The sequence below is a fragment of the Corylus avellana genome, chromosome 11 (assembly GCF_965113065.1).
Source record: "Corylus avellana chromosome 11, dhCorAvel1.hap1.2, whole genome shotgun sequence".
Lineage (NCBI taxonomy): Eukaryota > Viridiplantae > Streptophyta > Magnoliopsida > Fagales > Betulaceae > Corylus > Corylus avellana.
Window position 1 is genome coordinate 15798352 of NC_142500.1, and position 124928 is coordinate 15923279.

At 35.9% G+C, this 124928-nt stretch overlaps 12 protein-coding genes and 1 pseudogene across 17 annotated transcripts in view; 6 read left to right on the forward strand and 7 right to left on the reverse strand.

The window, feature by feature from the left end:
- Window positions 1-913: 913 nt before the first annotated feature.
- On the reverse strand, window positions 914-1834 carry LOC132165942 (uncharacterized). The gene is made up of 2 exons (XM_059576659.2): window positions 1668-1834; window positions 914-1565 (listed from the first exon to the last, which is right to left on the reverse strand). Exons 1-2 carry the CDS (start codon window positions 1832-1834, stop codon window positions 914-916), a joined length of 819 nt encoding a protein of 272 aa, XP_059432642.1.
- Window positions 1835-7468: 5634 nt separating this feature from the next.
- On the reverse strand, window positions 7469-8152 carry LOC132166423 (uncharacterized). The gene has a single exon (XM_059577228.2). The coding sequence runs from the start codon at window positions 8107-8109 to the stop codon at window positions 7585-7587; it is 525 nt and encodes a 174-aa protein (XP_059433211.1). The 5' UTR covers window positions 8110-8152; the 3' UTR covers window positions 7469-7584.
- Window positions 8153-26062: 17910 nt separating this feature from the next.
- LOC132166421 (short-chain dehydrogenase RED1-like) lies at window positions 26063-29084 on the forward strand. The gene is made up of 3 exons (XM_059577225.2): window positions 26063-26619; window positions 27604-27763; window positions 28596-29084. Exons 1-3 carry the CDS (start codon window positions 26280-26282, stop codon window positions 28930-28932), a joined length of 837 nt encoding a protein of 278 aa, XP_059433208.2. The 5' UTR covers window positions 26063-26279; the 3' UTR covers window positions 28933-29084.
- Window positions 29085-31043: 1959 nt separating this feature from the next.
- Window positions 31044-33871, forward strand: LOC132165926 (NAD(P)-binding Rossmann-fold superfamily protein). Its single transcript, XM_059576638.2, has 3 exons — window positions 31044-31607; window positions 32854-33013; window positions 33368-33871. The coding sequence occupies exons 1-3, from the start codon at window positions 31271-31273 to the stop codon at window positions 33702-33704; spliced, it is 834 nt and encodes a 277-aa protein (XP_059432621.2). The 5' UTR covers window positions 31044-31270; the 3' UTR covers window positions 33705-33871.
- Window positions 33872-34882: 1011 nt separating this feature from the next.
- Window positions 34883-40585, reverse strand: LOC132166766 (ENTH/VHS family protein). The gene is made up of 7 exons (XM_059577647.2): window positions 39869-40585; window positions 38853-39100; window positions 38607-38762; window positions 38307-38463; window positions 38037-38179; window positions 37854-37889; window positions 34883-35855 (listed from the first exon to the last, which is right to left on the reverse strand). The coding sequence occupies exons 1-7, from the start codon at window positions 39942-39944 to the stop codon at window positions 35157-35159; spliced, it is 1515 nt and encodes a 504-aa protein (XP_059433630.1). The 5' UTR covers window positions 39945-40585; the 3' UTR covers window positions 34883-35156.
- A 1663-nt stretch (window positions 40586-42248) lies between these two features.
- On the reverse strand, window positions 42249-45053 carry LOC132165784 (large ribosomal subunit protein eL30). The gene is made up of 5 exons (XM_059576467.2): window positions 44879-45053; window positions 44685-44790; window positions 44459-44560; window positions 42722-42790; window positions 42249-42645 (listed from the first exon to the last, which is right to left on the reverse strand). The coding sequence occupies exons 1-5, from the start codon at window positions 44897-44899 to the stop codon at window positions 42605-42607; spliced, it is 339 nt and encodes a 112-aa protein (XP_059432450.1). The 5' UTR covers window positions 44900-45053; the 3' UTR covers window positions 42249-42604.
- Window positions 45054-46402: 1349 nt separating this feature from the next.
- Window positions 46403-52064, reverse strand: LOC132165655 (SAP domain-containing protein). Its single transcript, XM_059576306.2, has 5 exons — window positions 51629-52064; window positions 49204-50545; window positions 47818-48039; window positions 47575-47726; window positions 46403-47238 (listed from the first exon to the last, which is right to left on the reverse strand). Exons 2-5 carry the CDS (start codon window positions 50513-50515, stop codon window positions 46768-46770), a joined length of 2157 nt encoding a protein of 718 aa, XP_059432289.2. The 5' UTR covers window positions 50516-50545; window positions 51629-52064; the 3' UTR covers window positions 46403-46767.
- Window positions 52065-57711: 5647 nt separating this feature from the next.
- LOC148583157 (uncharacterized) lies at window positions 57712-62355 on the forward strand (annotated as a pseudogene).
- Window positions 62356-75823: 13468 nt separating this feature from the next.
- LOC132166190 (RNase L inhibitor protein-like protein) lies at window positions 75824-85658 on the reverse strand. 2 transcript variants are annotated; one of them, XM_088511874.1, is made up of 10 exons: window positions 85438-85658; window positions 85318-85346; window positions 85124-85176; window positions 84854-84921; window positions 83302-83340; window positions 82385-82521; window positions 81085-81175; window positions 80101-80172; window positions 77009-77121; window positions 75824-76210 (listed from the first exon to the last, which is right to left on the reverse strand). In XM_088511874.1, exons 1-10 carry the CDS (start codon window positions 85515-85517, stop codon window positions 76074-76076), a joined length of 819 nt encoding a protein of 272 aa, XP_088368000.1. In that variant the 5' UTR covers window positions 85518-85658; the 3' UTR covers window positions 75824-76073. The 2 variants fall into 2 exon arrangements, with proteins under 2 accessions (XP_088368000.1, XP_088367999.1); XM_088511873.1 differs by having other exon boundaries at window positions 85435-85657.
- A 1654-nt stretch (window positions 85659-87312) lies between these two features.
- On the reverse strand, window positions 87313-93279 carry LOC132165329 (DNA-directed RNA polymerases II, IV and V subunit 8B). Of its 4 annotated transcripts, none has more exons than XM_059575844.2 (6): window positions 93081-93279; window positions 92885-92964; window positions 92512-92622; window positions 91311-91438; window positions 87941-88059; window positions 87313-87576 (listed from the first exon to the last, which is right to left on the reverse strand). In XM_059575844.2, the coding sequence occupies exons 3-6, from the start codon at window positions 92582-92584 to the stop codon at window positions 87462-87464; spliced, it is 435 nt and encodes a 144-aa protein (XP_059431827.1). In that variant the 5' UTR covers window positions 92585-92622; window positions 92885-92964; window positions 93081-93279; the 3' UTR covers window positions 87313-87461. The 4 variants fall into 4 exon arrangements, with proteins under 4 accessions (XP_059431827.1, XP_059431830.1, XP_059431829.1 ...); XM_059575847.2 differs by having other exon boundaries at window positions 92885-92967; XM_059575846.2 differs by lacking the exon at window positions 92885-92964.
- Window positions 93280-95046: 1767 nt separating this feature from the next.
- LOC132165328 (MICOS complex subunit) lies at window positions 95047-105306 on the forward strand. Its single transcript, XM_059575843.2, has 12 exons — window positions 95047-95308; window positions 95528-95591; window positions 96080-96829; window positions 97551-97691; window positions 97803-97955; window positions 98072-98149; window positions 99338-99430; window positions 99524-99643; window positions 102369-102446; window positions 102640-102819; window positions 104661-104762; window positions 104854-105306. The coding sequence occupies exons 1-12, from the start codon at window positions 95298-95300 to the stop codon at window positions 105085-105087; spliced, it is 2004 nt and encodes a 667-aa protein (XP_059431826.2). The 5' UTR covers window positions 95047-95297; the 3' UTR covers window positions 105088-105306.
- Window positions 105307-110121: 4815 nt separating this feature from the next.
- On the forward strand, window positions 110122-121640 carry CSI1 (binding protein). 2 transcript variants are annotated; one of them, XM_059575841.2, is made up of 8 exons: window positions 110122-110253; window positions 110802-110964; window positions 111681-111757; window positions 112855-115918; window positions 116135-118679; window positions 119733-120187; window positions 120959-121075; window positions 121178-121640. In XM_059575841.2, exons 3-8 carry the CDS (start codon window positions 111741-111743, stop codon window positions 121337-121339), a joined length of 6360 nt encoding a protein of 2119 aa, XP_059431824.2. In that variant the 5' UTR covers window positions 110122-110253; window positions 110802-110964; window positions 111681-111740; the 3' UTR covers window positions 121340-121640. The 2 variants fall into 2 exon arrangements, with proteins under 2 accessions (XP_059431824.2, XP_059431825.2); XM_059575842.2 differs by having other exon boundaries at window positions 111684-111757.
- A 2709-nt stretch (window positions 121641-124349) lies between these two features.
- LOC132165561 (Eukaryotic aspartyl protease family protein) overlaps window positions 124350-124928 on the forward strand; it is a 4236-nt gene continuing 3657 nt past the window's right edge. The window contains 2 exon segments of the mRNA XM_059576183.2: window positions 124350-124788; window positions 124882-124928. The exon segment at window positions 124882-124928 is cut by the window's right edge and continues 92 nt beyond it. Coding sequence (XP_059432166.2) covers window positions 124460-124788; window positions 124882-124928 — 376 coding nt within the window. The 5' untranslated portion in view covers window positions 124350-124459.

Below are 124928 nucleotides of genomic sequence, written 5' to 3' on the forward strand. Positions count from 1 at the left end.
TTGGCTTCAATTCCTCGGTTAGAAACCATATAACTGAGGAACTTCCCAGACGAAACTCCGAATGCACACTTCGTAGGATTAAGCTTCATCTTGAAACGCTTCAACGTCTTGAAGGCGTTCTGCAAATCTGTCACATGGTCTATCCGCAGCTTGCTCTTGACTAGCATATCATCAACATAAACTTCCATGTTCTTCCCGATCTGCTCTTGAAACATCTTGTTTACCAACCTCTAGTAAGTTGCACCGGCATTTTTCAAACCGAATGGCATGACTTTGTAGCAATATAACCCTCGGTCGGTGATGAAGGCAGTCTTTTCTTGATTAGATGGATGCATAAAAATCTGATTATAGCCCGAGAAGGCATCCATGAAGCTCAACAACTCATACCCCACTGTTGCATCAACCAAAGAGCTAATATGGGGCAATGGAAAACTATCCTTTGGGCAGCCCTTATTAAGATCGGTAAAATCTACACACATCCTCCACTTCCCAGAAAATTTCTTGACCATCACTACATTGGACAACCAATCAGGGTAATGCGCTTCTGCGATAAACTGAGCTTTCAGGAGCTTGTCCACCTCCTCGGCAATTGCCATGTTTCTGTCTGGAGCAAATTTTCTTCGCTTCTGTTTTACTGGTTTAATTTCGGGATTAATGTTCAAGTGATGAACAATATCCTTGGGATCAATCCCTGGCATGTCTTCAAGAGACCATGCAAAAACTTCGAGGTTTTGCCAGAGAAACCGAACAAGGACTTCTCTAACCCTTGAAGTTAGTTGAGAACCGATCTTGACAACCTTTCCTTCAGCTATGGGTACGTCAACTAATGGCTTAGCTGGTTCCTTTCTCAACTGCATCTTCCGCTCATCGCCTAGATTGCCGATAGTCAAAAGTGCCGACTTTGTGCATTTCTTTAAGGACGTATGGTAACCTCGCCGACTCCCTCAATGGTTGGAAACTTCACTTTCAAGTGGTAGGTAGAAGTAACCGCTCTCAATTGATTCAAAGCTGGACGACTGATGATCATGTTATAAGCTGATGGTCGGTCGATGACCAAAAAATTCACGATGATAGTGGATTGTCTAGGAGCGGTCCCCGCTGTGACTGGAAGAGCAATCAACCCAATGGGTTGGACACGCTCACCTGCAAATCCTATCAATGGTGACAGGAAAGGCTTCAACTTCTCTTGGCCAATGCCCAATTGTTGAACAACTGTCCAATAAATGATATCAGCCGAGCTTCCATGGTCTATCAACACTCGGTGAACGGCATGGTTAGCCACCGTTAGAGTTATTACCAACGCATCATCATGTGGCATCGAGACTTCTTTCGCATCTTCCTCCGAAAAGGTTAGAATACTCGGTTCTTGTTTCTGGACTTTGGAGGGTTTTTCAAGTACTAGAATTTCTTCCATTCTTGCCTGCTTGGCATAAGCCTTCCTCGCCGAGCTTGATTCTCCTCCACTAACAAGGCCTCCCGAGATGGTACGAATCTCGCCAATAATAGCTTGGTTCTGGGGACTCTGCTGTTGATTCTGTGAAACCCACGGTTCCTCACGCCTCTGCCTTTGATTGCATGATCGATCATTATTCTATCCCAAATGCTGACCCTGACCATCCTAGGAGCTCTTTCCCTTGCTATTTTCTTCAGCTAAGAAATTCAACAACTTTCCATTCCTCAGAAATTTTTCAATCTCGAACCAAAGACTGATACAATCCTCGGTTTGATGCCCATGATCATTATGATACTCACAAAATTTTCGAGCATTACGGTTCTGGGGAGGAGACTTCATCCTTCCTGTCCATCGGAAGCTTGGATCCTTCTTAACTTCCATGAACACCTTATAAACAGTTGTATTCAGGGGTGTCCATCCCACATATTGTTAATGCTGATTTGGCTGAGGAGGTAGATCGACCATTCTTTCCAGGATCTTAGGATTTTGGCGATCCTTCTTTTTCTTCTCAACATAGGCCCTCGGTTTTGTCATACCTGGATCAATAGCAGATTTGTTCTCAGCAGCTTTAGATTTCAGCAACGCTGAGATAGTCTCTTCCTGGTTAATGAACTCCTCTGCCTTGCTGTTGAACTATCGCAAAGTTCTTGTTTTTGGTCTTTTGGACAATTCGGCCATCAGAGGCCCTTCAATCTGTATACCGTGCATCAATGCTGGGAGAATGGTTTGCTCGTCAGTACTCTCCACTGCCAGCTTCTCCCGATTAAACCGCAACAAATAATCCTTTAAGGACTCGTTCTTCCCTTGCACTAGGGATAATAGATATGCTGGATTCTTCTTTCTCCTTCGAACGGCAAGAAATTATCCTAAGAAATGCTGCCCAAGATAATCAAAATTATCAACAGATTTAGGACTCAGACTTCCAAACCATTCTTTGGCAACTCCCCTTAGAGTTAACGGGAAGGCTCGGCAAGCAATCTCGTCAGGAGTTTCATGAAGGATGATGTGAGCTCGGAAGTTTTCCATGTGATCGGAAGGATCTCTACTTCCGTCATATTCACCAATTCGAGGAACCTTGAAACTGCTGGGCATTGGAAACCTCATCACTCGATCAGTAAAAGGTAAATTGGTATGTTGCATCAGGTCCTCAGTGGTAGACCAATTTTCTCCATTTTCAATTAAGAAAGCCATCTTTTCAAACTTCTCCTGGAGATCTTTAACATCTTTATGCACGGCAGCCTCCGCAGGCTTGTCAGGATGTGACCGAGCATGACGGGAATGGCTACACTGGGAATGACTACGGTGAGTCTTGGCATCACTAGACTCGCCATGGTGTGACCTACCACCATGCTGTGAACTATTGGTATGCTCTCGTTGGTGAATGTTTGCTTTGGTCTGAACAGTATGCGGATTTCCTTGTATTGAACTTCCAGCGTCTTGTTGGGTTGATTGACGCCGAGCTGATAGTGGTGGTTCCCTAAAGGGCCCTTCGCGTCTTTTCTTCTGTGGCGAATCTTCTCTAGGAGGCAGCCTAGAGACGATCTCTTCATTCTGCTTTCTCATGGCCTCAACAGATTCGGCTATTCGTTTCATGAAATCTACCATAATGGCTGTTTGGGGATTTGGATCATGTGAGGTTCCGGGTATATCTGGTTGGATGACTGGGATAAGATGTGGGGATGTGCTGGCGTGTGGGGGTGTGTTCACCATACTGGAATATATGAGATTAGTAAGAACCAATAAAATATCGGTTCCCACAGATGGCGCCAAACTGTTGAAGCAGTTTTCCGAATGATGACGTGGGAAAGGGCCCAGCACAATATTTGATAACCAAGTGTTGAGCTGAAAATGAAGGATAAGGGAAAAGGGATCAAAGCTGCCGGCGTTGTCCGGCCGGTGGAAGCTCCGATGCCTAAGTTAGTTGAAATGTTCAAAAGAAAGATGAACTTGAAGATTATGTATCAGGGAAAAGATAAACAAAGTATTCAGTTCTGAGGGTAAAAAGAAGAAGTTACCGAAATAGTGAAAGGGGACCCTCCTTTTATACGCATTGGATTGTACCTGTTCATCTAACACTGTGGACTTTTACCGAGGGTTCACGTGTCAACAATGTACCGGGGAACATCAAATAAGATATTTATTCATATATGTTTATTATTTCCCGAGGGTAACACTCGGTATCTGCCTCAGGCTCGGTGAAAACCGAGTGTTGATAATATAATTCATATAAGCTTAAGTCTGCTGAACATGAGTTTACTTTGAATAGTAAAAAAAATCACCGAGTGTGGGGAATGGGCCGGTAGGTTCGTACCAGGCCCAACCCAGTCGAAATACGACCCAACAATATTATTCCTCAATGAAGACTTCCATTAATAAGCAAAGTACAGCAATTCTAACACAATTCCAATCCGAATCCAACTAGTACATGCCACAGAGTGTTTGATAGTACTACTCAATGAAGACTTCCATAAATAAGCAAAGTGGTGGAATTCTAAAACAATTCTAATTCGAATCCAACTAATACATCCAAATCATAAGAAAAAAGAATCCTAAACAAACTAGCTACTATAGCTAGCATTAATTCTTAATAGACTCTTCATCTGTTATGTCTTCTTCATCAGATAAAGTAGTTAGAATGGTATATTGCTTCTATCACATGCCCAAACAAACGTGTATGTATATGTGTGTGTGTGTGGGAGAGACATGTTGCTTTTAAGTCATGTCGTTGTCGTTACCATCAAGGATTTAATCGTTTGAATCATGGTGTCATCTCTCCATGGCCCCCCATATGTCTTTCCTGAGGAGCAAGGCTTATTGATGATGGTCCAACTCACGTTCTCCTTTAATAATATGAAAGTACTTAGATGTAATATCTACCCTCTCAACCGCCACTCACTAGATATAGACTACACCTTCAAAATGATATGATTACCCTTTACTCTATAATGATAATAGACAATCTTTTTTTTGGGATAATAAGTTCTAATATTATTATTTTGGGGTTTAATGTCCGAGATAAGGTTGCATTCTAATTCGTCTGTTTGAATTGAGAGATCGAGTTTATGTAAAATCTGTACAAATAAATGTTAAGTCTTCTGGCCATCTACTCGAGCAGGTGAATTTCACGTGAACTCTTTCACATATGATGTCCAAAGATAATTGTTGCATATCTTGATCCTAATTTGGGATATGTAGAGCTTGAAGGAGGACAATTGACAATAGGATCAATAATTCGTGCTATAAGTTATATTGATTTAAATTCTCAGTAATTTTTTTGCTTGAATTGCAGCAAACATGAGAGATGGCTAGTCTTAGACTTGTTTTGACAAAAGAATCATTTTTAAAATTTGTTCTGACAAATGAATCATATATGAGAATTTTCTCACATTTATTATCTAAATTAATAGTAAATTATATTAGCCCCACTTTTTGGTTGAATTTATGGAACTCACATAAATATCTTTTTAAACCCTGCGGTGGCATCAAAGAAAGTGAAGAGAAATGATATGATGGTCTTCCTCCCTACAAAAATAACCCCTTGATGAAGAGTAGTTTGCTGAAATCAATTGCATGCATGTGGAGCATTAATTAGCTGATAGCAAGAGCACTCCCAGAGCCCTAGAGCCTCATCTTCCTTAAAAAAATTAAAAATTAAAAAAAAAAAAAAAAATCTAAAAAGTCACATGCCGCATATAGTTTATAGATTCCCCAAACATTGGGTAGCCTAAAGTGCGTCAGAAGTTATTCTAAGAGTGTATTTGAATACGGAAGTAAAAAATAATTTTGTTTCCTAAATTTAGAAAAAATTAAAGAAAAGCTTTTAAGAATGCTCTAAGGAGAGTGGGATTGCGTATACCGTTTGGTGGTTTCAACACAAATAGTTTAACAAATAGTAATTTCAAAATGCAGTTAATGAAAACACAATTTTTAAAAATGCAATCGTGCATTTGATAAAATTGTGATTTGTCTTTTTATAAAAAAACACACCGGTTTGAAATGTTTTTACGTTTTCAGAATGTCATTTTGTGTAAAAACAGGCGTTTAGACTGCAAAATCAAATCACGGATCCAAATGCACTCTGAATATAAATTTATATCAGCTATTAAAAAAAAAATCACTTAAAACATACAACATAAATTAATCTGAAATGGGTGTAGAGAGCAACATTACTCTGCTGAAAATAATGACAAGTACATGAAGCAAATATGGTGTTGCTTAAGGTGAAACAAGAAGTGATTTACTGTGATTAACTAATATGAAATGACATTTTGTTATGAAAGAAGAATTCTACCGTAGACAAAAGAGGACGTTAGCATGACTCACAAGCATGTATCCCATGAAGCTCTTCAACTGTGTATTTTTCTATTAAAGGGTTGATTTGTTGAAATATTTTGCTATTAAATGAGTTAGGCTAGGGTACACCCTAGTGCATGTTATAGTACGGTGCGAAGAACCGGACCCACACGCGCAGCGCGTGGCATGGGCTATAGGGCCCTAGTGGTGCCTTGATGGCGCACGATGCTCGAAACGATCTGATCATGACATCCATTTTTAGATGGTCAAGATCGTTCGATTTAATGGTTTGATCTAAACCATGATTGAGATTAACTAATTAAGATAATTATTTACTCTAACGATCATATTTAAGTGCCAGTTGGATTATTAGTTTATAGCAGTTTAATTTCGAAATTCAGAAACAACAGTTTATTTTTAAAATTCGAAAACAATAGTTTAATTTCGAAATTTGAAATTATATGATCTATTTTAAAAGATAATTGATTAATCTATGATAATACAATTCTCTTTATATCCTTATTTGATTTTTAAAATTTGAAAATATATTATTTCTTTGCCTCTGATTGGAATAGAAAGGGCTCCATTGTATCTGGAGAAAAATTTAACTTTATAACACAAAGTATGAGTATCTTTGCTTTCTGAATTTTCCCATATTTATATAATACATGGATAAAGAAGGAAGCATGATTTTAATCACAAAGTCAGAACATAACAATCTATGATTTCATATTGATGTAACACCTTTCTTTTAATTAGCATCGTTGTGGCAACCAAAGTCTAAAACAAACCTTCACCGGGTCGCACACGCAAGTAGAAGAAATGTCAAACCAAATTACCAAATAAGGAATAAATGTTTTGTGAAGTTAGAGCTTCTGTTAATTCTCTTTATAACTTAAACCATACGATATTTGGTAGCATTTCATCCGGTAAACCACTCTTAACAGCCCTTGCCCGGTAGAAATCGTCACAAAATAAATAAATAAAGTGGCCTGCAAAATAAGCAACTCCCATAATAGGCTTTTATGAACCACCTGCCATTGGTGCAAAAGTTTGTTTAGCCACCAAAATCTAAAGGGAATTCCGGTACCAAGTTTTGCAACCATCCCATCAAATTCTCCACCTACTCTACCAACCTTTCTATAAATGATCCCCCTATGAATCTTTTGGCACCATCGGAGCATTCCAGTCCGCAAATTATTATTAATAAAAAAAAATTATTATAAATAAATATGTTGCTCACCAAATATGTGAAGAAAAATAATAATAATAATAATAATAAATCTTTAATATTATCTTTCATCTCAAAGAAATAATAATAAAATATTTTTTAAAAATAATATTTAAATAAAACTGTGGAAGTGAATAGTTGCAGAAGTGAGTAAATAAAATAAAAAATATATATATATAATTTTTTTTAACGAAAATATAAAATAAATTTACTGAGCGAATGTTCTTCGCCAATCCAGATCACCAACGCTACTACATCTACCTTGTGGCTGAGTTGAGGCCCTCCCCAATCGATGGGCAGGTTAATTACAATTTTACCACGTTCCCCAATTTGAGATATTTACCTTCATATCAACCCAATGCAAAAATTTAACAAAAATCAAGCTTTTCTCACCAAGAAAATTCACCTAATTAAGCTTAATTAAGGAGAAGTAAACTGGGGAATTCATCTCAGTAAATACTCATGTATACAGAGACATCATCAATGGCAAAGCTATACCAAACTTCTAATATTATTATTATTATTATTTTTCCTTTTTAAGGTAAAAACACAAAAACATGTACAAAAAACTCAGGACCTCTCATCTCTGAGACTGAGAGAGACAACCTCAGAAAAATCTATGCGAACTATACCCATGTAAAGCAGACAACAAGAAAATTACCTCCTCGTCACTCCCATCGTACTCCACCTGATTTTGCATCCGGTGATAATTATCGACAACATCGTCCGGCAAAACCTTCGTCCGGCAGAGCGGACACGTGGCCCAGCCCTGTTGGAGCCACCTGTCCAGACAATCCTTATGGAATGTGTGCTTACATTGCAAATCCCTAATCTTTTCGCCCTCTTCGAATTCCGATAAACACACCCGGCATTCGGCCGGCTCCGTCGCCAATCTCCTGGTGTAGCGAGTGGTGGGGTTTCTCTCTTCGATGACTTTGAGGTATTGGGTGGTGGTGATTTGGCGTTTGTCGGGCTTGGGGCTCAATCCGGTGACGGAGCGGATAAGAATGATGATTTCAAGGAGAAGGAGAGTAAAGAAGACTATGGACAAAGTTTTGAGGTGGGAGAAGAATTCAGAGACAGCTGACATGTCTGCTGTAGATGAAAGTGCAATTGGGTGCTCGGAGAACATATAATGACACCAATTATATAGCAATTGCTTGTCGCTTGCGTCAGTGGTTATAACTTCTTTTTGGGGGAATAGAATAGGGATCAGGATCCCCTCCAATTACAACTACTCATTTAATTAGAATTTTTATTTTTTATTTGACTGGATAATATGTTTTCTAAAAAATTAGAATTTTTTTTTTTAAAAAAAAAAAACCAATATCCGCATGGAATGAGTTAAATACCAAGAGAAATCGTAGCGTTTTTCTAATTTTAAAAAATGCTTAATTTTCATTCTATTTTTATTGGACTAATGGGTCGGTATTCATGAAACTTTTTATATATGTTTTTTATTTTTATAATAGAGACTTTTGATATAAGGGTTGATGATGAATGTATAGTCAAATTATTTTAAAAAATTTAAATGACGTTGCATAATATACACAGTTAAATGTAACAAATTATAATCTTGATTATAAAATGGAGAGGACCGTATTCTATTTTTGATACATTTTACTTTTATTTATTGTATCAGCGAAAGTTTTAGCCAAATTTTAATTAAAAAAAAAAAAGTTATTTATGCTATTTTTTATTGGAAGTGCTAGAAAGTTAAACAAATGAACTCAAAAAAATTTTAAAACTGACGTGGTAGACAAGGGAAAGGGAATTGCATTTTTTTAAATTTAAAAACGCTTACCACGTCAGTTTGAAAATTTTTCTAGAGTCATTTGTTTGGCTCCTTAGTACTTATCTTTTTTATTAGACAATTAGGTGTGTTTGTTAATGTTTTACTCCCAAAAGGCTTTTTCTTTATTTTTGTAGAAAAGCTTCTTCTTTATAAAAGTAAAATATAATTTTTAATTCAAAGTTTTTTTACAACATATAAAGCAAGAATCTAATAAAAATATACTCAATTCTCAACTATAACATACCACATTTTTTATAAATAAAAATTTTCAAGCGTTTTAATGCCTAAAAAATATCAAAATTGTATAATTTAAAAATCTATACTATTTTTTAAAAATTGTAAAGAATAATAATGTAGCTCGCCCTAATTTTACCTCACTAATAATTCATACCACACCGCAAAGTATCAGTGTACCTGCACCAATGTGGTGCCCACGTCACAGAGAGAGAAAAAGAAAAAAAGGGACGAGAGAATTACAATATGTCTTTGATGCAATTACTCTCTGCATTTGGAAAGGAAGTACTGTTTACCAAATCCAAAAAATATTGTACTTTGGAGAGCCTAAAAGGCTGTGGTTTTTATGGGATCTTGGCAATTTTTTTGGCTAAAAAAAAGTTATGTGCATGGCTTATCCTATGCTAGTGCTCTTTTTTGGCTATTGATGTTTGAGTGTGGGTTCATGGAATAGTTCATCTCCCGGCACCACATAATAAAAGAATTTGGATTGATGGTTGATTTATACATATATAATATGACATAAGTCATAAGTATGCAAGTTCATATTAATATAACAATTAAGTATCTAAAAACTTAGTTCCAATGTATGTTATAAATTTATAAATGCATATATGTTATAGATTATAATTATACATTATATATATATATATATACAATTATGCATATTGAATAATATAAATGTATAAGATCAATTCTTAATCATATGATTCAATGGCAATTCAAATATTTTATTCAAGTTAATCATATTATTTATGTACAATGATAATGTGATTTGTATAGTATCAACTATTTAACTATTTTCTATTTTCAATTGTATAATATCCAGTTGTATTTAATTCTATTTTCTACTTTCAATTGATTTGTATAATCTCAATTGTATAATATCAAGTTAATCGTATTATTATTATTTTTTTTTTAAACTATTTTCTCTAAGTTTCTTAGTAATTTTTTAAACCAATTGTTTTATGTTAAACCAAGGGGTATATATTCATCATTTTCTTGATTTCATCTAACCCTACGTCCTAACACTCTCTCTGTGCTACCTGCCTCCGTCTCCCTCTCACTCTCACTTGTCACTGTGTCTCCCTCCCTCTCACTCTCGGCACTGTCTCTCCTCTCCTGTGGCTGTCGCCGCTCGTAGGGACTGTCTCTCCTCGCAGGTCTCTGTCGCTGCTCACTGTCTCTATTACTGCTCGTTGCCGCCACTCACCATCTCTGTCGGGCTGTCGTCATTCGCTGTCTCTGTTCTCTCTCTGTTGCTACTCTATCCCTGTAAGGCTTTCTGTCTCTCTTATACAATATGTAAGGATTTTTATTTTTTGAATTGTTGTTTGTACAGTTGTACGTGTCATGTTTGGATTTTACATGCCATGATAGGATTTTCTTAGTTTAATTATACAAATATGCGTAAATTCATGTTTTTTAGTATAATTTGAGGCAACATGTTTCTTAATGCAATGCATAAATCACCTATCTAATAACACTTTAATAGATGGAGGACACCAAAAAACAAATGAGGGTAAAAAATGCTATAGTGATAAATAAATAATTTTTTTTTTTTTAAAAAAAAAGGTCAAAATTGAAAATTGGTTATATGTTTATCTTGAGAAAGCCAAAAAAAAAAACACTAAAAGAAGCCTAGAAAGCCCAATTTTGTAAAAGCGGTTATAGCGGGCGGTTACATGTTTTACTAATTGTTAACCGGCGGTTAATAGATAACTGCTAGGCAGTTACTGTTGCGGTTAGTAAAATTTATTAACAACTAACCGTAACTGTCTTTACACCCCTAATTGGCAATAATAACTCTTAACGGTATTAAAAATTGTACTTTCAAGTACAACTAGCTAGCTAGCTGACCTTTCGTTTTTTAAAGGTAGATGCTCTTAGCTTTAGGGTTTTATTTATTTATTTTTTGGGTAGGGTTTCTCTACCGCCTTGTGTGGCTACTCTGGAGGAAGAGGGATATCATCCCTCATTCCTCCTCCCCCTCCTTTCTTCCTCTTGTTTGCTATTTTGTCATGCTTTTTTTTTTTTTTTTTGGTTGATCTTCCACCCCCTATCGAAGCATCTCGCCTCCTCCACCTTGCTGCTTGTTGGAACTGACTTGGTTCTTAGATCAATTTCTTTCATAGCTAATCTACGTGTCTATGTCAATCCTAGCCCTTAATGCACCCATCCACCATATTTTCCTGCCCTCTAGCTTCCCTCTACCGGCCGCCGCTGTTCCATGTGATGTCCAAGCGCCCCCTTTATAGCCCACCCTTTTGTTTTTTTTTTAGCTAAATCATTTATTTGACTCATTTTCATCGGCTACTTTATTACTTGTTTTTAGCACTGATTTCTAATTGTTTGAAGGCTTTGGTTTTAGTTACTCACTTTTTTTTATGTTTTTTTTTTGAATTTTTGAATGTTGTAATTTCTTCTTTCTCGTTTTTCATATTGGAATATAATAAAAAAAATAAAAAATAAAAAAAATTGTTAGTCTTATCGGCAAATGTTAGGTCCATCTATATTTGGTCATCCACTTGGGGTACGGAAAAGTGTAAGTGAATGGTACGCGAAATTTAGCTTCTTCCCATTGACGTAATATTCGGAACATCATGTCAATCTGATCAGTTTTGTCACGTGATTTGTATATACGTCCACGTGGTGGGCCGGCTGAGCTGACTCCTTTTGTTTCTTTTCCTGTTTATACGTCATACGGAAGAATTTGTTTGTGGTCGGCTGCTTTATTGACGACAATGGTCTCTCTCTCCCTCTACCGTCCGATCGAATTATTTTTCAAATTAGTATGGAGTCCGATTCAAGGTCGTGGAATTTATTTTCATCCTTGCCGTTGCCGTATGAGCAATTCCATCCTACGGTAAATTCATTTGATGTTGACGTCTAATTCTACCCTTATTTTGCTTCTAGCTACGCGATTGGTGGATCGTTGATGGAATCAATCCTTTTCTTCTTCATTGACGAAGTGAAGAGAAAAATTAATACCTACTCTTCTAGTAGAATTGAATGTCTCCGGGGATGTAAATTTCTTGTATGCATTCAAGGAGTTTAAAACATGCATGGCTACCGTCGAGTTGGTAATGGAATTCCTTTCATCCTAGTGGTTACGTGTTCGAATTTGTTTGCTGTAGTAGATGCGTGAACTAGATGCTACTTTGAAGGGGCTTTATCGGCTTGCACCTTGGTGAGGTTGTGATGACGGACTCGCCTCCCCCGGCAGTAGCTATGGCTCAAACCGGACATTCCACAGCGGGTGGGGACCTCGATGGTAATGCCCAATGGGAAAAATTACACTGGTCACCCATTCCCACCCTTTTAATTAAAAAAAAAAAATGCATGTTGCTTGTCCGAATTAGCTTTTTTTGATAATTTAATTATTTTCTATTAATTTAAATACAAAATATGGATAAATGTAAAATTGATCTTGTGTTTGATCTAAATTACAAATCACTCTCTGTGGTATAACAAATAATTTGTAAGTCCATGTAGTTGGCCTAAATTACAAATCACTCCATCTGGTATAAAAAATAATTTATAAGTCCTTAGAGTAAGCCAAAATAACAATTTACTCCCTAAAATCAATAATCCGTTAACTTAATTGAATCTGCTAATTTGTCACGTCATACTATTACAGTAAATTAACATAATCTTTTCTATCTCCAAAATTTTACTCCATGCATAATCCTCACTCATTTTCATCTTCCTCGCCACGATTTGGGAGCAATTTGCGAGAATTTGACAGTCGCATTTTGTGAAGCGGCCAAGGAAGATGAAGATGGGGGAGGGTTACGCACAAGGTAAAATTTTATGGATATAAGAGATTAGGTTAATTTACTGTAGCAGTATGATGTGAAGTGAGGGCTGATGTGTAATCTTAGGTGGGGTCGTAAAATGATGTGAAAAATCCTAATTGTCATTTTTTTAAGTAAAAAATTAATAATAACACGTGCCGCGTTTTTATTGGGTTCGACGTGGCAAAATGACAGATTTTGTTAATTTACTTTAGATGAATTGATTTAATAAAGTAAACTGTTATTTTGGCATACCTTGAGGAACTATACATTATTTTTTATACCACATGGAGTGATTTATAATTTAGGCTAACCACAATGACCAATTTTGCATTTAACTCTGCAAAATATTAAAATTACTTGCACTTTTATATCAAATTTATAATTTAAAAAAAATAAAAAATAAAAAAATTAATAAACGAAATTGGTCTTTATCCCATTGAGTAATACTAGAAGTCTCTCTTGTATCATTTAAAAAATGAGGTAACTTTTAAAATTACTATTTTTTCAAAATTCAATAGTGAGCAGTCACAAGCTCAATGATAATTTAAAAAAGACACATTATTTTTGGAAAAATAATGCTACATTTGCTCCCATTTTCTTACACCAATTTATCACACCCATACGTGACTGTTAAAACCACTATTGAATACAAAATAGATCTTTATTGAATTTTAATTCAATAATAATTTTAAAAGCCACTTACCGGCGTGCAAAGAAATTTGTGTAGAGAAATGAGAAGAAGGGTATTACAACTCTATTTTCAAGTGACATAAGAGGACTACCCGACCCCGGTTATGGGTGAGAGAGAGAGTGAGAGGAGGGCAAAAATATGCTGCAGTTTGGGCCGTGTTTACAACTGCCAAGCCCTGGATTAGATCTGCAATTATAGACAAGGCTTGAGAGAATAGAAAGATTTCGGCTACCACTATTGGGCTGATTTTCGCAAAATGCCCAAGAAAACAATCCATCTTCACAAACATCGAGAAATCTTGGAGCAAATAACCATTTTTTTTTTAAATGAAAAAAAAAAAAAACCTTAAGGAACAAGACCAAATGACAAAAAAAAAAAAATTATAGAGAAAAAAACTATGTTAGGTTTTTTTTTTGTGAAGTAGTTTGAAGAAGTAGACGAGGTCCATGAAACATAATCCAAAAAAAAAAAAAAAAAACACTTTAAGTAGTTAATAAACCAACGTGTCACTTTCTTTATTAGCAATTTGAGATTTTGCCCACGTGATTCAAAGGCTTTTTTTTTTTTTTTTTTTTGCTAAAATAATTTGAAAAATAAGAGGAATAGACAATTCTAGGGTCAAATTGAGAGATACGCATGTTTATATATATATCTTGAGGACACTTTACTGATTTGCTTTCTTGCCTCCCAATAAACCATCAAAATCAAATGGAATATCTCCAATAAGGCAAAAGTAACACAAATCTTTAGATGTAACATAAATTATATTAATAATAATATAATTTTGCATTATATTGCTTCATGTCATTATCAAACTTTAGAATTGATGCAACTGATACCAACTTGTGTGCTCATTACTTTGTATGTGGATTTGCTGTATGAATTTCCCAATTATATGGAACCGAATAGGGTTTTCCATTTTATTTAATCACCAACTTGATATATATGACAAGTGTGGGATGAACACGCTTCTTTTTAACGAGTAATGTTAAAAATTATAATTTTATTATATGATATTAATGTGGCAGTCTCAGTCAATTTTTGATCGATCTTTGTTAAAAAAATTGATGCGATAGTTTATGTGACACTACCATGTCAAGTACAATCAAATTTAATTGATTAATGACTTATATGGTAAGTGACACGTAACTTGCCACCTCAGTTTAAAAGTAACTTATAATAAAAAAGTTGTATTAGCTTTAATAACACTCTTATTTTACGCAACCTTAATTATTGTAATTTTAAACTCTATTGAAATTAATATCACCATCGGGTTGAGTCGACCCATTTCCCTCCCATATGTGGACGTTATGACCTTAACTCGTAAGCCCTATTTTGTAAAGAAGAAATGCTATGGGTCAATATTTTATCCATATTTGGCTCATCTTATCTTACAAATCAACCATTAAATTTGTGAACTTATGTGGATCCCACAAATTTAATGATTGATCTATTGAATTTGTAAAAAAATATAAATAAAATATGAAAAATTTATTGATCCCTAATATTTTTCTTCGTTAAAGGTCTCTTAAACAAGGCTTAGTAGGTAACCTAACCCCGTTTTAATGTCCACCTATGCACCTTCCATTCTCAATCCCACCAATTAGAAGAGAGTGACGTGGCACATTTTGGGGAACAAATGGTTTATGCCACCGAAAAGTAGCCACCTTAATTTTTTTTTTTTATGCATCATCCACTTCCTCGTCAATGGTCCGCCCACCACTATTTCTTCTTTCTGTGTTCTAAACATGCATCTTATAACAATTGGATAATGTCGGTTAAATAATATAATATCAAAAAAAAAAAAAAGATTTCATTTGTGAGCTCACATCCACGCTATAAATTCCCCCCCATTGGAGCCTCCATAATAATCCCACGAATCCATAGTTTCATAGTTTGAGCTCTGTTTTCCCGTTCATTCATTTCATGGCGTCCATTGGTGCGAGCTGTGCTCAGGTTTACGTTATGCAGAAACGGCAGAAGGAGAAAATGAAGAGAATGGAGGAGGAGGCGGCCAAGAGAGCGGCCGGGAGGGGAGAGAGCAAGGTGGAGGAGGAAGTGAGGAAGGCAGGTGGCGCTGCAGCGGTTGTTGGGCAGAGTAAAAAGGTCCATCCCGGACATTTTCCACCTGAAGATTCTGCCGGAAAACCTGCAGAGACATGCCATAACAGCAATTCATAAGAAAAATTTGTTCTGTCAAAAGGGTTTTTTTTGTTTTGTTTTGTTTTTGTTTTCCAGATTTGTAAAATGCTTGGCTTGTTTGTGAGAAGATGTAGATATACAAAGAATGTTAAATAAATGAAAAGCAGTAGTACTTTAAAGTTTCTAAATTTAATTTCGCCTTGCAAATCTTACCTATTTTAGTGGTACGGAGGTACTTGGTGTATTTTTGCATTCTTAAAATTTGTTTCAACCATAATATTTCGGCTCTGGCATGTTTTATTTTTCTAACAACACTTAATGTTAGGAATGGGTGTAACGACTATTCATTAAAATAATTAGTTAAATTATAATTGGAGCTCATTAAAATTTTTTAATAGGGAGCTATTCTAAGACTCATGTTAACCCGGTTAACCTGCTAACTTGTTTATGTCAACTCGAATACGACATTTATTAAACTGTTCATAAGCGAGTTGACCCGTTTATGACCCGAACTCCTTTAATCTAAACCATAATCCTAAAACTATGCGGCGTGGTCGTGCCGAGTTCGCGGGTTAAATTGCCACGTTAAACTTAAAGTTTACTTAAAAAAAATAAAATAAAAATTATATAAACAGGTCAACTACCAAACCAGCGGGTTGACCCGTGTGAAACATTTATTAAATGTTTATAAACGTGTTGATTCATTTATGACCTAAACTCGTTTAACCTAAACTCTAAATAGGGACGGAGGAATGGGGGATTGGTAGGGGCCATTCCCCCCCCCCCCCCCCCCCCCCAAATGACAAGAAAAAAAATTTTCTAAGATAATTTAATTTTTTTTTTTTTTTGGTAATTGGCCCTTACCAGCTTAATTTTTTAGCCATGGCCCTGCCCATTTGCAAGTCTGACTCCGTCTCTGACCCTAACCATAAAACTACATGTCGTGTTTACGGGTTAAATTGTCAACCCTACTCAGCATCCGTAAATATCTTTATAATTCATTCAATTAATACGAATAATTCATACTTGATGGAGCTCTCTGTTGTTTGAGCAGAGAGCCCTCTCTCATAGGGAGTTTGAGATTTCCTTGCCTCATTCTCGTTGGACAGAGAATTGCAATGAATTCTGATCCACTTATTGCTACGGATCGGACAAATACCATGGCCTACGCAACTACTCGTTATTAGGCAAATGCATGCGTGCATCCACATGCGTTATAGACCTTGTTAAACTATTTAGGGTAAGTAGTACAAGATAAGTACATGTATGTTTATTAATGTAGTATGTGGGTGTTGTTTTGTATTTAGTTTGAAAAAGTGTTTTAATTTAAAATCTATAAAGGTGAAAACAATTTTAAATGTTGTATATTTTTCGAAGTGAAAGGAAACCTAACTTTAACAAACTTTTTGTTAGTGCACCAAATCTAACGTAATAAAATAACAACATATTTGAAAGACAATTTAACTATCATGACATTTAATATATATATATATATATATATATATATATATATATATAAAAGCATCTTTATAATTTTTAATACAGGAAGCATTTTACTACGAGCTTATTAAGGATTGGGTTAAAAAAAATTTAAAAAGTACTTTTAGTACATAAAAAATTATGTCAAGCAAAAAGCAATGTTTGATAAAAATAAAATAAAATAAAACTTTTTAACTTTTTTGTCCTAAAAAAAAGGCCAAAATTCATTTTTGAGGAAAACTTAAAACTTAAACTTAAAAAAAATAAAAAAATAAAAACATTTCCTAACTTTAAAAGCTCTATTTTCGAAGGCAATCACATACATTCTCCGAAACTAAACTAATAAAATTCTCCCTCTAATCAAATCGAGCTACAATTTTCCGTTGGATCAACTAACGTCTATAGGCAAGCCAAGATTAAAAGAGCAATGATAGAATTCATTTTTCTTCAACCATCTTTTAACTATTTTCATAGTAAATGGATGACTCTACTATTGAATTTGTGTGGAGTCCATATGATTCTACAAATGTAATGATTAATTTATTGAATTTGTAAAAAAAAAGATGGTTGTGTAACATGCCTCGTATTAAAACCCTTTATTCATTAAAAAATAAAAAAAATAAAAACCTTTGCCACAATGCTTCCACTCATGTGTGTGTTTTTGTTTTCCGGACATCTCAAAATAAATGAAAGTCTTTAAAAAAAAAAAAAATTTGGAAATATTGTATCCATTTAACATCCCATATTACTCTCAAAGTTGAACCTATGCTTCAAAGTGCATTTTAGAAACACTTTAGTTTCATTACAATACGAGTAATTCATAAGCTTTAATTTATTCTGAAATAAAGGAAATATAATTTATTCAATTTTAAGATGAGAAATTACTAATTTTACCAAGTAAAAAAGGAAAATTAACATACATATATAAGATCCAAAGCTTTTGTAATTTATCCGTTATATTGGTCACCAATTTGTGTTGATAGTTTTTTTATGGACATATTTTTCTTACAAATGAATCTAATAAAATTGTTGCACATATTGACGGGTCGTTGACGGGGTTGCAGGGGCTCTAATCCTGGTTTTGAAATTCGTACATAATTTGAGACGAAATCAAAGTAATCCCTAAAAAGTATTGTCTCTAAATTGACATAAGAATTTTCTTGCCAACGCACATGTGCATACGACCTCATTACTTTTTTGCATGGATTGAAATCTCTGACAGTTTACTGTCTAAATTGTCAACAATTTAAATTCACGTGCCCAAATAAATTTTGTGGTACTTATCACTTTATAAAATCCTTTTGTAGGATTTGTTTATAGGTTTACCCAGAAAAAAAAAAAAATGTAAAACGAAAAAGGGGGTTGAACTTCAAAATTCGTTTTTAAATGATTTTTTCTTCTTTTGGTGAGTGAAAGTATAGACTTCCTAAAGAGCACCTCCAAAGATTAAAATAATCCGATCTTATTGAGTACTTATAAGAAATTAATTAACTTAATTTCTAACAACACTTAATGTTATGAATGGGTGTAATTACTCATGAAAGCGATTATTCATTAAGATAATTAGTTAAATCGTAATTAAAGCTCATTAAAATTATTTATAGAGTTCAATTTTATTTAATAAGGAATCGTTTGGAGACTTAACAACATTCATAACCATTTTTATAATTCATTCCCTCAATGCGAACAATTCATTTTTCTAATATAGGACTTATATTTAGGGTGTTATACTGAAAGTGGTAAACCACCTCTTATAATTCGAAATTTTGAAAAAATTCTCTTTGTTTGCTGTAATTGAGCAAGAGAAAGAGAATGTGAGGGGCACTGGTGGAGTTCTCAAGCCCCCTCTCATACGGGGTTTGCAATTCCCTTGCTTTCTTTCTTTGGGTAGATCATTGCAATGAATCCCTATTTTGAATATTGCTAAGGAACTGAGAAGTACGAACAAAGTTTTTCTCTAAACTGGGTTCAAAGAATTTTCTCAAACTCAGTCTATAAAAATGACATGCGTCATTTGAACAAGTGATATGTACTTTTTTTTTTTTTGGGAAAAAGCAGGGTGCCAGGGACAAAGTTAAAATAAATTTTATTAAAAACCCATGTACATTTCACATGCTATTAAAAAAATAGTCCCGATCCATTTAGTGTATTTAGGAGGGCAATATTGTCCATTTGTTTTTTTGGGTGTTTTGAACGAGTATACCCTCCTAATTGCACTAAATGGATACTCTCGATTTCAAGTGAAATGGAAAGGATCCGTTTTACATAGTTTGGAGAAAAACTTTCTCCAAAATATACTGTGGTCCACACCGATGACAACTTGTCATCCGCATGCATTACAAACCTTGTGAAACTATTTAGTATAACTAGTGGGAGAGTCAAGAGTGATTGCTATAAGTACATGAATGTTTATTCATGTATTTTGCTTTGTTTTTAGTTTAAAAAAGTGTTTTAATTTAAAATCTATAAAGATGAAAACAGGGTTTAAGTGTTTTAAATATGTGAAAGCGAAAGGAAACCTAACTTTGACAAACTTTTTCTTGGATATCAATCGGACAATTTTTATAGTAGTTTACATAATCCACTCTCAACATGTTAGCCAAAAAGTGTTCCGTGCACCGAATCTAATGTAATAAAATAACAACATATTTGTAAGACAGTAAGACAGTTACCTATCATGTCATATATATATATATATATATATATATATATATAAAGTATTTTTATTGGACAACATTTTTTTTATTAAGAGCTTGTTTAGAATTGTATTAAAGAGCTTAAAAATTAATTTTTGAACATAAAAAAATGTGTCAAGCAAAATAAATAAATAAAGCTTTTTTAAAAAAAAATTTTTTAAAAAAAAACTTTTTTGCTAAAGAGAGGCTAAAACGCATATTTGAGAAAAACTTCAAATTGAAACTCTTTGTTTTTTTTTTCCTCAAAAAAAAAAAAAAAATTCTAACTTTAAAAACTATATTTTCCGACATAATCCCCAACCGGCTCTGAAGCTTTTAAATTGGTAAAGTTGTCTCATTTTAATCTCCCTCTAATTAAATCGAGCTACAATTTTTCCGTAGGATCAAGTAACGTCTATAGGCAAGCCAAGATTAAAAACCTTTATTCATTAAAAAAGGAAAAAAAAGAAAAAAAATTAAGGGCTTGTTTGGGTGTGCGTTTGAAGGGCCTAAAAGTGTGTTTAACACTCAAAAAGTTAGTTTGAAGAAAAAAGTATTTGTTTGGTAAAAAAAATTGAAAGTGCTTTTAAGGGTCAAGAAATTGCCAAAAAATATTTTTTAACTTAAAAGTTCTATTTTTCAAACACAATTCCAAAATGCTCTAAAAACGTTTGCTGCAATGCAATGCTTCTGCTTCCATACGTGTTTTTTTTCTTCTCTTTGTTTAATTCCATTCAACATTAACAATGTGTTTTTTTCGAATATCTCAAAATAATTGGAAGTCTAATTTTTTTTTTTTATCCATTTAACTTCCCATATTACTCTCAAAATTGAACCTATTTCCTCGGACAATTTTTTTCTTAGTACTTTAAAGTGCATTTTAAGGAGGGAAAAAATGCAAAATCAGTCATTGTGGTTTACCTGATTTTTCAATTAACTCATTTTGGTATGAAAATGAACTCAAAGATTCTCAAGGTATACCAAAAAAATAATTTCGTTCCTACAGTCAAATTCCGTTCACTGACTTAACTTATTCTGATAGCGTAAAAAGTTAGAGCCAATAAAATTATGATACTTGTCCTATTTAAATCAGTGTTATACTAACAGAATATGTTAAATTAGTTAACGGAATTTGACTATAGAGACTAAATTTTTTATTTTTTATTTTTTATTTTTGCGTACTTCAAAGACTTTTGAATTCATTTTAATATCACATAGAGCTAATTATAAATCAAGTAAACCACAATGATTAATTTTATATTTTTCCTTTTTAAGAAATACTTTTGTTTCATTATACATGTCATTTATAAGCTTTCATTTATGATTAGTAATAATAAAGAAAGGTGACATACATATAAGATCTAAAGCTTTGTGATTTATCCGTTATATTGGTCTCCAATTTGTGTTGATAATTTTTTATTGACATATTTTTCTTACAAATGAATCAAATAAAATTGCCGCACATATCAACGGGGTTGGAGGCTATAACCCTGGTTTTGAAATTTGTACATAATTTGAGACAAAATCAAAGTAATTCTTAGAAAGTACCGTCTCTAAATTGACATAAGAATTTTCTTACTAGCACTGATGTGCATACGACCTTAGTACTCTTCTGCATGGATTGAAATCTCTAACAATTTATTGTCTAAATTTCCAACAATTTAAATTCACGTGCCCGAATAAATTTTGTGCTACTTATCACTTTATAAAATCCTTTTGTAGGATTTGTTTATAGGTGTGCCTAAGAAGTATGGTACAGATTCACCTGTCAAACTTGTCTAGTGGATTGCTTTATGGAGCAACAAAAAAAAATTTGTAACACCAAAAAAGGGGTTGAACTTCAAAATTCGTTTTTCAAATGATTTTTTATTCTTTTGGTGAGCGAAAGTATACGACTTCCTAAAGAGCACCTCCAAAGATTAATATAATCCCATCTTATTGAGCACTTATAAGGAGAAATTAATTAATTATTATTTTTTTAAAGGGACCCATGCATGTGGAGTATAGTGTTCAACGAGGCCACAAAAAATAGAGAAAAGTTGAGAGCCGTGAGCCGCTCATTTGAGTCCCATTATCTTAAGAGCTGCAACTATTGCAATGACTTGGCACACACGCGAGATGCGTATAACATAATAAACTTTCTTGGCCAAGATTAAGTATAAAAAGGGGAAACCTAATCAACTTTATCTTCGATCACTTCATTTTTTATTTACTTGTTTTCTCTCAACCGAATCTTATTATTAAATTGATCATGCAAGAGAGTGAATTAGGGTTGTAGAATTATAGGCTGGAATTCTGGCCAAATAAGTTCTATTAAAGCCTAATCCGAAATCAACCAAATATTCTTGACTTTTGAAAAAAATACTTAGAACAAAGATTGTTATAATATATGTGAAAATTTTGGACACGTGTCATTTTAATGAGCTGAGTAATTTTGAAAATGAGTAGTATTATAAATCATATAATACTGATATGACAGTCCTAAGTTCCTAACTAATCTTTATTAGAAAAAAAAAATTAAAAAAAAAATTAAAATTGACATATCAATATTATGAAATAATTATAAGATTAAAATGTATTTTATATAAAAGTGGATTGTTTATTTGTTATTGGAATTTTGGGGAAGGGCTTGGGTGTCTAAAATGGATTGTTTCCAAATTGGATTACATCGGGTGAATGGGTTAGACTAAAAATTGCCAACCTATCTTTGATGATTGACATATTGGGCTTTAGGTGGGTTCATATTTCTTTCCATGGGCCCAAGTTTGGCTCCATCTTCGTTAGAGTAATTTGCTATAATCTGTTCACTTTAAGTTAGAGAGGCCCATCTGCGTTTTCTCCTTAAATAAGGTTAAGAGCATGTTTGAAATTGCGTTTAAGAAATAAAATTTTTAAGTTAAAAAGAGCTTTTGGCAAAAACTTCATTTTTAACCTTTTCCCAATTTTTTTTTTTTTTTTTTTTTGACTAGTTTTAAGCTTTTTTGACCCTTAAAAACGCTTTTAATTAATTTTACCAAACAAGTATTTTTCTTCAGACGGACTTTTTGAGTGTTAAAAACACCTTTAGGCCCCTCAAACGCAATCCTAAATAGGTTGTAAATTTGGATCTATTTGTTGATCATTCACGTTTAGCTCACTAAATTTATTCTCTATTTTAGTTTTTTAAAAAAATTATATTTTTCTATTTTAGCTACATACTTTTTTTTAAATAACTTAATTTGGCTCTCTATTTTTATTTTAACTAATCTATTTAAATATTCATTTTAGGAATTTTTTTTTATTCTTTCTTTAAGATGAGAGAGAATGTTGAAAGTTTTTAATATATATATATATTTTTTCATATTCGGTGAGTAGACCCTACTCACCAAATTTGTTGAGAAATGTAGCAGCTCAATAAATGTTTTAGCATTTTATAGAGTCTGATGTAGTCCATGCACTTATTTTGGCTAGCTTTGTAGCAATTTCATTTTTTATTTAATAAAAAAAAAAAAAAAACTCTACATCCAGCTAGGCATTTTGATTAAGCATTTGAGTAGTTGCTACAATGCTTAGGAGTTAGGAACAATGCATAAGTTAAATTAATAATGAGAAAAAATTTATTTTCTCTCTTTTTTGGGAATAATGAAAATAGATAAATAAATAATAATATAAATAAAATAGTAAAAATAAATAACTAAAATGTAATATAAATGTTTTAAAAACGTGAGCCGTTAAAATAAAAAAATTGTAAATTTTAACTAAATATTCACTTACTCATATGTAAATGCTAACATCTTGGAAATAGGATTCTCTCCAGTCCATAATGGACGGGAGATCATATTCAGTTCATGGTTGAAATTTTTTCTTAGAAATTCTATAACCACAAATAGGACACATGTCCCACTACAAAAAAATAAAATAAAATAAAAAAAAATATTTCAGATTAAAAATAATAATAATAATAAAATAAGAGGTGGCTGGCCACCCCATTTTGGCCATAGGGGTTGGCCGAACCACCCCCATTTTAGCTGAGGGTGGCTCTCAATGGTCGGCCAGGGGTGGCCGGATCACCCCATGGCACTTGGGGGTGGTCCGACCACCCCCTAAACCCAAACTATATATATATATATATATATATTGTTTGGCCCTTGGGGTTGGCCGGATCAACCCAACGGCCAAACGAATTTTTTATTTATTTTAGATTTGGCCCTTAGCCATGGGAAGCCACCCTAGGGCCAAACAATTTATTTATTTATTTTTAGATATGGCCCTTGGGGGTGGCCAGACGACCCCAAGGGCCATGAAGCCACCCCATACCGGTGGTTTGGGGTAGCCTAAGCCACCCCCAGACCCAATTGGGGTGGCCCCTTAGCCCCAACTGGGGTGGTCCGGCCACCCCTAATGGGTGGCCAACCACCGCTTAATTTTTTATAATTTTGTTTTATAATTTTTTTAAAATATATAATATTTTATTATTTTCTTTATTAATGGAACAGATGTCCTATTTATGGTCTCTTAAAGAAATCTTGACCATTAACTGAATATCTCCTGTTCCAAATGGATTGTAGAGGATCCTGTTTTACCATCTTGACTGGTCAATTGGCAATTGATCTCCTTTAATTATTTCAACTATTCAAATTTAATTTTGGATGGGGGCACGCCGTCAGCATTAATTCCTCTAGGTATTTTCATTTATTATAACGTTGAGTTAACGCCGCACAAAGTGAATTGGTTGCTTACTCAGCTACCAAAAGCAGCAAATTGGTTTGTAATTAATTTATACAAACTAATCTAATAAATTTGAAATAGAGATCCTTTTTCAATAAAATTATATATTTTACTTTTTAAAGCTATTGAATTTTTTTTGAAATGAAAGTAAGATAAAAGTGTGGTGTATATCATTTTTTACGTTAATATTTGTCATTCTTAGTGTAAAGAAATCAATAGTAAGGCTGAGAATTTTTAATACAACTCGCTAATCTTATGCAAATCAACACAAAATTAAAGAGTTAGGATTAAGGAATTTGACCCGTTTAATTAAACGGTCAAGTTATAATTAACTTATATACGCAAACACAAATTAGCAAGATGGTCAATGACATTGAATAATAAACTTGGAAAGATTTGATCAAGTTTAGAAGACAAAAATGTTTGCTTTTGCTTTAAATTACAAACCTAGCTCTAGTTGAGAGCGTTTAGAAACTTTTCTTTTCTTCTCAATCGCCGCTAGTCTTTTCCTTGGAAGGAGAGAATAGATCTCATATCTTCCCTACTCCCCTCCTCCTCTTCCTTTAATGAAGCCTTTTCATTTTATTGCTCCATGGCTAGAGGTGTCTCTAGCTCTTCCCACCTCTTATGAGGCTTTATTGGTCGTCCCCTCCTCCTCTTCCTTTAATGAAGCTTTTTCATTTTATTGCTCCATGGCTAGACGTTTCTCTAGCTCTTCCCACCTCTCATGAGGCTTTATTGGTCGTCATATGCGGCTTATCCCACCCGCCCAAAATTACAACCTATGTGTCAAGGCTCAACCTCTATGCCAATCTAGATCTACTCTCCTTAGACAGATCCAACCACCAACACGCCACTCCATTGCTTCAACCGGCATTCCATCTTCCCGCTATTAGAATAAACGAAAAATATAATATATTTTTCGTATATTCTAACACCTGCAGCCATCAGCTGATACACCATTCGACATCCACACGTCGGCGCATGAATCTCATGCGTCGATTACCACCCACACCCCTCCTTCCTCCACCCCCGCCTTCTGCATGCTGATTGTTGGGTTTTTTTGGTTGTTGCTATTTTTATGTTTTTTAGCTAGGTTCTTGTATCGAAATTTGGAGTGTTTCTTTATCTTCGGATCCTATCGATCTTAGAGTGCTTTTTCTTCAAAAACCTTTGGAAACGTACTATTTTCTTTTTTTTAAAAAAAAAAAAAACCGCATTTAGCGACCTTTATTGAGTGGACTGAATTACTCTCATTTCCTATTTCCTATTGTTTCCTTGCATTTCTCACACTATAGTTTTCTTGTTGAGGAGTCCACCATTTTTCAAGTATTTTAATCATCTTAATATTTTCCTTGCTGTTTGCTTAGAGCTAGAGGTTAAAAAAAAAATAAAAAAATAAAACTTGGAAAGATTTGTGGGCCATCAAAAATTAAGGACCATTAAATTATCTAGATACGGCTACACCGCCATTGGGGTCTAGACGAACTGCCAGTCTGCCATTTACTCTGTTTCAGACTTTCATGTTGCAAGCAAGCACACAGGATTAGGAAGAAGCCGAACACACTTGCGGCTTGCCGATACGACACGGCCGTGTAACTACTTTCTTGGTGTTCCATCCAGTTTAAATGGAGAAATATTCCAAAAGAAAAGACAAAAGGCAATACATAAATTATTCTCCTTGTTATCAACTACATAAGACTAATAATCCAATATATACTTCTCCTTCTCCTTCTCCTTGTTAATCAACCTGATCGATTAGTTTTCGACCATCAGATCATGGATCCCTCCGGAAAAGAAGTGGTACTAATCACGGGGTGTTCGGCCGGAGGGATCGGCCACGCGCTGGCCCGCGCTTTCGCCGACAACAACTGCCTGGTTGTGGCGACGAGCAGGTCCCGGGGTTCAATGGCAGATCTGGAGCAGGACCCCACCAGGTTCTTCCTCCAAGAACTGGATGTTCTCTCCGACACCAGTGTACAACACGTGCTTTCCACTGTTCTGGACAAGTACGGTCGGATTGATGTTCTCGTAAACAACGCTGGAGTTGGGTGTGTAGCCCCCCTTGCTGAGATCCCTCTCTCTGCTCTCCAACACACTTTCAATACCAATGTATTTGGTAATACAATTTTTCGTCACCATTCTTAATTTTTCTCTCTGCCTAATCTGAATTTCTGGCTTTTCTTCCTTTTATATATAAATAATTGACATATATCATTTAAATATATGTTTGTTTAGGTACGTAATATGTTACACAATTTTGAACTTTCTGTCATGATCCTTATGCAGCTTAAGTTTCTTGGTGTGATAAATGGTAACTGTTGGAACAGTTTCCCAAAAAACGATTGGAAAGATGAAATCTAGGGTAAGAGCTTGTTGGGTGGACCGGTGAAAGATAGTTTTGATGCTTAAGTCAGTCAATATTTTTTACATAGAGAAAGCAAAAGAATTTTTGAGAGAAATTAACTAGATACTTGGTTGGACCTACGCATTGAGTAGGTTATAGTCGAATATGGCCCCTAAATTCTCGGCCCTACGTTCACGAGGACTTCAATGCGAATAATGTTGAAATCGTGGCAATCGTGGGATTGTGGGGTCCTATCGAAGTCTCAGTCATGTTCATGCAGAACGTGGTTTGGCACTCTTAGCTCGGCCACGTTCACTCAGCACGTGGCTTGGCGCTTTAAGCTCGGCCACGTTCTCTCGGAACGTGGCCTTCACCTTTAGATAACTGGACTTCTGTTTTTACCCCTTTGGGCTTGTATAAATGTTTGATATAGGCCTTATCTTTATGGGCCTGCACAATAATTCTTAATCTGGGAGCCCTTTATTAGTATTTGGCTGACCCATTACCCAACAGTAACAAATGGTGCTGCATCTGAGAAATGAACTTGCAATTATATATGTATGTGGCAATGTTACAAGATTGTTCTCAGTGAATGAATCCATCCGTATCTAAATGAAATGTTTCTCATCTGACTCTCAGCAGAGTTTGATTTGTTCTTCAAATCTCTTCCTAAAATATATCTTCTGATTCTTTGTTTACATTGAGAATGTTGTCAAAATAATGTATAATATGATTCTTTGTCATACTCTTAAATAGGTTCTATGCGGTTGGTTCAAGCTGTTGTTCCTCACATGGCATCCAGGAGAAAGGGAAAGATTGTAAATGTTGGAAGCATAGCTGCTATGGCTCCTGGACCATGGACTGGTGCTTATATTGCATCCAAAGCTGCTCTGCATGCACTCACCGATACATTGAGGTCTGAATTTTACCTGCATACAATAAAAAAACGAACACCAAAAAACAAAAAAAGATGTCATCTTGCTAAACAAGCAAATACTGTTTTTGACAGAAGGAATCAAGAGGGCATTCTATAGCATTAATATGTTGAATGATTGTATTTCCAACTTATATATACTTTTTAAGTGCAATTCATTTTTGAATGAATGGTAACTTGGGATTAATTTGCTAAGATTGATGAGATGCTTGTTGATGCGTTTTCTGGTCGTGGAATTTGCCACCTAATGATTTTTCTTCATGGTTGAGCTATGAGAAGACTTCTTGTACGGCAATGGTGTTCCTGCAAAATAAGGGTAAGGTTAGAGGGTCTTCGGTTGCAGCCGAAGACTCTTCGATGCTTAAGTTAACATTTTTATTTGTGAACAGTAAATATAATGAAAATTTATCTTAATTTATTCATCTATAAATTAGTGTGTGAATTGTGAGAAATGTATGTGAGATTTACGGGAGAGACATGGGATAGAGAGAGTCTCAGAGATATGAGAGAGAGACTTTCTGCCTTTTTGGGGTCCCTATAAGAAGGATGGTAGGAGAGGAGGCATAGAGCCCTGAGAAAAGGTCCCCCTTTCTTCTTTTATTCCCAGGTGCAAAAAATGGTATGCACACGCGTTATAAGGCGAGTGAGTGATGACATTATAAATAAGTGTAAATAGGTTGAGCCCATGGTGAGATATTTTCTCCCCAACAATGCTCAATATTTCTCATTGGCCATTGAAGTAGACATTAATTTATACTTTGTTATCTGATACCGCTTAAATTCTCAATTGATATATGCTCCATGCTACATGCAGATTGGAACTCAGACCATTAGGGATCGATGTTATTAATGTTGTCCCAGGAGCTGTTAGGTCCAACATAGCAGATTCTACCATGTCCGCCTACAACCGGATGCCTGAGTGGAAATTATACAAGCCTTTTGAAGCAGCCATCCGAGAGACAGGCTATTTTTCACAAGGAACGAAGACAACCCCTACAGAGGAGTTTGCTAACAAGACTGTGGCTGCTGTGCTGAAGAAGAATCCGCCGGCCTGGTTCTCCTATGGCCATTACTCCACCATCATGGCCATCATGCACCATCTGCCACTCTTTATTAGAGATTTTTTCATAAGGACAGCATTGAAATGTTGAGTTGTACCTTTTGCGGGTCATTATGGCTCGTAAATGGGTCGACCTGCCAACCCATTTTGCCACCTCTAGTCGTACCTAGGACAAAGAAATAAGAGTAAGGTCCGATGGGCGCTATCTTATTAGTCCAATGAAATGAGAGTTGAATATGTAGACAATAATTGCAAGATTAATGTTATTTAGTATACTATTATTATACGACTGTCATATAACTTAACAATGTGACAGTAAAAATCAATCATTAGATATGCACTTATTAAAAAAAAAAAAAAAGATTAATTTTCATTCATTCAAATTATATAATAGTCATATAATAATATACTAAATACCATTAAAACGAAACTTAGCCATACTCAACTTTAACTTCTAAGTACTATCCCTTGTGTGTCAGTAAGGATTATGTCAAAACAAGAACATTTGCATCCACCTCGAAGCACTACACTATTAAGGTGACTATAAGTACAAGTTTACCCAAAGAAGAATCATGTGCATTTTGGAGAAAGATCCTTTCATTTCAAGAGAAAAAAATAAAATAAAATAAAATAAAATGCCGGCTCCTTATTTGACCGTAGCAAAATTATCATTTCATTTTTCTTATTTAATAGGCGCAAAATTGTAAAAAACAAAATTACAATTTTGTCCCTCACCGTCCCATTCCGTGCATTTTGGTGTTGGATAAGGAAATTTGGAAGCCGCCTCAGTGTATCTGCCACACAAAGCACACGCCCCCAAAACAAGAAACAATAACACGTACACGCTTTCTCACTCGAAAAGCCCACGAAACTGGTGTTTTCCCCTTTTTTGTTTTATAAATACAGAACAAATGTTTTATTTATTTATTTATTTATTTTAAAAAAACTGAATTAGAGGAAGTTTAAGTTTACCAGAAAAAAAGGGGATGAACATGGTTTTTGTTTTTGACTTAAATCCTCAACGTTGGTTGTTTTACAAGCTCTAAACTCGATTTTGCTATGATTGACTCAATTTTTAATAAAATTTATTTCAAATTTGTTTCTACTATTAAAAAAAATAATATATCTCACATGTTTAAAGAACACAAGTTACTTTTATAGATTAGATTGAAGAAAATTCTTCCAACTCAATTTAAAACAAACGAGGCCAATTCCTCCAACGTTTTGCTAGGCATCACGTCGTGTAGTTTAAGGATTTTGCCATTAAATCTAAATCATTTATTATTTTCACAAAAATCATAATGTTTTGTTTTTATATTTTTATTAAAAGTTGTACCAAAAAGGACAAATAGCAAATCTAAAAAGTGAATAACATTGAACAATAAATGTTGTATAGGCCACTACATCCAAAAATTAAGGACAATAAGTATGTTGGGGGCCTAGACCAAGTGCCATTTTGCTCACGTTCATGTACCAAACACACATGAAGAAACCAAACGCCAACCGGTTTGAATATATTATAGTTTACATATATAATCTTTTATATATATATATATATATATATATATATATATATAATTTGAAGTCGATACTTAATATAATAGTAGATAACTTTTAACATGATTTAAAAATTTGATACAAATTCAATACAAAATTAAAAGATTAAGAGCATTCTCAATGGAAGAGCTAAATGTTACTTTTATTTAAAATAGATCTTCAAATGTTTAAAAAACTTCCTACATTGAATTAGTCAAAAGAAAATGTAAAATAGATATTAGATTGGAAGAGCTAAAAAGAAAGCTAAATATAATAATATTTTTTAAGGGAGCCATTTTATTTTTTATTATTTCTTTCACATGTTTTTTCTTTTTCTCAGATCTTTTCTTATTTTTTCTCTGCATGTTCTATTTTTCTCAAAACTTTTCCCATTTTTCCTCATATGTTCTCTTTTTTCTAAAACTTTTCTCACTTTTAATAATATTTAAATGATATAGATAAAAATATAGCTAATTGGACGTGAATACATTTAAAAATTTATTAGCTAAATTAGATAAAAGTGAGTTTTGACGAGCTATTTTGCATAAAAATTTGACTCCTCTATTGATAATGCTCTAAAATAAAAGTGTTTGGCCTGTTTAATTAAATAAATAGAGTTTAAAGTTTAACACCAAAAATGAAAGGATAATTTTAGAGCAACTGCCATCTACTCTGGTGAGTCTGGTTAATGTAGCGATCGAGCAAGCGTACAGAAAGAAACCAAACACGCATACCACACGCTTGCCCGAACGACGCGGCCGTAGAATAACTGCGTTCTTCGCTTTTCCCAGTTTAAATAATATATAGATAAATAGAGCGAGCAATAGATCATTCTCCTTGTTATCAGCGAACTTCTGTATCCAACTTCCGGCACCGACTTCCCCAACGCTCAGATGGATCCCTACGACAAACAAGTGGTACTAATCACTGGGTGTTCGGCCGGAGGCATCGGCCACGCCCTTGCCCGCGCGTTCGCAGCCAACAACTGCCTGGTCGTGGCCACGAGCAGGTCCCGGGGTTCAATGGCTGATCTGGAGCAGGACCACAGGTTCTTCCTGCAAGAGCTTGATGTTCTCTCCGACGCCAGCGTACAGCACGTGCTGTCCAGTGTTCTGGAGCGGTACGGTCGGATAGATGTTCTGGTGAACAACGCTGGAGTCCAGTGTGTGGCCCCCCTTGCCGAGATCCCTCCCTCTGCTCTCCAAAACACTTTCAATACCAATGTGTTTGGTACGTAAAATTTTTCAGCACTAGTTTTTTTTTTTTTAATACTAATTTGTTTGTCGTTAATTTAATTATATTTGATGACTTTGATTTATACCAAGAGTTTGAAGTTGATGAAAAATAGTAAATTTAGTTATTTAATTAATATATAATCATTGTTATTGGGATTGGGAGGAACAAAAGTCATGCAGCCTTTGAAAGGCCTCTTGTGATTGGAACTTTGTAGCTGTGCAAGTGCTTTAATTTTTAGAACCTAAATGCCCTGATTTCCCTATTTTGGAAACTGTTCCACATTAAACAATTTTGGGCTACTTGTGATTCATGGAAATAATTTAGGAGCTTGCTAGCCTCAATGCTCATAGGATTGATTAGAGACTCGGCTCAAATTGACTAGAAAGAATATGTTGGGCAGAAATGTTTTGCTAAAAGCTGTGTTCTTCCCTTGATTGGAATCTACTGAGATAGTGGAAACCACATGATTTCAGCTCAAATTGCTCATACTTTTATCAGATGTGGATTTATGTTGGATGTATGTTGAGATGGAGCACACTGATGCCTTGCAAGTAACAATTCTGTAGCTCACCAAATGAAGGATCCTTCCTTCCTCTTCTACTTTTCACTTTCTGCAATGAGAATATTCATGCCTCGCTGAGTTCACAGTATGCAACAGTTCAGTGGAGTCAGATAGGCCACTCTGAAATGGTAGCTTATTCCCCAAATTCCTAATTATGCACTAGGATATGGATGTTCTTTCAAAAAGCATCTCCTCTGACTGACAAGAACAGGTGTGCAGGGTTTGTTTTGCTGAATTTTTCGTTAGAATGGTAGGAATTAAGGAATTGGTTTACTTTTATTTCACAGTGAATGAGAAAGGTTTATATTTCTGACACTACAAAGAAATTGAAACAGAAAGCTTAAGGGTCACATTGGTATCGTTCGAAAATATTGACCACATCCTTGAAATCTTCTGATTAATACTTTTTGAAATATTTTCTAGTAGGTTTGGCCTCTGTTATGATCCTTATGCAGCTTAAGTTTCTTGGTGTGATAAATGGGTAACGCATGGTGCTGCCTCTGATAAATGAACTTACAATTATATGTGTATGTGCCAATGTTTACAGGATTGTTCTCGGTGAATGAATCTGTCCATATCTAAATGATCTGTTTCTTATCCGACTCTCAGCAGACTTTGATTTGTTCTTCAAATCTCTTCCTGGAATATCCTTTGATTCTTTGTCATACTCTTAAATAGGTTCTATGCGGTTGGTTCAAGCTGTTGCTCCTCACATGGCATCCAGGAAAAAGGGAAAGATTGTAAATGTGGGAAGCATAACTGTTATGGCTCCTGGACCATGGTCTGGTGCTTATACTGCATCCAAAGCTGCTCTGCATGCAATCACCGATACATTGAGGTCTGCATATTACCTGCATACAACAGGAAAAAAAAAATAATAATTGGGTGCTCACATGCATATTCTTTTCATTGTAAGCTGTTTAGGTTGAAGGGTACTGATATAGATGAGCAAAGATATTGATGAGAATTATCTTACTAAACAAGCAAATATTGTTTGACAGAAGGATATGTTAAAAAAGTGTCATGAAGAAACACAATATGCCATTCTATAGCCTTAATATGTTGAATGATTGTTTTTCCAACTTATACTTTTTAAGTACAATTCATTTTTGAATGAATGCCATTGAAGTAGAAATTGGTGGATCCAGCTTTGTTATCTGCTGCTGCTTAAATTCTCAATTGATACATGCAGATTGGAACTCAGACCATTAGGGATCGATGTTATCAATGTTGTCCCAGGAGCTATTACATCCAACATAGCAAATTCTGCCCTAGCCACCTACAACCGGATGCCTGAGTGGAAATTATACAAGCCTTTTGAAGCAGCCATCCGAGAGAGAGCCTCTTATTCACAAGGATTGAGGTCAACCCCAACAGAGGAGTTTGCTAAGAAGACTGTGGCTGCTGTGCTGAAGAAGAATCCACCGGCCTGGTTCTCCTATGGCCATCTCTCCACCATCGCGGCAATCATGCACCATCTGCCACTCTTTATTAAAGATTTTATCATAAAGAAAGCCATGAAATGTTGAGTTGTACCCTGTGTGCTTGTTTCCTCCTGTATTCATTCTGTTCATATGTATGATGTATCTGTTAGCCCCCAGCTTTTAAGATTTTTCATTCTTGACAATTGAAAGATTGTTTCGAAGAAATATCCAGGGCAAAGAAGGAATGGAATAATAATGTTGGTAAACCATAGATTTACATTTCTCTTTCAGTAGATGATGGAAGCTGAACAGGAGAAACAATAGCTGCCATCTTGTCCAAGACCACACGTGGTTGAGACCATAATGGTCAGTGATTATGTCTTCATCGAGTTCTTTGTGTTTACAAGCAAATTATTACTCTCATCAATGCCAAAATCAATATCAAGATAGTGTTATATTTGAGTGGTTAATTCGTAAATTCATCCAACGAAACCCCCTGTTCCACATCCAATAAGAACAGGGAATTATTTTATATATAGTGGGTTTATAAATGAATCATTTACTAATCCAATAGAAACTCTCCGTTTCCGCGTTTCCTATTACCTAAGGCTTTGGGCATCGATATGGTTATTAAAATTTATTAACTGGCTAGTCTGGCTCCACTAATCGCCTATGTAGTTAACCACTAACTGCTTTTTTTTTTTTTTTTTTTTTTTTTTTTATAATAATAATAATAATAAAACAAAAACAAAATGTCGTTTTCTTGGTAATATGATAATATCTTACCTACGACATCATTTTTAGATTTTTAAACATAAAAACGACGTCATTTCATATATTTATATATATTTTTATACATATATAAATATAATATATATTATATAATATACATAAAGACGGTTAGCAATTTTTCCTCCACCTATAAAAGTAGTTAGCGGTTTGTGCAATTATCGATTAGCAATTAATGCAGTTAACAATTAGCAATTAATGCGGTTAGTTAACTGTCCACCTTTTCACCCAAACCTACAACAGCTTAATCTTGCGTCTGCCAAGGGCTAATATTTAATTAATCTACAGGCATTGCCTGTTTAAAGCGTCACTGCCAAATGAATCCCAAATCATTATTGATGAATCTTCACAATCTAAAATAAATGCTTTTTTTTTTTATTTATTATTAAAAAAAAAAAAAAAAAAAAAAAATTGTGGGCTTTAAGTTAGTCTGGCTCGAGGGCTCGACCAAATTTGTTGCTGATAATTTTGCTTTTGCAAGCAAGAAAGAGTGGTTCAATCTTTCTTATTTTCAATTAAAATTCCATGTACATTTTAAGTTTAAATCCCTGAGTCATTTTTTGTGCATATATAGAGAGAACTGGTCTAGGGTCCATGGATTTGTGGTTATTAATAAATCCATCTATTAAAGGTTATAAATAGCATCGGACTTATCTCTAAAACTCAACAAAGCCAGTTTGAACAAACAAAATTTCCAAGTTCTCCCAAAAAATGCGTGTGAAACCAAGGACACATGATTACCTGTCTACCTAGCCCAATTAAACTTTTTCATTGAGAATGGTGAGGATTACCATAGAATACCATTCCGGGCGGCTGAAGTGGCCGGAAACTAGGAGGTGCTGGGGGTTGCTGTGTTAAGGGTATTGTTTGCTGCTGAGTTACTTGCAAAGTCAAAGGCACCATAGGGTTGACCATATGGGGCGGGGGAGGCGGCGGTCCTGGCGGTAGGGGTCCCATGCTATTATAACCATATGGGGCCATGATTCCTCCTGATGCCTGCAAATACTGTTGGGATGATGGGTTTGGGATTATATGATATTGAGCTTGAGAGGTTGGGACTTGGTTCTGCATTGTTGATTGCGGAACCAAAACTGATTGATACGAATGGTTTGGTGGTGCAGTAAATGACTGTGGTGACATGAAAGCATTAGGATCTGAGACTGGCATAGACTTTTCAGGTTTCCCCATTGAATCATGTGAATTTGATGGTGGGGAGACCTTTACTAGACCGGCATTCTTTGCCTCTTGAGCTGCAAATGTAGAGAGAACAGAAGTCATAATCAGTTGGGAGGAGCTAGAAGCTGCAAGCTTGTCTGCAACCTCTGCTGCAATGGCTGCAGCTGACTTCCTAGGTGTCTGTCCTGCATCAATTGGTGGAGTGCTTGCAGTGGATGGTTTCGATACATAATCTTCATCATCAAGCCGCTTTCGCATGTTGCTGGCTTCCTCTGCCTGTGCCTGAGCTACCTATAATTGGTTCAGATACACAATGGTTAGACAAATCCAATATATTGACACCAAAAAAGTACCATATAGTCTATAACATATTTTCTCCAAGTATATACAACTGCATAGCCTCAACTGGTATACAAGGGCACCAAGTTAGAAATAAATAAGAACTCCAACATAATTTACTTGTGCATGTGCACACAGCACTATTATATTTATGATTCCCAATATCGAAAGGACAAGGAAAGAAATTAGAGTTCTTGACTCAAAGAAAGTTCAAAGTCTCACTGGAAAGAAGAAGAAAAAATCAAGGTCCATACAACCAAAATAAATAGCCATCCCAATTAGGCCTACTTATGATGTTTCATGTCCCACGTCCCATGACCTCACCCTCCATGTATATTTATGGGAGGAGATGTCATTTGGTTCATGGACCATTGGCCTAAGTAAACTATATAAACTGCATTACTGAGTTATTAATTCAAAAAACATAAAATTTCATGACTTCCAAGTACAGACACAATCTTAACTGATTTAAGTAACCCTTTACAATTGTTTGGAGACTTCTAGATTGCATCCGAGAAAAATATGAATAGCCACTAGAAGACATTCTTTTGTCCCTTGATTGTCCTGAGGATCTACACTCAAACAAATTTACCATCCTCGATGGGTGGCATATGTATGCCGACCAAGTTGATTCAAAAGGAATAACATTTAGATGACTACATGATTCAAACACCTATCATAGAGATGAAATGTGTGCATTTCAACACTGCAAAGCAACCCCTTCAAGGAGGACAAGCGGGGTGGAAAATGGCAGTGGAAGTAGAAGTTAGGGCTCACATATGCCACCCAAGTTGATTAGAAACGAAAAACATTTAGATGACTACATGATTCAAACACCTATCACAGAGATGGAATGTGTGCATTTCGACACTACAAACACCCCTTCAAGGAGGACAAGCGGGGTGGAAAATGGCAGTGGAAGTAGAAGTTAGGGCTCACATATGCCACCCAAGTTGATTAGAAACGAAAAACATTTAGATGACTACATGATTCAAACACCTATCACAGAGATGGAATGTGTGCATTTCGACACTACAAACACCCCTTCAAGGAGGACAAGCGGGGTGAAATATGGCAGTGGAAGTAGAAGTCAGGGATACAGAGCAATTCCTTTCAAGCATAATGCTCTTGAGATGATTGATGAACAGATCTGTAGTTTCTCCCCCACCCCCAAATTATTCCCCTTTTAGAAAAGAATGCCTTTACAATCTACTTATCATAAGGCGTGAAAGACTTCTATGTGCCCTGAGTTAATTTGATGCGCACGATAAGCCATAATCAGCATTCAAGATTCTTATAAAAGGGACCATTGAGAATGAGCTTGAGTCAGTATAAACCCAGGAAATACAATATCCACATGCAAATTTCCATTGGATAGACATTTGACCCCAAAGAAGTCGAGCAAACTTCATCATGTACTTGAATTTGTATTGGTTGCGACTATTAGCCCAGTATATTCTTCTAGCAAGGAAAGTGGATAATACAACGGCACCTAAGAAGCTTGGGTACATGCTGGCCCATTGGCCAATTCAACTTCAAAAGGGTTACAACATGTAGAATATACTAGAGTAATAAAAATGCCACAATGAAGGTCCTTAATATCAAAGTGGCATGGCTTCTATTGGGACCAACTGATTCGGTGGCAAAGTATTGAACATTGGCCAACCAATAAAAAAAGAAAAAAAAGAAAAAGAAAAAAAGAGGACCTTCAATAAGAATTTCAACCAAAACTCAAGGACTGTATGCTACAACACTTAATTCTAAGAAATTTGATTTGAACTTCATATTTTGATGAACTCCTGTAACTAATCTTTCTAAACTTGAACATGTAAAAGCAGGATCAAAGATATAATTGTATAATAGCACACATGCTAAACATACACAAACTTTAAGTAGGGAAAGAGTGAATATAGGAAAAAATTTCAGGGATACAATAGATGGAGAATATACCTGCATCTGAGTTCGGACATTCTCCAGTTCAGATTCCTGGAAAGAACTCAGACCATAAGCACAAATAATTGCATTGGAATTGTCATGCGTTGCATACAAAAGCAAATAGATCATTGCTCAAAGCCTATGTTGGATGATTAAAAATTCATTAGACATCAAAAAAATGGACGCATTATCAGATACCTGTTCATTCAGGGCTTCTTTTAACTGAGATACAAGCGCTACTCTACTTGCTTCAACTGAATTAAGTTTTTCAATACACTGTTTCAAAATATTTTCCTCCTCCTCCAGTTCTTTGGACAGAGTTTTTCGCTTTGGATCATTTGCTGAGGAACAAAGAAAGAAAGCTTCAGATACACTTTGGACATCTTTTATGAGAAACACGTAATAACAAAAAGTTAAAAAGAAATTATTTCCAAGCTACCACTTCAATCCACATTGTAGATGGCTTACCATTAGCACAGGCAATATCGACATCTTTCTCCATCTTCCTCACCCGGTGAACTGCAGACTTGCATTTACTCATTTCTGCATCTTCATTGGGATGTTCGCTGAGCACCAAGTGAAACGCCGACACTATCTTTTCCGCTGTACCTCCAATGGACAATTTCTGGTTCCCAAAATAGTGATATATTAGTAAGCCACATCTAAAACGTCAGAGAAAAATGGAAGAGGAATATGACTTCGAAAAAGCTAAACAAATTGCCGCAGAAAGAGAATTGAAAAAAAAAAAAAAAAAGGACTTGTCCTAACCGTCCTAATAGAGCGTGAATCCCTTTTTACAATTCTGACCGATCGTGAACGCTTTTTGTTTAACTCCAATGGTTGAGGCACTTCTTCTCCAAGCATTACTTCTTTAAGGCTTCGTGCACGGGACCCAAATACTCTCCTTTCTTCCCATATAGCAACCTAACAAAAACAAAAGCACTTGTTTAATTGGTGAAACAACGAGTAGGCCATGCCATCAGATTTTCAACCCAAATAAATACAAGGCTTTACCAATCTAGAGACCACATTTTTTCCATGATCATCTCCTTTCTCAATAACATCTTTGAGCGCAGCAGGGAGAACCTTCCAAAACTCGGCAACAAATTCATTTCCTTTGCGCTTGCTATTCTGTAGAATGTCGTTTGCAAGGTACAAAAGGGGAACTTTCTGAACCATCTGCGAACTGTGGAACTGTTTATCCCATGTTGTAACAACCAGTTCTGCTTTGCTCCGGTGAAATATACACCAATGTGACAAAGCTATATAAAAAAGTCAAAGACAAAACACTGTATGACATAAAAGCTGGAAATGATGCTTCATAATGCATTAAAGATGGAATCAAATACAATCCAGGAAATCATTGATATAACCAATCTACATAATATTCTATAAGTACACAGCGAAAGGTGTGGGGATGATCAGACACTATACATTGCCTTTGATTAGAAAAGGCAGTTTATAACCTAAAATGTTATCAGCTATTTTTTTCAAGCAATGCATTTAGTCAATGCCAAGAGTGGCATACAGGCAGCTGCAAATTCGTCTTTCATGACAACAGCAAGCATTATCTTCAACTTCCTAAAGGGAAGTTCAACCAACTTTGCTTACTACATTTTGCCAACCCCAACAGCTGCAGAAGTCACCAACCCCAACAGCTTGAACGGCGTTCAAGTGATGGTAAATACGGATTGTACGATTCAATGACCATTGTTCCAGATAAATTGCTTGGGTGAAAGACCCATTACCAACAACATAAACGGTTGGCTTTATTTATCAACCAGAAACTCTAAACCTATAAGTCAATAAGTTTCAAATTTCAGCATAACCCATATAGAAACCAAACAAAATCAGTTCAAATTACCAGTTGCAGCACATGTATATATGAAATAAAGAACACCACCACACACACAACATTCAAATTTACAAGCCCCCATTTCTATGCCACACAAAGAGTTTGCAACATTTTAATTGAGATTACAAGACTTCAAAAAAACAAATAAATAAATTGAAGAATAAGAAAAGGATACTTTCAATGCACTGCTGGGTGCTGTTGAGCTTGGAGAGCTTATCTGCAAGAATCTGCTCACTGAAAACACTATTCATCCCACCTCAACCCAATGCCTCTCTTACACCCACCCTCCCCCCAAATACAAAATAATTTAAGAAAAACCCTAAACCAGTTCAATCACGAAAGTTACTCAAAAAGAACTCAAACTCAAAATCTGCAGCGCCCAGCCTGTACTCATGCAAGCAGGCCAAAGTTCTGAGCTTTAAACCCTAAAACTCGTGAAGTTTGAGCTACAAGCTTGAATTGGAAGAAATGGAGGCGTTTGGTGGAATAAGAGCAAATGCAGGGACCGGAGGAGAACGAATTGGACAGCGAATTGGTGAAAGGAAATGAGCCAGAGCACGAAAACCAGTGCTGGAGAAAGAGACCAATTGAAACGACGGCGTTTGAGCAAATCAAGGGAATTAGACGGTGACGGAGAGGGAACGACTTGTCCGTTGGATATGAGGAGTTACAGAAACCCTAAAAAACGGTTCCTTTCTGTGTAGGAGAAGAAACGTTTCGAACGGAATTGAGAGGTGTTGAGAGAAGGGAGTGGCAGAGAGTTGCAGAAAGAGAGAGAGAGAGAGAGAGAGAGAGAGAGAGGAAGGTTTAAGCTCCGGGGGTACGTTCGGCCCAGTTGGCGCAAACCAGAGAGATTTGCCTACATGAACAGTGCGCACCAAATGTTGGCCAAATTTTGTTAATCCAAAAAAAAAAAAAAAAAAAAAAAACGGTTGTTTGGAATTTCCTGAATGTTTATTTCCTTTTTTCTATTTTATAATTATTATGCGAAATATAATATAATAGTTGTTTTAAAAATTAAAAAAAAAAAATTCCGTATAATCCCACATATAAGTTATAACAACACATCGATTCCGTCCGCTCAATTTCTATTACAAAACCACCGGTTAGAATCGTTTAAACTGATCCATATTTCCAAACATTTTTCTTTCTCACGGCTATGACCTTTTAGGTAAGCAGTTATAAAAAATTGTTAATCGTCTAATAGTTTTAGGGGTATGAAAAAGGTAATTAATAATCGCCTACTCTTATATATAATTATATAAATATATAATATATATTATATATTTTATATTAAAAGAAACAATTTAAAATAAGCCCACAAAAATGGCCAAAACACCTCAAGATGCTCAAAAACCCCATATTAAAAAAAAAAAAAAACGGTTATAAAAATAACCGCGAACCACCTAAACGAAGTGATTGCAGTTATTAAAATCTAATAACCGCCTTAGGCAGTTAAGATTAGCAATTTTAGCTAATAACCGCTTGTATACCCTTACTCAAAAGACAAACTTTTTAGTTTTTTAAATAAAAAAGATTATCACCTCAAACCCGCGCAAAGCGCCTCCTTCACACAGATTGGATAATATTTTAACTTTGCTTGCAGGTTGGTCCGAAAGAATTATTTGCACCTAAAGGTATTCTAACCTTAACCTTAGACCTTATGAAAATGCCACAAAGACCAAAGATTTTATCACTTGAGCCAATCCCTTGGGGTTAAACTATTTTTATAACAGTTTAAGAAAAATCATTAGTCACATCTGAATTATCACTCCAAAAGAATTTATCCCACAATGTTGATGTAGTATTCTCAATGAACCCTTAGGGTTTTTTTTTTGTTTTTTTTTTGAGAAGTAATGTTAGAAACTATATTTTTATCACACAACTATTTGACAATATTGACATAGCAATCTCAACCAACACTTGGATCAATCCTTATTAAAAAAAAATAAAAAAAATCAAAGACTAGTTGAGACTACCACACAAGCATTGTAGGATAATTGTAGGATAATTGTAAAATAAAAATGTGTCATATAAGAGTTCTCTTATTTTTAAGAATGACTACTTCAAAGGTTAATTTAGACGTAAACGTGTAATTTCAAGCTCTACTTTAATTTTTAACCCAAAGAAGCTATTACCTGCTATAACCCTTCTCTAGGAGATGGGGAGGGCCTAATCTTCCTATCAAACTAATCATATATGCCAAGCTCCTCTTAGCTCTAGTTTGAGCTTATCCTTATGCGTGGCAGCGTGGAGGAAGGATGAGGCCTGTGGACGCTGACACAGACCAAATGCATCTCGAGCAAGTCTCCTTCAGCACTGAACTTCTTTATCTAATCTCTGAAAGTGTCCGGTAAGCTATATTTATAATCTGGCAGATCCACTCATTTGCTATGCAACAAAAGATTGAGGTGGCAGATCAGGAACCATCTGATCAATCCCTTCATTTCATCGTTAATAAGATAAAACCTGCATCAAGGTCTTACGATAGCTAGAATCTTTTTTTTTTTTTTTTTTGTCATTGGGATTTCATTTATCAAGGCTAAAGAGGCTTATAACTCCACTTCACTTGAAATGGAGACGAACTATTTTATGGTTCACATTTTGTTTTGATGTGTCTAACAATGTAAGTTGGGACAAACCCATTGGAGAAACAGGGTATTTTCCTAATCATTTTCACGGTTATAGCCAAACAAAAAATAGCTTATTTTCCCCAAAAATATTTTCCACTGAAATCATTTTCCTTGACAAAATAAAATGTCTTACAATCAAAACAAATGGAACCTAAGTTACAAACATCGCCATGAACATACCAAAACTGAACAGAAATCATGCATCTTAAGATAAGTTTAAAAGAAGGGCAATGTTAGAAGACTGATATAAGATTCTACTCTCCGGCAACAAAAACTGCTTAATGGTCACCGGGCAGTGTCTTAATGATATCAGAATCACCTGCAAGACAAGAACAGACCAATAAACTCCCAGGTCAATGCCTAAAGGACAGAGTTAAACATACTAAATAGATTACCTGGATCAATAACGCTAAGGCAAGAGACACGGAAATACTTGCCGCAAGCTGTTCCCAAGTCATTATTGTCTACAAATCGCAAGAAAAAGGGTTAGAGAAAAAAGGGTTTTTTATTCGGATAGGAGAGAGAGAGAGAGAGAGATCACTTTCACATAAGTTGAACACAAAAATACATCTATTTAAAGAAAGATTTAGAATATCTATTGCCAACCATCAAGGAAAATGAAGATAAATAAGTTTTTAGGGTAAACAATAAGAACACAATCACATTGAAGGCTAGTGTGTGTTTAGTCTCTTTGTGGATGAAGGTTGGCTTCCCAATGGCATTCAAAAAGAAAAGTTACCACACGCTTTAGCACCCGAATAAACATAACCTTGGGAGATCAATTAGTTACTTGCATCAACTAGGTAATCTGTCAATAGGGCATTTATTCACTTCTCCAAATATCAAGCCTTTTCTTACGTGTTTTATAAATGTTAATTGATTCTTTCAAGAAACGAGGTATCTATTAGGCACTAATTGAGAAGCAGAAAACGATTGAATCAGTCACTGTGGTGAACAATGGAAAATTAAATATTCAATGAGTTTTCATAGTTTATAGAGGACATGAGCTTAGAATAGACAGATTGGCAGCTTTTTGATTCTTCAACCCAAATGTGAAGAAGACAACTTAGATTCTAGCTTTTCTTTTTCCCCCTCTTTCTCTCTTTGATTTTATGAAGTTACTTAAGTACCACAGCTTTAATGAGAATTAAAAAGCACAATTGTCCAAAAATTGGGAAGGATGCTATACTCCAAAAATTAGAAATTATGGGAGGTTCACATTTCCCATATATTCATGTAGTATACACATGGGTGTGAACATGTGTGTGTGTCTATGTGATATACACGAATATGTATACATTCGTATTTATGTATACTTATATGTATATAAAGCAACTGCACTGAATATGACTAAGATTGAGTACACGTGACAGCCGTGTTACCGCCTAACAATAGAGAAGCCCAAGACATGTCTGTGCAATATTGGAATGAGATTAAAGGCACAACCTTCCCTATTGCACATGATGGATTTAGAGGAAATGAACAGCGATAATTCACCAAAACAGCAAACCATTTAGAATTTAGTATGATTTCAGCTACTATCTCTACTGCAGGAAAAACTAGTAGCCTACTCCACCCCACCAAGTGGATGAGTATGGTCCCCGCACAAGAGGGAAACAAAATGATCCCCAACATGATAACTAAATTAATGAGCTGATCTGGTTTTCCTATGCAGAAAAACAGTTCCTTTATTAAGCATTTCCCGTGAATCCAGCGTGTCTAAGATAAAGTGAACAAATTCAGACAATTTCAAAGAAATACAAATACTCATTACTTTTCTTTGTGGGGGTTGGGAGTAACTCCTCTTGTTACCTCCACCTTCTCAGAATTTCAAAGCCCTATAACTCAATTACCCGTTTAATTAGGATTCAAGAACATCTTGCTTTTTTGAGCAGACAATAAAGCACATTCGAAAAGCAATGAAAGTACTTCCATAAAATGTAACTAAACAATGCCTAAAGTAAACAAGCAACCCCCTATTCCATAAACCATAAAATAAATATAAAAAGAAAAAAGCTCCAAACCCAAATTCTGCACAACAAGTACAAATTGCGATAAAACCCAAAATACATGAATTCGCACAAAGCAGAAAAAACCAAATTAAAAGGCCCAACAGGGAAGAGAACGCTTACTTCCACTATAATGGTGAACCCCAACTTTGGCGAGCATCGCGTAGTACTCAATCTCAGATTTCCTTAGAGGCGGACAGTTATTGGAAATTATAATCAGTTTGCCTGCAAATAATCAAATAAACCAAAAAATTTCTAATCAAAACATCAACAACACATTACGCAAATATAAAATTCAAAATAATAAATCAACAAACGAGGTATAGCAAAATAGAGGCAAAAAGTAAACCTTTGGAGTTCCTGAGAGTGCGAAGCACGGTTTTATAGCCGAGCGTGAACTTGCCACTCTTCATCACGAGCTGGAGCCTGTTGTTGATGCTCTCGTGGGTCTTCTTCTGCATATTCACAAAGAGAGAGAGAGAGATTCAGAACTAATTGCTTCACGAGTACAAAGCTTTAGATCAAAATGACTTGAGGGCGTACGGTTTTCTTGCCGGCGGCCATTGTTGCTGTCGTTGCGCTACCCTTCCTGGACTATTGCAAAGATCGAGATGGAAAGTTGCAGAGTTGGTACCAAAGTGGGCAAACAAAAATGTTTGGTTGCTACAAGTAAATGTAGAGGGAAGGGATTAGGGTTTGCTGAGAGGGCAAAGTGGAAACCCTAGATAGTCGCCGCAGACACGTGTTCTGTTTTCCTCACTTCTCTACTTCTCTTTTTTTTTTTTTTTTTTTTAATTAAAAAAAAAAAAAAAGAATTCAACACTTCCACTCTTAATACTTTGTGACATGATTTTTAAAATTATTATACATGAGTATAAGAGTGTGGGTAGAATTTCTATTTTATTATAAGCTAGTTTCTCAAAATGTGCGATTTTGAAAAATGTCGCAAAATGTGATTAATTAAAACATGATTTTTAAAATGCTGTTAAACATTTAGTAAGATTATAATTTAATTTTTAAAATAATTTCTTGTCCTTTAAAAATGCACCCATTGTCTATGATTTTAAAACTTGTTTTCATTTTATCAAACTTCACTATTTTCTAAAAACACACTTTCAAGAAGAAAAAAAAAAAAAAAAATCGCTATTTTTTCCCCTTAATATGTGGCATTCTTGAGTATTACAAAGTTTATAAAAGCATTTACAATGAGCTATTTATATTTAGTTTTTTTTTTTTTTTGTTTTTTGACAACACCTATTTAAAAAGCTCTGTTCTCTACTTTATATTTAACTCTTATTACATAGATGCTCCATACATTGAACATTCCAAGAGCCAAAATGCTAAAGTTATATAATTTTTTAAGCTTATTTTTTGCCCTCATTTCTCTTGATTGATTTAAAACTAATAAAATAATAATATTTAACTAAAGTAGAGAAATATATAAAGAGTTTGATATTTGACTCTAAATTTTATAAAGTGAACTTTTATTTTTTAATTTAACTTTTATTTGAGAAATTCATTGTAAATACTCTAAAGACCTTGTAATAAATGTTGGATTACACATTGTTTTATTTAGCATTTGCAACTTCACACATTGCTCACATAAATTAAGTGAGATCAGTAATTGCTACTATTTACTCATTTTGATCTTAACCCCCGAATTCAAGACATTTTTTTCCTCTGCTTTTCTGTTTCTGACCAAAAATAAGGCACTATGGTTCTTTTGCGAATTGAACGAAAATTTGGTCTGATGAGAATAATATCCAGTTCAAATCCAGCAAAAAAGAATATAATTCTTGATCCTCGTATAGAATCTGAAGGTTGGATTCAGAAAGACCCTCCCCATCTCAAGTTATTTTGAAATATAAACCATATTTTTAAATTAGACTTTTCTTGTTTCGGGTGAGGTCGGGCCGGGTAGGAACAAGTTTTAATTGTTAGGAACTTGACAAATAATAATAGGAAGTTTGAATGCCTAAAAGCATATTGAAGAAAATAATAATAACAGCAGTTTAAGCATGTGGGGCACCCCCATGCACCTGCAGATCCTACACTTAAGACGGAATCTGAGTATTGGAACAAAGACATAATAATCCAATACAAATTTGACCAACAGTTCAAGTTTACAAAGTAGAAACTCTGGTTCAACAGGTAAACAAGATGCCATGGAAGGAAAATCAGTCCACTCAAAGAGAGGCCTAAATTTGAAGGGTTCTAACACTAAAGAAAACTCGGCCTCAACCAGAAGCACTCCCCGCAAAAACCCAAACCCACCTACGAACTGGATCCTTCTGCTTAGCTGGGACAATTCCTTCTTAGAAGCAACACCTGCAGACCTGCAAAGATGCAATCATAACTTTCTTACCATTGTCTAACTCACCAACCCATAAGAAAATCCATTGAGCAGCTAGGGATAAATTTTAGCCTGATCCCTACTGCTTGGTGTTTTTGCCCTGCGCTGCAAGTTTTGCTGCTACTTGTTCTTCTGACAAAGGCAAATAGTATATTCGAGGGGTTGCTTTGGTTTTCCGAAACAGATCGTCCAGAGTTACAATAGGAGGGTCAAGTTTCTCTGGAAGCGGAGGTGGGGGTGGAAGATGAACCCGCTCTCTTGTCTGAGGTGGGTTAGACAAAGGTGGCGGTGGTGGAAGAACAGGAGGTGGGGGTGGAAGTTGCTGCCTATGTTGACGGGGTGAGGGCTGGGGCTGTGAGGTGGGTGGTGCTGGAGGAACAGTAGGACCAGCACTGGCAGGCGTAGTTGGAGTCTGAGGAGCCTCCTCAGCCCGCGTTTTCACCTCCTGAGGATCAACAAACTCAGCCACTAGGAGACGCCCACCATTCGGAGGCCATTGTAAGTTATACACAGCATTCCTCGTTTCTGTGGCTTCTTCAACTGATGAGTACTGCATCACAACAGTTCCAGAATAGTGGGATTAAATTAAATGATCTAAACTTTGAGATACATGGATGCAAAACAAACTAGACGGATACAAAGGTGCTCTTATTTTAAATGAAATCCTGACATTTAAATGACATAAGAGGATACTATAATAATCGCTAAAAGACCCAGCCTTTTTGTAGCTGGGTATTGCATCCCATTTGGAAGACAATACAGGGAGAGGTTTTGAGTGGTAGGTAAAGGCTACCCCTTTTTTGCAGCCTAGCATCTCCCATATGGTATGTGTGATCGTGTGAACACAAACTAAAGTATATAATGAACCGAGAGGAAGTAGTCTTACGGTAACATAGCAGTGGGTCTTGATGTGGTCCATCCAGAAACTTGTAACACTCCCGGTTTTGCCCAGAAGTTCGTGCACTGCTTTCAAGGTAAAGGGACGCAGAAATCGATCAATTCTAAGGGAATTAGTCGGAGGTTTTTGCGATGGTGGAACTGCCAATAGATAAAAGGAAGATCATTCAGATCCTATATCAACAATTGCTGGAAATTTTCACATCCAATCAGAAAAACAGCACTAACGTACCAACACGTTCCTTGGGTGTATTCTCACTATTTGTAGAGTCTGACCTAGAGAAATTACGCTTCAAAGCAGTAGGTTGGATAGTGTCCTTGGGCGTAGTCTGGAAAGTCTCCTTTGGGGTAGTGGTAGGAGTAGTAGAGCTCTGGGGCTCTGGCACTTTGAGGCCTTCAGAGTTCCACCTGCGCTGCCTCTTGAGTGGCTCATTATTTCCAACTGCCGCTAGATCTGTAAAGACATCTTATCAATAAAAATTGGCCATAAGAACTGAATATTTAATTTAAATTGAAATTATCAATTGAAAAAAAGGCACTATCACAGATATCACTAAACAACATAACAAGCTTAATGTCAAAGAAGAATCATCACATAGCCCCAAAAATTTGGTTTTCAAAGCAGTAGGACAATTTTTTTTAAAAAAAAAAAAATAGTAAGTTGGGGAACGAGTGAAAGTGGCAAAATTCTAGTGATTTAACAGTTGCCAAGTGCTTAAATACCATGACAATTACAGTTTCCAGTGTATTAAGGCCTCTCCATGAGTATATGCCAATTGACTTTTTAAGGGTTTAGTCTCACAAATTCTTTCTTCAAAATTGTCAATAGAACTTCAAATGACAATGAATACAGTAAAATTTTCAATAAAGATGATCATAAAAAATGGTATATAGTGAGATAAGTTTCCATATGCCACATGTAATCCCATAAAAAATATATCACTCAATCCCTTTTTTTTTTTTTTGATAAGTAAATACGTGTGAGCATCTTGATGATGAGCAATCAAGTTCAGAGCAAAAAGCATATTGTTGTACATGAAAACCACACCAAGCTATTATCAAGCCTTGCACAACACATTAGAGATATGGGTGGAAATAAATGTGGAATTTATATCTGGAAGGTGCAGCAATGGCAGAGTTAAAACTACCAAAATCTTTATTTCCCTGCACCTATCATCTACTCAAAATCGTAAATAGATTCCTGTTTAGCTTTAAGTGTAATCACGTTCATTTTTTTTCCCTGTCATAATCAAAAGACTTTTTTTCAATCCTAAATACAAATAGGGACACACGATTCTTAAACTGATGGCTGCTTCAACCATCATCAAGTAACTGATCCACAAAATAAGAGATTTTTTCCAGAATTTGGGCATAGAGAGTTTCAGGCATGAAAGTGCTCATATACCAATATACCATAAAATAAGAGAGACCACAAATGATTCAAAGCAAAAGTATTGAATGTGATAAATGGAAGGTGAGGAAAGATAAATAGTGCATCTTGGTAACAAAACTACAGAAAACTTCACATCCATGCAGAAAATACGGAAGTTAACAAATGCAAGAAACAGGTAAAAACAAAAATTAAAAAATTAAGAATTAATCATATTCAAATGCTTACCGTTAAGTTTTCTTTTATCGGCAAGTGCAGCTCGATTCTCATTCTCAACATGGACATCTTTCTTTTCAGATATAGCATCCCCAAGAATAGCAATATGACTTTCCTCCTTTACAACAGGAACTTCACTTTTCTCGCTTCTATTTTCAACTTCTTCAGAATTATACTTCGAATCAATTTGCCTAGTCTCCAGCACATCCTCTTCCATGGAATCATCACCAGAACTCCTGTCTAAATTTAACTGTTCTGAGTACCCTAAATCTGCACTATCAATTTTCTTGCTTATGTCTGCATCTGTAGCACTATTGTCATCTTTCCCTCCATCAGATTCCTTGTTCTCATGTGGCACTTCAACATCCATTGGATGTGATTCGCCACCAACTGGAACAACATTGCTGGATGATGGTTCCACCATCTCAGGGTTAACAACATCTAGTTCTAATTTGACATGATCAGCAATTACATTATCCTTTAGTTCAATTTTTTCATTAATTGACACAGAATCAGTAGAAATAGAATCAGATTTTACTTGAGACCCTAAAATAGGGCTGACCTCAGATACCTGGTTCTCCGGAGTTGAAGAGTCGAGCCTGACACCTTCGGGGGGAGGCTTTAAACCCTCATTCTCCAGTTGGGGCTTTGAATCCTCATTCTCCAGCTGGGGCTTTGAATCCTCATTCTCCAGCTGGGGCTTTGGATCCTCATTCTCCAGCTGTGGCATTGAATCCTCATTCTCTAGCTGGGGCTTCAAATCATCATTCTCCGTCAAGGACTTTGAGTTTCCATTCTCCTTTTGAGTTTCAATATTCTCCAAATTGTGCTCACTCAAAACTACTTCAGATGTCACAGTCTCCGTTACTTCAATGCTGGTTTCTACAGTAGTAGAATGAACAACCAGCTCCTCTTCCACCCTAGCAGCATCAGTACCACCAAGTATGTCACCTTCACCAACTTTTCCTTGATCCAAAGCTGCTGCACTGTCATTAATGTCAACCTGAACCATAACACTATCTGTATTCTTGTTCTTGTTCTTGTTGCCACCAGAATTTGCAAGCTCTTTAGCTGTTCCTGCAGCAACTGGCACTGTCAGAGCATCCTTTTCTCCAACTACAGGTTTGCTTCCAAAATCAACACCATTATCCACATCTTCTTTAGCATTTTCCATTTCAACGCGAAGAGCTTCATCCAAACGTCTAATCAAGTCATCCTTCAAACCCTTGGTTGTTAATTTCCTTCTCTTAAGTTCCTCTTTTAGCTCCGTAACCTTCCACTGATCAATTGACCGATTGCCAAGAACTGGATATGGTGACGACATCTTTTCCAACTAAAATGCACCTCCACAAGCCTGATTAAAACATTAGATTGATACATAGTCAGCCACTTACGGAGAAGGACACAACTGAAAAGAGCTTCAGCAAAACACATAAGAAGAGGTACTCTCCACCCAGTACTAAACATGGAACAATGACTTATAAATAAGAGTAATGGAAAAATTTAGCAGTATCTGACAAAGACGACATAACCTATAAACCACATTGGAAGGACAGAGATGATAGACAACTGCCTAAGGAACATAACAAGCATATAACTTTTTGTTATCAATTCAAGATAAAGGCTCAGTTACCAGTATGGTTCCAGCATCTCAGTTTATAGATCTTAAAATATATTTGCCCAAAATATTTATTTCATTCAAGAATAAGTCCGTCTCAGAAGCTGTTATTATGTATAACACAAGTTTCCAATTCCATAAGATATTAAAGGTTTAACAAAGAAAGGATTCAATAAATACAGTTCCTGCCAACATATGTAATATGAACACAAGTTCTTAGAAGCTTAAGGACAATGTATTAACAAATCATGAGAAACAAAAGAGGCAACCAAAATAGAGCAAAGAGTCAACCAAAACGGTAAACCATTTACATTTAAACTACCACGCAATATTGTTATAACAACTCACATACAGGAAAATAAACATCAAGCAGATTTGTTCTGCTTGATGTGAAGTGATACAACTCAATAAACCACATGATGCGATTTTCCCAGGTCCAGAAATGGGAATATAAAAAGTAAGGAATAAAATAATTCCCAGAACGCTTTCCAGAAAACATTGTCCAAGCAAAGAACTAAAACCCATATTAAATTACTAATAATCTTGAGGAAAACCAAAAAATCCTAAATATCCTCTAATAATTGCGGAACATGCAACAAAATCAAACCAGCTCTCACAAATGTATTTTCTTAGAAAATCCGATCACAGGAAAAAATTCAATCAAAATAAACATAAAATGAACTGCGCACAATGCCAGAGAAATGCGTCTAAATAAACCCTAACTAATCCATGCATCATAAGCCCCAAAAATCGAACACCAAGATTAAGAACTAAAACAGAAAAATCAAAGCCATTGATGAAAGATGGAAAATTACTCACAGAAATAGTTGATTCGCGGCCGCGGAAACGCTCAAAGGCCTAAACTTCCTTCAAGGAAAAAGGAGATGATAGGTGAAACCCTAATTTCAGAGCACAAAACCCACACATTAGAGCAGGAAGACACGGTAAACCATTAAACCAAACCCAGACAAAAGACACGCTGAATCTCGTTAATCCCCATAATTTAGACAACAAAACTCTGCCTCCCTCGTTTCGTTTCTGCTCCTGAAAACAACAAACGACAACAAAAAAGAACAAAAAAAAAAACCAGATATAGCTGAAACAAAGAAAACACGGAAAGCAAATTGAAAACAGAAAAGCAAAATCGAATTGTAGAAATGAAAAGGACAAAAATGGTTTCAGTTTGGGATTTCTTTCGGGGTTCTAGGGTTTTTATTCTTTTTTCGCTTGGAAGTTTTGTGAGTTATCGAGGAAAGGAGAGGGGACGAGTTATAATAGGGGAGTTTTTCTATCTAAAAGGACTGATTTTCAGTTACCCTTGTACCGAAAATACCCTTTTATGCCTACACGTGGCAGTACTCATTTTGATTTTTATATATTATAGAATATAGAAATTGTGTACTTTTCTTTAAAAGAAAAGAAAAATACATGGTTTACAAAGCTTTCAAAAACGTTATCTACGCAGCATGGATTTTACAAATTTTTATTTGGGTTAAATACTAAATTAGTCCCTAGGGTTTCATAACTTTATTTTTTCTCCCCTGGGTTTTCATTTTTATCACAGGAGGTCCCTGTGGTTTTGATAAGTGACCAAATTAGTCCATCCGTTAGTTGACCGTTAGTTGACCGTTAAACTGGACACGTGGACCAATCAGACGTCGACACGTGGCACATATATTAATTTTTTTTTAAATTTTTTTTTAATTAAAAAAAATGTTTTTTTTAAAAAAAAAATTAAAAAAAATATATTAAAAAAAAAAAAAAAAAAATCGGAAAAAACTGGGGGTGGCCGAGCCACCCCCTGGCAATTTGGGAGTGGCTCGGCCACCCCCTTTGGCCATGGGGGTGGCCAGGCCACCCCCATCTGGCCGGATGGGGGTGGCCGAGCCACCCCCAGTGGGAACCGGGGGTGGTTTCGGCCACCCCCATCCGGCCAGATGGGGGTGGCCTGGCCACCCCCATGGCCAAAGGGGGTGGCCGAGCCACCCCCAAATTGCCAAGGGGGTGGCTCGGCCACCCCCAGTTTTTTCCGATTTTTTTTTTTTTTTTTTAATATTTTTTTTTTAATTTTTTTTTTTAAAAAAAAACATTTTTTTTAATTAAAAAAAATTTTAAAAAAAAATTAATATATGTGCCACGTGTCGACGTCTGATTGGTCCACGTGTCCAGTTTAACGGTCAACTAACGGTCAACTAACGGATGGACTAATTTGGTCACTTATCAAAACCACAGGGACCTCCTGTGATAAAAATGAAAACCCAGGAGGGAAAAAATAAAGTTGTGAAACCCTAGGGACTAATTTAGTATTTAACCCTTTTTATTTTTATTATCTCTCTCGGTAATGAGAATTGCTAAGGGTCAATAAGTTTTTTATATTTAGTTTATATTCTCTTATAAATTTAATAGATCAATTATTATATTTGTAGGGTCTACCATTGACTAATAAAAAATCTCCATAAATTTAATGGTTGATTTTTAAGATGAGATTAGCCAAAGAGAGCCCCTACTATGAGGTCAATTTTGATAACACCCCTTTTACAACATCCAATTACTATGTGACACATCATCAATTTAAAAAAAATGCAAAAAATAAAAGTGCGAACAACCACACCAAATTCGAGAAAAAAAAAACCGTGGGTCTCATCAAACCCACATGTCGAAGGTTAACCATTTAAGAATTTTATCACCCTAAAATCTAGTGTATTTTAGTCCAACTTATTTTTGTTCACTTTTTATGTTTTTGCTTATGTGTCGGTTATTAATTGGGGGCTATAAAATGAGTGTTATCAGGATGGTCTTGATACAAAGTTTTCTCTTAGCCAAATATGAGAAAAATATTGACCCCTAACATTTATCGTTAAAATTTCATAAAACTCAAATTAATGGTTATTTTGTCATATCACACCTATAAAATCACATAACATGTACACTACATTCTCACATGTAATACCACTATGAAAGATGGGAAGTAAGTGGAAATGTTATAAAGATATTAATTAGTGATAAGTTTCACATTAGTTAATTACTATGTGCAATTGAGTTTTATAAGTGATTATAGAAAAATTTTAAATTTATTAGTACTTCAAGTGATAATGCAAATGTAAGTATGTAACTAGCATTTTTTTTTTTTTTTCTTTTTCTGAATCGTTACATCTAATACCCCTTCCATCAGAGTTGGAGGTCGCAAAGGCATTGCAATTTGCAACCTCCACAAGGGTGTAGGTCATTGGCAGGGACAGAGGGAGGGGGGATTGGCATAGGCCATGCCCCACTCAATTCTTCCGAACAAAACATTTTTAAGGTAAAAAATATATATAATAATAATGTGTAAGGTACCGGCTCCTGGCAGCAAAATTTTTTAGCCTCCTACCTATAATAATTTCTGGCTCCATCCTATCATGGGCTCCATGACCCAATAGCAGAGGCTTTCTACCCGACCTCTGTGAGGGATGGGTCGCAAAGGTTATCAATTTCACCCCCAAAGAACTAACTAGGCTCAGTGCATTCTGAAACAAATCCTGAAGGCACTATGCTTACTCTTCTTTATTGCATTAAAAAAATCAATAATAAAAATTAAAAAACATTTTAAAAAAAAAAAAGAAAAAAGTATTTTGTAGCAAAAAACCACTCTCTGTCCTCTACGTTTGATCATTTTTTGAATCCCACTCCACAGAGGGAGTCGGGACTTCAAATTAAAGATTAAAAAAAAAAAAAAAAAGAGGTGTTTTGAGGGATATATCTTGATGTGTCCACTCTCGTTGAGAGAATGATTCATTCCCCTCATCTTAGGGTCCAATAGTTACATAACCTTCGTATTGGGGTGTTCATTGTGCATAAGAAGTACGAACAAGATGGTTTTTTCTTTACTTTCCAGTTTTTCCTCCTTCAGTCCTTTGTGTGTCCTTTACGATGTCGACGATCCACCTCAGCAATATATGTGGAACACACGCATAGACGTGCTCAATATATATATATATATATATATTAGGAGGTGTGATACAGACCAAATTTCTTTTTCTCTCTAGTTTAAGGCTCTCTCTCCTCCACAAGCAGTTTTTTTTTTACAAAAAAAAAAAAAAAAAAAAACTTAAGAAAAAAATTAGGCCAAAGTTGGGTTTAAGTTGTGTCTTTATCATTTTCCATATATTAGACCGAAGTAGATGTACATGATCAAAACATGAGATAGCATGCACTTATAGCGGAAATGAAAAGCTTGGAAATCAATGACTGGATACACTACAAAATAACTATTTTTTCTTGACTAGCGTTTTTTGACGTGTTGTGATATCTAACACGTCAGAAAACTTTTCTGACGTGGCATTTCTTACGTGTGTTGAAGGTTAGAAACATAGGGGTCAGTAAATTTTTTTTACTGACGTGTCACTGTTGACATGGCAGTTAAACACGTCAGTAATTATTGACGTATTAAACTACCACGTCAAAAATTTCTGACATGATAATATTACACGTCAAAATTTATTGACGTGTAAAAATTTAACACTTCAATAAAATATATAATTTTTAAAGTTTTAAAATCCTAAAAAATTTATTGACATGTCAATGTCAAACAGGTCAGAATTTAATGAGGTGTGGATATTGCCAGGTCACTAATTACTGACCTGCCAACTTTACCACGTTAGAAAAATATTTATTGACGTGGCATAAAATGCCACGTCAATAATTAGTGACGTGGCACAAATTCGTTTACCGTAGTCGCGTCAAAAATTGATAGTTTTTTAGTAGTCATAGTGACTAGAGACATGATTTGTTGAAATTTGCTACATATAGGAAACTGATAGGGATAATAATATTCAAAGACATTGTCTTGTAATAGTTCGAGAGGCCAATGTGTGGGTCATAGATAGTGTTTAGTAGGGGTGAAAAGGCGGGCGGTTATTAATCGCCCACTAACTGCTAACCGCTTTTGAAGGCAGTTAAGAAAAATCACTAACTGCGTAAGCGCTTACGATTAGCGGTTTTTGGTTTTAAAAAAACCACTAACCCTTTATGTATATTATATAATATATAATATATAAAAATACATGAAACAACGTCGTTTTTGTATTTAAATATATATATATATATAAATCTATAAATGATATCGTATGTAGTAAGGTATTATTATATATTCATATTACCATAAAAACATCATTTTGTTTTTGTGAATTTTTTTCTTTAATAAAAATTACCTTTTTAATTTTTTCTTTAAAAAACGGTTAGCAGTTAATATGTCACCGGTTAACCGCCTAAGCGGTTAGTGGATTTTACTAACTACCTAGGTGATTTTAATTGTTATATCAATGAAGAGATATCGTGAAAAAAAAAAAAAAAAAAAAAAAAAAACAGAGGAAGGCATGCTAATTAATGCATCCCTAGTAAATTCCGACGCATGTGTGTGTCGAAATACATCAGTTTTGCAATAAAAATACCAAAGGCCTCTTTGGACAGTGAAGTGAGAAGTTAAACTGTATTATTAATCATGTCAAAAAAACAAAAAATAAGTAGAGTGCACACAAAATCAACTCATTTTTGGATTCACAATATAGCCACAAGGTTCATAATTAATCCGATGAGTTAATTAATGGCTAATTGGCATGGTGAACATGTGTTATATCAATTGCTAATTAAGATGTAGCCTTTTATACTCGTAATTAATGCATCAACCAATCATATAGTGGATCTAAATATATTTCTTTAAGCTTAGTTTTAATAAAATCTATAAAGGCAAAAGAGAATGAGTAGTGCAGTTCAATATGTGGTTGAAAAATAGTATTTTTTTTTTAAAAAAATAATAATAATAAAAAATAAATTATTAATGAAAGAAATTAAGCTTATCTTAAACCGGATTGACTAAATCACTTAACAGAATCCATAACATAAAAGAAAACATTTTGGGGAAAATACATTTTACCTCCATAAAGTATATATCCATTTTCGTTTTGACGTCTAATGTTTAAAAAGTGACACATGACATCCACAATGTTTAACACATTAACAAAAAAACTCATCCATTAATCAGGAGCACATATTTGTATTACACGTCCTCTTTCCAATCCCTCTTCTTCTTATCTTCTTTGTTCAACCGCTGAACACCGGCCACCACAAAGAGCGAAAGAGGACTTGAAATTTGAGGCAAATATGGTTATGTCAGCCAGACTATCTCATAGCTTCCCTCGTCACGGCCAGAAACCAGTCGGGAAATTGGCGGCCCGGAATCCGTTTATTGCAAAAATGTACATTTTCTAACATGTTGTATAATTTTCTAGTGTCAATTTTGGTGAAACTAGAGGCTTCGTCTGAATAATAAAAGGGATGGGGTCAAATGGGGCACGCATTATTGGGATGGGGGAGGGTAATTTGGGCATAGTAAATAGAGTAATATCACATGCATAGGAATTATTACTAGATACAAGCACTTCCATTCTTTTACTTAAGTGGCTCATTCTAACCATTGGATCAAAAGCTATTAATAATCTACCTAGGACTATGATTAAGATTAGGATTAGGATTAGGAATTACCTATAAATTGAATCCTTTGATCATTGTTCTTCTATGACTCACTGAAGCACAGAAAAGAACAAGAAAGTATGTCGGTGAGAATATGACATCGTGGATCAAATGGAGAGAAGTGGAGCCTTATGACTCACCTCGGCCTAAGATGGGTAATTTGGTAGTTGTTGTAGGTATTTTTGTTGTGAAATATGAAGAAGAAGAAGAACCTGAGAAAGAAAGGAAATCGCTAGTGGCAAGTCCCAAGAGAAAAATCACGGATTTTGTTATAGCTAGAACCCCAAAGAAGGAGTAGCAGAAAGAGATGCTCAAAGGGAAGCTACAACGACCTGGATTTCAAGATAAACCAAAAGAAGTCTAAAATTAGTAATGAAAAACCCACAGCCGATACGATGAGATCGGAGAAGAAGGTGGACGTGCCCACCGCCGTTCCAAACCCACCGCCGAACATGCCTGAGGTATTCAAGGGTCATGTAAGGGTAGTAAATGGAATAGAAGCGGTTATGGTGATACAAAAATGCCTCATGGAAACCGACCTTAAACCTAACCATGGTCAGTTGTCCATACCGTTTGGGAAGATCAACAAAGGTTTCTTGAGAGAGAAGGAGAGAGAGGTTCTTACCAAACAAGTGACATGGGAGGTGCCTTTCATGGAGCCGTCGCAGAAGGTGAGTAAGATGGCATTCAGGCAGTGGGACATGCCCAAGGCGTCAGGGAAGACAAGCTCCATGTACGTGATAAGGACACACTGGAACGATGTCGCATAAGCGAATGATCTCCACCAAAACGATGTCATCCAGATTTGGACATTCCGAGTCGATGGTGAACGATAGCTTCGCCTGGCTCTGGTGGTAGTTAGTAGAGCACCAGATGTTGATGGCCATGAAGAAGACAGAGTAGATGGTGGCAGATAAAGCCCATGAAGATGATCACTACTACAACAAGTTTTTGGGATCTTTTCTATTTTTGTTGGCTTTTGTTTGTTCTGTATGGTTTGATTGTTTTAATTGCAATTTTCTCCATTGTTCATTTTCATTTAAATCTCCTGCATTTTAGGAAGCCTATTTAGATGTTTGATAGGGATATTCATAATCCCGATGGTAGTATCCATCATATTGCGCCGCGGCTTTCATCGGCTGCATTCGTGGGTGACCTCCACTTTTACCTTCATTGGGGTGCTAGTGGTCTGTTTAAAATGAGTTATTTTGTCTAAGGCTTCGTTTACTTCGATGTAAAATATTTTATGTCGAAAAATATTTTCAGAGAAGCCATTTTCCCTGAAAATGTTTTTTGTCGAAAACATTTTACGGCGTTTACCGCGCACACGAAAAATAATTTTTTTTTTAATATATTTTTTCTAATAAGGTCCCCGCAGGGACTTGCACAGGACTTATTCGGGACGCCACAGGGACATGCCCGGGACCCTGCCAAAACTTGACTAGTACTTGTCTGGGACCTCAGCTGGACCTGCCCGGGACTTGACCGGGACTTGACCGGGACCCGCCCAGGACTTGATCGAGACCTAATCGGGACCCGCCTGGACCTGACTGAGACTTGCCTAGGACCCGCTCGGGACCTGACCGAGACTTGACCGAGACTCATCCGGGACTTGCCCAGGACCCGCCTGGGACCCTGCCGGGACTTGCCCGGGACCCACCTAGGACTTGACTAGAACTTGATTAGGACCTAACTGGGACCCGCCCCAGACCCCTCCGAGACTTGATCGGGACCCGACTGGGACTTGCTCGGAACCCCATTGGGACTTGCTTGGGACTTGATCGGGACTCGATCGGGCAAGTCCCAGACAGGTCTGGTCAAGTCCTGGGCAGGTCAATGGCAATTCCCGGTTAGGTCTCGATCAACCCCCGGTCAAGTCCTGGGCGGGTCTCGAGCAAGTCCCGGTTAGGTCCCGATCAAGTCCAGGCGGGGTCCCAGGCGAGTCTCGGGCAAGTCCCAGACGGCTTTCAGTCAAGTCCTGGTCAGGTCCCTATCAAGTCCCGGAGGGGTCCCGATCAAGTACCAGGTAGGTCCTGATGGGGTCCTATGCGGGTCCCGGCCAGGTCCTAGGCGAGTCTTGGTCAAGTCCCGGGTGGGTCTCGGCGGGGTCCTGGTCAAGTCTCAGCCGGGTCCCGGTCAAGTCCCAGGCAGGTCCTAGCGGCGTCCCGGGCAAGTCCCGATCAAATTCCAAGCCGGTCTCGGGCAGGTCTTGGTCAAGTCCCGGGCGGGTCCCGGTCAAGTCTCGGGCAAATTCGGGCGGGTCCCGTTCAAGTCTGGTTTGGTCACGGGTAGGTCCTGGCGCGATCCCGAGCGGGTCCTGGGCGAGTTCTGGTCAAGTCCCAGCGATGTTTTGGACGAGTCTTGGCAAAGTCCATCGATTTAAGAATGAGATGCTCACAGTCAGAAAATGGTTTACGGTTTTCAAAACCGTAAACCATTTCCCAAAAATTAAAGAAGAATTTTTGGTAAAAAAAAAAATATTTTTCGCCGACCACTATTTTATGTTGAAGTAAACACTGTAAAATACAAAAATTATTTTCTGGAAACCATTTTATGTCGAAATAAACGGAACCTAAGATTGTTTTTAACTTCTTGTTTAAACTTGTTTTAGCTTTATGTATGTCCTGTAATTTTCTTTTTATTTTATGAATGACCGTTTGTTAAAAAAAAGAAAAGAAAAAGAAAAAAAGAAAAAAAAAGAACAAGAAAAAGAAAGTGTGTTTCCAAGCAAATATTGATTGATTAATAATGAAGTTATTTTCTGGGAAATTAGTTCTCTCTTTTTGAGTTTCTCTTTTTGTGCATGAATGATCGTAGACAGCCAATTTCAAACACCGTGAGCTTAACAACAACTAGAGACCAGATAGGAGATCGAAGAACTTTTCAATCAAACCGTGGGAATTGTTGTGGTCTCCCAGTAGGTTTTGGTCTCTTTGGCTAATAGAGCAAAGAGTCCCAAGTAGAATCAATAAGAGACTTGTTGTCCCATTTAGAGTAGAAATATATGCTAATGCAAAGTCACGTACGTACAACTTTCCCATCATGGAATCATCTATAACAAACCCAAATTTCAAAATTTTAACATAATGACCAGATTACCCTCTCAAGGCCAGATTATTTTTAAAAAAATAATAATAAAAAATAAAGGAAAAAATACACTTTACCCTCTGAACTATCCACTCATTTGCATTTTTAACCCCCAATGTTTGAAAAGTGACACTTGACCCCCTCAAACTTTCAAATTGTTGCAATTCGACCATTTTGACTTTTTTCCCCAAAATGCCCCCATCTCAAGTTAAAAAAATTAAAAATTAAGGGGTAACTGGTTTGGCCACCCCCATACCCAACTTGGGTGGCCGACCACCCCTTAATTTTTAAATTTTTTTAAATTTTTTTTTTTTCAAAAAAAAAAACAAAAAAACTTGGGATGGGGGCATTTTGGGAAAAAAAAAAAAAAAAAAAAGTCAGAATGGTTGAATTGTAATAATTTGAAAGTTTAGAAGGATAAAATGTCACTTTTTAAACATTGAGGTTAAAAGTGCAAATGAATGGATAGTTCATGGGTAAAATGTATTTTTCCCAAAAATAAATTATTAATAAAAGAAATTAGGCTTCTCTTAAATCTAATTGACTAAAAGGGAACCTTTTTCGGCTCAAGCTTGGATTATGAATTATTACTAGATACAAGCACTCCCATTCTTTTACTTAAGTGGCTCATTGTAGCCGTTGGATGAAAAGCTATTAGTAATCTAGGGGAAAATCCATTTTACTCTCTAAAGTTTGAGGGGTTTTTTAATTTAAACTCCAAAGTTTAAAAATTGGCAATGTACCCCTTTAATATGTCAAAAAATTTCAATTTTAACTTTCCGTTAAATTGGACGGAATTTTTTTTTTAAAAAAAAAAAGCCTGAAGGTAATTATGTAATTTCATAGATTTCCGTCAAATTTGACGGAAATCAGTAACAGAAGGTTTAAATTGAAAATTTTTGAAACATTAGGGGGTATATAGTCAATTTTTAAACTTGGGATTCAAATTGAAAAACTCCTAAAACTTTAGGCGGTAAAGTGGATTTTTTCCAATAATCTATTTAGGACTAGGACTAGGATTAAGATTAAGAATAGGATTAAGAATTACCTATACCTTTGACCTATAAGTTGAATCCTTTGATCAGGTTCTTTTGTCACTCACTAAAGCAGAAAGGAACAAGAAAGTACGTCGGTGAGAATATGAAGTCATTTTTCAAATGGAAAGAAGTGGAGGTTTATGACTCACCTAGGCGTAAGATGGGTAATTTAGCAGTTCTTGCACGTATTGCTGCTTTGAAACATGAAGAAAAAGAACTTGAGAAAGAAAGGAAATCGCCGGTGGCAAGTCTCAAGAGAACAATCACGGATTCTGCTATAGAACCCCAAAGAAGGAGTAGTAGAAAGAGATGCTCGAAGGGGAGCTACAGCAACCCGGATTTCAAGATTAATAAAAAAAAGTCTAAAAGTAGTACTGAAAAACCCACAGCCAAGAAGAAGAAGAAGGTGGATGTGCCGGTCATCGCCCTTCCAAACCCACCGCCAGACATGCTTGAGGAACTCAAGGATCGTATAAAGGCAGTAAATGGAACACAGGCGATTATGGTAATACAAAACGCCTCACGTCAACTGACTGTAAACGGGACCATTGTCGGTTGTCCATACCGTTTGGGAAGATCAACTGGGGTTTCTTAAGAGAGGACGAGAGAGAGGTTCTTGCCAAGCAAGTGACATGGGAGGTGCCTTTCATGGAGCCGTCGCAGAAGGTGAGTAGTATGGCGTTCAGGCAGTGGGACATGCCCAAGACGTCGGGGAAGAAAAGCTCCATGTACGTGATAAAGACATACTGGAACGACGTCGTAAAAGCGAATGATCTCCACAAAAACGATGTCGTCCAGATTTGGTCATTCAGAGTCGGTGGTGATCAACAATAGCTTTGCCTGGCTCTGGTGGTGGTTAGTAGAGCACCAAATGTTGATGGCCATGAAGAAGACGGAGTAGATGGTGGCAGATAAAGCCCATGAAGATGATCACTACTACAAGCTTTTGGGATCTTTTCAATTCTTTTTGGATTTTGTTTGTTCTTTCTGGTTTGATTGTTTGAATTATAGTCAGAAAATTAAAACTGTCTTTTTTCCATTCTTCTTTTTCATTTAAATCTCCTGCTTCTTAGCAAGCATATTTAGATGTTTCGTACTCTCGATAGTAGTACCCATCATATTGCGCCATGGATTTCATCGGCTACATTTGTAGGTAACCTCCACTTTCACCTTCATTGGGGTGCTAGCAGAGACGGATCTTTGGAGGGACTGTGAGTGGCCCTGGTCTCCCCGAAATTACAAAAAAAAAAAAAAAATTTAAGTATTTTTTGCCAATTGGTCTCTCTCCAAAAAAAATTTGGCCCTTGGTCCCTCCCTAAATTGAAAGCTGGATTCATCGTAATTGATTAATTGCAAATTAGTTATGTCTTTTTGAGTTTCTCTTTTCGTGCATAAATTATCGTAGACAGCCAACTAATTTCAGACACCGTGAGCTTAACAACAACTAGAGACCAGATACGAGAAGAACTTTTCAATAAAACCGTACGTGGGAATTGTTGTGGTCTCCCCCGTAGGTTTTGGTCTCTTTGGCTCATAGAGCAAAGAGTCCCAAGTAGAATCAATAAGGGACTTGTTGTCCCAATTATAGTAGAAATATATATTTAATGCAAATTCACGTACGTACAACTTTCTCATGCATATAATCATCTATAACAAACCCAAATTTCAAAATTTTAATATAATCAGATTATCCTCTCAAGACTGGAGGGATTATTTTAGTTTAATTATAATCAATTAACTTGATTAGTTATATAAGAGTTTATTTGAGAGTAATCTACTTTTGATTAATTATAAGGCAGATTTTTCGGGTTTGATTCTTAAAATTTATATTTATGATTTTACTCTTCTTCTTTTTCCCTGTCTTCCTCTCTACTAGATATTCACTAATTAGGGTAAATGGATAAATTATGTAGCACACGGCATACGGTGTTAGTACTATATAAGGACAGAATTTGATGAAGCTAGATCTTTAATGAATGTGCAATATCTTGAATATTACATTGAAATATTTAAGATATTAGCAGTCAGGTATTATCACTACAACAATTTAATTTTTTAGTTACGGCCCATTAGTAACGTATTAATAGTAACGTGTTTGACGTGTTGTGAAAGTGGTCGTGATTATATTAAATTTAGTAACGTGTCAGAATCTGACACGTTACAATTTGGTAACGTGTTATAAACTAACACGTTACAATAAATTTTGTAACGTGTATATTCTAACACGTTACCATTTGGTAACGTGTTAGAATCTGCCACTTTACCACACGTTACCATGTGCCACGTTACTATGTGTGGTAACGTGGGAGATTATGCCATGTTACCAAATGGTAACGTGGCATAGTCTGGACACGTTACCATACTTGGTAACGTGGTAGATTCTGCCACGTTACCAAGTTTGACTGGGAAAATTTTTTTTTTTTTTTTTTTTTTTTTCAATTTTCTCTGTTACAATAATTTTCTCCGCTCATTATACCTGATATATGAGTTACATATAATGACAATCCAATAATCTATCAATCCAACATCAAATATATCTATAAATTCAACATCAATCCAACTATCACAAATACCACAATTCAAACCATATCCACAATTCAATTAACAATCCAACTATCCACAAATACCACAATTCAATTCAACTATCCAATAGAACCACAATCCAACTACCACAAATAATCCAACATTAAATATATACACAAATACTCCAACATTAAATAATCCAACACTAAGGTTATGGCCAAATACCAAATATCCTTAAACAAACACTACTTTGACCAAAGCCAAATGAACATCATGATGACCATTATCTTCCGACTTCTCCGCACTAACTGCAAATAATAAAACAAACAATCAATCAGTTAATTGACATTTGTAATATAATATTATGAACTCCTAATAGATAAGCAATGTCCAAGTAAGTGAGAAAATTAACAATTGAATTATTGTCACATAATAACCTCGACATACATATTTGCACGACCTATGCATATACATATTTGCACGACATACATAAACACATACATATATATGTACATATACATTTATTCAATGAGGCGGCTTCAACAAATATGGTAAGATTAACTATGCAAAGCTTCAATCACAACCAAACCAACCTGGAACAGCAAAGTAGAATATTTTGAGTTTATATATATATACTCACGGGGTGCCTGAACGATGGGTATATTGTTTAGACAAACGAGACTTCTGTCCAACCGGTGTCTGGTGTAGGATTTCATTGTAACCGTCGTCCTCAGCTTCTATTCTTACGTCATTTACACATGCAAATTACGTTGCAATTGTGTTAAATACAATTGTGTTAGATATGACTACAATTTATTTACCTAACAAAATTACTAGCCATTAAAATGATATTCATCTAGTAAGATAATCGTGTTACTCAAATAAAAACAATAAGAATATATTGTTACCTGATCGGCTATCAACTGAGGATCTCACAATCACTCGGGCTGGGGACTCTGCATCTTGCAGAGTCCTGAAAGTCGTCACCTCCGGCTCGGACCCCATCTGTCTCGACCCCTCAAGGTTACGAATCCGAGCCTTATACGCTGCCATCTGAGCAGCCATCTGCGATAGCCTCGCATCCATTTGCTCTATGTGCTTCTCCCTCTCCGCTTGAATGGCTCTTTCCAGTTCTTCACGCGAGACCATCCCGCCACGGTTCTGCGACCGTGCTTGGGACGGTGTATTGTATGAGTAGATGGTGCCACGTGCAGGCAAAATATTTTTACTAACCCCTCGTACACGACCCGCATACTCAACCTTATTGTCGTGCGCCTGAGCATACGCGTCATCCGGTGTCTATTTAATCGTGTCCTAGTGCCCATCCACGACGTTCTCAGCGGGGTCATTTTCTAATAACTCTTCCATCCGTGCCTGTAAGTCAACATTATTATATATAAATTGTTAAGACTCAATAAGTTAATACATAAATAAAAATTCATGACAATGTGTCTGCCACTTACAATTCGAGCTACGGTCACCGGATTTGGGCAACTACCATCTTTCTTTTTATGAGTCTTGATATAAGTTTTGACTCGCGTAAGAGCTTTGCCCAAATTAAGTACCTGCAATAAGTCTAAACCATCAATGAAACGTTTATATATATACTACGCAGTATATATATATAGTTATGGTAAGTTATAGTAGTACATCCTCATATGCTACCCTTGCATAGCTCTTCGATCTGGTGTAGTGTGGCGTTTCATTCAGTGCTCGTATTTCTTTCAAGTGCGCACAAAAAGCCTACGAACACAACATGTAGACGTTATTTATAGCTAAGCCACCGAACAATTACAACTAACAAAACACATATAGTTTGAAGTGACCTACTTGATAAGTGAGATCACACCATTTCACCACCAATCTTTCCACGTCTATGGGGTTGTACTTTGTGGTGGTCGCGCCCACCCTTGCCAACACGGTCGCAGGAGTGTCGTCCATCTAAATCATAAGTTTTTGCCTTAACTTGTGCCTCAAAAGCTTCTGCTTCTCGTACATGTCTCTGAAAGCGTCTTTTTTAATTTTCTTCATATTCAACCCAGGCATGATGTAGAAGTAATTATGCATTAATTAAAAAATAGGGTATCAAAACGCTGATTGTTTTACCAAATTTAATATACAAATGCTAATTTAATATTAATATGTACATATCATAAATTAAGAACATCTAATCTACAATACTTACCATCAATTAATCAAATAAATCCTCCTTAGATTGTTGTGGTACATCCGTTCAGTTGTCGGATAGCCTGATAAAGGACCCGGCCTTGCAAGTCTTGCCCATCATCCGTCTAAATTTTTTGCCGCTTTGTTCTACGGGCTGCCACGAGCCATTATACTCCATGACGACCCTTTTTTCCCTCAGGAATGTCCCACAACTTGTGCGAGTCACTTACGGTCACCACTTCAAAGTTATTATCGCTATCTGCAATGATAAAGTATATATTAACACATAAATGGTTAAACATATATTACTTAAATTTGTAAACTTAATTACTACATTTACCATTATGCGTAAAAATGTGCATATTTATGGTTCGAAATAGCAAACATACATACCTATTGTGCGAACTTGGTCGACAGTCAATGTTGGCCAAGCAAGATCAGTTGTCCCATCATGCATGTCATCGGGGACCTGAGCCTCACTGTCATCTACACGTGCGCTGCTGTGTGGATGACGATGATCAAAATACCCGTGCGGCAATATACCAACCTGTGTCAATGTGGGCCCCATGGATGGCATACGTGGTGATTTGTCAGTGGCGCAAGGAGTAGGGTCATACTGATACCCGAACTGGGTAGGGCCTGGCGGAACGCCTGGGCATCCGAGACCAACTGTGAACGGATCACTCGAAGAGCCGGGAATGTCGGGGACATAATCGCCTGTCGCAGGTATATGTCCTTCCACATACTGTGGAAGTATGGGTCGATACCCTGGTTGCTGCCTCATAAGCATAGCAGCTTCTTGCGTCTCACTGTCAGTCAGGGCATGATGCCCTCTCGACCCAGAAGCTTGTGTCTTCCGTCCTCTTGTCGTCCCCCGAGTACTCATATCTACCTGCAAAATACATAACGCACCCAATTAGTTGTGTATAGTGTTAGAATTATTCACCGCTTCTGTAAATAAAATTTGACAATTAATGTACAAATAAATTACAACAAACTAATCAATGTACAATATTTAATTCATATAGAATGACATACGCTTCGATTGGTGCGAAGCCGTGTCAGACGTATTGGATGTCATCATGCGGATCATTTAGTTGATTATTGTTTAAAATGAGTGGCTCACTCTCGTGATAATTCGCATGATCATCATGAGGCGCTTGACCCTGACCAACATCGTATATGTTCCTAGGTTTTGTCCTCACCGCGCAAACCCAATCTGGGTTCCTTTCATTTCCGACGTAAAAAACTTGTTCCACTTGGGAAAAGAGTACATACGGCTAATCACTAATCAGCTCCCCCTTATGGACAAGGTTTTTGAAGTTAACAAGCGTTAGGCCATACTCGTCAACTTGGAATCCCCTGTCCCTTGTGGTTTCCGCCCAATCATACTTGAACATAATATACTTTGTCCTGTCGTAATACTCCACCTCAAGTATTTGAGTTACCTTCCAATAGTATGTTTCGCCATCAACAGTCGGCACGCACACGCCACTATTCTGAGACCTCTTCCCCACATCATGTGCGACGGTGCGAAAGAACTTGCCGTTGACCACATATCTATTATATTGGACTGCTGAGACCATTGGCCCTCTACAATGCATTACTAGTTTCTCACCCAACTCCTTCCTGCGTCGATCGTCCGAACAATCGACCTATGAGTCATATACAACGACGAAGTATAATTAGTGCAATGACGAAACATTATGAAATTTACCAGGTGTGCATGGCATTAGACTTACAAAGTCACGGTACCAATCGCAAAATTGATCAAAATGTTGGGTTTCCAATTGATCGTCCGTTGTTCGCCCCCTGTTTGCAGTTTGTCTTATTGAATCCTTGTGCATCCTACATACCCGATATAAAATCAATTAAATTTAATTCACAACTAACGCTGTTGCAGAATATGAGTATGCATATATTTATTACACAATACTCACGTCCACAATTGGAGGAAGTCATCTGAGTTAAACAGAATGTAATGGTGAATCTGTATCAACATGAGTCGGTTGAGGACGACTCGGGTTCTAGCCCCTTTAGGCCCATCCAGGTTTCGTTGCGGCCTATTGTTAAATGGCGGTGCGTTCTTTAAATTCATCAAACAGAACGTCACCAACTCGGTTGCTATGTAGTCCTCCGCAATGCAGCCGTCAGGTGCCGCTTTATTACGCACACTAGATTTGAACACTCCGAGACTTCTACATATCAAAACTAGTCAATTATTACATCTAATAATTGTTTTTAAATAAATAAATGACAACAAAATTGTAGTTTTAATTTTTTCAGGGAAATGTTACCTCTCTGCCGGATACATCTACTTATACTGTACCGGTCCATCAAGTCGGCATTCACGGACAAGATGCACCACAACATGAACTATACTGGTGAAAAAATTAGGGAAAAATATCTGTTCCAACTTGCACAGAGTGATATAGATCTCAGCCTCAAGTCGGGCCATATTCTCTTGGGTCAACACCGTTGAACATATGCCCCTGAAGAATGCAGACATCTCAACTAGCAATCTAACCACGTTACCGGGCAGTGATCCACGCAATGCAATCAGAAGAAGCTGTTGCATCAATACGTGATTGTCATGACTCTTCAAACTCGATATTGTCCGGTCCTTAAGTTTTACACATATGAAAATGTTCCAGGCATATCCGTCTGGCACCCTTATATTTCGAAGCACTTTTAGGAAATTAGTTTTATCTTCTTTCGACATCGTGTGGCAAGCATGAGGGATATAGATTCTTCCATTATCACCTATGAAATGATGAAGTGCTGGTCTCAAACCCATTTTTTGTAAGTCTTTACGGGCTTTAAGGTTGTCCTTCATTTTTCCCTTAATGTCGAGTATTGTGCCAATTATATTGTCCATCACATTTTTCTCTATGTGCATGACATCAAGGTTGTGCCGTAATAAATTATCCTTCCAGTACGGCAAACGAAAGAAAATACTTTTCTTCTTCCACAATATATTATCAGTCATCTTCCTCTTTAGATGTGAATTATCAATGCTAACTGACTTACCGGCACTCTCATCCCCAAATACAATCCCTTCTAACTGTTTTAAGATTTAACCTCCATCTGGAACATCAGGGGCACATTCTAGTTCTCGGTTACCGTCAAATGTATTTTTATTCCGCCTCCACGGATGATCTATGGGCAAGTATCGCCTATGCCCCATAAAGCAAATCTTACTTCCATGTTTTAACCATCTAGAACTTGTTGCAAGCATACAGTAAGGGCATGCATTTTCACCCTTTGTAGGCAGCCCAGACAAGTCCGCGTATGCCGGAAAGTCATTAATTGTCCACATCAGCTGCGCTCGGAGCATGAAATTCTTTTTCAATGAGACATCAAATGTTCGTATCCCCACATTTAATAGTAACTGCAATTCCTCAATTAATGGTTGCATGTAGACATTTATATCAATTCCAAGTGAACTTAGGCGTGGAATAAGCAGGAATAATATGAAAGACGTTTGCTTCATGCACATCCAAGGAGGGAGGTTATACGGTACAAGCATTACAGGCCAAGTACTGTGGGATGTGCTCATGTTCCAAAAAGGATTAAATTCATCCGAAGTTAGGCCAAGTCTTAAGTTTCTACTATCCGTTGAAAACTCCGGATATAAATTGTCGAATGACTTCCATGCTTCACCGTCAGCTGGATGCCTCAATACGGCGTCCTTAGTGCGGCATTCTGCATGCCACCTCATATAGGGTGCAGTATGCTATGACATAAAAAGCCTCTATAGTCGTGGTATGATGGAAAACCACCACAAAACCTTGACCGGACGTCTCTTAATCGACTCTATGGGGTGGCCATCCTCGTCCAAATGAATTTCGTCCTTTCACTTAGATTTTTCACATTTAACACATGAATCTAAGTCCTTATTGCCCTTCCAGAACAACATACAATCATTGCGACAAGCCGGAATCTTCTCATACCCGAGTCCCATGTCCCTTAGAAATCGTTTCGCCTCATATGTATTAACTGACAGAGCTCCATCATCTGCAGGCAGAACTGATTGATTAGCTCGAGGAAACACGAGAATATCGTATTACTAACTCCACCCACACACTTCAAATTGTACAGATGTACAGTAGCACTCAGCTTGCTATGTTTGGTCTTATCATGAAGCGGTTTGTCTGCCTTTTTCAGCAATTCCTCGTACTTTCATACGTCACCTCCATCGGATTCGTCATGCACAATGTCTTCTTCCTCTTCATGCACCTCAACCCAAGGCTCACTATTGTCATCTCTCACTTCGTGCATGCCGAATGCATCACGCAACATGGCGTGCATATTTTCAACCTGTTCAGTGCTTGCACCCACAGCTGTTGCCGGACGTGATGAATTGGAGCCATCAACGGGAGCTCTAACAGGCCTCTCGCCATGATAAATCCAGTATGTGTATTGGGGCCACATTCCTTTCCCCCTGTCATGTGGTCGTATACCAAATCTGGGGGGTGTCTCCTGTTACAGCGACACGTCTTATAGGGGCACAAAATAAGTTTGTCTGGAGTGTCACAGTTCTTAACTGCGAAGTCCACAAACGCTCTGCATCCGTCTCTGTATTCCTTCGTACCCCTAGATTTCTTCATCCAACTCTTGTCCATAGTGTTACTACGTACATTATAAACATAAATATATAAGAATTATGCTAAACCTAATAACATGTACGTTTGTTGTTTTATTAATAACATGTACTCGATCTAATAAAAATTTGCAAAACCTAAACCAAACCAACCACGAAACAAATTGAAAAGCATAATTTGTTACGGGGACCTAAATAAAATCAAGCTCAATTATATATGTTTATGTCGCAATATTTTTAAAGAAATAAAGTTACATAATTTGTACTTCGTATGGAGACCTTAAATAAAATTCATCTAATTAACCACATATGTAGGTTACATAACCGCATTATGTATTTTTAATTATTATATTTGTAATCATTTATATAAATGATTACAAATATAAATCTATTTTCTATTTTTATTTTTATTTTTTACTATATAAATGATAATTTATATAATAAAGGTTTGCAAAACCTACACAAAATAAAAAAAAAGTAACCTAATAGCAATTAGATTTCTAAAAAACGTAAATATAAATATTTTGCATGCATGCACATATTGAACAATCCCCTACATTCCTACGTATGTACCTATCATACAAACATGCATGGACCATAAAAATATTATATTTCAACCAAACTAATAAGTTAATTAGCTAACAAAAACATTACATTATATATATATATACAATGCTCACAAAAAATTATAAATATATATTATCAGATGATATATATATATATATACCTGATCGGTGATGATGAGAGGGAGATGGCTGGAAAATGAGTGAGTGGTACGTTGGCCATCAGTTGCCGGTGAGTTGTCGGCTGGAGATGACGTCGCCGGCGGAGAGAGCAGGCGGCGGTGGCTGGTGCGGCTGATTTAGGATGAAGAGTCGAGCGAACTAGGAAGCTCTAAAATCGGAGTGGTGAAGCTACTTGATAAGAGATCAAAGGGGGCTTTGTGAGAAGAAGAGGAAAAAATGCAGAAGAAATTAAGAAAAGGGTGCTGCGCGCGGGGGAGAGAAGAAGAAAAGAGGGAAAAAAAAAGAAAGAAAATGAGAGGAAGAAGAAAGAGGGTGCTGCGCAGGCCTGCTACGCGGGTTCCCAAGGAAGCGTAGTAACATGCCACATAGGCACGTTACGCTTGTTGTAACGTGCCATGTGGCACGTTACTACTAATATATAAAATATTATATATATTAATATTAATACTACTTAATTAATTCTATATATATATATATATATATATATATATATATATATATATATATATATATACACTTATAAGTAAGTATATTAATTAATATATGTATATATATATTAATACACTTAATATATTATATATATCTTAATTAGTAGTTGATTGATATATATATATATATATATATATAAAGTATATTTATACATGACAAAGAGCCGCTTTATTTAATTAATTTGTCCCTACTTGTATCTATTCCTCAACACTTGGCTCATTAATTAGCTAACTGGTAGTTGAATCGATCCAACACTACCTTCTTCGATCACTTGTATTTCACCCTTAAGCTCTATATATATCCAGGACGTTGATGGACGCCTCTATTTTGTCTCCACTTAATAAGTATCAATTAGTTAATTATCAACGTATAAGTTGAAATATATATATATATATGCGTAATATTACGTATATGGCGTGCATATATATTTCCACCATGCATGTTCAAGGCTTACATCGGCCAATTCTCTTAATTTATTAGTTAATTAATTGATCAATTAAGTAGTGTTGTAATTTGCATGCTTGATGCACATAGGGCTATAATGCTAGTGCATATCCTGACTATGAAATAAAGCATGGTGTTAGTGTTTATAGAGCTGATAGCCTCAAGCGTGCTTGACACATAAGTAGTGATGCCTATAGTGTTGTAAAACACAAGCATTAATGCATATTCTTTTCTAGAGGCATATCTTAGCCAGATCTTTTTTGGGTTCTGATCTTTTCCTGGAGACTCACATGCAATCTAGATTATGATTTGCCTGTCACAAAGTCTTAAGCTAGCCCCAATATTTTTTTCTCAAAGTTATTAATAATATAATGAATTAATGTCAACAAAATTGTATGATCATTTACAAGATTACACTTATATAAAAAATACACTTCTCATCTAGCAAATAATGCAAATAGTGCTTGAAAAAATCTTTTTATCATCAATAAATTAAAAAAATTTATTTTTTAATTTATTTAAAATTTTAACCATATGGCAACGTGTTATAATGCCACGTTACCATATGGTAACGTGTCATAATAACACGTTGCCAATTTTGGCAACGTGTCGTAATAACACGTTGCCAATTTTGGCAACGTGTCATAATAACACGTTACCATATGGTAACGTGCCATAATGACACGTTACCATATGCCACGTTGCCATATGGTAACGTGTTATAGTGACACGTTACCATACGATAACGTGGCATTTCTACCACGTCACCATATGGTGACGTGTAAAAAAAGACACGTTACAAAAAATAATAGCAACGTGTTATAGTTTAACACGTTATAATTCAGTGACGTGGCAAAAAATAATGAACAGTTGCAACGTCACTAAAACAATGATTTTTTGTAGTGTATCCACTCCTCTGCTTATATACTGAAAAGAAAACCCATGTCTTAGATTTTGATGTAATGGTAATTTTAAGAGTCGTATCAATTTTGGGAGGACACATAAAATGTTAAATTATTGAATCAGAGGGTGAGTTGACAGAGTCAAGGTTCGATCACCTTTGTCTCTGATACAATTTTAAATCACCAGTTGTATGTTCCAACAACTTAATCTTATATGAAGAGATAAATTTAATCTCTTAACCATTACTTTAACATAAAAAAAACGTGAGTTTTTCTTTTAGCATTACTCGACAAACCCATATATATAATAAAATAGGGAAAAATATAAAAAAGTCTCACAAACTACCAGTCGTTTGCAATATAACCCCCCAATGTTCAGAAAGTACTAAAGTAGCCCCCAAACTACCAAAATGTATCAAAAAGGCCACTTATTTTATTATATTCCTATAATACCCCTATTCTTTTAACAAATAAAATAATTGTAAAAAAACAAACAATTTTTTAAAAATACAGAAAAACCAATGGGTGAATAAATACAAAAAAAAAAAAAAAAAAAAAAGTTTTTTGGAATAAAATAAATAATTTAGGCTAACTACAGTGACCATTCATGTTGTATTAAAGTAAAATTATAGGTACGGTTCTTAAGATATTCTAAAAAAAAAAAAACAATTTAGTCCTTGGAGTCAAATTATGTTAAAAAATTGTTTTTATTCGCCTATTGATTTTACTTTAATACGACATGAAGTAATTTGTAATTTAGGCCAACTACAGTGACTAATTATTTATTTATTCCAAAAAGCCTTTTTTTTTCTATTTATTCGCGCATTGGTTTTTTTTTTCCCACTAATTTTTTGGCTTTTTTTTTTTTTTTTTTTTTACAATTATTTTATTTGTTAAAAGAATAGGGGTATTATAGGAATATAAAAAAATAAGTGGCCTTTTTGATACATTTTGATAGTTTGGGGGCTACTTTAGTACCTTTTAAACATTAGATGACTGTACTGCAAACAATTGGTAGTTGGGGTTTTTTTTTTTTTTTTTTCCTTAATTATATATATAGTGTCAAAACAACATCTTTGAATCCCGTTTGTTCTTTGAAAAAAAAAAAAAAAAATCTCGTTTGTCAGATCTGTCTCAGGTCTCTCTCAATTTTTCTTCTTAATTTGATTCTTGTTGCCTTTTCTTTTTATCCAATAGGTGGTTGTTTCAATTTTTTTTATTTGTCATATTTAATTTACCATATATATATATATATATATATATATATAATTAACTTTTTAATTGTAATTTTTTTTTTTTAAAAAAGTGGTTAGCGGTTATTAACCGTTAACTGCCGATTAACCGCGTAGGTGGTTAGGTTAGCGGTTATTAGCTATAACCGCTAACCATAATTGCCTTTTCACCCCTACTAATCAATCAATGAAACCATAACTGCCTTTTCACTCCTACTAATCAATCAATGACAAACATTTTATTTGTATTGTCATTTTAGCCCTTAAAAAATAAATGAAACCAAAAAATGGTAAAGAATCAAAGGCATCGAGGTTTGATGGGAATTTGCTTCAATAATTACCATTGACCAAATGAAAAATCTCTTACATACCAAGATGGTAACTCTGAATTAATAACAATTCAAGTTTCTACTGGTTGAGTGTCAAATGGGCATTCAATAAATTAATTGCTATTAGGATATCCTTTTAATACTGTGTCTGTGAATTCAAAACAGTTAAATCTATGCATTAGACATAAAAATAACTGATTGATATGTAATAAGTAGCTCTAAAATCATAATTTTAAGGTTTTAAGTTAATGTAGTAGTCCAATATATTATGGTAAGACCTCTTAATTTCTCCAACACTCCTAAATAAGAAGGCCCAAATGAAAACTAAAGAATAGAATACAAGTTTTATAACAAATCATCTTCTATGATACAAAAGTCTAAATGAACATCACAGACAACAACTTCAAAGAAAATTTGAAAATTTACTTTTAGAAAATGGCGAAATCAAGTACACGATAAAGGTGCCCAAATTACAAAGTAGCGTGACACTTATTACGTTAGTTTATAAATTTATGTGATATTTATCACGTCAATCATTAAACAATTGAATTTGATTGTAACAGTGCCACCTAAATCATTACAATAGATTGTAAGAAAATTATAGTAAAAATTACGAAAAAACTTCACATTTTTGCAATCATACTCTTAAACATAAAATGTGTCAATTTAGTGTATCTATCTTTTAATTTTACTTTTTTTTTTTTTTTTTTCAATTTTAATCATCCGTTAGGATTTTCAATTAACATGTGTATGCCCATTTCAGCGGGAGCACACAACGCAACCTTTGTAACTTCATGATATACACACGGATTAGCGAGTTCCTACTCGGGAGGTTACAACTTCTTGCTAGCTGATTTGCATAAAGTCAAAAAGCTGTTCAAGTTCTTCAATTCCTCTTTGATAATTTAAGAAAATTATCACAAAAGCTACATTGTACCACGCAGATATATGTTGCTTGGTAACAAGTGCACTTGATTAAGCAATTAACTTAAAACTAGGGATATTATCACTTTGTTCTTTTGGACAGCATAATAACTCTAACTACACAAACAATTTAGGCCAAAACAAAAGCCAAATAGATGTATTCGTAAATCCTCAGGTTAAGTGTCGTTTCAGGGCATTTTGTGAAATCGAGCATTTGTACATACCACCTCTCATTCGTGCCTCACCATGTAACTAGAAATATAATAAAATTCTATCTACTCACTTTCTTCGTCACTCTCTTCATCACTTTCCTGCAAGTTCAGATGATTCATATTCCGTTCAAGTGGCGGAAGCCCGTCTTCTTCTGAATCACAGGAGTTCTCATCCCCATCGAGAGATGCCGTGTTTGCTTCTGTGGCAGCGGAGAGCAAAAATATATTTTGAGGTTAGCTTAAAGTGACAATCTAGCATAATAAAAAAATTTCTTCATTTCACATATGGGATCAGGATTCATAAAACAACCATGAATTGGATTATGAGAAAAAAAAAAAAAAAAAAAAAAAAAAAAAAAGGCTTTTTCTGGATTAAACAGCATATGACAGTTCTCAAAGAGATTATAAAAAGAAGAAGAATATGCATCAATGACAATGTATAGGTACTATCCCAAAGAAAAGAGAGGGAAAGAACAAAAAAGAACAAAAACAAGAAGGTAAATCAGCCTTGCGAAAAAATGATCAACTGGTCGTGGCAGCAAGTAGCAATACATCCAGCATATGAGGGGAATACTAGATAAAACTGAGTTTGCGTAGCGAAAGAAGGCAACCTCTAATTCAACAGAAATGTGATGATAATTTAAAAGATAAAATAGTTAGCCCACAACCCCAAAAGGAGAAGGGGTTTACAGAGTTGAATTCAATCAAGATTAAACTGAAAAAAAAAAAAAAAGGATACTTCATATGATTTGCAGGTGGAACAACGGAGGATCCCTTATACATCCAAAAACAAAAACAAAAAAAAGCAAAAAGAAGAACTGCAGAGTATCCCACAACTCATTAGATGGCAAACATGTTTGACATATAAAACTTCAGTTATACTAGTATTTACAAATCTATACAGTAACTTCTAGATCAATTAATATAGGACCTCAAATATGGCATTCAAACATAAAAATAACACTCTTTTTTTCCCCATTTTTTACGGCAACATATACCTTCCACTTCTGGTGGAGCCTTTGGAACACGAGTTTGTTGTGAAAGCCACGCATTTTGAGCTGAAATAATATCAGCACTATTTTCGCACTCAGAGTATGCCTTCAGAAGTTCCCTGCATCAATTAAAATGCCAGAATTTAAAAGAAAGAGTCATGAAAACTAAAGCACAATTATTTTAGAACTAGTAAGGGAAACCTCAACTCCCCAAGGAAATGAAATTGCATTGTAAATACATGTGTAAGACACATGCATTTTTTTCTCTCTAAACCCTTTTGAATCAGTATACCCTGCACTTTTCTAGAATCTCTATCAATAATTGATTGATCCAGTGTTACTATGATGCCCATACACATAGTTTAGTTGCATTTTAAAAGATAAATTCGTGCCATCTTAACTTATTGAAGAAATGACAAATATCATATTCATATCCATAGAGATCCAAAACTCATCTCTCTCCATGTTTTTTTTTTCCAGTGTGGTTGTAGTACCAATGTTCCAACTAACAACCACATTCTATAAACATAATAATCAGGTCATCAACTCCTGCAGGGACCTCAGACCTAACAAACAGATCCTAATAAGAAACAGGCCAGGTGTGGAAAGGAGAAACCATCATCCTAACTTCACCACTTAACTAGATGTTTAAGAAATGATGCTATGCATGTTATACTGTTTAATTGAGCGCAGACAAGCACACACACTCAATTAACTGACCTCAGGTTTTAAAAATACCATGCTATATAGGTTATAAAAACTACAGAATAACTTGCTGAAAAGAAATTATGTATGGCCAAGACATAGGTGGGTTTTAGGTGACTTAGGTTTTTTGAAAGATATGTCAGATACCACATGATGGCTAGGGCCTTTGTACAAGATACACTTTCTGAACTCTCATGATCAAGAAGAAACAGAGTTCATTTGAGGTTTTGGAAGCCACAACTTATAAGGTGGAGCTTACCAGTAGAGTAGCTCTTTGATGGCCATCCATTTTATGGCTCATGTCACGCCCCCGTTTAAGGTGAATAGGGGAAACACAAACTAAATAAATTCGTAAATAATAAAGAAAATATTTTTACTATATTATTATTATTATTATTATTATTACTAACAAATGCAGGGAGCCCAAGGAGAAGTAAGAGAGGCAACTAGTACAATTAAAACTTTATGTAATTAAACCATCATCGTTAATACATATAAAACTGAGAATCCATAATACATTACATGTCCTTCAAAAAGGAGGTATAAACAAAAGTAAGCTAATATAGGGAGGTCATAACCTTCCTAGAGGTCAGTGTCCTCCTATAGTCATGAATGGTACCGGATCGCATGGGTAACATGGCAAGCACACCGAAGGACGGTTACGAGAAGATGTGTGCTATTGGCCGGGTGGCCTTCACCTAGGAGAAGTTCCCAAGCCGGTAGCTCTCCCCAGTGACGACATGATGAGCTTATAGGTCCTTTGGGACAAGCCAACGTGCGCCACTCATGGTAAAATTGCGGTTATGGGTCAAAGGGTAAAACCTGATTTTTAGAAGAAAAACGAAAGGAAGTGCTTATTCATTGCATAACTTACTTATTTACTATTCTCGCTTTTTAATTATTTCATAATGAAATGATTATTGTTGTGCATAACTGAGATTATGACATAAAAATCTGCATAGTATATTTTATAGCATCTTAATGTTGTGGCTACTTACTGAGTTGTCGAAGTCACCCTTCTCCCTTTAATTTTTTTTTTTTTAGATGGCTTTATATATAATAGTATTGAGGACATGGGTAACGGTGGGCCTTCTAGTAATTAAAGGCTCGATCATATGGCCCTACGACTAGGACACTTGGACCTATTGTTTTGTGGACTAGCAAGTGAAGTAGCAAGTGTCTGGAACTCCCTTCTATAGACTGTGCAACTTTTGTTTTATGTAGACTGTGCAGCTTTTGATGTTCGTGTATCGGACACTAACATCTGGGAAGGTTATGACTTCCCTATATTAGCTTACTTTTGTTTAAACCTCCTTTTTGAAGGACATGTAATGTATTATGGGTTCCCAATTTTATATGTAATAAGGATGATGGTTTAATTACATCAAGTTTTAATTGTACTAGTTGCCTCTCTTACTTCTCCTTGGGCTCCCTGCGTTTGTTAGTAATAATAATAATAATAATAATAACATAGTAAAAATATTTTCCTTATTACTTACGAATTCATTTAGTTCGCGTTTCCCCTATTCACCTTAAATGGGGTCGTGACAACTGTGGTATCAGAGCAAAGTCAACTATAAGTTTGACTTGCTAAATAAACCTAGGGAACAATATGGAAACCCAGGCTTAGGATAGGTTGCATTAGTACACTTACGATTAAATTTTTACAAGTAGTTAAATAGGAAACTCTAATTTATGATGCGTTACAGAGTCATGGTAGAAGGAGGAGAAGGATCATCACAAGGTTTGGGGGCTGAGGCTACCCTAGATATGGCTTAGATGTTTTAGGCTATGGTTAGGCAATTCGTCACGACTATAACTGATCTTAGGAGAGAAGCACCCCGTGAGGAGGAGCGCGGCTGCCCGTTCAAACACTTCGAGCGACTCCACATTCCTTTGTTTGATGGAAAACGAGATCCTATGGAGTGTGAGAATTGGCTAACCGACGTGGAAAAAATTTTGCGACTCATAGGCTGTATGGAAGAACAAAAGGTACAATACGCCGCCTATCGACTATCAGGTGAAGCCAGACATTGGTGGACCGCCAAGAAGGTATTGCTGATTCAAGAACTAGGCAGTGAGGAAGCAATCTCTTGGCCGCGATTCCAAAAAGAATTTCTCCAACAATATTTTCCTTATTACTTACGAATTCACCTTAAACGGGGGCGTGACAGTTCAAGGGACAGGGACACTCAGATCTTGATTTTAGATATTGTGGTCTCTTTGTTCACGAGGTTAAAACTTTTTAGGCCTGGTTGCATTCAACTCACATAACTTCTATACTGTTCAGGATAACACACACAACTCATGTACATGGACCACACTTTCCAATTAATGAAGTATCTTTATAATTCACAAAAAATAGATAAGTAAATATGAGAACAAAAACACACCTGTTGACGGACAGGAAAGCATGACCCCACTTGAACTTTCCAAGCAACAGATTTGCAGTTTCCTCTTCCCCACTGTTAAACCATATGATAGAAACATAAAAATAGGGATAAAATACTCTATTAGAGAACATATATGATCATGAGCACAACAGAATAGACATGTTCACAACATAGAAGGTGGGGGAGAGCAAGTATACTGGAATAGTGACCCGCTAAAATTAGAGATGTTGCCAAAGTAGATTATGCAGGACCCAGCCTGATTAAATTTGGGAAACAAAACTAAAAACTAAAATAAGGAATCAATGAAAACTAAAATGGAATCCTTATCTTGAAAGAATATCAGACAATCAGAACATTTTCCTTAAGATCTCAGAATTCTGCCAAATAATCTTCAAAAGTAGGACATCAAAGCTAGCTCTACTGAAGGTGTGTGCTAAGGTGGGGTCAGATGTCCCTTGACACCTGTAGGCTTAAAAATAAAATGTTGTGTCATTAGGCTTTTATAGTCTCATTAAAGCTGATTCTACCTAAGGAGTCTCATTATAGCATATCTTTGGCCTTTCGGCTACAAGGATACAAACAATAGCAACTTCAGACTTTTTGAGGGGGGTCCCTGTATCCTAACATTTCCACTTACCAAAACCAAAATAAGCCAGTAACCTTGTCTCTCAAAAAAACTAATAATAACACGTATTAAGTCTATACAAATAATAATAATCTGATAGGAGCTCCTTAGTAGATATCTGCATCTACAAAGCAACGTGCATCTCATATATAGGGTTCAGCAGATGGAAGCTAGACCTGCCTCCCTGCTAAGTTCCAAATAAAATTCAATTTGTCCTCTTAGCACAGTTAAGAGCTGGTTTATACAACAAAACACGAGATTATGCACCAATATAAAATTAGAAGGAACACCAAAGATTAAAAATTTCAGTAGGGTTTGGCACCCCAAGAAACTGTACTACTTAGATGAGGTTTGGGTACCATATGAGTAAAGCTGCAGATAATGCCTCCACACAAGATAGTTGACATGGTCTACCATAATTTACTGGATTTGCTGCTACCAGCCACGGCACTGCAGTATCAAGTGATTTGTCAATGTTAAAGACAGGCTAAGAGACAATCAAACACAGCAATTCCATGAACAATCATAACAATGCCAGTAAATAATATATCCAGGAACAGAGACACCAGCGACATTTCATGAGTGCAGTAAATTCCTGAACATATCATCTATATAAGAAAATGAACCAGAAGTGAAAAATTAAACAATGCAGTATAAGAAATTATATATTTTTTTGATAAGTATGCAGTATAAGAAATTATATGTATAAGTTGATGCAGTACAAATAAAAGAATTTAAAAGAAGAAGAAGAAGAGAAAAAAATTGTTTACAGGAGGCATTTTCTCCTCCACTTATGGAATTTTGACACATTTGGATATGAAAACTGGAAGTTGAAAGAGGCATAATCACCAGACTTACCCACTTATATCTTTTAGGTGAGGTCCAAACAGATAAATGATTGAAAGCAAAAGTTGCATTCCTTTGGATACAAAATAATAAACTCTTAGATCTCAAATCTCAAATCTCAAAACTATAACCATGGGCAAAGATATAAGGGCCCTTTGCTGAGGTTCTTTCTATGTTGAGCATTTCCTCTAACCAGGACACCAACAACTTATGCACACTTCAACCAGTAAATCAAAGTTAAGCCAGTCAATCAATGTACTATCCATAAATCAACAAAACAATAGATTAAATCAGGAAGCCATCAGGTGCAGGAAATAACCATAATTTCTGTACAAATGAAAAATAAGTTTTACTGCCTTCAATAGAAAAGTCTATGCTTTAAAGCAAATTGAACCTTCAGGGAATGAGGAAAAAGGAAAGGACAAAAACCATTCGATACTTGACAGTCATCAAAAGTCTATCCTATGTCCTAAGATATATTGGTTTCTCATTGAGTAAATCAATTGGATCACTACAGAATAAGCAGGATCAATGAATGTGTATGCAATCAAATTTCATGACCCACAGTGTCTAGATCTTTTCCAAGTGTTCACACACTTGGAGTCGTCCAATATAAGAAATGTTTAATAGATCCATGATCATACGCCATAAGGACAATACACCAAGATGCTATATATTTGGAATACACCCATAGATATGTACAAGATACACATATATATATTACCGAAAATGCATGTAAAAGGATGCAAATGTGGCTCTATGTTAAATAGGATATTCCCAATGAGTATTCTGTTTAGAGAATCAAGTACATACAGAGACGAGGAGCAGCACAACGCAGCTTCACGAAAGGTACATCATCCAAGCGTGCCCATGAGCAATCCACAACAGCCAATCCCTTCCTCTTCATTAAGCTATAATCTTCTTTTGAGACGCATTTTGTACCAACTGGACTGCCAGAACAGATATAAACACATAATAAAAGTTACTTATCAAAAAAAAAAAAAAAAATTATTAAAGGAATTTTCAAATGCTTTTTATATGCATGTGCAATATATTAACTTGTAAATTGATAAGATTTCAACCTATGAAATACCCTACTCCATCCAACCCCTTTACCACCTGAGCCATAACGAATGCAGTAACATCCAATTTCATTTGAGAAGCATCATCTGCTTATTGAAGAGAATAATATGTTCTACTACAGACTTGCATTTATATGATTATAAGGGTCTCTCCCTTATGCTTGGCAGTTGGCACAAAACCAGAGATTGGGGTGGATAATAGCCCAAACAGCTTGCCCACCTCCCCTGGCCCAAAAATCAACCTAGAGAGAAGATTCTGGTAATTGGTTTCCTTCTTTTGAGCTGAAATCTTTGAGAAGGTATGTACATTAATTGAGATCCACTAAAGCGATAAGGGTTGCATAGGGGAAGCAATGACTGGATAAGAGCCCCATCAACCAAAAGACAGGTTATGTCAATCCTACTAGTGAAATAGAAGCTATTACCCCCACCCCCCTTTTTCTTTTCTTTTCTTTTCTTTTTTCTTTTTTTTTTTTCGGCTAGAAACTATTCATGGTTGTCTCATTATATGCACAGACAACCAGCTGACGTTTAAAATGTTACAGATCTTCATATTGACATACAAAGATAAAATGTGAAATCACTTGACAAAAATAAGTAAACACCACAGAAAAATAAAGATAAAGAAAATTAATATGCATTAACTACCTTAAAACAATGCCCCCAAAACCATTATTCACGCGCAACTCCTGCATGAGATTATTTAAATGTCAAGATTATGGACATGTCAACTGTCTTCTTTTCATGACTGAACCAAATGATAATAAAATAATAGATTAAGCAAATAGTGGCTGAAGAAAATGAATCTATTTTCAAATGAAACATTTTGGTTTTCAAATCTCAAATAAGCATGAATCTGTTGATCCAGCTTTAATTTTAGAATAGAGAAATGCTACACTTCCCACATTTTTTCCTCAAAACTTGATTCCCAAGTGATCTGTGACACATTTCCCAAAATAATAGATCTCATCCATGATAACACATCATTTGGGAACCAAGTAGCACTTCTCTTCAGAATATATTGCTCTTGGTCATATTAACCAACATTGCTTCTCGATAAATCCGTTTTAAGATTCAGAACTACCATCAAATGTTTTAAATACTTAGATATTTTTGACATATATCAACTATCAATACAAGTTGCAGCCAACTGCAAATAGCAGTGACCAAAAATATATTGATGGGCTGTTACGGCAAGGTGATCTCCACATATTTCATGCCTTCTCGTTGTGAAGAAACTCATGGGGTCAAGTTAGAGAGCCTTTTTTTGGCTCATTTGAATCAGAAAAGGCCGAGAACATTAGATCTATGCACTATTAATTTTCTTTTTTCATTTTGTTTTTCTCAAGGTCACCACATGGCTTGCATATGAGAAAGCCCAAATCTTCAAACCACAAAAGAAAAGCCCTTCAAAATCCATCTCTCCAAAGACTGCAACTTTATCCGATTTCAATTTTCAACATCAGAAGATACAAAAGTTTATGTCATGATTAAAACAAAATTTTCTAAGAGCAGTTTTTTGGAATTTCTCAAATTCATGTGAAAATCTTATTCTTAGTGCATCAAATGCCTAGCAAACGATGGAGGCCACAGGAAATCTACAACCCTCAAAGAGAGATCTTCCGTCTTTCTAGGCATAGGGGCGGCAACTCCTATTCAATCGCAACTCTCAAGATGAAAAAAAAAAAAAAAAAAAAAAAAAAGCCCAAGGTCTGACGCTTCAGGGATTCCACGGTCCACTGTTCTTCTACCTTTATTTGTTTTTCTTAGTTGCCTATATTGTTTTTGTTTGGCCACTTTTCCAAAGGTGTCCCTTACGCTATATGACAATTCCACATCTCATTCTAAAAAGAATCTCATCACTAACTTTGCACTGCCCAAACAAGGGGGGGGAAAAAAAAAAAACACTTTTTTTATTTTATTTTATTCCAGAACATGAACAACTCTTACAGGGTCTTATTTTGAATTGGTCACTTCAACTCAACCGATAAAAAATTTTAACTTATCAGTTTTCTCATTTTCTACCAAATGCAATAACGTATCTGAAGATTTAAAAAAGCCTGATATTAAAGACAAAATAATAAACCTTATGCTGGAACTAAATTTACAGTTATGAAAAATTACAGTGCAGTTAACATTAGAAATATGCAAATGTGCATGAGCAAAACATGATTAGAAACAAAATGAGAAACAGATACTTTCTTTTAACAGGCCGAATCTTGAAAGCTTCCTTCCAGTGCACCTTTTTGCATCACATTGCCCGAAATCCTGAATCAACAACACACCACCATCGTATCATAAAAACAGCATTGATCTTTAGACATATAAATTTCAAATAAATATTTTTCTTAGTAATGCTTTAAATGCCAAACACAAAAGGTTGCTCAATATACAATGACAAGCATGCAGCGTGCAGGACCAATCAAAAAGGCAAAAGATAATAGGTTGTGGAAAGAGAAAAGATGCATACCCACATAGCAAGTTGGATTTTCGGACCTGCTGGCTCCTCTTCAGCTGCTGCACCTGTAAGAAAGTTGTTCAGCCACCAAAAAATCAAAACCCATTGACACAGCGGCAATATATCAAACACCTTTCGTACCCAATACTTAAAACTAAAAATAAAATAAGAGACAGGAAAACGAAAGCAAGTTATCAAGTTTGGACCTTGATCAGATGGCAGAGACTCGTCTTCCCTGGAAAATTATGTGAAAAAGTGTGAGATTAAGAAACTCGAGCCAAAAAAAAAGACTATGGAAGAAGATGGGACTGAAATGGAATAACCGCGGAAGTTGATGGCTTTGGCTGGACTGCCCCCGATGGGAGTGGTGGTTCTTGAACCGCCTGGTCTTGCTGTTGTGGCCCATATTCCGTGAAGTGAAGGTAAGCCAAATACAAGCACTGGGAAGAAGTGGGCAAACGACGAGCTAATAGAACGATGGCGGTGTTGTGTAGATGGCTTGCTATGGCTTTGTTTTTATAGGTTACCCTTGTTCGGTGGAACCCAAAAAATAAAAAGGAAAAAAAAAAACCAGAGTGTAAATATGAAATAGGTCAATACAGTGATGTTCAATACAGCCACGGCAGCATTTTTACAACGTAAAATTATTTTATTTAGTTTTATAAAAAAAATATATAATTGAAATCTAAAAAGAAATAAAAAATTAAGAAAAAGTTCACATAATCCCCTCAAAGTATCATCCAATTGACAATGTATCCCGGCTTTGATTCAGTCTTTCTTAGTGCTGGGTTGGTTATGGTTCTTCTTGCAAGGTCTTTGGAAGTTTTCATTCTGAAGGCTTTTGCTTTGTTCTCAGTTGCAGCCCTTAGTGGTCTCTTTGGTTCTCTTAATGGGCCTGGTCAATTTATTGACCCATTCGAACTAGTTACTAGGTTCTTTGTTGGCTGGGCCATTTTTCTGGTTGTTTCAGGGTTGTTGTTTGGGTTCCCGACCCATTTTCTGCTCATTTTTTTTGTAATTTCCATGTTCCCTCTTCCCCTTTGAATAATTTTTTTTTTTCTTTAAAAAAAAATGACAATGTTCCCCTAAGCTTTCAATTGCGACGATGTATCCTCAAACTACCAAAAATTGTCAATGTCCTCCTAATGAAAAAAAAAAATACCCTTACTAAAATTAAAAAAAATTGTTTTTGTTATTTAAATTTTTTTTTTTGTGAATTTATAGGGGTTTTTTTTTTTTGTCTTATTGACAAATATTTAAGGTCATTCCTACCTTTTTTGCTGGCATTAAGAACAACATTGTCAATTTTTTGGTAGTTTTAGAAAAGAGAATAACTTCTATAAGAATATTCTCTTTGGAAACACCAGAGACAGAACTAGGAAATTTTATGGGAGGGGCCAGTCAAAATTTTTTTTCGGTTCTTTAGAATTTTTTTTATTAAAAAAAATTATTTTTGTTATTTTTTATAAACTAAATACTACCGTAAGGGCCAAAAAACAGTAAGTATTTGAAAGTAAGGGCTAAAAAATAGACATTTAAAAGTAAGGACCAAAAATAAAAAAACTTAATGGGTATGACCCAAAAAAATTAAGAAAATGGCCAAAAGGTTTTATTAGATATGGCCAAAAAATATAAAAATATGGCCAAATTTTTTTTTTAGGGGGCCAAATGACTAAACTTAAAACATTACTTTACATTTTTTTTTTTCCCCTTATTTGGGGGGATCATGGCCTACCTGGTCCCTCCCTCTGTCTCTGATTGTCACAATTAAAAGTTGGAGAGACATTATTAATTAGGTGATAGTTTGAAGAGAATATGTAAATTTTACCCAATAGTTTCAAGGTACGTGAACTTTACCCATAAAAAAAAAAAAAAAAAGAACTAGGGGAGCACCTCAGCAGTGTGATGCCTCCTTGAGAGAGCACCCCCGGGCCCGACGGTGTGATGGCTCCTTGGGGTTGGCTTGCAAACCACGCCAGCCAGCCAGCCATGTAAAATTGGATACTTGATATGATCGTCATTACATATGGTATCATATTATCGGTGTCAATTGTAAAATTGGGTACTTGGTAGACTTCCTCTTAGACATTAGGTTTCTATATCCTCACTTTCATGGAATTTCCACGCTTTTTACATGGATGAGAAGTGTTCAAGAAGCTCAAAGAAGCACGCAAATAGTCCCTTGCTCATGCACCCAGAGAGGTAAAAACAAAATTTCACCATATATTTGGTGTATCAACGACCAAACCACCAATTAAAACTAGAGTAACATGCCCAACTGGAAGTCTGGAGATAAGCGGGCTTTTACAATCAAATAAGTCAAACACACCGCATTTTATTATAGCATTTCTCATGTCAACTTCCTCATAAGGAGAAACAACCGCTGTTCAAGTTCAAATCCAGCACAATGGGAAGGATCCCCTTTCAGCATCATCTGAAGTCCACCAAATGAAACATATATCCCCCTGAAACCAAAATCGAAATCCGTAAAAAGATAAACTGAATTAGTTGATCACTGTCTATAACTTGATGCATTGTGAAGGGACAAATATCCTCTGCAAATATATCATGGAGATAATACATGGATCTGGACCATTCCTCTTTTTTGATACCCACATGAGCATATGTGCAGACAGTCCAGATCAAAAGCAGTCCATGACAATTGCAGGGGATATGACTATTACTGATGGGACACTGGCATACTTAAACTAGAAAATTGAGCAAATCAACCACTATAGTGATTAAACACTTCTCTGTTATCTAATCATGGGGAAAAAATATAGAAATGGAGACGCTTAAAAACAGTGTTAGAGAAGCGTGTATACGTACACTTCAATCCCAGGTCCTGAACCTCCATCTGAAGTTTTAGCCCGAGTTTCATCTGAAATCTTGTATAGTTTCCCATGCATGATGTATTCAAACTTGTCAGCAAGTGACTTCTGCCCACCCTGGAAAAGGAGTAAAATTCAGAAAGGCAATACTAGGGCTTGAAATAATATAAAGATCATTGAACACCCAGAACAGCAACAATCCAAAACCAAAGTCAGAAAAGCATGCAATACACACCATCCCAAGATGTGAAAGATTTGAGTGATTTAATGAACATGGAAAATAGCACTGATGTTAATCAAATGTCAAGAAAACATGCAAATACCATAATATTGTCAGATTTTATCCACTACCATGATACCATTATCATTATTACAGTTGACAATCATGCAAATATTGGCCATTCAACAAAAAGTCAAATGCAAGGCCCGAGAAATGTAAAATATTTTTCAAAGTTGAAGCAACCAGCTACAGTTATGGAGTTCGCAGAACTTGAAGCAGATATTTCTGACATGGAACAGTAGATACTAAATTAGTAAGTTGTCCTCTGGAATCGCATATATGTTAGTAGGATAACAGAAACTGTTGTTATGGTCCTTCAAATTTTTTGAAAAGTTACATTGGAGAGAGCAAAACAAAAGGCTTTGTAGGCAATATTTATCACAAACTGGAACATTCTAAAGTCATATGTAAGAATTGTCCTACTTTCACTTTCTCTCAAAAGAACTAATTAGATCAGCCTCGTCCCAAATCACATTAAAGGCATGCTCAGTGATGTGATGTTCAAAAATTAGAGATCAATTTCCATGAAGTAAACAGAAAGATTTTATAAGGGGATAAGAGAACTGGTAAAAGCTAAAAAATGGCCTACAGAGTTGAAGGGACCACCTTCATGCTGGTAAGGCCTGACAATGCTGACAGAGCAGAAAAAGCTCTGAAAGCTTTTTAAGGATGAAACACGCTGTCTACTATATTCAGACCCAAAAAACTAAATTAAGACATCGAAGTCATTCTATGTCATCTACTCACCATGTCTTGCCAATCACTTCCTATTCATTAAGCTACTTCTGGAATTAAATGAAGTTTCAAAGTTTATTTTTTTATTTTTTAGAAGTAATTGAATTTCAATAAAATCAAAAGGCGCACCCCAGGACACAAGGAACATATACAAGAGAAACACCTAACTAGAAAAAGAAAAAAAATATTTTTTTTAAAAAAAAAGTCCTGAAAACTAAAAATATGGAGACAATCAAAGGCAGCCATCTGATGGAAAAGGGGGTTAAAGAAGAAGGCTGTAACATCCCAACCTTAGTTAGACTAACCCAATTAAATAGATCACATGTGGTTAATATAACTAAAATAATTTAATTGATATCATTTAGAATGTTAGCATTAAAAATAATTTTTCAAGCATTTTCATTTTCATAATAAGGGTATCTGGGGCTTCGCCACAACTAGATCCTAAAGACATTGTGCAAAGCACTCCCTCCATACAGGTCAGGTAAAGTTTGGGTTTTCACCCGCGGGCATGATCCCAAAGAATTGTTTGCACTTAAAAAGGGTTGAACTTTAAACCTGATGTTTCATGAGACACTAGGGCTAAGTAACTTACCACTCGAGCAAACCTCTTGGGATTACTTTTTCAAGCATTATTATGCGCATATTGCATAGTTTTCACAATAATTTTTTGATATACATTTTTTATACAATTAGGCAACATTCTAGCATGGTTATTTTCGTAAAGCAAAGTTGAAAAATATTTATAGCTCAATTGGCCTATTTATAGCTCAATAGGCCTAATATCATTAAACATGATAATTAATTTTACCAAGTTCTGTTAATATTAGAAATTATTTTCAACTTTATGAATTCAGTTTAAATTGCATATGTGAATGAAAAATCCTATTTTAAACACTTTACTAGCCTCAAAATGAATTTTCAGCATGGTACGATTGACAGGTAAATATTTTAAATAAATAGCCCTAAGCACCCCCTTAAAGGTATTTTTGTCCAGGTCTTCCAAAAATTAGTTTTTAATTATTTTTGGTCTCTTAAACCTAGTCCTTTGGGGACAAGAAAATAACTCTAAACCTATAAAGACCCCTTATAGCTTTGTGCCTCCATAGCCCCCCTCATCCTCAAATTTTTCACAACTTTCTCAAGAGCGCACACAACATTTAGCCCCCTATACCATTCGACTACCCCCTAGACCTTATTATTAATAAGTATAAACCAATCTTATTAAAAGCGTAAGGCGCCCCTAAGACTACCCCTTAGACTTGAGAAAACTCAACTTCTCTTCAATTTTCTCTCTAGTCCAGGATTAGCCTATCAACAATTTCAGGGCTACATAGGTCATTATAGAATATCCAGATTCAACAAAGATTATTTGAAGGATAATCCAGAGAATGGCAGCAAACCTTGACACCTATACAGTGAATAATTCAGAGGATGTGCTTTCCTCATTTGTTTTTATATTAGCAAAAACAGGCCTGTCTGAGCTTTGTTTTGGCCCAAGGAAGAAAAGAAAGTAGGTGGCAGGTATTTACAAAAACCATGAACAAAATGTAGATCGAAATGAATTCCTCCACCACATTATGCCATTAAATCACTTAGAGAACTCATAGCAAGAACTTTTCCTGGATCATCTTTTAGACCTGTTGCTTACTGGAAACGCAAAGAGAAAAAGACTACTTTTCATTCTGATAAGCTTGCATCTATAAGATGCATCACATTTGGAGAGATTATCAGTGTCATCTGCAAGGTACAACATTATAAGGATTCAGATAGATTCTAAGTTAGAGAGTTAGCTACTGTCAGAGAGGTTTGGTAAATGAACCTAAATTGAATATGAATCCTAGCCTCTCCCTTGCTATGTTGCAACAGTTTGTACAATCATTCAGCTAAAATCCCCTCTAGATATCTAAATTTCCTTCAGAAGGCTTGGAACCATTCAGTGGCTATATGAGACAACTCATTCAAAGGAGGTTTTAGCCTCTGTTAAAGCATCAATGAGTTATAGGTAAAGAAAATTTACTTATTTAAAAAAAAAAAAAAAAAAAAAAAGAGGGAAGAAGAAGAAGAAGGTAAACAAAAGATTAGCATGGCCTTAGCATTCCTTAAAGCGCCAATTTCAAATTAGAAAAACCATCACTTGAAAATTGCATATAGAAGATTAAACTTTGAATCACTTAGGTCTACTAATGATGGACTTGATAATTCCAGACAATTGAGGCTCATATAAAACAGCACTCTTTAATTTTCAGGAGAAAAATACAAACTAAATAGGAACAATTTTGTGGTTCATACTTTACTCACCATTGGCAGCCAAAAGAAAAGGGCCTTATATACGAAAAAAGAATAAGATTACCTCCAAACTTAGAGTGGTAGATAATGCCATCAAGAATCTCTCATCTTTATCAATAGGATAAATATCCGTATTCACATCTAGTTGCATAAACATGCCACACTTCTCACTTCGTGCTTCAATTCGAGTAACTACAGAAACATTCAAAATTACAAACTCAAAACGGACATAAAAAATCAATTTTTTTTTCTTTTGGATAAAGAGAAGCGATCAAGTATGATTAAGAAAAGTCAAAAGATAATGACGTGTCTATCTAGCTTTAACAACGAGGAGTGTGTAAATATTCATGTAGAATCTTGTATGAAAACTGTGAGGATCGTAACATATAGGTTTGAAAAGTAACCATACCACAGAATAATAAAACATATACCACATCCTATTTTTATAAGGCTGAGCTGTCACAACCCAAAAGGCTTGACCATAGCATAAGTCCTTTAGGAATCATCTTTGCAAAATGCAAACTCCGCCAGTGAACCTTAGTTTGGCAACCCTTTCTAACAGAGAGACATTATCCACACACTGCCAAAAGAACCTTCTTATCAAATGAACATTTTTCCATATTTAGTGACATTACACCTTTTTACAGTTATGCCTTAAGAGGATTCGGGTCCTTCTTCAGTGTACACTCTTCCCCCTCAGTAACCACTTTGACTCATGCAGCTAATTTAATTCACAGCAACACACTTCCCCCCATCCTAACTACCACCTTTGTACAGAAACTACTGCTTTATTCATGGCGACAACCACTAGAGTACTATCCAATAATTTAAGGTCAAAACTTATTTACCTTGCAGTGGCCTGGGACATATGATCATTGCTCAAAGCCTCTCTAGCTATATGATTTTATGTAGACTAATTTTCTTTTTCTCGATAATTTGACTCATGCACATTGCAGGATTAGAACCTGCCCACCCCGATTTGGGGGGGGTGGAAGTACCATATGGGATACAGCACACTGGCAATTGCATCACTGAGAAAAACCAAACCAACTGACCTTTGATACACTCAGATAGAGAAAAGCCAATTTGATAACAAAAAAAATTGTTACTTCCCTATATTTGGTGGGTATTGCAATTTTTTTCAGTGCCATTACTACAAAAGATACTGCAGTCATATTTAAGCTCACAGCAAAAGCAAGAAACAAAGATAACCATGAACTAACTGCATATTCTAGTGAACAAGCGCCAAGATTCCATAAGCATACCTTTATCAAACTTTTTACCATCTGGATTCACACATTCCACCCTAAAAATATCATCAAAAAGGAGCTCATCCATCCTTACTAAAAACTTGTTTGTCAACAGCAAATGCACACCTGCATAAATAACAAATTAAAAAAAAAATGACCACAAGAGTAATACATTAACTCACAAAATGAAATTTAGGTATCTTTAAACTGATTGAAAGCGCTTTTATAAGATTTTATTAATATTGATAAACCATTATTACATTAAACCAACCAACAAAGGTTATTGTTTCGTGGTTGTGCCCTCAAAGCAAAGCTGCCCGGTTTTTAGTGCAACGAAAAATTCCACTCTTAATTGATACTAAATTATATTTGCAAGTCTTATCAAGACCTTGTTTCTTTTGAAAGCTGGGGCTTCCCGCTTCAATGGTGGAGCAAGTTCGAGTCGGTGAGGGTGTTAGTCCTGCTTGGCTGCTTCGGTAAAGCCGTAAAGGTATATTATTAGGGTTAACTGAACAGGAATACTTATCCTTGCAACCAAACAATAGGTTATCCTGCTTTGAATAAGAATAGGTCTAGTCACCAACCTGGACACGCAACCCTTGCAGCCAAACAGCTTTCTTCTTCTTCTTACAACTCACTCGCGGATCGCCGCAAGGCCACCTCTGCACACGTCCAGACACCACGCACGGCGTACGAACCACCCGAGCAACTCACGCCCCACAACACACGGCCACTGCACGGCACAGTAGTGTAATCACACTGGGAAGCTCGGTTGAGGGTTCATTTTATAGCTTTAAAAAAAAAGGGGGCGGGGGTGGGGGTTGTACTTGTAGTAACACAATTTAAAATGTATCCCATTGAAGCAATGTTTCCAAACTATTAAAAAAAAAATTGTAATGTATGTCAAATGACTATTAAATCTTTTTTTTGTAATGTATGTCAAATGACAAAAATATTTTAACAAAATAAATGAGAAAAAAAAAAATGGTGCACGACCACGGTCGCGCACTTGCGCCTATTCATAAAGAGTGTGAAATAAATTATTATTCATATTCCTTTATTTGGTTGTAACGCTTGAATATAACACTAATTATGTATTCTTTGATTTGGTACAATACAATATGTTGGTGAATAAAATTATATTGTGATATTTTCTAAAATACCAGTATAATACAAAGACAATTTATATTATTAAGGACTTTATTTATTTATTTTTTGAAATATAAACAATTATATTAGAAATTTTTTTTTTTTAATTATGTCAGGTATGTGGGCTTTTTTTTTTTTTTTTTTTCATTTATGCTACAAAATTATTTATATAAAAAAACTACATAATCATCTTATCACAATTAAAAAAATAATTAAATAAAAAAAGAAGACTAGCAATCGTTCTTAATTAAAAAATGTAAATATGCATGCAAACCCAGCAACTCCTAATCACAAAATCAAAACACGGGAAAAAAAAAATCATAAAATCGAAACATCACAAATTTTTTTTTGATGTAGTAATAAAAAATGGATCACCAAAAAATCTGATTTGTGATAATCAGAGGATGCCATTAAAAAAAAAAATTAAAAAAAAAAAATTGTACAAAAACGGGGAGAGAAAGAGGGGATAAAAATATATATTTGTAGAGAAACAGAGAGATAGAGAAAGAGAGAGGCATGAAAAATTGTTTCTTTGTAAAGGAACGGAAAAAAGAGAAGGAGAGAGATAACGAAATAGAGAAGAAACAGAGAGTAAACGAAATAGAGAAAAAACAAAGAAGAGAGATTGAAGAGAGGGGGAGAGAGAGATACCTTGCACTTATAGAGAAGAGTTGCAGTTTGCATTTGTAAAGAGAGAGTCACAGTTTGAGAGAAGGCGTGATGTGAGAGGGTGGAGTTTTTTTTATGACAATTTATACGATTAATTTAAGGACATAAATTTTATTCAAATCAATTTTAAAAAAATATTATCGAACCCATTTAAAATAGTGTCAAGTGTTTATAACTTAAATTAAATTTAATGTGCATTTTAAATGTTTATAGACACTTGACACTATTTTAAATGGGTTGGATGATATTTCATCAAGATTGATTTTAATGAAATTTTTATCTTTAATTTAATCCAATAGGAAATGATTAGCTAAGCCACTCATTTTTTAGTGCCTTAGCTAATGTGTATGAGATTAATAGTCCCATAAGAATAGAGCGTTACCAAACTAAAGAATAGCTATACTTAGGGTTAGCTAGTTCATTTCAAGGGTCTATTTCGTAAACCAAACAAGCTTAAATTCATGCTAATTGGAGCCGATGCATCAGGTTAAGCAGGTATTTGCACACCGCTAAAATATATATGACACAGTAGAATCACTCGGTATACATCATTTCTCTTTTAAAATTGAGTAACAATTATTCTATACCACATTTTATACCACTTTGCTAATGAAATGACAAAAAAAAAAAAACTTGACGTTGTTAGCTTCAGCTTGTGTTAAGGCTATCGCTCGTCGCGTTAAATATCCGTCAGACTCGCCACTACAACTACTTTAATTGAACTACGGCTAAATGGAATTTGGGAAAAAGGTGACGGCATCCTTTCGCTGCGGCAGCAACCGGCGTTAAATCGATTGTCCTCTCCGCCAAAGCTTCCTCCCTAGGCCCTCCAATTCTTGATCTAAACCAATCGTTTTGATGCCAAGAACCTTAACTAAAATCTAAAAGCTCCCACTTGAACCCTCCCTTTCAGTTGTTCAGTCGGAAATTTTCTCGAGCAACTTCACCACGCCCTGAATTTCATTCTCTCGGAGTCAAAAACCATGTTACGGAGGTACGTATGGGCATTCTTGATATCATCTTTGACATATTTATCTCTCATTGCAATTTGAAATGAATTTTGTGAATTATTCTCGCTCTATAAGGCTTGTTCAGCACTCTCAGGTCCCGCAATTTTCCACTTTTTTTTTTAATTGAGAGTGGTCAATTTCTTTCAGTGACTATTGTCTGAATGCGATTTCTGAACCTAATGCCTGGTTGCCTGGATTTGCAGGTCAGTTCTGGAAATTTCATCTCGCCGTGCCCTTAGAAGGATCCCGGGGCAGATTACTACTCAGGCACGTAGAAAATTATTTTTCTGTGAAAATCCAACTTGTTACTGATGGAGTAGATTATTTTCAACAGCAATGTGTCGTAAATCATCGAACAACAACCTACAGCTACAGTAATATATAAAATCAAGGAGATTTTAGGACTGATAGGAGTATTTTGTAAGCATTAGAGTCTATAATATGTGAATGCGCGTAATTTTTTAAGCATTTTTTATGCGTAGTTCGTGTCGTGTTTTACTCACCAGCACTAGGCATTGCTACTATAGTCATTAGGTTTTAGGGTAAGAGTCATGGTGCAATTGTGGTTAGGGCGACGGGAATTTAAGGTCTGACAGAAAAACAACTATTTTTACTCCGTGTCGGGCCAGAGTGGAATTATGTAGTATATGCTTTATGTGTGTGTTGCATTGTTGATTTGGTGAAGTTCTTTGTTGATGCTTGCAGTTATAACTCACTGTCTTTTTGTTCTTATATTTGGGTAACACTTGCAACAGATACCTGCATTTCTTTCTTCAAGAAAGGAATTATCCACTGTATCTAAGCAAAACACACCCTCACAACCTGGTTCCACAGGCAAGCCACCCGAGTCTGGGGGTTCGTTGCCAAAAGTTATTGTTGGAAGTGTAGCCGTTGGTGCTGCGTTCTTTGCGGCTTATCAAACTGGCTATTTAGACCAATTACGTGGTAAACAGAAGCAAAGTTCATTGAGGACGATTGGTGTTGAGAATAGAGATGCAAAGAATATCCAACATTCAGTAGAGCAATTAGGTTCTGGTGGAGCTGAAGAGCCTAACAAATTAGATGTTGAGCATCCAGGACAGGAATCAGTTTCGCATGAAAATGAAGATCCTAACAAGGTAAGTCCCGCTGCTGAGCATGCGGAGCAGAAGGTTGAAGCTCATTTAGATCTTCCTCATCTTGAACCTTTGAGTGAAAGACAAGGTGATGACCAGACGCAGGTGCAAGATAAATCCGAAACGACACCTGCCGAGGGTTTTATCCCTGTCCAGGAGAAAGACTTGCCAGAATATTCTCAAAAAAGTGTGGAATCTAATGATCAAGGTACAGATTCTGGAATTTCACCCAAAGGGAGTCTTGACATAAAAAGCACAGAGGAAGACACTAGTAAGACACAGAATGAAATTCACACTGGACCTGTATCTACCCAGGGTGGTGCTGTCCTCGAAGAAAGTGATATGAAAACTTTGCCACCCGAGCATCTCAGCACAGAAAAAAGACCAGAGGTACTTTGCTTGTCTCTACTCAATGCGCTGCATATATATTGACAGCAATTGTTAATTACAATGCCAATTATTATGTGCTCCCTATAGAATGTTTCCAATCATTGTAGTTACTTTTGAAAGTGGATTGGTGTAACTTCGACTCAGTTTTAGAATGTTAAAACCTTTTCTTTTCTTTTCTCCTGCTTGTATACCTGCTCTTTTTGGAAACATCCTATCCCTCTCTTCCAGCCAGAAAAAAGATAAGGGTACAAGAAAAAGGTGTTTTCAAGGCTTAGTGGAATTATGTATGCTACTGCTATAGCATTTTACTAAACAGTGCATCTCTCAGTTACCTGAACATGGCAAGTCTTCATATGGAGGTCCTGTTTTTTTTGGCCTAAACACGTTGGTTAAAACAGTTCAGGACGTTATATTGTTCAAGTATTCCTGCGATAAACAATCGAGTAAAAATTGTAGTGGCAATAACACCACAAGCAGCTATGATAGATGATAATGATGATTCTTATTTTTTAAAATCATGTTGTGTGACTAGGAATTGAGTTCTACAATTTTGTTTTTTCTTTCGTTCCATATACATTAAGTGTTCTTTTTTTTTTTTTTTTGCCCATACTCATGTTTTTAATAATTTTTTTGCATAACTGGAAATTCATTTTTCTTTCTTCTATTTTTATCAAGTAAAGATCACTTTGCTTGGGTTTCATTAAAATTGTTTCTGTTGCAGGATGCATCAGGTAATGGTTTAGAATCACCCAATTCTCTCCTTGAAGCATATATTTTAAGCGATCAAACTGAAGACAGCACTGGAACTTCGTTAAAAAGTCAGGAAAATAATGAATACAATCATCTTCCCAAAGAAAAAGAGGTCGTTATCAGCGCTAGCTTTTTCACTTGTCTAATCATATTCTTATGGCAATGCCAAAAAAGAATGTCGAATTATATATAAAGACTAACATTTGGTTCTTTGGGACAATAGGCTCTAATTAGTGCAATTGGGGAGTCGAGTGATGCTTACATATCCAAGGATGGAAAATTGGTGCTTGATTTCTTACAAGCCATTCACACTGCTGAAGAAAGGCAAGCTGAGTTAGATGCTCGTGGTTTTGCTGAAGAAAAGAGGTTATTAAAGGTTTGGACTATTGTATAACTACTAGCATAAGCATGATTTACAGTTTTGGATTCGTATGTGAGTTTGGTGCGATAAACTTTGTACCAAGTTTTATTTTATCTTTCTTCATAATTTAGGAGAAATATGAAAAGCAATTGAAGGATGCAGCGGCTAGGGAACTCATGCGAGCAGAGGAGGCAGCGATGTTGGATAAGGTTGTAGGGGTTTTCAACCTTGTGTTTTTCATTTTACTTCCAATATGATATCTTTTTGTGGTTGCAGTATAGTTTTAGGGGCCTTGATGAAAGGAATATGGATAGGAATAGTGATGCAGCAAATTTGGTATGGGAAAGACTTCACCAGCCCATTAAAAAGAAAAATAAAAGAAAAAGAAAAAGAAACCTCTTTGCAAACGTGCTGCAGTCACAAAACAGAGTTGGACTGTTGGGATGAATAACAAAGTTAGGCTGGTTGGAGCCCTCTGTCACATAAAGGTTTTTTTTTTTAAAAAAAAAAGGAACAATTTTTGAACTATTTGGCTTGTGAAAAATTAAGATATTTGAAAACTTTGTCTTGCTACATTATTCATTTCTACTACACTCTATAGGAGTATACCAATTTCTTGGCATCCATATGTATACTAGGGCTTCCATGTTTTAAACAGCACACAAACATGTCTGGTCTACTTATAGCGAGACTTTAGAGCCCCTTGTTCCTCTTAGGATTGTTATAGTGCTTCATAATGTGATGTAAAGAAACGTGATTTAGATGGAGAAAAATGACATCACTTTATTGGTAGGGTAAAAGACAATTGAAAAGAAACAAGGAAGGAAGAAGAAAAACACAAGTGTAAATTTATAAACTGGGAAGTTCAGTTTCAGATAAGTGTGTTGTCCCCTTCTCCTTTCAAGGTTTCTACCTTTCCTTATTGCATTGCCCCACCTGACGCTAATAAGATCATGCCATCCCAAAATTCTCTTCTTCATTGGGGTGGCATGGGTTGAGTTACCTACTAAGCGGCTGCCATCCCCAAATATGAGACTGCTACTGTATCAGTTCTAGTTATTCACATTAGGTAATAAATTAATAATCATATCATGTGGTTGATGAATATATTTAGTTGTGCACTGTTGACCTTGAAATATCATCCTTTCCTTGAGACAGCAATTAATTCTAAGTAAACTTGAAGGAAAAGAGTAGCAGTAGTAGATATGGATTTTATTATTCTTTTCTGCTGATAAACACAGACGCACACATGTCACACACATTATAACTAACGCCTTGTGCCTTGCCCCCCCCCCCCCCCCCCCCACCCCCCCACAATCCTGTTGGTACTGCTTTTCTAGCTATTTCAGTACCAGCTCTTGACTAATGCAAATTTAAATTTCTTCCCCATTTTTCAGGAATTAAAGAGAGAAAGGGCTAAAGCAGCTCTTGCTCTCAAGGCACTCCAGGAAAAATTGGAAGAGAAACTAAAGATGGAACTTGAACAAAAGGTGCGCCTTTAGATTTATGCTGTCAAAATATAAATAGATATTTCAGATTCTGATAATTAGTGAATACAATTTGCTTATTCTTAATATATGCAGGAAAATGAAGCAGAATTAAAGTTAGAAAAACTTGAGGAATTCACAAAAGCAGCACTTGCTGCCGCAATCGTGAGTGAGAAGGCCACCCAGCTTGAGAAAATGGCAGAAGCAAATCTTCATGTAAGATATTCGCTGAAGTCTCATAGGATTGATACAGTTGCATGTTAAGCTAGACTACTAAAAGAAAAAGTTTGGCGCATATTTCAATTCTTTAAGAAGGCAAGATTGAATTAAAAATCTGATGCATTTTTTTATGGTTAGGGATATTATCATGAAAAAAAAAAAAATTTAGGGATACTTCAGGAAATATATGGATGCTTTGTAGTATTGCTAGTAATGGTTGCTTGATGATTGCACACAAAATTTCAGTCTGCATAAGAAATCTTGTAAAAGAGACTAGTTTTGAAGATAAAGTCATCTGCTATGGAATGTATACAGGTATTCAAAGCTACACCTAGCATAGATCATTGACTTTAACTTCTCAGTACAGTGTCAAATATAACTAGCAATTACAAGTCTGCCAAAGTCATTTCAAAATCTGGTTTTCTACTGTTTCAATGCAGAAGTGTAAAGAAGTATAGTTGTTGATATGAAATGAATACTAATTCATCAAAAAAAAAAAAAAGATATGATACCAATATAGTGATACGTCAATTCTGGAAATTTAGGATGTGATAATAAATCAATGTATGGAGGATAATTCCTCTTGTATACTTCCTATGTACTAAGGGATGCCTTATGCTTTTAATGATATGTGTCTATATATATATATATATAGAGAGAGAGAGAGAGAGAGAGAGAGAGAGGATAATTTTTAGTTTAAAAGATGAAATATGAACTTAAAGGCATAAATAGGCACAAAAAATAAAACTATTATTGAAGTTATAAATAACGAAATAACGATAGAATATGTAAACCATGATTTTTATTTAACATTTTTTGAAATTTTGAATTTGAAGATTTATAACTTCCAAAAACAACGAACCTTGTGTTTTACATTTAAACCTCCATTTTTATTTAGAGGTAATAAAAATTTAATGAAAAAGAACAAGCGCACGGGTTGTACAATATAAATTGCCATTTGTTCTTAAGAAATTTCAAAATTTTCCCCCAAAATGTACCCATACCATACCTGTGGGACCGTGTCATTTCCTACTAAATCCTCGAGAGAAAATAATGATTTGATTTACGCATACATATCCTAGAAGTATCTTGCCTTATTCATATAAGAACATATCAGATATGGGTACAACAGTATGTTGAAGTATTTGTGCTTCAATACACTTTTTGACACTGACAGACTAACTAGTTGATAGCACTATGAACAAATATATACCATACCATATAGGAATTTTATGTTAGGTTGATGTTACAATATTAAAACATTAACTAATGACTAGAATGTAGAAATAACAAGAAAAAAAAAAGTGTTCTTATATCTGTGGCCTCAATAGGGGGTTGTGGGATGCATTTCCATACTTTTTTTTTTTTATAAGTAATAATGCATTAAAAGAGCGCAGAGGGGCGCAACCCAAGTACACAGGTAGTATACAAGAGAGCGACTAAGTAGGGAAGAAAGAAGAAGAGAACATAAAGAGAAAATCAGGAATATTGATCACTAAAGAGCAAGCCAGCCTGTAGTCCATGTGAATAAAGTGTACAAAAAGAAGTGAATAAGGTCCTCAAGATTCCTCGACACATCTTCGAAGCATCTCGCATTCCTTTCTTTCCAGAGACACCAAAGAAGACAAAGGGGAGCCATCTTCCATACCACGGCACTACTCATTCTACCGCCCGCCCACCAACTAGCGAACATCTCCTTTACGCTTCTAGGCATAACCCAACACATATTAAAGCGAGAGAAGATAACATCCCACAACTTGTGTGCGACTCCACAATGAAGAAAGAGATGATCCACGGACTCCCCATCCGCCTCACACATACAACATCGATTAATCACAACGATGCCTCTCTTCCAAACATTATCCAATGTGAGAGGTTTCCCAAGGGCAGCCGCCCATGCGAAAAACGCCACTCTCAAATGAGCTTTGGTGCGCCAAATGCTTTTCCACGGAAAGTGGTTAGGCACCTTAAAGGCAAGCATCCTATAGAAAGAGCGTACCTCAAACTTCCCTTTTCTTGAAGGAATCCACCACATCCAGTCCTCTCCTTCCCCCCGAATCGAAGACGAGTACAAGAGCGAGAAGAAAGAGGCTAAGGCCATCTCCTCCCAATCATGAATACTACGGGTGAAAGTAACATTCCAGTGAGCCATTCCATTTACACACTCCCGAATATCCGCAATGGAAGCATCCTTATTGCAAGCAATATTAAAAAGACCCGAGAAGGTATCCTTGAGAGACATCTCACCATCCATACGTAACCAAAAGAAAAAAAAAAAAAAAAAAAAAAAAAAGAAAAAGCATTTCCGTGGCTTCAGATTCTCTGGAGATCAGAAAAGACAACCACCAACTTCCCAGTTTGTCTAGATTACTAAGATAACATATCTTCTGTATATCTACAGTAGCAATTTAGAAAAGGAGGGATATGCAGATCTAAAGTAACACGAGAAACACCTTCAGAGAAATTGTATAAAAGGAGAAAATCCACTAAAAAAGAAACATTAATGGAAGTCAGACTGGCATTGAAAATAAATTGGTCCATGGTCCACTTATTGGTTTGTCGAAACCATCAAGGCGTTTAACTTAGTAGTCTGATAAATTCTATTTATCAGAACGTATGTCTTGATTTTAAATTGCATATTGGATGTATTAATATGTTTTTAGCCATTTGGCTCCCTTAATTCTATAATTAACGGAAGTTAATTTAGTTTTCTCTTTTGTAGATAAATGCCTTGTGCATGGCATTCTATGCACGATCTGAAGAAGCTCGTCAGAGTCACTTTGCTAACAAGCTTGCTTTGGTAAAATTTCCATTTTCGTTTATGGTGCTGCTGCTATTTTCTTCTTTATTTTTTTCTTTATTCCTTAAGTATTTCTGATATCATTCTCTTAACGAAAAGTTGCATCGTTGTATTATTATATAATTTCATCATTTATATGTTTTAAACCTGCAAAATTAACACCCTAACAATTATTTGGATTTGGGTCTTGCAGGGAGCAGTTGCACTAGATGATGCACTTTCAAAAGGCCTACCAATTGAGACAGAAATTGATGCTTTGCGTTCTTATCTTGATGGCAGTGATAAAGACTCGGTTTTAGATTTGGTCCTATCATCACTTCCTGAAGAAACACGGAAAAATGGCATAGATACTACATTGCAATTGAATCAAAAGGCAAGTTATTTGTATGTAATTGTTTTTTTGATTAGTATTTCAACAAAAAATTTTTGATAAGTTATTGTTAACATAATGGTAGTGGATGTTGTTTCTCCTATTATTAACCAAAAAATATTTCTTAATGCTGTTGATTGTTATCTTTTTATAACCAAAAAATATTTCCTTCAACAACACTTCTAATACCAAAGATCATAAGTTGCAGTCGTTTCTTCTGATAAGAGTGCAATAAGCTGATTACAGAAGATTTGATTGCACCTTTATTTCATTAGTTATGTGTGGCTATGTAATATTTTCAGTTCTTATTGACCTGCACTTGTTGTCTGCTAATGTTTTGTCCAAGAAGATTTAAATAATTTTATCAAGGCAGGCTTAAAATATTTAAACATATGTTTTTCCCCAAGACACAGCGGAGGTTGGGCCTGCTTTGCATTGCAAGTATATGTTCAGCTAACTGTTGATCAAGTTCTTCATTTCTTCATTTGATAGGAGGATCTTTGACCATGAGGCTATTGCAATTGATAGTTGTTTTTTACTTGTTTTGTCATGCTAACTAGTTGCACTACAAAACCTTGTTACTCCCCCCCCCCCCCCCCTTCCTTTTCTCAGTCAAACTTAACAAGCGTTGTTACCACTCTCTCTCGTGCTCTTTTTTCTGATTGTGAACAGTATAGGAATGCATCTGAGTTTTCAAACTTGTGATTGACAACTAATTTAGCATAAATGTTCATATTCTCACTCTCGCATTCTGTTGCTTGATTGGTTACTATTATTGGTTGATTTGTGTTAGGCTTCAGTTTTAAGTTTGATTGCCAACACATCTTTGTATTTGGTTCATCAATGGTCGAGTTGAAAACCTTGGTGCTAAAATTGACTATCATAGGATAAGTTTCAATTGTTTGTTGCTGAAGTAACAAATAAGCAGAAGGATTTACTATTCAATATGATGAGATGGCTTTTTTTTAAAAAAAAAAAAAATTATAACTTTGTAGTTGTGGTGATTGAACTTATATATATATATATATATAATATTTTTAGTTGCCAACTTTTAGGCTGTTTAGTTTCACTGTTTTTAGAATTGAATGATAAGAACTTCACTTGATGCGCAAATCGGCATGTTTGTAGCAGCAAGTTTCCTAATGACTCCTTTGTTGCTGAACTTCTTGATACAGCCCAAACATCTCTCTCTCTCTCTCTCTCTCTCTCACACACACACACACGCATGTGTTTGTATTGCTATGAGCGTCTCGGTAGTTATCTTTTGTGGAAGTTATCTAGAGAAGGAAACACGAGTTAAAAACAAAAATTCTTAATATTTATAGCTGAACGTATTTCTATTTATTGCTTCCTTAGCTATTGTATGACGCATACTGGTTAAGGCGACTAGCTGCTCTAAGTTTGTTGAAAATAGATGTCATTTTTTTTCTTTAAGCCTTTTTATCACCGGACAATTGCCTTTGACTTAAATATTTCTAGCTCTTTTTTTTTTTTTTTTTTTTAATCTTTTTGTTTCTTCTAGTTAGGTATATCTCTTGTATATTTTCTTTGTACTTGAGTTGCGTCTTTTGCACTTTTTAATAAATTGTGATTACTTATAAAAAAAAGAGTAATGTAACTAACTGTTGGTGATGGATCTAGTTGAATGCTGTGAGTTTTTGGTAAAAGTGATTCGGGTTGATCTGTGAATACAGACGCCTAACAGGTTCCGTTCTCACAATCATCAAAAAGTTCAAATTGCTACTAATTCCAAACGTTTAAACCACTTTCCTTTTTTTTTATTATTATTATTATTTATTTATTTTTAAAAATTTATATCTTTCTGACCTAGATGCTTCCTCCAGTTTGATACCTTGAAAGGGTCATTACGGCACTTCAGCCTGATCCCACCAGGAGGCGGAGGCATCTTGGCGCATTCTTTAGCACATATTGCGTCCTGGTTAAAGGTATGCAGATATGAGGCCTACTCTCCATATAAATGCACACATAACACGCTTACCGGAAAGTTCTTTGACTTTGCCTTTGCTTTTTGTTTAGGTTAAGGAAGTTGATCAGTCTGGTGATGGTATTGAATCTATCATCGTGAAAGTTGAGTGCTATTTGGCTGATGGAAAACTTGCCGAAGCAGCAGATGCTCTTGAAGAAGGTGTTAGAGGCACCCAAGCTGCAGAAATAGTTGGTGATTGGCTGCGGCAAGTGAGAAACAGAGCTATTACAGAGCAAGCTCTAACTCTGCTTCAATCTTATGCTACTGCCATTAGCATTACTTAAATCTTGAGAATTTAGATTATCCACTGATTCATTTCTTTTGTAGCTAAGTTTACAAATATAGCCTGGTTTTTCAGACCATTACCCACAGGACAGGAACAACAAGATAACCCTTCCCCTTGGGGCTTGAGCAGCTGTTCACGGCAGTTTTGTATGTAATTTCAATGTCTTTTTCATGACTTTGTCAGGTTATCTACACCCGCTGAATAAGTTTTGTTTTTATCCCTAAAACAATCCTGTATTCCCTTCCCCCCGACCCCCCCCCCCCCCCCCCCTGTGGAGAACTGGATTGTTCGTTACATTACCTGGTGGAATTGAATAAAATACTGAATGATAATGGTCCAATTGGTTGGATATCTTTGCCTTACAGAAAAAAACATGGACAAAGTTTTCTTCTAACATGTCTTTTAGAGTTTGTAATTTTTACACCTATTTTTATATAGGATTGACAAAGCATATGATGGATGTCAATTTAATAAATTAAATTGAGAAAAAATTCTTTAAACTTTTTTTTTGGATAACTTTGTTAGAAAAAGATATTGCGAATCAACTAGAATATACTCTAAACGTTTCTGTTCTCAAACCAGGAAACAAAAATGTTTTTGAAATCCAAACTAGAAGCATTTGGTGGATAATAGCATGCTAAAGACTTTATAATAATTTTATTGTATCGTCTTTGAATTGGGTTTAAAAATTTTTGTCATGTTACTCTCGGTATTTATAATAATTTTATTCTTTACATCACACCACATACGAGTAGTGATTTTTAGTACACCGGCATGCTTGAACAGTAAGCACGCCAGTGTGCTTAGTGTTTAAGCACGCCGGTGTGCTAAAAATTACTACTCAACCACATACAAGCACATGTTGACATGACAATGACCATTTGAAAAAAAAAAAAAATGATTTTATTTTTTATTTTTTTATTGATAGTACTTGTGTGATATGATAAAAATAGTGTGAATTGTACCATTATTTCAATATTTAACACCAATTGGGAGTGACATTCAGGTTTGACTTTTTGAGGTTGAATGAGACTTTGGGGTTCATGATAATTCGATAAGAATTTAATTTTTTGGTTAAATCTACGAACTTTGAACACAAATGGACAAGACATATTGAAAATTGTGCATTTTGTACCATTATTATATCTGTAAGGTAACCATGGGAAAGAACCAAAAGGTAGTTTTTATTATTATTATTATTATCTTTATAAGTAAAAGGTAGTTTTGAATATAAAAGAATTTTGTGACTTTCTTATTACTAGAGAGGGATTGTGATCCGGACTAGTTTGCAAGCATACTAGCTATAGTAAAATGGCCATATCTAGTGGTTTTGATATCAGATGAAGATAAATGTAGTTGCGTTAAAAAAAAAAACTTATTTAAAGGGCTATAATTTTGTATGTTATAATTATTTTTTTTTCTAATTCCAATGTTTTCAGGTCAAAATGGGTCATCAATAGAAAGCTGAAATATGGTTTAGAAAGTTCGATCAACCTACGATCTAACTTGCGACTGATGCCATGAGTGAAAAAATGCGAGAGTTCAATCGAGCAAACATGCGATTTTTTAATGAAGGGCTATTATGTATTCTCTATTAGGGTTGCGATTCTACTTCTATTTAAGCTCAATAAGACGACTTAACCAATCAGTAGCTGTATATTTCTAAGACTTATTGAAGAATTATAAGTTACCGTACTTGTAAATTTCACTACGCCACTTTGCATAATCGGATTCAACTATTTGAGGGAAGCCTCCAATCTTAAGAGTGGAGGGCTTGAGCCGAAAAGGGTTGAAACATGATCTTATGATAGATTGAAGTTTGTAGTAACATAGCTATCATACGGTGGGCAAATCCAGCAAACAAAATATTCTCCTCATATGGGCCACAGGTTCATAGTTACAACTATCAATGGATGGCGACAAGTTACCAACCATTGTATTTGTATGGGTGTTTTCTGAGAACTTTCAATATCAAAGATTAGGGTACCATTAATTAATAATCATATATTATGTATATTAATATGGTAATACCACCTAAAACAGTTGTAATTAAATGAATATCCACCCCCATAATAGCTGCTGAAAAATTGCACATGAAGAAACACACATCTAACTAACAATAAAATGATTGCATTTTGTTTTGTCATTTGGCAAGAAAAAATGATGTGATTTCAGTCTTTGTCAATTAATTATATTTTGGTATGAGTTTACAGTCTCAATCACTTGTGTTGAGAAATCAACTTCTATGAATTATTGTATACCATACTTTAATGGAAGCTTTGATTTTTATATTAAAATAATTTTAATCTAATTACTGGTATTCTGTCCTAATCATGATCCCCTCAGGCCCCACAGCAAAAACTTATAGGCAAGAGGATAAAATACTTAAAAAAATATGTTCATAATTTGGCTTTGAAAATAACCCTAGGGGAGCTCTATATGATTTATCTTCGGATTTACACAAAGGGAATGCATGAACAGAAACTGTTATGTTGCATTAATTAAAAGAAAAATAGCGGGTCACCCTAATAAATTTTAAAAACTCTCAATTTAGTGATTTTAAAATGGAGAGGATCCTTTTCCCTCAATTTCACCCATTGAACTTTCAATTTGATATAATGTACCCACTCCGTCAGGTTTTAAACGTTAAAAGTGATAAAATAAGATTGTGAAAAATAACAAATTTTTTAGGAAGTTCAGTGAATGAATTGTGTAAAGAAACGCCTATTGTGACTGCAAGAGAATTTGGTAGCTTCAACAACGGGACTTGATCTATTCTATTCTATTACGATATTCCAAATGTTCAATGAGATTTGTATTTCTAATCTTAATTAATAATAATAATATTTCAACCACTAAACTAACAAAAAAAAATTCCACTTTTGTCACTGGTTAGAAATAATTGGTAGCTTCAACAACGGTACTTGATCTATTCTATTCTATTATGATATTCCAAATGTTCAATGAGATTTGTATTTCTAATCTTAATTAATAATAATAATAATATTTCAACCACTAAACTAACAAAAAAAATTCCACTTTCGTCACTGCTTATAAATAATTGGCTGAAGCTGCCTACTAATGTAGTTTCGTCATTAATCATATGTTAAAAACACTTGTTTGTAATAATTAATTATGTATTTATCTTTATTAGGTGTATCTCACTGTCTTTAGAACTATTTGTCTTTTATGAATAGAAAATTGCATGTATATTCGTCAGCCAACTAAGAGGAGGGAGGGGAGAAGGAGAGAAACACATGGGCAGATTCTAAGGTTGGTTGGCTTGGCTCAGCTTTGTTTTTAAGAATTGAGCCCACATTCATTTTGGTCCCAAAATTGACAAAGAAAGTAGAAAAAAAATGTCATATATTCTTTTTGTTTTTCTTTGCTACATGTTACTTCTTCTTAAATAAATGTCAATGACAATTTTTTTTTTTTTTTTTTTTTATATGACACATGGATTTGGTATAAATTCAATATGAAATTAACGAGTTAGAATTGATGAACTTGGCTTGTTTAATTAAATTGATTTGATTAGGATTGACTTACATAACTTTATATACGCGCATCAATACAATATGTAAAGTGTGAACCAGACACAAATTAGCGGATTATAATTGAAGTGTTTAACTCGTCTAATTAAATGATTCAAATTAAGTATGAGCATGACAAACGAACACGAATTGCTACTCGTGCTCCTCATATATTGCTCAATTTCAAATAAATTGTGACTTCGGATGGGTAGAAACTCAAAAGAAAGAATCTTGCTATTAACAAAACATAGTTTTTTTATTGGGTTAAAAGAATTTATTTTGATCAGTTTATTTAACTTACATGTGTCTAAGATGTACTTTAAAAGAAATCATATGCGAGAATCACATGCATTTTGAATATGCTAGTTTAGTAAAAAAAAAAAAAAATCGTCAAACTCAATTTAGAGGAATTTTTTTTCTTTCTCTTTTTAGGACTACCAATACCACCAACTCGACTTATTTTTCATTTCATCCGGGAACGAAACTACATATAGACCAAGGGTGGCTATGCGCCTTAGTTTTCAATTTTTCTTTTAATATCTTGTTATATATATATATATATATATATATATATATATATATATATATAGGCTTACAAATTATGTTTGACCCCTATCTATCAAAATTAGACTTAACCTATCTTTCATATTTTGACCATTCTGAATAGAAAATTGTATACTATCATTTTTATTTAAGAAAAAGCGAGCATAAAACCTATTTTTCATTTCATCCGGGATCGAAACTACATAGAGTGAGGGGGGCTATGACCCTCTTTGGTTTTCAATTTTCTTTTAATTTTTTTATTAAGTTTAATGTATTTACAATTTTAGGTTTAAAAAATTAAGTTTGACTACTATCAAAATTAAGCTTAACCCGTCATTCATATTTTATTAGAATGTCTTAAAAAAAAAAAAAAAAAAAACCCAACTAGTCATATATTTTATTAGAATTGAACACGTAGAGTTTTCTATTATCCAAATTTTTGTTTTTTGAAGGATATTATCCAATTTTTATAATTATGATTTGACCTAAATACCTTTATGAAAAAAAAAAATCATTAATTTATGCTCATATCTTGATTTATTCACTTATTTATATCAAGTATATCCATCAGTATGCCTCTAAGAAGTAACACAATCGACTAAGATTATGCCTACTAAAACAAAAATTACTAGTTCAAATCCTCTCCCTCACGAACATATCGACAAAAGTATACCCATTAGTATTTATTACTTCGACCAACTAGTTTTTAAATATTTCAACAAAATCAGATTTCCTAAAAAGGAAATGATATTTTAATCTACACCAAACTATAGAAGCTCAGCTTAAAAGGAAGCCAACCAAGCCGTCAAGTTCCAATGAAGCCGTCAAATTCCAGCTTGAGACTCTCTTATACATGTCCAAACGCGAGCCAACGGAAGCCAATCAAGCCGTCCAGTTCTGGCTTGAAATTTGTCGGTGCTCCCATGTTGTCTCTATGAAATCTAACGCTCACAGACAGATGAGAGTCTCTCAGATGAAACGTAAACCAAAAGAGTAAAGAGAAAAGTGCAAATCAATCTCCACTCTCTCCCTTCTGTTCTACGAAACCCGCAGATTCATCAAAGAGCTTCTTCCACTCCTCTCTGAAGGTCTGCCCTCTCTCTGATTTCTAGCTCTGTCTATTGCTGAAGATTGTAAATTTCATGAAACGGAAGCAAAAATCCGGTACCGGATTCGTGCATTTTCTCGCATTTTTCTTATGAACCGTTTTTTGATTCCTCATTGACTAAGCAGTAGAAACTAGAAAGTCTCAGACCTCGATTTCCTAATTCTCGATCTACTGCTCGCTGTCCCAAGTTCAGTCAAATCTATCCAAGCCCATTTCTCTTTAATAAGTTTGGTTGCTGAGAAAATCGAGGAAACTGAAGGAAAATTAAAATTGGTTTTTGCCTGTCACATTTGGGTTTTGCTTGCTTTCAGCTTGTAATTGTGCAACTAAAGAGAGAATAAAAGAAAAAATCAACTAAGATGGAGTAATTGATCTATATTGTAGCTAGCCTAGCATGATTGAGCTTCGCCAATTTAATGATTTTTCACAACTAATGGTCTTCATTTTCGGCTTAGTTTAGACTCTGATCTGTGTTTGCTTGGTTGGTGTTGAAATTTACATTTGGGATTTGCGTGGTTGTCTGGGCAGGAGGCTTTTTGATGATCTGACAGGGTCCCAGGTGTAGATCTTGGAGAAGGGGAGGGATCCGAATTGAGTTTCTTGGGAATCTTGCATTGAAGCGAAGCTGGCGGCAACACTGGCTTGGAGGTTCGCTGCCAGCAATGGCAGCGGCCTTGCCGCTAATGATCCGGTACTTGTTTGTATTTAATTGTATTTTTAGTTCCTTGCTTGTTTGTCTACTTCATTTGCGTGTTTTGAACCCACTTATGTGAACTGGGCACCCGGGAATTTCCTCACTCCTGCTTGCTGCCATCAAAAGAGTTAAAATCGTATTAATTGGTGCTGGATCTCATTGGGCACCCAAGCCCACCTTTTTATTTTATTATTTTTCTTTGTTAATTTTGAAATTCTGATCAATGTGTCCGGTTTATAATGGGCTTGGTTCAAGTTCGGGTATGAGAAATTCAGTTTTGGTAATTATGAAAAATTTCAGATTGGGAAGAAAGCCGCAAATGGTTTTTTAGATCGTGGGATTTGATTATTATTTTTTTTAAAAAAAAATTGTAATGGGGATTTGTTTTCTTAACTGAAAAATGGCATACTTAAAACTACATTTTCTTTTTCATTTTATTTTATAAACGTGGAACTTATTTTAATTTTGGAACTGAGTTATGGTTGAATCTGTTTTAACTGGAACTCAATTTTCTAATGGATTATTGGATTCATTGGATCCTTGAACCTGCATAATTAAACCTTCAATATTTATTGTTCTGAAGTCTCTAATACTATGACGCCATAAGTTCTCTATCATTTTCACTAATTTTGAGTAGTTTCTGCTGTTACTGTCAATTGATTGATATATAGACATGCCATACTTATTGTTCTTCACTTTCATTCTTATGATAGCAGGAAAGAAATGGTGATGCAAAAGTTCCAGAGTCAGAGCCTCCAACTCCACATTCTGTTATGAAGATGGGTTTGAGGTCAGTTCAAACTTTATTGTGTTAAAATTATGCTTTTTGATAAAATTATTTTCTTCTGCCATCTGTGACAGCCAATTTATGGCTAAGCTTCTGTACTTTGGTAAAGAAGCATGTCGATGTAGCCAAATTAACATGTGCCTGTTGGGGCCTCTCTGTTGAAAAATAGTGCATCGATACAATGCTTGTTTGGATGTGTGCTACTAATCAAAGATTCAAGGTGGAATGTTCCCAAAAGGTTCTCCTGCAATAGGAGCTGGAGATTTGCTTAGGCTGCTTCTCTGTGTCTTATCTTTTTATATACATGGATTGTCTCTTTATTCTAGGACAATTTTATCTACTTTTACTTTTGAAAACCTTTCAGCTTTTACTTTCTGGTTCCAACTTTATCAAGTTAATACTGTTCAAGACCACATTCAATGCTATTAACCTTGATTCAAATGCCTAATCATTTCGAAAGAGCAGAGTATCATAAAAACTGTTGGAAGGACTTGAGCGGAATGTGGCAATATAATTCTGGCCTAGGAGATACTTTATTATTCTAAGACAATGTGAACTTCTCTGTATTTCGTTGCTTGATGTCACTTGAGTAGTGACCTCTTCATTTTTTTCTTTATTATTTGGTATGTGAAAATGTTCTTTCTTCTGGAAGCTGTAAATAAACTACTCTTAACTTAGATTAGCTTCTTGCCTATTGTTCAGAGCTAGCTCCAGATCCTCTTAGGCCTTACTGCTCAACTTAGGGCTGTATTTGTTTGTTAGTTTGTTACATATCGCACATATATCTATCTCAAGCCATATTTTTTGTTCTTTGGCTTTGGGTGGTCCTTGTAGTTCTGACAATTTGAATCATTGATTCCTTAATTGTGCAATCATATACCTTTGCTTTTTTATTCCCCCACCCCCAACCGAAAAAAAAAAAAAAAACCCGTGGGCTTCACAAAGACAGTAGTTTATACAGAAATTATTGAGCTTTTTGATATATCAAGGTGGATATATAGCCTACTTAAGTTTCCCTAAAATTAGGCCAGTGCTAAGAGTTCAATTCGCAATATTTGATAAAATGATAATTCTAGCTTACATTCTTATGTCACTTGCAGAGAGCGTAGTAGTAGTAGCATGGAGGATCCAGATGGGACATTAGCAAGCGTTGCCCAATGCATTGAGCAGCTACGCCAGAGTTCCTCGTCTTTACAAGAAAAAGAGTTTTCCTTGAGACAGTTGCTGGAACTTATTGATACACGTGAAAATGCTTTCAGTGCTGTTGGATCTCACTCTCAGGCAGTTCCAGTACTTGTTTCCCTTCTCCGATCGGGGTCACTTGGAGTTAAGATACAGGCTGCAACTGTTTTAGGTTCTCTCTGTAAGGAGAATGAGTTACGGGTAAAAGTCTTGCTTGGAGGATGCATTCCACCATTGCTTGGTCTGCTCAAGTCCACCTCAGCGGAAGGTCAAGTTGCAGCTGCAAAGACTATTTATGCTGTTTCTCAAGGTGGTGCAAGAGATCATGTTGGATCGAAAATTTTTTCAACTGAAGGAGTTGTTCCAGTGCTTTGGGAGCAGGTAGCAAATGGGCTCAAGGCTGGAAATGTAGTTGATAGCTTATTGACTGGTACATTAAAGAACCTTTCCAGCAGCACTGAGGGATTCTGGACTGCAACAATTCAAGCTGGAGGAGTGGATATACTTGTGAAGTTACTGAAGACGGGACAGTCGGGCACTCAAGCAAATGTATGCTTTCTTCTTGCATGTATGATGATGGAGGATGCATCTATTTGTTCTAAAGTGTTGGCTGCAGATGCTACAAAACAACTCCTCAAGCTGTTAGGACCTGGTAATGAAGCTCCTGTTAGAGCAGAAGCTGCAGGTGCTCTCAAATCTCTTTCAGCCCAATGCAAAGATGCAAGGCGGGAGATAGCTAATTCCAGTGGTATTCCTTCTTTGATTAATGCTACTATAGCTCCTTCCAAAGAATTCATGCAGGGAGAGTATGCCCAAGCATTGCAGGAGAATGCTATGTGTGCTTTAGCAAACATTTCTGGTGGTTTGTCATATGTCATTTCAAGCCTAGGTCAAAGCCTTGAATCATGCACTTCACCTGCCCAAATTGCTGACACGTTAGGGGCTTTAGCTTCAGCTTTGATGATATATGATAGTAAAGCAGAATCTACTAGAGCATCAGATCCTCAGGCTATTGAGCAAACTTTGCTTAAGCAGTTTAAGCCCCACTTACCTTTTCTTGTGCAGGAGCGTACTATAGAAGCCCTAGCCAGTTTGTATGGGAATGCTGTTCTCTCAATTAAACTTGCAAGCTCTGATGCAAAACGTTTGCTTGTTGGTTTGATCACAATGGCAACCAATGAAGTGCAGGATGAGCTTGTAAAATCCCTTCTCACACTTTGCAACAATGAAGGCAGTCTATGGCGTGCGCTTCAAGGTCGTGAGGGAATCCAGCTGTTGATCTCTCTTCTTGGGCTTTCGTCAGAACAACAGCAAGAATGTGCAGTTGCATTGCTTTGCGTTCTATCCAATGAAAATGATGAAAGTAAATGGGCTATCACTGCTGCTGGTGGCATTCCTCCACTTGTCCAAATTCTGGAGACGGGTTCGGCAAAGGCCAAGGAAGATTCAGCAACAATCCTTAGTAACCTGTGCAATCACAGTGAAGATATACGTGCTTGTGTTGAAAGTGCTGATGCTGTTCCTGCATTATTATGGCTACTGAAGAATGGAAGCCCCAATGGGAAGGAAATTGCTGCAAAGACTCTGAATCATTTAATCCACAAGTCTGATACGGCGACTATCAGCCAGCTCACTGCATTATTGACTAGTGATCTACCTGAATCCAAAGTTTATGTTTTGGATGCCTTGAGAAGCATGCTTTCCAGGGTCCCTCTCAATGATATATTGCGTGAAGGTAGTGCTGCCAACGATGCAATGGAGACAATGATAAAAATCTTGAGCTCAACTAAGGAAGAGACTCAGGCTAAGTCCGCATCAGCACTGGCTGGAATTTTTGAAACTAGGAAAGACCTGCGTGAAAGTAGCATAGCTGTTAAAACTCTTTGGTCGGCCATGAAGCTGCTTAATGTAGAATCTGAAAACATCCTGGTAGAGTCCTCGCGTTGTCTTGCTGCAATATTTCTTTCAATCAAAGAGAACAGGGATGTTGCAGCTGTTGCTAGAGATGCGTTGCCTCCCTTAGTTTTGCTTGCTAACTCTTCAGCTCTGGAAGTTTCTGAGCTTGCAACATGTGCTCTGGCAAATCTGATTTTGGATATTGAGATATCAGAGAAAGCTGTTCCTGAAGAAATTATTTTGCCTGCTACTAGGGTTTTGCGTGAAGGAACAGTTTCTGGAAAGACACATGCAGCAGCAGCAATTGCTCGTCTGCTCCATTCTCGCCAAATTGATTACGCCTTAACTGACTGTGTGAACCGTGCTGGAACAATTCTTGCATTAGTGTCTTTTCTAGAATCTGCTATTGGTGGATCTGTTGCCACATCGGAGGCACTAGATGCACTTGCTATTCTATCCAGGTCAGAGGGGGCTAGTGGGCACATAAAACCTGCATGGGCAGTTTTAGCTGAATTTCCAAAAAGCATAAGCCCAATAGTTTTATCTATTGTGGATGCTACACCCTTGTTGCAGGATAAAGCTATTGAAATATTGTCACGACTTTGCCGGGATCAGCCTGTAGTTCTTGGAGAGACAGTTGCCTGTGCCTCTGGGTGTATATTATCAATTGCTAGAAGGGTGATCAGTTCCACAAATCCAAAGGTCAAAATTGGGGGAGCTGCACTTCTTATTTGTGCTGCGACAGTGAATCACCAAAGAGTGGTGGAAGATCTTAATCAATCACGCTTGTGCGCCCATCTTATTCAATCTCTCATTGCGATGCTTAGTGTTGAACAGCCTTCATCTTTGGGAAATCAGGGTGATGATGACAAGGAGTCCATTAGCATTTACAGGCATACTAAAGAAGAAGGCAGGAATAGCGAATCCAATAAAGGAACATCGGTCATATCAGGTGTGAACTTAGCCATATGGCTACTTTCTGTGCTTGCCTGTCATGATGAAAAGAGTAAAACTGTGATTATGGAGGCTGGAGCAATTGAAGTCCTCACTGATAGAATCTCTGATTGCTTTTCGCAGTATACTCAGGTAATTGACTTTCTTGTTCCACTACAATTTAAAAAGAAACATGATGCATCTAATTGGTGAATTCTGAGAATTGCACATAGGGCATCGTTTCTGTGTAACATTATTTTCTGTCCATCTGTTTTCTCACGCATGCAATAGTGAGATCTAGTGGTGTGGTTATACTCTGTTTCTTTTTACCTCATCGAGTGTTGGTTTGCTCCATGGTAATTTATGCAGATGGATTTCAAGGAAGATAGCAGCGTATGGGTTTGTGCTCTACTTTTAGCAATTTTATTTCAAGATAGAGATATCATACGAGCACATGCAACCATGAAATGTATACCAGCACTTGCAAATTTGTTGAGGTCAGAGGAGTCGGCAAACAGATATTTTGCTGCCCAAGCAGTGGCCAGTTTAGTGTGTAATGGTAGCAGAGGGACTCTTCTATCTGTTGCAAATTCCGGGGCAGCAGGTGGGCTTATTTCCTTACTTGGCTGTGCTGATGCTGACATATGTGATCTTCTGGAATTGTCAGAGGAGTTTGCTTTGGTGAGATATCCAGAGCAAGTTGCTCTTGAGAGGTTGTTCAGAGTTGATGACATAAGGGTTGGTGCTACTTCCCGAAAAGCAATACCTGCCCTTGTTGATCTGCTTAAACCAATTCCAGATCGGCCTGGAGCACCATTTCTAGCACTTGGGATCCTGACTCAGCTGGCAAAGGACTGTCCGCCAAATAAGATTGTAATGGTAGAATCAGGAGCTTTGGAAGCACTGACCAAGTATCTTTCACTTGGGCCACAAGATGCAACTGAGGAGGCTGCTACTGATCTGTTAGGGATCCTATTCAGCAGTGCTGAAATACGCAGACATGAAGCTGCATTTGGTTCTGTCAGTCAACTTGTAGCAGTTTTACGATTAGGTGGAAGAGGTGCAAGGTATAGTGCTGCGAAAGCATTGGAAAGCCTGTTTTCTGCTGACCATATTAGGAATGCAGAAACTGCCCGACAAGCTGTTCAACCCTTGGTGGAGATTCTTAATACTGGTTTGGAGAGGGAGCAGCATGCTGCTATTGCTGCATTAGTTAGGTTATTGAGTGAAAACCCATCAAGAGCCCTTGCTGTTGCAGATGTTGAAATGAATGCAGTGGATGTCCTTTGCAGGATCCTTTCATCGAATTGTTCAATGGAGCTAAAAGGGGATGCTGCTGAATTATGTGGTGTTCTTTTTGGAAATACAAGAATCAGGTCCACAATGGCTGCAGCACGCTGTGTTGAGCCCCTGGTTTCTCTCCTCGTAGCTGAATTCAGTCCTGCTCAGCATTCAGTTGTCCGTGCATTGGATAAACTTGTTGATGATGAGCAACTGGCAGAACTAGTCGCTGCACATGGTGCAGTTATTCCTCTTGTCGGCCTTCTCTATGGTAGGAATTACATGCTTCATGAGGCTATTTCCAGAGCTCTTGTGAAGTTGGGGAAAGATCGACCTGCTTGTAAGATGGAAATGGTGAAAGCTGGTGTAATTGAAAGCATACTTGATATCCTCCATGAAGCACCCGATTTTCTCTGTGCTGCCTTTGCTGAACTGCTCCGAATATTGACCAATAATGCTAGTATTGCTAAAGGACCATCTGCTGCAAAAGTAGTGGAGCCCCTTTTTCTGTTGCTGACAAGGCTAGAGTTTGGGCCTGATGGGCAGCACAGTGCATTGCAGGTTCTTGTCAATATTTTAGAGCATCCACAGTGTCGTGCTGACTATACACTGACCTCTCACCAAGCCATTGAGCCACTTATTCCTTTACTTGATTCTCCAGCTTCAGCAGTGCAGCAGTTGGCAGCTGAGCTTCTATCCCATCTGCTATTGGAGGAAAAACTTCAGAAGGATACAGTGACTCAGCAAGTAATCGGCCCCCTAATAAGAGTTCTTGGTTCTGGTATACACATTTTGCAGCAGAGAGCTGTAAAGGCTCTTGTGAGTCTCGCACTAACATGGCCAAATGAAATTGCAAAAGAGGGTGGTGTCAATGAAATTTCTAAAGTGATATTGCAAGCTGATCCTTCTCTTCCTCATGCTTTGTGGGAATCTGCTGCTTCTGTTTTGTCAAGTATTCTGCAATTTAGCTCTGAATTTTATTTGGAAGTTCCTGTTGCTGTGTTGGTAAGGTTGCTTCGTTCTGGCTCAGAGGGCACAGTAGTTGGTGCATTGAATGCCCTTCTGGTGTTGGAAAGTGATGACGCAACCAGTGCTGAAGCAATGGCTGAAAGTGGTGCCATAGAGGCTCTTTTGGAACTTCTGAGAAGTCATCAGTGTGAGGAAACCGCTGCAAGACTGTTGGAGGTATTGTTGAACAATGTGAAGATCAGAGAAACTAAAGCTACCAAATCTGCTATCTTACCATTATCCCAGTACCTTTTGGATCCACAAACCCAAGCTCAGCAAGCAAGGTTACTGGCAACTTTGGCCCTTGGTGATCTATTTCAGAATGAGGGTCTCGCTCGAAGTACTGATGCTGTTTCAGCTTGCCGTGCTCTTGTAAATGTGCTTGAAGAACAACCTACAGAAGAAATGAAAGTGGTAGCTATATGTGCGTTGCAAAACCTTGTGATGTACAGTCGGTCAAATAGAAGAGCAGTTGCTGAGGCTGGTGGTGTACAGGTTGTATTGGATCTTATTGGTTCGAGTGATCCAGATACATCTATTCAGGCTGCAATGTTTATTAAACTGCTTTTTTCTAATCATACTATTCAGGAGTATGCTTCTAGTGAAACAGTCAGAGCTATAACTGGTGAGTTCTCTTTATTCTCAATGCAGAATTTGCTGAGCTTTAATTGATATGAAAAGCATCTACTATTTGTGTCATGAATACCTGCAAGACAAGGTCAGCTTACGTATTATTGTCTATCAAATATTATTGGTCCACAGTGGTTACTTGAATATTCTTGTACAGGGTTTTTCTATTATTTGAGGCTATTGTCTATCAAATAATATTTCACAAAATATATTTCCGCATAAACTAAGAATTGTTGCAAGTTTTGCGTCAAATTCATTAGGAAATTTGATTGAAATACTTTTTTCTTTCTTTGATAATTGAATGATTTTTTAGAGAAGCCATTAACAGGACCAGATTCCAGGTACATGGGATGTATGTGCAAGGAACACTCCCCTATTTACATTGGGGTCATTTTGCAGACTCCTTTATGATGAAGTATCGTCCCTTTCTTTTACCCTTAAGGAGCTTAGAACTCACTGGCAAAACTAGCAAAGAAGATTCAATATTGCAACAGAAATGATTACATTTTATTATGTTCTCATGGAATATGCAAAATATAATTAAGTTACTCTTCTAATGGTTGCTGTCAAGCTGAGTAGTACTTGAAGAAGAACACGTGAATGCCTACAGTTTATTAGGACTATGCAAAACAAAGTTAATTTATTAGTTAATTTATTTTCCTGGCAGTTCTTTCAATCTGACTGGCACTTGAATAAGACCATGTGAATGGTAGGTTATTAGTGTTACTCTTCTTCCCAATCTGAGCAAATGTGTGAGTATTAACTTGTGTTATATACAAGCTATCATTCCTTTTTCTTAGATGATATCCTTAAGGTTGTTTGAAAATACTTGAAAGTTCTGACTGACTAAGAAATAATGCATTCGGTGAAATAGGCTGATATCTACCCATAAGTAATTTTAGATAAAATGTGCTGTTTGAGAATTGGTCTATAATGTATTGGTATCAGTTGCTCGGATGTCTCTCTTGCAAGCAGATACTTTTTCTTTCCTTCTATTTTTTCTCCTTTATTTTCTGGTTTGTCTCATATGATTATTGTGGTCTTGCAGCTGCTATTGAAAAAGATTTATGGGCCACTGGAACTGTGAATGATGAGTATCTGAAAGCTCTAAATGCTCTATTCAGCAACTTCCCGCGTTTGAGAGCAACTGAACCTGCAACACTTAGCATTCCCCATCTGGTTACGTCCCTCAAGACAGGCTCAGAGGCAACTCAAGAAGCTGCCTTAGATGCACTTTTTCTTCTGAGGCAAGCTTGGTCAGCATGCCCAGCTGAAGTTTCTAGAGCTCAGTCAATAGCTGCTGCAGATGCAATCCCCTTGCTGCAATACCTAATCCAGTCTGGCCCACCTCGGTTTCAGGAAAAGGCAGAATTTCTATTGCAGTGTTTGCCTGGGACACTAGTGGTGACAATCAAGCGTGGCAACAACATGAAGCAGTCAGTGGGAAACCCTAGTGTTTACTGTAAGCTTACACTTGGCAACACTCCTCCTAGACAAACCCAGGTAAAATGCTTTTCTATAATTCCACACTTTTATTTTCTGATCAGCATTTTTTTTCCTGGTAACAATCCTCTCCTGAATATGTAAGTCATTTATATAGTAGAAATACAAGATTACAAGAGTTTGAACGAGACTCCATGATATCTTTACATCATTCAAATCGTGTGAGCTAGTGCTCATTATAATTTTCCCTTTCCAGAAATGAAAGCTATGTAATTTGGTTTCTTGGTTAAATAATGCACAGAAATTTCTGAAAGTGCACTTTTAGACCTATTACCTCGAAGGAAGTCTATTCATCTTCATTGGTTTTTCTAGTCCGTCTCATATAATATGAGTAATAAAGTTTCTTATCTCATTTTTAGGGTTTTTAATTTTGAGATTCCAAATTTGAGTGTAAAAAGGAGGTTGAGGTTTGTGAAACTGAGGGAGCCATCTGTTAAGAGCAGTTTTTTTCATCTCGTACATTTTTTTGGTCATCTTTCCATCTGTTAAGAGAATTTGCCTTCTTTTTCATACGATTTTTTTTTTAAAATATTATTATTTGTGATTTTCTTGATTCTGCTTTGCGCTGAAAGTCTTGGGCTGCATGGACCAGTTCTGTGTAGCATTGCACTGAACAAAAGCTGTATTTTCATGAGATCCCTTTTAATTATTAGGTCATTTTTACAGTTAGGTCACAGGTCACTTCACCTTTTCTTCTGTCTAAACTTATGGTATGTTTGACCAAGCTTATAAAATTATTGCTGATGTAACTTCTAAATGTGTATTCATCAGGTGGTTTCAACTGGGCCAAATCCAGAGTGGGATGAGAGCTTTTCATGGTCCTTTGAGAGCCCTCCGAAGGGCCAGAAGCTTCATATTTCTTGCAAGAACAAGAGCAAGATGGGGAAGGTAAATGAGACACAGAAGTGATATAGAAAGAGTAGTCTCACATATTACTTTCTATTCTCCTAAATTTGCATCTTAACCCATTCACCTTTTATCTGATGACAGAGTTCATTTGGAAAAGTAACGATCCAGATCGATCGGGTCGTAATGCTGGGAGCAGTTGCCGGTGAATACACGCTGTTGCCAGAAAGCAAAAGTGGGCCATCCCGGAATTTAGAAATAGAATTCCAGTGGTCTAATAAGCAAGAAGACCCATTAGTGAAGTAACCTGTAATCTTCTGGGAATTGTATAATTAGGTGGAAATATGTTTGAAGAGATTTTCTTTTTTCTTTCTTGTTCTGGGTTATTTATCATGTCAGTGTATATAGTGTACCAGAGATTTTGATTTTTCGTCAATAGCCTTAAAGCATAGTCATTTGTCAATGTATTCTTTTGTATCCTGATCATATATTTGTATCCGTTGCGGGCAGAAGGATTTACTTTCCTTGGTACTTTCTGTATTGAGTCCTGTGTGCTGTCATTTTTTCTGAGGGAAATAATGAAATTGGTTCTGGTTTTCCATTTGTAGATTTTGTTGGTTATATTTGTTAATGTTAGTTATCATTTGATTGTATAATAAACACCAGACATTAAGATTCATTGTCATATCGCAGTTAATTGTTTTGTATACTAGAATGTTTTTTTTTTCTTCCCACTTACAACAAATATGTCAAATTGCCATTCTGTCTTTGCCTGGGAACATAAAGTAATTGCACATTGTGAGAAAAAGGCCCTTTGGTAGGACAACCATGAATTCAACACGAAATTATAAGACGTGATTTTCAGTTGATTGAACTATCTTTTGATACATTGAAATTATCAAGGGGATAAAGAGTATCTCAGAGTGGGGTTTGGATAAATTTGAGTTGATTTTTTTGTGGGTCATCAACGAGGTCGATGATTGAAGATTAATATCAGACATTTATGCTGACCTTTTTGGCTTTTTCCCTGGAACATGAAACTCATGGCTCAATATACAAATATCGGCTATATATATATATATATATATATATATTCTGAAATACATACAGAAAGATAATTATGGCCATGGGTGTGACTAAATAATTGGTGAAAACGACTGGGTACGTGGCACCATATTAGTGTTGAAGCCAGTGATATTTAATGACTTTTTTGAGAGTGGCAATGATTTATGAAACCCCTTTTGTTTTCATTCTTGTTTTTTAGCTTCGTAGGAAAGGAAAAAGGGCGGTGATAGTTTGCTTTCCGACCAGCACAAAATGGCCCATGTTGGCGTAAGACACGGCCCAGTGGCTCTGTCTCGCCACAACCAGTCACTGTCTCAACTCTCAACCTCGCGCGCTCGCCCACATGTTTCAATCATCAACCTGCGAATCTGACTTCATTTCGCACTCTCCTTCCTCTTCCTCGGATTCGATTTTTTATTTTTTTTTGTTAAAAAAATAAAAGTTAGAGAATAATAATGGAAGAATAGTGAAAGAGGCTTGTCTGTCTTTGTAGGCAGTCTTTATCATATGAGGATTCACGCCTAAATTGTTAATAATTCTTGTAATATTTTTCCAAATTATTAACAATTTTGACAATTTATTAAGAGAAATGATAAAGGTACAACTTTGGCACAACTTTTTTATTATATTATCATTATTTAAGAAAAAAAATTAAAAAAAAAAAAAAATCCTAAGCAATAACACCCCATGTGGTCTGTTTTTTAGTTTTTTTTTTTAATGGTCTTTTTCTTCGTAATAATGACCATTTTAAGTGACCATTTTTATGAAGAAAAATACTGCTTTTTTTAAATACCAAAAAATAAAAGACTGCATAGGATGTTATTGCTTCAGAATTTTTTATTTTGTTTTCAAAAAAAAAAAAAAAAAAAAAAAAGTTGGGCCAAAATTATGTTAAAAAGTTGTGCATTTATCATGCCTAATTAATTTCTTGCTCAAAATCCTAATTTACTATTCACTTTTCCTCGAATTCGCTTTCTGAAATAAGTGTATGGACGTGTTTGGCTTGAAATTGCGTTCTGGGGAACTTTGGGGCAACTCTTAACGCAAGATACTCTTGAAAATATAAAAAGACTCACGAGCAAGATGAGAAGTTGGGTCAATGTCACAAGTGAGTGAATGAAAAATTATTGTGAGTGCACTTATGAGTGTTGAGTTCCTCATTAAAAAAGTATTAAAAAAAGAAAAAGAAAATAATAATTAATATAATTAAGTTAGCTTAAACTTTAAGTCAAAGGTTTTACCAATGAATTTAAACTATCCTATTCAACATGAGAGCTTCTTTCACATCAGCGAAGAGCTCTCCCTTTGGCCTTTGGCCTTTTCTTCGCTCACAATAGGACACTCTTGACGCCGCACCATATAAAATAAAGATATAACAAACAAGAACATATGGCATTGTAGAAGAGTTGGTAACAATCATAAATTAAAATAAAATAAAATATAGTAGCCTTACTTTTCTCTTTTGTAATTTTCTATCCAATTTCTATTAGCTTTTAGAATCCTGCACATAATAAATTTTGATTTCACAATCTACTTTACATCTACTTTCTGTCTTCACCAAATTTATCGTCAAATTCTATTCCCTTTGTCTTTTATTATCCAAACTAATAATAATAATAATAATAATAATAATAAATGCTAATTAGCCTTCAAAATTCATATTTTCTTTCAATGAATAGCTAGAAAATTAGGAAAATAATCAAAATACTTTTGAGAATCTCATTTTCGAGCATTTTCTAAGGATTTGGTATACTTAATTTACCTTTAATTTTTTTTTTTAATTAAAATCAGAGATATGCCATAGTGCAATAAAAAAATTATTTTTTGTCTATAAAAGTCTTAGGTGGCAAGAGGCCATATGCTCATTAACGGGTGAGGCTACAACAACTACGAATGAAACTTATGACCTCTTGTTACCTAAAATTTTTATGAATAAAAAATTCTCATAACATTTTTCTTAGAATTAATTTGAAAATAAATTGAGTAGAACATGTCAGCTAAATAGGCGTATCACATTCGACTTTCTCCTGAGAAAAAAAAAACAAACCAGAAAAAACAGAAAGAAGGAAAAGAGCGCGGGCCATCCATGTCCTGACAAAACGTCCCCGCCAATCAAAGCACGTTGTATTCCCTGACACGTAAAGGCTCTGGGGACCACTTACGTGGCGCGTCTTCGCGGCCACAATCATACCCTTTCTGTTTTTCTCCACCTCACTCACCCCTACTTAATTTAGTATTATATCACTTAAACCGACCAAGCTATTCCCATTAACAAAACACACCTCGGATTCTGCCTCCCAAAGCAACCTCTCTCAGTCTTTTTCACCTCATCTCAACTCCCTGCTCCGGGGTTCCAGTGCAATGGCTGCTCCGGCGGCTCATCGGTCGCTGATTATTTTGTTGGCGGCGTGGATGGTGGTCGAGAATGGTGGCGCGGTAACGGCGACGACGTCGTTCTTGTCGTCGAAGCTGATTCACAGGTTCTCGGAGGAAATGAAGGCGCGTAGGGGTCAGAGAAACGGCAGTGCGGCTGGGTCGTCTTGGCCGGAGCGGAGGAGGAGCGTTGAGTATTATCAGGCGCTGCTGAGCGCCGACTTTCGGAGGCAGAGCATGAAGCTCGGCGCTCGCTACCAGCTGCTCTTCCCCTCCCAAGGCAGCAAAGCGATGTCGTTCGGAAACGACTTCGGATGGTTTGTTTTCATCGTCTCTTTGTAGTTTCAGATTTTATCTTTGATCCATGGACATTGAACTTGTGCTCTGTTTTTTTTTTTTTAAAAAAAAAGGTTACATTATACCTGGATTGACATTGGGACACCGAATGTTTCATTTC

Bases quoted from the DNA above. Each gene is read 5' to 3' on its own strand.
- LOC132165942 (XM_059576659.2), bottom strand. From the start codon at position 1,834: ATGGAAGTTAAGAAGGATCCAAGCTTCCGATGGACAGGAAGGATGAAG. The intron at 1,566-1,667 runs GTTGTTGAATTT...ATGCAATCAAAG, and splicing joins AAATTTCTGAGGAATGGAAA to GCAGAGGCGTGAGGAACCGT.
- LOC132166423 (XM_059577228.2), bottom strand. From the start codon at position 8,109: ATGTTCTCCGAGCACCCAATTGCACTTTCATCTACAGCAGACATGTCA.
- LOC132166421 (XM_059577225.2), top strand. From the start codon at position 26,280: ATGGATCCCTCCGGAAAAGAAGTGGTACTAATCACGGGGTGTTCGGCC. The intron at 26,620-27,603 runs GTAATACAATTT...ACTCTTAAATAG, and splicing joins TTTCAATACCAATGTATTTG to GTTCTATGCGGTTGGTTCAA. The intron at 27,764-28,595 runs GTCTGAATTTTA...TGCTACATGCAG, and splicing joins GCACTCACCGATACATTGAG to ATTGGAACTCAGACCATTAG.
- LOC132165926 (XM_059576638.2), top strand. From the start codon at position 31,271: ATGGATCCCTACGACAAACAAGTGGTACTAATCACTGGGTGTTCGGCC. The intron at 31,608-32,853 runs GTACGTAAAATT...ACTCTTAAATAG, and splicing joins TTTCAATACCAATGTGTTTG to GTTCTATGCGGTTGGTTCAA. The intron at 33,014-33,367 runs GTCTGCATATTA...TGATACATGCAG, and splicing joins GCAATCACCGATACATTGAG to ATTGGAACTCAGACCATTAG.
- LOC132166766 (XM_059577647.2), bottom strand. From the start codon at position 39,944: ATGAATAGTGTTTTCAGTGAGCAGATTCTTGCAGATAAGCTCTCCAAG. The intron at 39,101-39,868 runs GTATCCTTTTCT...TTTTTTATATAG, and splicing joins CACCCAGCAGTGCATTGAAA to CTTTGTCACATTGGTGTATA. The intron at 37,890-38,036 runs GTATCTGATAAT...AGTTCTTTCCAG, and splicing joins AAGAAGCCCTGAATGAACAG to GAATCTGAACTGGAGAATGT.
- LOC132165784 (XM_059576467.2), bottom strand. From the start codon at position 44,899: ATGGCCGCCGGCAAGAAAACC. The intron at 44,791-44,878 runs GTACGCCCTCAA...GTGAATATGCAG, and splicing joins TGGCCGCCGGCAAGAAAACC to AAGAAGACCCACGAGAGCAT. The intron at 42,646-42,721 runs GTAATCTATTTA...CTTGTCTTGCAG, and splicing joins CCTTAGCGTTATTGATCCAG to GTGATTCTGATATCATTAAG.
- LOC132165655 (XM_059576306.2), bottom strand. From the start codon at position 50,515: ATGTCGTCACCATATCCAGTTCTTGGCAATCGGTCAATTGATCAGTGG. The intron at 48,040-49,203 runs GTAAGCATTTGA...ATGTCTTTACAG, and splicing joins CGATAAAAGAAAACTTAACG to ATCTAGCGGCAGTTGGAAAT. The intron at 47,239-47,574 runs GTAAGACTACTT...GTTGTGATGCAG, and splicing joins AGACCCACTGCTATGTTACC to TACTCATCAGTTGAAGAAGC.
- LOC132166190 (XM_088511873.1), bottom strand. From the start codon at position 85,517: ATGGGCCACAACAGCAAGACCAGGCGGTTCAAGAACCACCACTCCCAT. The intron at 85,177-85,317 runs GTCCAAACTTGA...ACTTTCTTACAG, and splicing joins GTCTCTGCCATCTGATCAAG to GTGCAGCAGCTGAAGAGGAG. The intron at 82,522-83,301 runs GTAGTTAATGCA...CTGTTCTGGCAG, and splicing joins TTTGGGGGCATTGTTTTAAG to TCCAGTTGGTACAAAATGCG.
- LOC132165329 (XM_059575846.2), bottom strand. From the start codon at position 92,584: ATGGATGAGCTCCTTTTTGATGATATTTTTAGGGTGGAATGTGTGAAT. The intron at 91,439-92,511 runs GTATGCTTATGG...ATGTTTCTGTAG, and splicing joins TGGTAAAAAGTTTGATAAAG to TTACTCGAATTGAAGCACGA. The intron at 88,060-91,310 runs GTAATCTTATTC...CTCCTTTTCCAG, and splicing joins CTACCACTCTAAGTTTGGAG to GGTGGGCAGAAGTCACTTGC.
- LOC132165328 (XM_059575843.2), top strand. The intron at 95,592-96,079 runs GCACGTAGAAAA...CACTTGCAACAG, and splicing joins CGGGGCAGATTACTACTCAG to ATACCTGCATTTCTTTCTTC. The intron at 99,644-102,368 runs GTAAGATATTCG...TCTCTTTTGTAG, and splicing joins TGGCAGAAGCAAATCTTCAT to ATAAATGCCTTGTGCATGGC.
- CSI1 (XM_059575841.2), top strand. The intron at 118,680-119,732 runs GTGAGTTCTCTT...GTGGTCTTGCAG, and splicing joins AACAGTCAGAGCTATAACTG to CTGCTATTGAAAAAGATTTA. The intron at 120,188-120,958 runs GTAAAATGCTTT...TGTATTCATCAG, and splicing joins CTCCTCCTAGACAAACCCAG to GTGGTTTCAACTGGGCCAAA.